Genomic DNA, 121,896 nt, shown 5'->3' on the forward strand with positions numbered 1-121,896 from the left:
CCTTGAGTAGAGAAGAGAAGAGAGTCTGACTATAGAAGAATCCTGTCAGAGAGCGACGCAGCCCAGAAACCTGCTGCACTGACCTTTATTATGGTAATACATTGTTGCACATAGACGGGTCATACAAAATACATGAGAATTATTGATTTGTTTCCTCTCGCTTCCCGCGCTACACGCAGGCAAACACACCTTTTTGTTTTCAATTGAAAAGTGTTGAAAAGAATACAGGAGTCCTGCCATTCACACGAATAGTTTCTGAGCTCAAAACCCCCCAAAACCCTTAAAAAGAACCCCAAAAACATCTAATCCCCCCAAAAAAACCCAGCTCAGCTTCAGAATACAGGGTCTACTGCTGGTGCTCTGAAAACGCTGCCACATTGTTCTGATGCAGACAATGATTTCAGTCCCATTTGGCGCACAGTCTTTTCCAGACGGACAACAATTTGCATCAATGTAATTTGCAAACACTTATATTGGTACAATGAATGGGGGGTGTGGGTTACGGGGGCGAGTAACACAATAGTAACGCAATAGTTACTTTTACTGGTAACTAGTTACTTTTATAGTGGAGTAACTCAGTTAGTAACTCTGAGGAGGTGGGGGCGGGGATGATGGGGGGTGTGGGTTACGGGGGCGAGTAACACAATAGTAACGCAATAGTTACTTTTACTGGTAACTAGTTACTTTTATAGTGGCGTAACTCAGTTAGTAACTCAGTTACTTTTTTGAAAAAGTAACTAGTAACTATAACTAATTACCTTTTCAAAGTAACGTGCCCAACACTGCTGTTTTTACACAATAAGGGATAAAAAAAAGGCTTTTTAATTGCAAATATAATGTCGGCTCTTTCTTAAAATATTTTTTTGCCTGTATCATCTCCTCATAATGCTACATGGCCACCTGTGGTAAAATTGCTTAAACTATTTCCACAATTCAGGGCTCGTCCCCAATAGGTAAGTGATGACATTTTTGATATCCTATAAAGTTTGCTTCTCATTAATGAAGGCTAAAGACAGGGCTGTCACTAATGTTTCTCCCATTATTCCAAGATGCTATAGTAGTATCACATATCGCATAAAATATACACATCTCTGTAAAAAAATTAAGAGAGCACTTCAGTTTCTGAATCAGTTTCTCTGGTTTTGCTATGTATAGGTTTATGTTTGAGTAAAATGAACATTGTTGTTTTATTCTATAAACTACAGACAACATTTCTCCCAAATTCCAAATAAAAATATTGTCATTTAGAGCATTTATTTGCAGAAAATGAGAAACGGCTGAAATAAAAAAAATATGCAGAGCTTTCAGACCTTCAATATTTAGTAGAATAACCCTGGTTTTAATCACAGTTTTTGTTTAATGCATCTTAGCAGGTTCTCCTCCATCAGTCTTTCACACTGCTTTTGGATCACTTCATGCAGCTCCTAATGCTTCAGCTTGGTTTGATGGCTTGTGATCATTTATCTTCTTCTTGATTATATTCCAGAGGTTTTCAATTTGGTAAAATCAAAGAAACTCATCATTTTTAAGTGCTTTTTGTCAAGCTCATGTATTGTTTTGTATTGTTTGTATATAAGTAAGTAACAATACAATAATAATATTTTTGAAGCAGAGGAGAGTGAATGAATGAATAAATGAATAATAATAATAATAATAATCTGCTGGTGGTGGCAGGGTGGTACAGCAGGTAGTGTGTGTGCGCACATGTGTGTGTTGCACAGCTGCAGGGCCTGGCACTGTGGGTTTTAATCATCGCTCTGGTCTGTGCTGGGAGGAGTTTGGTGTGTTGTCTCGGTGTCCGTGTGGGTTTCCTGCCATCTCCTGAATTGGCCGTGCTGAACTGCCTCTAGGTGAGGATGGTGTGTGTCTGTTACTCTCTGATGAAATGGTGCCCTGTCCGGAGGGTAATCCTGTCTTACGCCCAGTGATTCCGGGTGGAGCTTGAACTTCCCATGACCCTGGCCAGGAGGAAGCGGGGAGGGTGATTGGTAGATGGATAAAAACACAAAACAGGGGTAAGTCTGACCCTTTTTTTTGCATGTCAACAAACTTCAGCTGCCCTTTAGATTTTGTGTAAACATTTCATGACTAATGGATCAATAAAAAATGCTCTGAAAGTAGGGATGTCAACGTTAAAGCGTTAATACATGCGATTATTTGTGGAATCAGTAATTAAGCAATAATACACGAGAGGAAGTGCTATAACGTGTCATATTTGCACTGCTGTGATGCGTGCCGATATGACACGTTATAGAACAAACCTCAAATGTGTATAATTGTTGATTATTTCACAGTTCTATTACTTTATTGAAAGAGTAAAAAAAAAACTGAGAAAGTTAAAATAGTTCCATTGCTGCTCTGTTTGTAGCTGCACTGTAAGCTCTGTATTATAGACCATTTCAGTAAAGATTGTGGACATTTTAATAATGTGTGTAATAATGCGTATTTTCGAATCGCTGGGCTTATTTATTTATTTGTGGGACCACATATTTTCCTGTGCTGCATATTGTATACATGGTGTTTCTTCACTGTATCTATGGGCCCCCCAGTGGTGTATAATGACATCGCATTTGGTGTGTATTTGGTTTGTAAGCGCTGCATCATTGCTTGGTTAACTGTATGAGGCGGAGTAATACATGAAGAGCTTTGGTTACAGTGCATTATTGCCTGATAATGTCACTCATAAAACGCCTCTCAGCCAATCACATTGCAGGGTCGGAACTAACTGTGGTATAAAGCAAGTTAATCATGCCACCCCCAGCTTCAATCATAATCGACCAATTAAAAAAAAAAAAAAATGTATGGCCGAATGTCTGAAAAGCTTCAATATGGCTGAAGAGACAGTTCCCAGTGTCCAGTTGTAAATAATACAGTAAAACAAAACATCCTCTATGCAATTTATCATGCTTTCCCTTACATACATACAAGTATATCCTAGTTTTTTAATTGACACCCTAAATATTTGCCTTGTGCTGATCGACATCACCCTAGGAGGGATGAGGGGAGCATGGCAAGCTGCATGACCGGGATTCGAAGCAGCAATCTCCCGATCATAGTGGCAGCGCTTTAGACCGCCGGACCGCTCAGCGACCCCAATAGATTAGATAGATCGTATATTAATTAATAAAATGAAGTTGAGCAGATAAAATATGAAATAGTTTGGGTTCACAATGTCTGCAATCAAATACATGTGAGAGTAAATAATTAAGAAACAGTGGATTTTCCACTATTTCCCATATTGCCCCATTATCTGATTAGTGCTCTTATATTGTTTTTGTGACGTCCTTTTTTTTTTATTATTTTGGCCAAAATGTAAAGCACAAAAGATTAACTTGTACAATGAATTGCAATGAATTGATTAAATTAAATAAATGTACCTTATAATGAAGTGTTCTGCCATAAAGTTATTTTGAAATAACTTTTGAAAATGTAAAGTTTTGTCCTGGATGCAACAATACATTATGGAAACAGCATTTTAATGCAGATGGCAGTGCTGGTCCATGGTTTCCTCCAGAGGTGCTGCAGTTCTGTGGAGCTTCAGTGGATTTCCCGGGGGAATGGACAGGCTTTGGAGAGCCACAGTGAAAGAGGAGGCAGGAGATTGCTGGATGAAGGACAATGGAGGCTGCAAAGAATCCTGCCTGTCTGCATTAACCAGCAGAATTCACACCCTTCCTATCTCTACCCTACTGCTGCACATCTCACAATAACTGCACCTGAAAGGACCTGGACTTTGCTTCTGTGAAAATGATACGTAGTTATATGGAAAAATTATAATATATAATAATAAAGAAGTAAAATCATCTTATTGTGTATGATCACATTTTGTACATATTGTATGAATCACATAACAGCTGCTGCGCAGTTGTGGTGCAGTACTGGAAGAAGAATTGAAAAATCAGTGTCACTCCAGCTACATTACATTACATTACATTACATTTGGCAGACGCTTTTGTCCAAAGAGTACAAAAATAATAGAAGTTAAAGGTCAAAACAACTTTAGATAGGGCCTAAAGGAGGTCAAAGGGAAATTATGGGATAGAGGAGTAGAGAGCTACATTCATCCTGCTCTGTTTTCTCTGTTATGGAACTTCTAAAAAATGGAAAAATGCATAGAAACTAGGGTTAGGGTTCAAATAAAGTAGATTTTTGCTTGTCTGATTTGTGTCAGTAATTTGCATAATCTGCTGCTTTTGTTGTGCACTGGAACCTGATCACTCTGCCAAGTTTGGAAGAAAGCTTGAAGCTGGTGGTGTGGGCGTGGCAGGTCTCAGACAAGGGTTCAGGGAATCCATCAGTCAAAAATCAGTTGGCCAATGGAGATTGAAGGGGGATGCCACCTGCTTAGCCCCACCCACCCATGAAGACTGTGCCAGAACTTGGAGACAAATAAAAAAAAAATAGAAGCAAACAAAAGATTCTAGAAGCAAAAGTTAGCATTTTTTAGTGGCAAAATACACAGAAAATCCATAAAAATACAAAAAAATGGAAGCAAAGACTGGCAAAATCCAAACTGAAACAATTTTCAAGTAACTGCAAAGAATAAAAATAAAAATAAAGCAACTATAAAGTAAGTATTTAGTACATATTTAAAAATATGTATTTGCTATATATTTTTTCCTCGTTTGAACTTCACACAAACCTCACCAACTCTCTGAATACAGAACTCCATGGCTGATTTGGCCGAGGTCCTCGGATCTCGTTCCCCTTGGTGTTGATTAGTGAGAACTTTTGCTGCTACAGAAATAATCCTAGCTTTTGGTTCTGGCCAAAAAACACTCCGTTCTGTGATCAGGTTTTTATTAGATTCTGTTTTATTAATTAATTAAATGATTTCTCCCCAGTTTAAACACGTCTAACGGCCTCAGTAAGTCTGAAGCGTTGAGCCCGGCGCTCTCAGCCTCCTGCTGTACTCCTCGCTGGGAGGGACAGGGGTCACGGACTTGAGTTTGAAGCTGGTCCTCAGGGTTCTGCCACAGCTAATGACCCAGAACAACTTCACAGGCCAGGTCCAGCCTGCTGGAAGTGTGGGCAAACACAGAGTTTAACATAGCCCAGGGTCGTTTCCAAGGGCAACGGGCCGATTTCTCACATCGTTTGAATTCCGTGTAAAAATGTAGCTGGATTTATTTACGGAGAAGAATCAGCCGGCACGGAAAATGAATTCACGGCTGCAGAGCTTTAGGCCGTGTTCCACAACCGAATCACCTTAAAGCGACCGCCGTGTCGTCAAAAGACGTGAGTACACACAACATCCACACTCAGATATTTAATTTGTGTAGATGAGTTTGGGAATATGACTTCGTCTGGGCGCTGTGTGAAGATTAGCGTTTTATATAAACTGCCTCAGGGTGGACCAGATAAAAGACTTCTATAGTTTCTACAGCTTCTGTTGACTTAGAAAGGTTTATATGCAGTGGACGAACTATGAACGCACTATTAATTATCTACAGGAGTTGGACAATGAAACTGAAACACCTGTCATTTTAGTGTGGGAGGTTTTTAATGGCTAAATTGGAGCAGCCTGGTGGCCAATCTTCATTAATTGCACATTGCACCAGTAAGAGCAGAGTGTGAAGGTTTAATTAGCAGGGTAAGAGCACAGTTTTGTCCAAAATATTGCAATACACACAACATTATGGGTGACATACCAGAGTTCAAAAGAGGACAAACTGTTGGTGCACGTCTTGTGATGTATCAAGAGTCACAGTATCCAGGGTAATGTCAGCATACCACCAAGAAGGACAAACCACATCCAACAGGATTAACTGTGGATGCTGTAAGAGGAAGCTGTCTGAAAGGGATGTTCGGGTGCTAACCCGGATTGTATCCAAAAAACATAAAACCACGGCTGATCAAATCACGGCAGAATTCAATGTGCACCTCAACTCTCCTGTTTCCACCAGAACTGTCCGTCACCACAATAAATTATTGTGGTCTAAAACCAGGTGTTTAGTTTCAATGGTCAACCCCTGTATATTTTAATACAATATTAAAGATCTCATTCAATAATTGTTTCTTTCATTTTTTTTTAGAAAAAAGTGCTCCGGTGATCCGGTATAAAGGTGCTTTAGTCCAGTGGAGGAGTGGGAAAGAGAAACGACAGGATTTTTGCTCTTGCTCACGAATATTTATACATGCAAACATATATCGCCTCTGATTGGCTAACAGAACTGCGAGGAAGCGACACGGACAGCAGTTAGAAAAGTTTTAAAATAAAGACATTTTTACACTAATAACAGTCTTTGCAATGTCATATGTTACTTTACAACATGTAGGCTACAACTCACACTGGTTCCTGTGACGTGCTACCGCACAGTTCAAATAAGAAAATACTGTCCGAAGCTCTGCTAACAAGAGATGCTACTGCTTAAACTGTTTCCTTTATATTAGATGATCCACCCTGATCATGTTATGAGTCACTATAGAAAATATAATCCCTAATGGTGCTTTAAATTTAATTTCCTCTTTTCTGCAGGTACTCTGCATACAGATTATTCTATTCCAAGTATAAAGTTTGAACTTCAGGTGCCACAAACACCTGATGAATGCTCACCGACACAACCATTCAGAAACAGCCAGGCAGAACATGCTCCCAGCGGTGCTTTGCCCAGGAGAGACTCGTCCCTGCTGTCTGCCGCATGACGTCACACCTGTTTCCACTGTTTCCAGTGAGCGCTATGGGGTGTTAGAGTCTCTGGACCAGTGCTGCCTCTACCTGACACTAATGTGACCCGACAGCTGGCCCATATTTCACCTGAAATCTGCTCACAGAATATAGAGAACAAAAAACACAAAGGTAAAGCCAAAAAAAAAAAGAATAGAACTGAGAGTGTTCTAGAAAGTTCAGGAATCTTTTCAACTGAAGGTGAAGTGGTCAAAAAAAGTAAGTAAATGGTGTGGGGTTGATGCTGCAGTTGATCTGCAGGTTTAGGTTCAGCAACAGTATGTGCTAAAAGAATGAGGTCAGCTGACTTCCTGAATATACTGTATATAGACCAGGTTATTCCATCATGGATTTTATATTTCTTCCCTGATGAACACGGCCATATTCCAAGATGAACAATAACAGGATTCATGGGTCTGGAATTGTGAAAGAGTTCAGGGTTCAGGGAGCATGAGATCATCATTTTCACACATGGATTGAGAGAGAGTTCACCACAGAGTCCAGATCTTAACCTCATTGAGAATCTTTGGGATGTGCTGGATGGAGAAGAGCTGCTTTGTGCAGTGGTCAGACTCTACCATCATCAATGCTGCTGCAAGATCTTGGGGAAAAAAATTATTCAGCAACACTGGATTGAAATAAATCTTGTAACATTGCAGAAGTTTATTGAAACAATGTCACAGTAAATGCGTCAGAGCAGTCAAAGCTAAGGGAGCTCCAACCAAATATTAGTGTGTGGCCTTTTTTGCTTTTGGTCAGGCAGTGTATATCAGAAAGAGCATACAGTGGAAAACATTAGTCCGCTGGACCACCCTAAGCCTTCATGAGGTGTTTTTTTTTGTGGGGCCAAACACTGGCCACCGTGCTCATTCCAAGGCTACATGCGTTTTCATTGGAGTTGATGCAAGGATCCCAAAGATCCTAACAAACAGAGAACATTATAAAAAACGTTTTACAATGTTGTGAAAAGGTTTCAGGAAGGTTAGCCTGTAACATAACAATATAGCCTGTAAATAGCTGATGAGAGCTTAGATATAAGATCAGTATTTTACTCTTAGATGCTTGATAAATGAGGACTATTAAAAGTAACATTTTTAAAGTAACTAAACAAAAGTGATGTTAGGAAAATGTTTAGAAGAAAAAGTTCAAGAAAAACATTGACAGATTATAAGAATGCTAGTCATAACATTAAGAAAACCTTTTAATAACCAAAAATTGTTAGCAGGGATAGTGTGTACAATGTCATGTGTGTTCCTGACATACCACCCACAGTGGACAGAGCAGTAGGGGGTAATGACCATGTTTGGTGGCATCCAGCTAGATCTATAAATATACTTTTTTTTATAACACCTTTCTAGAAAGCCAAGAACGCTTTACAATTTACACATTTTACACACCGGTGACAAGTAGCAGCCAATAGCACACAGCATACTCTCAACCGGAAACAACCGTCCACCTGGAGTGCTGGCACTACAGCATTTACCCAGAACAGAGTGCCGATCTGGGCACAGTCACATAAAATCTTATACAATACCTATACATACATATACAAATCAAATTTTCTTGGCAATTTTGCGTATCATATTTTCCTGATCTCCATGTTTTTAGACTGTGTGAGGAAACCCAGAGAAAACCCATACAGACACAGGTAGAACATGGAAACTCCACCCAGATTGGGACCCCAGTGCTGGGAGACAAATGTGCTCACCACTAAGCCACCGTGCCACCCCTAAGGAGCGTTATGGGAATGTTATAGAAAGTTATAGAAAGCATTGATGAAACACAGTCAACTTTAAAACCCTAATGTCACACTCCTCATTCCTGTCTTGTCTTGGACAGGAAGTTGAAGCGGCTGATAATGGATTTGATTTCTAAGGCAGTCTGGCTGTTTAATGCAAGGCCTTGCATTGGTGCTTTATTCCACAGAGGAATAAAATTACCCCCAATCTGCCCAATCCTGATAAGAACAAAGGTCACTTCTATCCATAATGCAAATACCAGGAGAATAAGCCTCTATTCTAAAGTAGAAATGTCAGCATTATGCAGCTATGGCTGTACTGGTTGGTATAGAATGTGGAATAGATGTGCCCAAATGTCATGGAATATGGAGCTAGTCCCCATGTGTCCCATGATTTTGTCATGTCCCAAGGAGAAATCCTAAGCTTCTGAAATGTCCCAAGATTTATTTTAATCCAGTGTTGCTGAATTAATTTTTCACCAAGATCTTGCAGCAGCATTGATGATGGTAGAGTCTGACCACTGCACAAAGCAGCTCTTCTCCATCCAGCACATCCCAAAGATTCTCAATGAGGTTAAGATCTGGACTCTGTGATGAACTCTCTCTCAATCCATGTGTGAAAATGATGATCTCATGCTCCCTGAACCCTGAACTCTTTCACAATTCCAGCCCCATGAATCCTGACATTATCATCTTGGAATTTGCCCGTGCCATCAGGGAAGAAAAAATCCATTGATGGAATAACCTGGTCTATATTCAGTATATTTAGGTAGTCAGCTGACCTCATTCTTTCAGCAGCACATACTGTTGCTGAACCTAAACCTGCAGACCAACTGCAGCATCAACCCCACACCATTTACTTACTTAAATCCAGGTGGTGACTGTTTTTTGGCCAGGCAGTTTATAACAAATGGAGGGACACAGCCTTGCCATGAGCATGCTGGCCAGTGATCAACCTCACTCACAAGATAGCACCTCACAACTTATACAGCAGTGTGCTTTCACAAGCTGTCCAATTAAGTAACTATTTATGGTTGGTGTACATCGTTTTACATACTGCTATCTGTTGAATTTTATGTGGAAGTGTACTGTATGTTAACACGAAATCATGTACCTCCAAACTATAGCGTTAACTTGTGGTTTCTGAGGCTGGTGACTGTGATGAACTTAACCTGTACAAGAGAGGTAAGTCTTGGTCTTCCTTTCCTGGGGTGGTCCTGATGAGAGCCAGTTTCATCATAATGTTTTTGATGGTCTTTGTGACTCGACTACACTGGAGGATACTTTTTTTCTTTTAAAGTTCTTAAAATGTTTCGGATCGACTAACCTTTATTTCTCATTTTTCATCATTTTTTTCTTTACTTAGTTGAGTAGTTCTTGCTTCTCATAATCAGGATTAGAACATTACTCAAATAGAGCTATTCACTGTAGACCTGTAACTTTTTACTATTTTTATCCAAACTATGAATGTGAACCAATGATAATAATACTCTGTGACACATCTGTGCTCTTATCGTGGATGCTGTTGCGCTTTCTGAGGCTGGTAACTCTTGCTCCTGATGAGTGCCAGTTTCATCATAATGTTTTTGATGGTCTTTGTGACTGCACTTGAGGATGTTTTTCAAAGTTCTTGAAATGTTTCAGATTGACTGACCTTCATTTCTTAAAATAATATTTTTCTTTACTTAGTTGAGTAGTTTTTGCCATAGTATGGATTCGAACACATTAAGAGGCAAGAAATTCAAGGAATTACCTCTTGACGAGTTCAGCACAGCTGTTAACTGAAAGCCTGAATTACAGGTGTCTCTACTTCATAAAGCTGACTGAGAAAATGCAAACAAGAGTTGAATACTTTGAAGAATCTGAAATATAAAACATATTCTGGTAACACTTTTTTGTGTACTAATTAATTCTGCTGTACCAATTGGTACTTTTGGCAGTGTGCCAAGTCCTGCTGGAAAATGAAATCCACATCTCCATCAAAGTTATCAGGAGAGGGAAGCATGTTTTCCTGGAAAATCTTACAGAACTTCATGCTTCCTTCTGCTGACAACTTTTATGGAGATGCGGATTTCATTTTCCAGCAGGATTTGGCACACGGCTCACACTGCCAAAAGTAGCACATTTTCTGAGACACTGATTATTGGGTTTTCAAAAAATATATAATATAAAACACGTTCTGTTTTTTTTTGTGGACTAATTAATTCCATTAGATTTTCTTCTTAGTTTGGATTATTTTATTATTAATCTACAATGCAAACACTGATTTTAAGGTTTAAACTTTTGATTGGTTCTGTATAACAAGTAAGGCTGTGAACAGAAATCAGGTCTGGGCTTCTGTGTTTATTATATTGTCACTCCAACCCTGGACTAACTAGATAAAATAATAAATAATAGTGATGATGATACCACTCTATATAAGAACATGCTGATTATTATTGCAGACTAAAGTCTGCCCTATTTAGCTGTAGGTTGACGCATTATAGAGCCCCATAGCTGCGATAAAGGTGACCTCAGAACAGTAATTAACCTACATAGCTCCTAAAAAGTGAGGGATTGCTTCATTCTCGACAAGAGAGGTTCTTTAACGTGCTGAAAAGTGGTGCTTTTCCATTGGTGGATCTAATTCTACTCAGGTAACCAATCAGGAGGAGTGATGTCAGTGAAAGGGGAGGAGCTTCACTCTTAAGAACCTGCAGAGACAAGATGGAGGTGAGATTTCTCCCCAGTGTTCTCAGGTATGTTTTTTTTTTTTTTTTTTTTTAAAGAGGTCATGCTAAGCTGTTACAAATTTGCTAATGTTCTGTGTAGCGATTCTGCTGTAACAATTGGTAGTTGGTGGTTTTTTAGCAGTGTGGGCAGTGTGCCAAGTCCTGCTGGAAAATGAAATCTGCATCGCCCTGAAAGTCGTCAGCAGAGGGAAGCATGTTTTCCTGTAAAATCTTACAGTTCTTCATGCTTCCCACTGCTGACAACTTTTATGGAGATGTGGATTTCATTTTCCAGCAGGACTTGGCACACTGCCAAAAGTACCAGTTGGCCTTATATAATGTTGTTTTCTGAGATACTGATTTTTGGGTTTTCATTGGGCTGTTTAATGTTTAAAATAAATCACTGTGTGTAATATATCTATATAATCTTTTACATTTTATACAGAATTATTGGAATAAAGTAACTTTTTTTTATGCTTTTCTACTTTTTTTTGAGCTGCACTAGTAGTATTGTTTCTGATGTAAACCCCTAAAGAAAAATCTTCTTTTTTCTTTTTTTTTTTTTTAGATTAATTACATTTTATTAATACCACCCAATTTAAATCCAAAACCTGAAACAGAAACAGAGAGGCAAATCAATTTTCACAACATTAAAAGTGCTCAAATATGATTAAAAACACAGGAAATGTAATAAATGGCTCTTTTTTTTGTAATAATAATCTGCGAGGAGAATCTGCTTACAGCAACATGAACACATCAGCGCATCAACACTGATAATATTCAGAACACTCAGACTGTAATCAACACTATTCATCTCCGAGTTCTTTACAAAAGCTCTTTTCTGTTGTGATCTATACAAACTATTACTCATCTCCGACATTTTATCAATTAATTTCTTACTGATGATTAGAACTGCAGTTCTCGCCGTGCTAATGATAAATAGCTGAGTTCACTTTCCATTATCTCTCTGCATACACTGGTGGACTGCTCCACTGACCATTATAATATATGAGTTTTTACGATCTTTTTTTTGGTGCTGGAAGCATCTGAGTTCAGCAGAACGTGCTTCAGATGTTCAAGCTTCAACAATAGCTTATTCAGTGAGTCGGGGGGAAAAAGAGGAATAAATAATGACTACGGTAGGGCTCTGTAGTGTGTGTGTGTGTGTGTGTGTGTGTGTGTGTGTGTGTGTGTGTGTGTGTGTGTGTGTGTGTGTGTGTGTGTGTGTGTGTGTGTGTGTGTGTGTGTGTGTGTGTGTTGGTGAAGTCCTCTTTCCACAGTTACTCAGCAACTTTAGAAAAAGATGGAAAAAGCTTGTATTTCCATATAATCCCTGGTGAAAATATATATATATTTAATTGTATTTAAAACATAGAGAAATGTCTATATATGCTGTATTTATGGACTTGCCTAAAATATATTTAAAGTACTTTATTATTATGCTTTTTAATCAAATGTTTAAAAGTAAACTTTGAGTACAATATAGTGTATTTTTAAAAAAATACACTACTATGAAGTAGATGAAGTAGTTTTAATGTAATTCAATATACTTCTAATATATTTATTTCCAAATATACTTTTGTACATTTTTAGCAACATGTTAAAACAACTGTTACAGTAGTTCACTTAAAGAACAATATATCATGTAACTTTTTAGAAAGTAAATTAAATTACTACATTTATAAAATTTGAAGTAAATTTATAACACTAAAAATTTTAGTACAGTATATTAAAATATTTGTATACCCAACAAAGTATATACTAGAAGTGTGCTACTTACACAAGACAGGAACAAGAAGCATATTTGTACTCTAATGTAAATAGATCACATATATATTTATTTATGTATTTAAAATTCTTAGTACATTTCTAACATACCTGGTGTATAATAGTGATACAGTTGTAATACTTGTAATTAAATGTATTATAATTTTACTGTAAGCATATTTAAAATATGGGATTAAATACATAGTTTAAATAGTTCCATTTTAGTACAGTTTAGTACTTGAAGAAGATTTGAAAAAACAGTAAGATTTTTAGGGATTTTTATTTAACTTAAAATATAGCATTCTTTAATTGGTATTGTTTGCATTAGAAATATAAACAGCTGTAAAAAAAATAAAAAAGCCACTTTAGTTTCTGAATCAGTTTTTTTTTCATGTATAGGTATATGTTTGAGTAAAATCAGCATTGTTGTTTTATTCTATAAACTACAGACAACATTTCCCCCAAATTCCAAATACAAATTGTAATTTAGAGCATTTATTTGCAGAACATGAGAAATGGCTGAAATAACAAGAAAGATGCAGAGCTTTCAGACCTCAAATAATGCAAATAAAACAAGTTCATATTCATAAAGTTTTAAGAGTTCAGAAATCAATATTTGGTGGAATAACCCTGGTTTTTAATCACAGTTTTCATGCATCTTGGCATCATGTTCTCCTCCACCAGTCTTACACACTGCTTTTGATAATTTTTTGCCACTTATGCTTGGTTTGATGGCTTGTGATCATCCATATTTCCTTGATTATGTTCCAGAGGATTTCAATTTGGTAAAATTGAAACTCATCATTTTTAGGAGGTATTTGAGCTTTATTTCATGTGGCTCAAACACTTAGCAAAAATAGATTTCCTTCTGTACTTTTTGTAGAAAGCCTGGTCATTAGTCCTATTCCTAAAATGCATGACCGGGTCCATCTTCAGTTGAAGCTTCAGTTGAAATGGAAATACATTTGGAGCTGTGCCGTAAAGCCTGTAATAAAAATGACCTCTGCCTGTGTTAAAGGGGCTTGCTGCGGTCAGCTTGACCATTAAGCCGTTAACAAGCAGCGCTGCCTCGTTTATGGTGGTGTTATTTTTTTTGTCTGTCTGGTCGTAAATGTGGTAGTAAAGGCTTGTTCATGGGAGGGCCTCGCCCCGGGGCCAGAGGCGATCACACTGCAGCTGTTAATGAAGTGGAAAATTAAAGAGAGCACTGAACGATAGAATCACACTCCCCTTCAACAAGGACTTCCACACCTCGCCATCCCCACCCAGAGCCGCGGCCGTGCGGGCCGTATAACGGCAGGCTGGGCAGTTCGGTGCTAATGGACCACAGCGCGCTACAGCTAGCCCTGCAGGAAGAGCGCTACCTTCTTTCCTCTCAGCAGAAACGACCACAGTGTTTCAAAAATAATAATAGCAGTGAATAAAAAAAGCAGTGTCCGGTTTTCACAGAAACTTAATTTGATGCTATTTTACATTTTACTTCTACTTTTCTACACAGTGTGATTTACAATGAACATGATCTAACAAAGCTAAACATCCATACTTTTTATTTCTCTAGTAACAGAAATACTCATTATATACTTTTAATTGTAAACATTTGTGCTGGAGTAGCATTAGCATTATGAGCTAGCGTTAAGAGCTAGTTAGCTCTTTTGCCGTTCAGAGGTAAGAATATAGGACCGTAGCCTTAACATTTACTGTGTTAAAACAAGCTACATGGGACAAACCGCTAGCTTTCCTCAGGGGTCCTCAGTGTAGCTCTGTCTGGCCCAGCCTTAGGGCGTTTTCACACCAGCACTATTTGGTCCGGTTAAAACGAACTCTGGTCCGTTTGTAACTTTAGTGCGGTTCGATTGAGCAGGTGTGAAAACAGTATTCGCACTCGGGTGCGGATCAAAAGAACCGGACCGAGACCAGCTAGAGGAGGAGGTCTCGGTCCGGTACCAAACGAACTCTGGAGCGGTTCGCTTGTGGTGAAAACGTGATCCGGTCTCGATCGGATCCAGCTATTAAATATAAGCCATTTATTTAAGCTAAACTGCTGATAAAGCAAGCACAGTTTAAACTGATATATTAGCCAGATAATGCTAATTACCACAGCTGTGAACAAACGCTGTGTCCATGCACGCACTGTCCGCGCTGCATTCACTGCTCACAGCCGCGTGACTCTGTTTATTATGTATAAATCTGCGCTGCACGTAGAAACACTGTGTTTGAAAGTGCAGCGTTTCAGCGTTCAGTGTTAAAGCACAGATATCTGCGCTGGAAGACAAAATCTTCTCGCTGTATTTATTTTTTTCGTATATTTATATTTAACGTACTCCTGTGTCAGACAGTGCTGACCAATCAGAGGACACAGGCTGCTCGCGTGGTTTATTGATGCGCATTTTGGTGCGTTTACATTTATGCCTATGTGAAACCAGACCGAACAGAGCGAGAAAATGCTCCAAGAAAACGAACTCATTAGCCTAACTGATTCAGACCAGAGAAACGAACTACAGGTGTGAAAACGCCCTTAGTGTAAATCTGGAAATCCTAACTTCCTTTAAATAAACAGAAGTGCTTATAAACAGTTGAAATGAATTGAAATGATTTTTTTTGTTTACTTAGCTTAGCTTTTGCTAAATTAGACGGAAAACATGGCAAGACCCCTGTGCTTTACTAGTAGTGCACCTTATAGTGTAAAAAATATGTTACATATACGAGTTAAAATGCACTCCAAGAACGTTTTTTGGACAAATTGTGAATAATTGCCCATATTCTTCTTTTTAAATAACGTAGCATAAATGTAAGAAATGTAAAATACTTAATATTTATATTAGTGGGGTCAATTAAAATACTATATATACTATATACTATATACTTGTTTGTATGTTTGAGAGGAAATAAAGCCAACGTGAGGTAAACATCTCAGCTTGGTTGTAAGTATTTCTAAATTAGAACTTGATTAGCTTAGTATAAAAAAGATGTTTTCACACCTGTAGTCTTTATGGCTTTCTATGATCGGGATCAGTTGATGAGTTTTTTAGTTGGAGCGTTTCTCCCTCTGTTTGGTTTGGTTTCACACAGGTATAAACCAAAACCACCAAAATACGCAACAATAAACCACGAGAGCACATCGTCTCCTCTGATTGGTCAGAGCTGTCTGGCGCAGGAGGAAGAAAGTAAATATAGTGAGAAGATTCTGTGTTCCAGCGCGTATATCTGTATATCTGTGCAGTGTGAAGCTGCTTTAACACAGAACGCAAAAAAAAAAAACACTTCTGCTCTGTTAAACACAGAGCAGAGCGTTTCTATGAAACGTGCAGCACAGATGAACGCTGCACATGTGGCGCTCTTAATGTGAAAACAGCATGGAGCAGCAGCAGAGACAGCATTGGTTCATACTAGTATATTATCTGGATAATATATCAGATTAAACTCCACCTAACCAGCAGTTTAGCTCAATTAAATAGAAGTATATTTGATAGCAGAGTCAGCTAGAGACCAGATTGTGTTCACACCACAAGCGAACCACTCTAGAAAAAAAAAGAAAATAATAATAAAAAAAATCTGCCAGTTGCAACATTTGTGTTTGCATCATTAAAAGATGCTTATATGTCACCAGGCTGTGTAAAATGAGCAAATTATGTAAGAAAGTTGGGACTAAATTTCATATTTAGTAAGTTTTTAAATTCATGTGGTAGAAAGTGATGTGTGGGGAATGACCAAAGATATTCAGACCACTTCAGTTTCTGAATCAGTTTCTCGGATTTTGCTATTTATAGGTTTATGTTTGAGTAAAATGAACATTTTTGTTTTATTCAATAAACTACAGACAACATTTCTCCCAAATTCCAAATAAAAATATTGTCATTTAGAGCATTTATTTGCAGAAAATGAGAAATGGCTGAAATATCAAAAAAAGATATAGAGCTTTCAGACCTCAAATAAATTATTCATAATAATTTCAAAATATTTATAAAGTTTTAAGAGTTCAGAATCAAACAGTATTTGGTGGAATAAGCCTTTTTTTAAAATCACAGTTTTCTTGCATCTTGGCATCATGTTCTCCTCCACCAGTCTTACACACTGCTTTTGGATAACTTTATGCTAATCACTCCTGGTGCAAACATTCAAGCAGGTCAGCTTGGTTTGATGGCTTGTGATCATCCATCTTCCTCTTGATTATATTTTAGAGATTTTCAATTTGGTAAAATCTAAGAAACTCATCATTTTTAAGTGCTCTCTTATTTTTTTCCAGAGCTGTATATATTTAATTAAAGGAAAGCGCCGTGCTCTGTGGTTAGCCTGACCGTGACTGGCCTTGCCGAGGGCTGCGGAGGTAGGTAACCGGCGTTCGTGTCACGTTGCCCCCTCGCTCTGAAATATCTCCACCTGTAGCATAAAAACACCAGCGTGACCTCAAACTTCTCACCGAGCTTTCTTTCTGCCCCCTTCATCACAGAACCGCTGGCTTTGAACCCGGGGCAGATGCCAACGGCTGCGCCAAAGGCAAGAACCAGCGGAAGATTTAAGAAATGCCTGAAGAAAGCTCTGTGATGCTTTAATAAGGATTTTTCAATGTTTCAGATGCACCCCTCCGCCCCTTCACCCTCCCCTCCGGGCCTTTGCTTAACACTGGAGACAGCTGGAGAAAAAAACAACACGAAAACAGTGAAAGCTGGGCACGGCAGAGCTGTCCTCTCTTCCGGGCGTTCACCGCTCTTGTCTCTCCTTTACTCTTTTTATATCATATAAGTGAGAAATGCTTGTCAGAGCCGTATGAACTGAGCTGCATTCCCTCAGGGTAACACACGGATAAGATCAGGCTATTGTGTAGTTCAGAGAGCAGCGGAGAAGCAAACAAAGAGGAAACTGAAACTGTTGTGAAATTGTTACTTTAGACCGTCTGTGATCTCTTTCCATACCTCTGTCTGATGATATGCCTCCTCTCCTCTCATGTTTAGCAGTCAACAATCTCTCACCAGGAGGTGCGCTACCCAAAGTACTGAAGGAGTAGCCTGTGGGAGCCTGAAACTGTTGTTAAATTAAACTGTAGCGTTAAACTGCCTCTGTTCTCTTTCCATACCTTACTGTCTGTCTCTGTAGGATCTATCTTTATAGCTATGCTAGCAACCTATCTATCTGTCTGTCTGTCTCTCTATCTATCTATCTATTTGTACTGTCTGTCTGTCTGACTGATGGTGTGGGTGAGTTTAGAACATGATGTTTGGACAAAACAAAACCCCCTGTAAATAGTCTCTCTCTCTCTCTCTCTCTCTCTCTCTCTCTCTCTCTCTCTCTCTCTCTCTCTCTCTCTCTCTCTCTCTCTGAGCAGAGAAGCAAACAAAGAGGAAACTGAAACTGTTGTGAAATTGTAACTTTAGACTGTCTGCGATCTCTTTCCATACCTCTATATATCTATCTATCTATCTATCTATCTATCTATCTATCTATCTATCTATCTCAATTGGTACTTTTGGCAGTGTGGGCATTGTGCCAATTCCTGCTGGAAAATGAAATCCACAATCTCCATAAAAGTTGTCAGAACATTATAAGAAAATTTAGCAATATTTTATTTTTATTTTTTTTTTTTTTTTTTTTTTTTTTTTAGCAATATTTTAAAAAGGTTGCAGGAAGGTTAACTTTCTGAAAATGTGACATAATAATGGTTTGCATCACATTGTTATTAGAAAGTTTCTCACACAATGTTTCAAGCTAGATGAATAATAATTGTGTAAAAATGTTATAAGTAACAGATCTATCTATCTATCTATCTGTCTGTCTGTCTGTCTGTATCTATCTATCTATCTACTTGCTAAGGACAGTTTGTTTCTGCTTCTGCTGTATTTCTTTCATCTCTTTCTGTTCTGTTCATCCTCTATTCCTCCACTGTTTGTGTCTCCATCATTCTTCATTCAGATTGAGACTGATGGGGGGTGGGTGAGTTTAGAACATGATGTTTGGACAAAACAAAACCCCCTGTTAACAGTCTCTCTCTCTCTCTCTCTCTCTCTCTCTCTCTCTCTCTCTCTCTCTCTCTAAATGCAGGGAATAGTTATGTAATTTCTGATTCATGTCTGAGACGATGTTCAGGCTGAATGGAAAGTAAAGCTCTGCTCTCGCTGTGGATCTCTGGTTACGATGCTGCTGCTGGTTGCCGGTTGTCGTGGGCTGCACTGTTTGCAGTATTAGTTTCAGCACAATGCCACTTGATTAGGTGTGTTTCCTGGTTAAAGAGAAGAGCTCATTTGTGAAATCAGCTGATGTTAATGTGCTGAAATGAAGGAATAACTGCAGAAACCAATGACTGTTGAAGACCTTGAAATCTCTGCATTAATGTGATTACTGTGTTCTCATTAAGACCTGATCATTGGGAAATGTAGAGGAGTATGGATGTTAATTTAATATATACTGTGTGGAATTCACAAATTCTGCCCTGATACCCTATGGCTACGTTCAAATTTCAAGCCACACTGCTCAAATCTGTTTTTTTGCTCAAATCCGATTTTTTGCTCAGATCTGGAGAGTCCTGACATTTAAAATGAGGCATTAATACCTTAAAAAGTGCACAAGAAGCTTATTAAAAACCCATAACGCTAGCTTCAGCTCCGAGCGCCACCATTACTGTACTGAAAATAACATAGACATATATATACATAGACTCTGCATAGCGTAGCAGCCAGCACCAGGAGTAATGGCGGCGCTCGGAGCTGAACCTAGCGTTATGAGATGTAAACAGTGGTTTATAATAAGCTTCTTGTGCACTTTTTAAGTTATTAATGCCTCTTTTTAAATGTCAGTGCTCTCCAGATTATAGCAAGGAGGTGTGGAGCTACTTTGAGCTGGATAACGGTGGAAAATGCGATTTATCGGGACAAATTATGCCCTGTATCACCCAGTCTGAAGGGTGTTAAAATTTCTGGATCTCAGAACACTGTGGGAGAACAGAGGTGTGCTATTCATCAAAAGTAAGTAATTTTTATCATGTTTTACTACAACAAAAGTCCATTTTACACCGGAGTTCTCCCCTGCGCTCCTCCAATGAACATCGCCTCGCTTTGCCAAACATTCATACAAAGCAATCCAGACTGTTCTCATACAGAGTTCCCCAATGGTGGAACAAACTACCTTCCACTACCAGATCAGGAGAATCTCTCGCTATCTTTAATAAACTCCTGAAGACAGAGCTCTTCAAAGAGCACTTACTCTCCTAACACCTCTAACACACTTCAAACTACTTCTAAACTCATTTCCTTCTTCCCCTCCTTCACTTCTCTATCCCTTTATTTCCCTTCGACCTCCTTTAGGCCCTATCTAAAATGTTTACCTTTAACTTCTATTACTTTTGTACTTGACCATTGTAAGTCGCTTTGGACAAAAGCGTCTGCCAAATGTAATGTAATGTAATGTAATGTAATTTAAGGTCTGCTGCTTTAAATTAAGCTCTAATACTAAAAGCTTAGATTTAAACCAACATAAAATAGACACAATGCCCAGTAAAAAATGTGTGGGATTCAGAAGGAGGTTGTAGCTCTGAGCTCGGCCTCCTCAGACTGCTGGGCTATTCTCAGCCTGTCCAGCCCAGTCCAGCCAGTGACAGCTGTCCAGGACAGACACCACACACTGTCCGCTCGCTCTGTCCTCCAACACCTAAAAGCTGTAATGTTCCTGTCAGGGTGCTGCTGGTGCTGAAGCCTGGTGTGAGACAATGAGAATGTCCACACTGTCCACACTCTGCAGACTCCCATTCAAACAACACCCAGTCAAAGCAGCTCAGTTTAAACAGCCACTAAACCAGAAACCATATTTCTTTTGCATTAATAGCTGAAATGTCTTTATTTTGAAGTAATGAAACATACCAGTCCTCCATTTTTTTTATTTTTATAAACCTTCCCTAACCTTTAAAAAAACACCTTTACACATCACAATATGCAAATCAGCCAATCAATCTGTGTCTCACCGCCATCAAAGGCACACTGCTGCTGCTACTGCAGCTCAGCCAATCAGCTCTTCCTCCTGCCCTGACTCTAAACCCATACATCACCCAGTGCCCCCTCCCCCAAATAAACTACCCCTGCTGAGGGTGGAGTCATCAAAAGTCAGGGGGTTTAGTGCTTCTTTTAAAGAGCTCAGATCATTTCCTCATTTATAGATATTATATAGATATTATATTTAATCTCATAGTCACATTAATATACTTTTTTATTTGCTGCTCTCATGCAAAACTTTGCTGTTTTTAATTAAACATTTGTCCTTATTTGATTTTCAAAGTTGTTCTATACACTAGATTAGAATTTAAAAATAGAGTAACCAATAACTGATACTTTAAATTGATTCTCAAAGTTGTTCTATATACTATATTAAAATTTCATGATAAATGAACCAATATAATTGGTATTTTTGGCAGTGTGGGCAGTGTGCCAAGTCCTGCTGAAAAATGAAATCCGCATCTACATAAAAAATATATATATATCATATACAGCACTTCATGCTTCCCTCTGCTGACAACTTTTTTGGAGATGCGGATTTCATTTTCCAGCAGGACTTGGCACACTGCCCACGCTGACAAAAGTACCAATTGGTCTATAATATAATATAAAAAATTTCTGAGACACTGAGTTTTGGGTTTACATTGGCTGTAAGCCGTAATCCTCAACAATAAAATAAATAAAGGCTTAAAATAGATCACTCTGTGTTTAATACATCTATATAATATATATGAGTTTCACATTTTTAACTGAATTACTGAAATAAAGTAACTTTTCTATGAATTTTTGATCTGCTGTTTCATATTCATGCATAATTAAAAATAGTTTGTAGCAAAAACTATAAAATTGGCCTTGCTGTTCTAATTAATTGCATAAAATAATATGCCCTGAACTTAATTAGATGTCTATGGTTGTGTTTTTAGACGTAAAAGTTGGACACTTTGACTCTTTTGGACAAGTCTGATGATTTTGAAAGTAACTAAACACTAGAAAAGCTCTGAATTTCTCTTTCTTTGATCTTCCACAGTTGTTATAAGAATCACCCTGTGAGTAATGGAAATTGGAGATGACACTGAAGTGAAGAGGCCACTCGGAGATGTTGTGATAAGACATCAGGAAAGGACTGGATGTGAGAGGACTGAAATTAATTACAGTCTCTTCCCTTCACCGACCAATTAGCACTTTTGCACAACCTGCCAACAACAGCGTTGAAGGGGTAAAAGCTTGTGTCTGACAGTGCATAAATACATAATAAACAAGACATTAAACGCTCTCATGCGGGTTTATCGTGGCTTTTTTCATTACTAAAAGCAAGCATGGATAAACGCAGGTGCTTTATTTCGGATGTGGAGGATCTGGAGGAGGATTCGGTCGGAATTTAAAGGTCATAACTGGAAATAGCTGAGTCGGAGCTGACTTCCAACAGAGCCGAATCGCTGAAACATTTTAGGCCCAATTAATTTTAATTTATTTAAATCTAATGTTAATTGACTTCAGTATTTGGAAAGTTCTTCTTTAGGATGTATTTTTTTAGTAAACAAGCATTAAAACAACCTGCTATCTTAATTATCTCATATAGAGTCACTGAAAAAATTATAAAATAAAAACATTGTTGGAATGAAAGCTCCTGAAATCTGAATCAGTTTATCTGATTTTGGTATTTATAGGTATATGTTTGAGTAAAATGAACATTGTTGTTTTATTCTATTTATTCTATGAACTACGTACAACATTTCTCCAAAATTCCAAATAAAAATATCAGAAGTTCGAGCTTTTATTTGCAAAAAAATAAAAAGAGAAATGGCTGAAATAACAAAAAACAAGTTCATATTAATAAAGATTTAATAGTTCAGAAATCAATATTTGTTAGAATAACCCTGGTTTTTAATCACAATTTTCATGCATTGTTACATGTTCTCCTCCACCAGTCTTACACACTGCTTTTTACGGTGGCCGAGAAAGCCCAACGCAGTGCAAATTGAAAAGCGCTGCAAAAGCACAAAACACATCCATCAAAATTACAACACAGGCGCAGCAAATAGAAAAACGCGCTGCAAATAGAAAAACGCGCTGCAAATAGAAAAACGCGCTGCAAATAGAACCACAACACAACGGAAGTGAGTCACAACACAACGGAATTTTCCCGGGGGACCTTAAAAGATACCGTACCAGCTAAGCTGCGTCTTCAGTAACGTCTCGGACTTCACTATGTGTACAAAGGACAATAAGTGGCAAACAAGGCGTTTTGTGAAGCAGAACTTTTAATAATATGCACACAACCGTGGTAATCACAGGTAATAAACATAACTTACTTTTCAGAAGCTTGTTTGCCACTTATTGTCCTTTGTTCACAGCTGGTACAGCATCTTTTAAGGTCCCCCGGGAAAATTCCGTTGTGTTGTGACTCACTTCCGTTGTGTTGTGGTTGTATTTGCAGCGCGTTTTTCTATTTGCTGCGCCTGTGTTGTAATTTTGATGGATGTGTTTTGTGCTTTTGCAGCGCTTTTCAATTTGCACTGCGTTGGGCTTTCTCAGCCACCGTACCTTTTGGATAACTTTATGCTGCTTTACTCCTGACGCAAAAATTAAAGCAGTTCAGCTTGAGGTTTGATGGCTTGTGATCATCCATCTGCCTCTTGATTATATTCCAGAACTTTTAATTGATTAATATACAGTACCTGTCCAAAGTTTGGACACACCTCATTCAATGTTGTTCTTTATTTCATTTCTTTTCTACATTGTATATTAATATTAATATTTAAATAATAATTAATATTAAAGACATATAAACAATTAAGCAACACATTATTATGGATTATGTAGTAAACAATAACAAAAAGTGTTATTTCTGCACATTAATCCCCTGATCTAAATCTGATGAACTGAGATGGTGATTTGAGGTGATTTAATTGGGATGAGCTGGAGCTTCACAGCGCTAAGGAAAAGCAGCAGCTATTGTTCAGCACCTCCAGGAACTCCTTCCTTCAAGATGCTGAGAAAACTATTCCAGGGGACTCTCCCTCATGAAGACACTGAGATTAAAATACCAAAAGTGTGCAGATCTGTCCTCAAAGATAAATGTGATACTGAGAATAATCTAAAGTATAAAACATATTCTGGTTTGTTTAACACTTTTTTATATACAGAATAATTCAGCATGTGTTCCTGTAGAGCAGAGGTCACTAATAGGCGGAGCGCGGTCCGGGTCCGGACGATAAACTACTGAGAAGGATTTAATTCTGACAGAGTTCATCTAAAGCGGTGGAACTTTTCTTGTCTTTATTTTATACATGCTTTGTGGCGCAGTAAACTCACAGACCAATCACGTGTGTTGTAAGATCACCAAACGCTCTCCTCGGCCAATCAGATCTGTGCAGATTCGGGAGCACGGAGCCACACAGGCGAAGTACACAGTGAGAAGCTGCATTCGAAGAATAAAATGAGAAAAGCTGATTCAGATGGTGCGCACCAGAAAAAGAAATTAAAATACTACATTCATAAAACAAACTTAGAGTAATAATATTAAATAAAATAAAACTGCTGTTTTTAAACAAAGCGGATATTCTGGCTGAGTTCAGCAAACATTTCTCCATATATTGTACATATATTTGTCATTCATGTAATTATCATGACAGGCAGGTGCAAATCTAATATAAATAAAATCAAATAGAATAAATATAGCATTTTGATTCACATTAATAACCTTGATAAGTTAAATTATAGAGGATGTTTCCATTTATTGTATGATTGTATGATATTTAAAACAATAAGTATTGTTGAAATATACTGAATATTATTTGTAACTGACAGAACTACTAGGCTTCGTCAGTATACAGTATACAGGATAATGCACTAAATCATAACACAAGGTTAAAATGACGACGGTCCGGACCTTGGCCTGACGAAATTTTCTCTAACTGGACCGAACTGAATTCTGATGAAATACCCCTGCTGTAGAGCTTTAATATAGTCTTTAATGTTTAATTTACAATGTAAAAAAAAAATGCTTAAATCCTTAAAAGAAAGAAAAAACAAATTGAATCTGCAACAATCTTGCAGACTCCATTTCCCATGAACCCCTCTTTACTCACATGACACATGTCACATGCTCCACACCAACCAATAGGCAGCCAGCCTAATGTTAGGTCTGGCCTGAGTACTGATTTCACTCACCTGTGTCTCATTAAATCCTGTGTATAAGAAGCCAAGGTGTTTGCGGATCACTTCATGAAGTATTCCTACAATGCAGGTCTGTGTACACTGAGTGTTACTTTTGTTACTGTTGTGCGTGTTGACAAAATAGTTTATTCTTTTTTTGCTTGTCTCATTTTGCTCTGAATTTGACCTGTTTTGCTTGTGTTTTTGAGCATGTTCTTTCATAACAGTGTGAGTTTTACTTTTGCTATTAATTTATACAGTAACAATAATTGCTTCAATGTTGATGCAGAGCTGCAGTAAAAACATACAGACTAAGCTGTGGGGTGTGCCAAATAACTTTCAGTCCAAATTTAAAGATGGATTGATTAATAGAAATGCCAGTTCTTTTACTTTTGGGCAGACTTGACCTGACTTGGTTTGTGGAATATCCCTGTCAAAATAAAGGTGTGTGAATAAAACCCTGTCAAAATCAAAGTCACTCATACAGACAGACTGCCAAAATTAAATCAAAAATCACTGAGTCATTGATCCAATTAAATAGGCTGGGCCAAAATATGTAACTAATTTAATAAAAACTGGCATTTTTTTTTTTAGCTAATATGAAATACTATTCAGTATTTGACCAAAAAACATGATCCATTCCGAACAATAATATTTGTGCTGCCAAAAATCTTGGCCTGGTTTTTGAAAAAAAAAAAAAAAAAATCATGGATGCGTGCAGATCTAAAACTCTGTAAACACCTTATAAACAGTTTATGAATATTTTAATGATTAAAAACTGTTTCAGTAAAAATACAGTGCCTTTTTTTTTGCTATCTTGCAATTTTGGTATAATTATAGTTGATGATGCATAAAGGAAAATCTGTACAAAATAAGCTAAAACATAGATTTATAGGGCCCTATGTTTAATGTTGTGCCTTTAATATGAAGCCTTTTTATTTGAATCTAGTCAGTAATACCTTTATGTAGGATCCAAAGAGCACAGTTGTCTGAAAGCCACCTTTCATTAGTTTTATTGAGGCACTGACCACAAAATGATGAATATATAAAAAATCAACGATGCCGCAGTTCTACGAACAAAGTGTTTCGAAGCTTTCAGTCCAAACCACGTCTCCACGTCTCTACAGCACACAGTCCAGATTGATCAGGTTTAGATAAAGCGTTGACTGAGTGGCACGACTCATCTGATTAACTGTTCAATTCTGCTCCTGCAGGAACTAATTGCTGCAAAATTGAACTCAATATATCGGCTGTTCCGTCTGCAAGATTGATGCAGATGTTTATTGCGAGTGGGCCTGACATTAAGAGAAGGGAATACAAGCTAATTTTACAGTATATTACAGACGATAAGTGGAAAACAGAATTACATATCAGCTCTGAAATCTCTCTCGCTTTTCCTATTAGGAGTAATTCTTTCCCTCCTTCATGTTCAATGTTCTAATAAGACTTTTCCTATACTGTGTACAAAACACAATCAGTATAGGAAAAGTATATATTTAGTAAATGTATATAAACAACCTTTGAATATCCAGTGTGTTATCATAATTCATTCAAAAAGGTAGATCATCATAATGTAGAGATTTTTATCATGCTAGGGTTACTATCAATGAAAACTGAATACAAATGTGGTAAAATGAGCACTATAAAATAAATCACTTGACATCTATGAATAAAACAAACATGTCATTTTTCATTGTGTTGTATAATGTTGCATAACATATTTTAAGATTTAACATTTATTTTGGTGGTTTATCCTGTGGGCTCTCATTATTGAAGAACAGGGTAGAAAGATAATAAAGTATACAGAGAGACAGAAATACTGTAGTCTGTAATTATAGACCTACAATTCTCATCACTAACTCCCCCAACGCATCCATATCTCATCTCCAACTTCCCAACTCATCCCCAACTCCTCCAACTCATGGCCAACTCCCCACCTAATTCCCAACTCCCCACCTAATTCCCAACTCCCCCAAGTCATCCCTAACTCCCTCAACTCCTCTCCAACTCCTCCAACCCAATTCCCCCAGTGCATCCCCAGTTCATCTCTAACTCCCTCAACTCATCTCCAACTCAACTCACCTCCTCCTTCCACAACTCATCCTCAACCCTCCCTCCTCATTCCCAACTAATCCAACTCCGCCAACTTGTTCCCAACTTACCTCTAACTCAGCTGACCTCCACCTTCCCCAACTCATCACCAACCCCTCCACCTCATCCCCAACTCCTTCAACTCCCCAAACTCATTTACAATTCCCCAAACTCTTCCAACTCATCCCCAACTTTTCCAACTCATCCATATCTCATCTCCAACCCCCAAACTCTTCCAACTCATCCCCAACTCTTCCAACTCATCCATATCTCATCTCAAACTCATCCCCAACTCTTCCAACTCATCCATGTCTCATCTCCAACCCCCCAAACTCTTCCAACTCATTCATATCTCATCTCCAACCCCCCAAACTCTTCCAACTCATCCATATCTCATCTCCAACCCCCCAAACTCTTCCAACTCATTCATATCTCATCTCCAACCCCCCAAACTCTTCCAACTCATTCATATCTCATCTCCAACCCCCCAAACTCTTCCAACTCATTCATATCTCATCTCCAACCCCCCAAACTCTTACAACTCATCCATATCTCATCTCCAACCCCCCAAACTCTTACAACTCATCCATATCTCATCTCCAACCCCCCAAACTTTTTCAACTCATCCCCAATTCTTCCAACTCATCCATATCTCATCTCCAACCCCAACTGTTTTAACTCCCCTAACTCTTCCCCAACACTTCCAACTCATCCATATCTCATCTCCAACCCATTATCTTGTCAGTGTAGCAGAACACTTGTTATTGTGCTTATGACAGAACAGTGTGAATCTATCTATCTATCTATCTATCTATCTATCTATCTATCTATCTACCTACCTACCTACCTACCTACCATGTTAACACCTCACCTAATTGTTAATAATAATAAGCAATATAACACACTTAAAGATATGCTTTAATTGAGATGAATGGAGGACAAACATATACATTATAGATCAGTGTTCTTGGACCATGTAGTTAGCCTTATACATCACACACACACACACACACACACACACAGATATCTACTGTACAGCATCTGCAACTGATGCATAATTTAACACAGCAATTACAGAATCTTCTCAAGCTTCAGCTGCAGCATCAAAGAGAAAGTGACCTGTGAAATGGTGTCAGTGGAAAACATACGGAAACATACGCTTTACAAAGGCTGAGCGTTTTCCTGCAGTTCAAATGCGATGGAGAGCTTCCAGCTCCGCTCATTACCGAGCCATTTATGTGCTATTAGAACGTATGAAGAAACATAGAGACGTACTGTACGCTGCAGTCTAATAACAGTCTTTAAGAAGCAGGAGGTTACATTTGTGAAGATACACCATCTAAGCCTAAGAGTCTGTAACGGCTTCAGCAGCGTCTACTAGGCAATCAGACCAATCAACACACAAATCAACATCTCAAAACATTAGAATATCATTGAACAGTTACTTTATTTCAGTAATTCAGTTCAAAATGCAAAACTCATATATTATATAGATGTATTACACGCAGAGTGATCTATTTTAAGTGTTTATTTATTTTATTGTTGATGATTATGGCTTACAGCCAATGAAATCCCGGCAGAGTCCTGCTGGAAAATAAAATCTGCATCTCCATAAAAGTTGTCAGTAGCAGAGGGAAGCATGAAGTGCTGTAAGATTTTGTGGGAAAACAAAACTGCACTGACTTTGGACTTGATAATAAAACACAGTGGATCAACACCAGCAGATGACAGACATGTCTCTCCAAACCATCACTGATTGGTGGAAACTTCACACTAGACCTCAAGCAGTTTGGACTGTGTGTCTCTCCACTCTTCCTCCAGACTCTGATCCCTTGATTTACAAATGAAATGTAAAATGTACTGATGATCAGTGATGATTTTATGGAGAGACATGTCATCTGCTGGTGTTGATCCACTGTGTTTTATTATCAAGTCTAAAGTCAGTGCAGTTTTGTTTTCCCACAAAATCTTACAGCACTTCATGCTTCCCTCTGCTACTGACAACTTTTATGGAAATGTAGATTTCATTTTCCAGCAGGACTTGGCACACTGCCCGCACTGCAGAAAGTACCAATTGGTCTTATATAATATTCTAATTTTCTCACCGTCACTGATTTTTGGGGTTTTATTGGTTGTAAGCCATAATCAACAACAATAAAAGAAATAAACTCTTAAAATATATCACTCTGTGTTTAATACATCTATATAATATAAGAGTTTCACATTTTGAACTGAATTACTGAAATAAAGTAACTTTTGATGATCCGTGCATTGAAAAAGTGCAGTAATTTTTCATTTTTACTTGAGTAAAAAGCTTGAGTTGATGCTTTAACTTCTACAGAAGTATTTTAAACACCAGTACCTATACTTTTACCTACAGAGTAATAAATGGAAATGCATTTGTGTACGTGAACACGTAGTTTAAAAGCAAGTAGATTTCCAGCCTTAGTGGTTCTTATATGTTCTTAGAAAGTTGTGTTCTTAGAAAGTCTTGGCATCCAGATTTCTTGAAGAGTTTACCTTTTAAACAAGTCTTTTTTGTAGAATACTTGTAACCATATGGTATATAGTATAATAATTTTATTGTAATAATAGTGTGTGTCTGTTTCTTTGTTGAGGCAGTCCCATATGTCATGGTAGAAGGGGAAGGCCAGAGGAGAGAGAGAGAGCGCGAGAGAGTGTTTGTTTCATCAAAGAGTGAGAGGTGGGGTGTGTTTAAATATGAACATGGCAGCTGTGTGAAGGAGCCGTTACCTCCTGAGGGAACCTCAGAGTTTTCAGAGTGATTAATGATGAGAAGAAGAGCTGCAGAAACTTTCACTGTGTCTCAATATCTCAATTTTCATGTACTGTAAGATACTTCAGACAGTGTCAGACAGACACATACAAAAAACAATTTACTACAATTTTATATATGAAATATCCCCATGATCTGTGAAAGGTTTTATTGTGTTTTAGGCACATTGTTGTTTAACCAGAGGAGGATTGCCCAGTTTAAAGAGTTGCATAAGCATATTTATTTTCGCATTTGCATCTGCACATTGACATCAACACCGCTGTTGACCCTTGTTAATGTCTCTTAAAATCATATTTTTATCATTTAAGCATGTCGATTTAGATCAAAATATTATTTAGAGCCAGTGCACAAATAGCCAGTACAACCATTTAAAATGTCCTGAAGAAGAAAGTCATCACTGGTGTATTAAGTAACAGATGTTGAACAGGTAGACCATAGAAAACCAAAGTAATTGATTAAGAAGCATTTTAATGCTTCTTAAAATCATATTTGTGTCATTTAAGCATGTAATATTAGATTAAAATATCCTTAGCATGATACAAATATTACTCATAGCCTATACAACCATTCAGAATGTCCTGAGGAAGAAAGTCGTCACTGGTGTATTAAGTAACAGATGTTGAGCAGGTAGAGCATAGAAAACCACAGCAGTTGAAGACAGAAACATTGCGTTTAATGTAAAGAAAGACCCTAAAACAACTGCTAGTGATATCAGCAACAACCTCTAGAGGTTCTGGAGATGCTGGAGAGTCTTCTATTTTGAACCCTTAAACATCAACCCTAGTGAAAAAAAGTAGATTAAAGTATACTAAGCATTATTATGCTATAGTGCACTAAAGTAGCCACACTATTATTAATCAGTATATTTAAAGAGTGCTAAAATGGAGCAATTTTTTTTTTACTTATTATACTTTAATTGTATAAAGTTAGTACAAAAGTCTTACTTAAATAGTGCTAAATGTACTAACTGTACTAAAATTTAACTATTTTAAATATAATTAGGTAACATTTAAACATACTACTTCATGTATGTAACCCCATATTTCAAATATGCTTACAGTAAATTTATGATAAATTGAATGACTATTACATCTGTATCACTATTTATTATGCACCAGGTAAATTAGGAATGTACTAAGAATTGATGTTAAATATATTTACAATAAAGTATAAACATGCTACTTGTTCCTGTCTTTTGTAAGTAGCACAATTTTCGTATACTTTGTTGGGTATAAAAATATATTTTAATATACTGTACTTCAATTATTTTTAATATACTGTACTGCCCTCTCCCTGGGCTGCCACCTTATCGTGGTGGAGGGGTTTGAGTGTCTCAAGGATCCTAGGAGCTATGTTGTCAGGGGCTTCATGCCCCCGGTAGGGACACCCAAGGCAAACAGGTCCTAGGTGAGGGACCAGACGAAGTGCAGCCCAAACGACCCCAATGAAGAGAGACAACATTGGATTAAGTGTTCCCTCGCCCGGACGCGGGTCACCGGGGCCCCACTCTGGAGCCAGGCCTGGAGGTGGGGCACGCTGGCGAGCGCCTGGTGGCCGGGCTTTTGCCCATGGAGCTCGGCCGGGCATAGCCCGAAGAGGAGACAGGGGCCCCCCTTCCCATGCGCTCACCACCTGTGGGAGGGGCCAAAGGGGTCGGGTGCAGTGTGATTTGGGTGCCGGCCGAAGGCATGGACCCTGGCGATCTGATCCTCGGCTGCAGAAGTTGATGGAGCGGGAGATCGACAGACGGATCGGTGCTGCGTCGGCAGTCATGCGGGCGCTGTACAGATCCGTCGTGGTGAAGAGAGAGCTGAGCCAAAAAGCAAAGCTCTCGGTTTACCGGTCGATCTACGTTCCTACCCTCATCTATGGTCATGAGCTTTGGGTCATGACCGAAAGAACGAGATCACGGATACAAGCGGCCGAAATGAGTTTCCTCCGCAGGGTGTCTGAGCTCTCCCTTAGAGATAGGGTGAGAAGCTCAGTCATCCGGGAGGGACTCAGAGTAGAGCCGCTGCTTCTCCACATCGAGAGGAGCCAGTTGAGGTGGCTTGGGCATCTGATTAGGATGCCTCCTGGACGCCTCCCTGGTGAGGTGTTCCGGGCACGTCCCACCGGGAGGAGGCCCAGGGGAAGACCCAGGACACGCTGGAGGGACTATGTCTCTCAGCTGGCCTGGGAACGCCTTGGAATTCCCCCGGACGAGCTGGCCCAAGTGGCTGGGGAGAGGGAAGTCTGGGTTTCCCTGCTTAGGCTGCTGCCCCCGCGACCCGACCCTGGATAAGCGGAGGAAAAAAATGGATGGATACTGTACTGCAATTTGTAGCGTTTCAAATTTACTTACAGTGAACTACTGTAACAGTTTTTTTTTAACACACTTTGCTAAAACAGGATTAACTGTGGACGCTGTAAGAGGAAGCTGTCTGAAAGGGATGTTCGGGTGCTAACCCGGATTGTATCCAAAAAACATAAAACCACGGCTGATCAAATAACGACAGAATTCAATGTGCACCTCAACTCTCCTGTTTCCACCAGAACTGTCCGTCACCACAATAAATTATTGTGCTCTAAAACCAGGTGTTTCAGTTTCATTGTCCAACCCCTGTAGTTTTAGACTAAAATATCTTCAGTATGCAAGATACAAAGTTGTACATTTATTCAGGTGTGCCCAAACATTTTAGTGGTGCTGCTACAAGTATAAAGCCTTTTTTGTTCATCATTTCCTTTATTTTTTGTTCTGTTTTGGTGTTTTGGGGTATTTTCTTACTCCTGTTTCCATCAAGTTGACGGCCGGTGAGTCCACACCTGTCAGGCGGAGCTGCAATCCGAGTCCTGATGGCTTTTAAGAGGCGAGTCGAGCCGGCTGTCCCAGGACAGGTCCGCCGATTCCGCTCCCCGGCTCCCTGCAACAGCGAAAGCTACCCACAGCAATATTTGTTTTGTAGCTGTTACAGCATTTTATTCTCGACAGCAAATCTCCACAGCTGGAGCAACACGCCACCGGGGGGTTCCTGTAAGAGAGTGGGGGGGTGAGAACATCGCCCAGTGCTCGGTCCCGAGAGGACTGGCCTCAATAAGGCCAGAAATCAATAGTGATCTCCAGCCGTTTAGAAGCCGAAAGTGAGAGCTTTGCCCTGCAGAGGCCAGCGGGCAAATCCAAAAACGCTCTAACAAGATACAGTGGAAATGTTTACGCCTGGCAGATGCAGGTTGCCACGCCAGGCAAAAAGCAACTTAGAGCACAGTCTGAAAGTTATACTGAAACTTCAACATTTTAACAACAAAATACAGAATTATATACAGAGAATTATGGGCTTTTGTGCATTTAAAAAAAAATAAAAAATCCTTGATTTCCAAATGAAATGCAAAATGTGCCGATGGTCAGTGATGGTTTTATGGAGAGACATGTCATCTGCTGGTGTTGATCCACTGTGTTATACTGTATCAAGTCCAAAATCCGTGCAGAGTCATGCTTCACTCTGCTGACAACTTTTATGGAGATTTCATTTTCCAGCAGGACTTGGCACACTGCCCACACTGCTAAAAGTACCAACTGGTCTTATATAATATTCTAATTTTCTGAGACACTGATTTTGGGGTTTTCATTGGCTGTAAGCCATAATCATCAACAATAAAAGAAATAAATGCTTAAAATAGAAAAATATATTTCTCTGTGTGTAATGCATCTATATAATATATGAGTTTCACATTTTGAACTGAAATATTGAAATAAAGTAACTTTTCAATGATATTCTATTTTTTGAGATGCACTAATATATATATATATATATATATATATATATATTATCATAAACAATATAAGCATTTTCAGGTCATTTTTAAAGTGTCTTTATGAATTTGGAAAAAACATCATTGTTCACTTATTCATGTATTTTTACAGGTGTAAAAAAAAACGTCTACCCAGTTGTGGTAATACCTTAAACAGTTAATACCTGAAACAAATACTTAAATATCTGCAAATCAGGTGAAAACATCCATTTTATTTTTCATCTAGAATCTTTCTGTCTCTCATTCCCTCAGTTGGCCTCCCTCTATACCTCTCTCTCTATCATGACTCTCTTTAATCTGTTTCTCTCACGCTTTGTTTCCCTCTCTTCCTTGTTTCTATCTCTCTCTTTCTCTCTATTCTTCAATCTTTTCTTTTTCTTACTGCCTCTCTCTACCTGGTCATTCTCATCTGTCTCAGTCTGCTTCTCTTTTTTTCCATCTCTCTGTCTCTGTTTTTACCTTTCTCTATAATACATTTCAACTTTCTTTTTTGCTCTCTATAGCATTCCTTCTCTCACTGTTTCTCTACCTTCCTCTCTATTTTGCCTCTCTCTTTTTTCTCCCTCATCCCATTTTTCCACCTTTCTCTCTAATACTTGTTTCTATCTGTCTCTCTTTTACAGTCTGCCTTTTTCTCTTTTGCTCTTTCACTCTATTTCTCTGCCACTCTATAGTATTCTTTCTCTCACAATATCTCTACATTTCTCTCTATCGTTGCCTCTCTTTGTTCTCTCTTGCTGCTCCTTTCTCTTTCTTTTTCTCTCTTCCTCTCTTTCTCTGTCTCTCTTTCTTTTTGTCTTTCTCTCTGTCTCTCTCTTTTTCTTTCTCCGTCTCTCTTCTTCCTTTTTCTCTCTTCTCTTTGCCTTACTGATGCTTTCTCTTTTTTCTGTCTCTTGTTGTTCCTTTTTCCTTTTACTTTCTGCCTCTCACTAACAGGTCTTTCTCTTTCTCTCTGTCTTCCTCTCTGTCTTTCAGTCTGCCTCTCATTTTTCCATCACTCTCTCTGTCTCTGTTGCTCTGCCTCTGTTTTGTTCTCTACCTCTCCACCTGCGGTGTTGGTGTGAGATGATTAATGCAGTTAAAAGAGAAGCATGAGCTCAGTAGCAAAAAAAAAAAACACAGTAACTTGTTCTTACAGCCTATAACAGCGAGGCCTGACAGCTTCCCAATATATAAAGCTAAAACACTCACACAGGAGAGGGTAGCTTCAGGCGACAGATGGTAAGCGCAGGATATGAGGACATGCCTAATATGCAAATACTGTATATAGTGCTTAAGGCCAGATATTAGATATAAGATATGATTTGCAATATATATATATATATATTAACGCAAATATCCACACCTTTTATTTTTTCTTACTGCCTCTCTTTTTTCCTTGGTCTTTCTCTTTCTGTCTTCCTCTTTTTCTCTATCTGTCTCTCAGTCTTCCTCTCATTTTTTTTCTATCAATCCATCACTCTCTCTGTCTCTGTTGTTCTGCCTCTCTTTTGTTCTCTACCTCTCCACCTGCTGTGTGTGTGTGTGTTCAGTGTCACAGTAAGGTGGGGCTACATGTCTGAGGGTCATGACATGCATCACCTGCGAGTGTGTGTGTGTGTGTGTGTGTGTGTGTGTGTGTGTGTGTGTGTGTGTGTGTGTGTGTGTGTGTGTTTTAGAGCGGGATTCAGTACTGTACTGGACGCTGTGAGATGGTTAATGAGACTGTCTTGGCTCTGCGCGAGAGCAGCAGAGAACAGGGTTTTTGGTGTGTATCTCAGTGAGGCAGTCTCAGGCTCTGTACGTGTGTGTGTGTGTGTGTGTGAGAGAGAGATAACTCGTTAGCTATGTAAATTAGCTTTTTTTTTTTTTTACTGTTTCACTTTTTCCTTCATCTTTGTGTCCAAGCTGCTTATCACCCCCCACCCTCACACACACTCACACACACACAAACACACACACTCACACACACGGCAGCCTGTCTTTGATTGATTGCTTGGGCCGGTTCTCAAGGACTCGTCTCGTCATGTGTTTGGGGGACGGCCGTGTCCAGCAGAGCTCAGCTGAGTTTGATTAATGCTGCCTGGCTGTGAGAACAGAACCAGAGCCTGGAGAACCTGCGGTTCCTTTAATCTACAGAACTGCCCCCCATTCAGAGACCACCAGTCCACACGGCTAGTTACCCCACAATCCCCTTACTCTGCCCTGCTGATAATTCAGCTCTTCTGATGGTAGAAGGTCTCTAAAAGCCCAAAGTTGGTCCACTAGCATGTATGCTGTATTTTGGCCATGCTGCTCCTCATGGACCTGCTCTTGGTCATACTGTCTGGTCTGGTCAGGTGTGGTCAGGTAGATCATGCTTGTTGAAATACCTCCTCATCCAGCTTATTTACAAATTTGAAACAGCATTTAACAACATTTAACATTTTCTCAAATTATTTAATATTAAAAAAGTAAAATAAAAAAAAATATTTAACAGTATTTTTTTACACAATTTTACATTAAATGTTAAATGTTTAACATTATTTAACATTCTATATTCTAACGTTTTTTAACAATTTAACAATATTTAATGTTGTTTTAACATTATTTAACATTCTACATTATTTAACATTATTTAACAATACTGAATACAATATTCTAAGTTTTTAACATTGATTTAACCTAAAAGTTTATTTAACATTATTTAACATTTAATACTAAACTTTATTTAATAATATTTAATGTTTTTAACATTATTTAACATTTTAACGTTTTATTGTTACATTTGTAACAATATTTCATGTTTTTATATTATTTAACAATATTGAACGTTTTTTATATTATTTAACAATATTTAATGTTTTTAACATTAACATTTGTAGCAATATTCAACGTTTTTTGACATTATTTAACATTAAAATTTATTTAACATTATTTAACATTAAAATTTATTTAACATTATTTAACATTTATTATTAAACATTTTTATATTATTTAACAACATTTAAAGTTTTTTTAAATATGATTTAACAGTATTTAACATGATTTACTATTATTTAAAGTTTGTTAACATTATTTAACATCAAATATTATTTAACAATATTTAATGTTTTTTAGATTATTTACCAATATTTAACATCTAATAGTAAACATTATTTAATGTTATTTAACCATAGTTAACATTAACATGTAATATTATTCAACAACATTTAACATTATTTGATATTTAAAACATTATATAACATTATTTAACATTTATTTTCCACCCTTGGTGTTATGATTTTTTTTTCTACATGCCAACCAGAGAGACCATTTGAGAGGAATTTTTCAGATCAGAAGTTGTGTGCTTCTGTGGTTCAGTGGTGGAAGCAGTAGCTCTGTAATCAGGAGGTTGTGGGTTCAAGTCTGGGTCATGGAGGTACTTTATGGTACTGGAACAAAAACACAAAAATCTGTTAGAAGTTGTTGGTAGAATGACCAGGCCGTTCACTGTACAGTAATTTATTAAGCCATGGTTACCCAAACAGGGCTTATAGTCTAAACACTAATTTTAATTAATGTAGAAATCTCCATTCAAAATGCTGTATAGTCAAAGATCCGGCTTAATCCCTGTCTGAAAAACTACCACAGTAAATTTTAACTTATTTTTGGACAAATTTAAACACTTGACATGCTTGACATAGTTTTTACTTATTTAACGCCTACCTAAAAAAAATACCCAAGAAACACTGCTTCGTTGAGATCAGATTGTGGGTTTGCATCTTCAACACTATCTATCACTTTAAAAGTGTCAAAGTCTTAAAACCTACAAAAAATGGCTAAAACACGTTTTTGCTGGGTGATACATCTGGATGTAAAGAGACTATTCAAGTCTTTCAGGAATTTTAACATTGTAACAGTGATAATATCTAAGAATAGTGATAAACTCTGTTTTTTTTAGAGTAGACTATGCATTTAAAGTTAAAGTGGCGTCCTTAAGGATGTGTTTTTATTCTGGTTAGTTTTGTTGGTTTTAAACCACAGTTCATCTTGTCATCTCCACCTATGTGGGCATAGGTATGTGGTGACTGAACCATCCAAAAAAAGTATTTTCCCACTGCAGACAAACCAGACCATAGTTCAGTTGGTTGAGGTTGAGACCACTCTTCTGGTTGGACCAAATTTTGAGACCAACCTGAGAAGATGCAAAGAAGGCAGGTGTGAAGGTCTTCTTGCCTTCTCTAGAGAGAGAGAGTTCAAGCTCAACGCAGGCTAGAACATTAGTGTTTGATCTTTAATGTTGTCTCACAGTCAAGCATGATATACCAAAGAAAGTGTTAAAAAAAAAAACACTCAAAATTTCTAATTTTGCAAGCTACCCTCTTAAAAAGTGAAACATTTAAATTGTAAGAGTTTTCTGACTGATGCTATAAAATATTTTTTTCTATGAAACTTTCTGCAGACAAACCAGCCCATAGTTCATTTGGTTGAGGTTGAGACCAATTCTTTTGGTTGGACCAAATTTTGGTCTGAACCATGATTTGCAGAAATGTTTGCAGAAATTTTGGTTCAGACCAACCTGTAAAGATCTAAAGAAGGCAGGTGTGAAGGTCTTCTTGCCTTCTCTAGAAAGAGGCTAGAACTTTAGAGATAGTGTTAGATTTTAATGTTGTCACAGTCAAACATGATATACCAAAGACAGAGTAAAAAAAACCCTAAACCACTCAAAATGTCTAAATTTGTAATCCACCCTCTTAAAAAATAAAAAATGAAAATATTTTTTTCTCTGACTGACTGACTGATGCTATAGAAGAGCTTCTTCAAAAAAAAAATCTGCAGACAAACCAGATCAAAGTTGAACCATAGTTCAGTTGAATGAGGGTGAGACCACTTCTTTTGGTTGGGCCAAATTTTGGTTCAGACCAACCTGGAAAGCTCTTAAGAAGGCAGCTCTAAAGGTCTTCTTGCCTTTTCTAGAGAGAGTTTAAGCTCTCAATGCAGGCTAGAACTTTAGTCTTTAGTGTTTGATCTTTAGTGTTGTTGCAGTCAAGCATGATATACCAAAGAAAGAGTAAAAAAAAGCCAAATTTTCCCCTAAAGTGCTCAAAATGTCTAAATTTTAAAGCCAACCTCTTAAAAAAAATTACAATTAAATTATTAAAAGAGTTCTCAGACTGATGCTATACAAGAAGAGCCTGTTTGTGAAGAACACGGTTCCAAAAATGTTTCTTCTACGTCATTTTTGTAACACCGTAGTCAAGGTGACCAATCCAAAGGACGAATGCTTAAAAAAAAAAGCATTGCAAAAGCCTGACTGGGTGGCTCAGTGGTTTGAGCAATGAGCCAACAACCAAAAGGTTCTTGGTTTGAATCCATTGCAGGTCAAGTGAGTGAAGTTTTGACCAGCTATGCCCGAAATCGAATGCCAAGTTTAAAAAAAAAAAAGTATTACATATATGAGTTCCTGTGGCTCAGTGGTAGATGCTACGCCTCCCGGTCAGGAGGTCATCGGTTCAAGACCGATCAGGAACTCCAGATCACGGTTGCGGACAAGGTTCAGGTGAAAACCCAAGGGCGGGACTTGGGAGAAGACCTGAGGGCAGACCCTGAGGGTGAGGGGGGTATTGAAGAGCTAGAGAGGAGGACCAGGGGTGGAAACAAGGTAGATTCCCCCCTGGGGCCTCCGGAGAGAAGAATGAGGGGGTTATGCTGCTTAAAACAATGGTCAAAACCCAATTTTTGTTAAAACCTACTTACTTCCCCCTCTCTTTCCTTTCTTCCTCCTCTTCTCACTCACTCACCCACTCCTCCCCTCCTTCTCCCCCAATTCCACCTCATCCTCATGCTTTCCCCATCCACCTGCCCAGCTGGTCATCCAACCAGCTTCCAAGCTCAACCCATCACCACCTGAGACCAGGCCACACTCAAACCAGCAACCTCTTGATCACGAGGCAAGGCTTTTACCCACTAAGCCACCAAGTCTCAGTTGTGATCAATTCTTTTTTTTGGGGGTTTGTCATGTGATTTGGGTGGGAAAAAACAGTCAATTTCTCAAACCCCTCCTTCAACCACAGCAATTGGTCCAGCCAAGCCACGCCTTCATGGGTTTTGATCAAGCTCTGCCATTCTATCGCCCCTCCCTCAAGTGGCTCCAGTTTCAGAGTCTCAAAAACTCTATCACCTCATGTTTAAGCAGTGATTGATTTTTTTGACTTGATTTTTGCAAGGTTCTCAGTAGGAAAGTTGATGATGGACTGCTGGTAGACCTTCCTGAGTGAGACTTATGAACGATCTCTCACAGGAGATGGGTGATTGGTGAGGTGTAGACTGGAAGTGAAGGGAGATTGGACTGGCTACCCAACATCTACTCATTTCTATCACTCTTAGGCTTTGTTGGAGACTATGTTTCCATCGCAAATCCAGTTGGCAGATCCAGTTTGAGTCCACACAGTCTGCACATCCAGACATTACATGAAATCAGATGTTTGCCCATTGAGTCCAGACCATGCCAGACCAATCTGATCACTTGAAAAAGTTGGTTTGATGAACAAAACCCAAAGCATTACTTGAGTAGTTGAGTAGTGCCATAGACCAGTGGTTTTCAATCGCATCTGCAAAGAGCTGGAGTGACTGAAGTTTTTCCATCCAGCCAAGCAGAAGCACAAGTGATAAGTTTTGTTGAAGACCAACTGATTGAACATTTGATTTAACAGGTGGAATCAGGTCTTCTACTGGTTGTTTAGAAAGAAACCTGTAATCAACCTGTTGTCAATTTGTAAAAGTTGGTTAAAGTAGTTTGGTGGTTCAAGCTCAAATGATAGACTTTTAGACTAAATCTGGTTGGTCTTCCATACTTTTTATTTAGCTCAAAAAATAGTTGTAGAAAATTGAGATGTTTGGTATGTCAGATTTGGTCCACATTTAGCTCAAGGTAGAAGTTTAATTGACCACATTTAGCTCTAACACAACCCAAGAAAAGCATGAGCTTATATGAACTTTGTTTTTTTTGTTGCTAAATGTGGATCAACAATTGTTGAACATTGGTGCTGGTGTTTAGTTTGTCTGATTTGAAAAAAAACCTTTAGCCCAGGGTGAAAGTTTTATTAACCACATTAAGCTTTAACACAACCCAAACAAAAGAAGCACCAGAGGTTATATGAACTTAGATAATTGAAGCTGAAAATTGGTGTTGGTGTATACTTTGTTTGGCCCACCATTAGCCCAAGAAAAAAATGATCTTCAATCTTGAGATAGAAGGTATATTGAACACATTTAGCTCCAACACAACCAAAAAAAAAGCACCAGAACTTTTATGATTTTTTTTTTTTTTTTTGGGGGGGGGGGGGGGGGGGGGCTAAATCATGTTTATTAACTAATTGTTGAAAACTGGTCTATGTTTAGTTTGTCTGATGTGTTCCACATTTATCACATCACAGGATGGAATTTTTTAAACCAAATTTAGCTCTAACACAACCAAAACAGCACCAGTGGTTATATGATTTTTTGGGGGGCTAAACCTTGTTGATTAAATAATTGAAGTTGAAAATTGGAGTTGGTGTTCAGTTTGTCTGATTTGGCCAATCTTTAAATTTATGATGAAAGTTTTGTTGACCAAAAAAGCACTAGAGCTTATATAAACTTATTTTTTTGGAGGTTGATTAAATAATTGTTGACAATTGGTGTTAATTGGGGTTAGTTTGTCTGATTTGGCCAACCTTTAGCCCAGGATGAATGTTTTATTGACCACATTTAGTTGTAACACAAACAAAAAAAATTGATATATTAACGTTTTTGGAGGTTAATTAAATAATTGTTAAAAAAATGTAGTTGTTTGTCAGATTTTGTCCAAATTTAGCCCAGATTAAACGTTTTATTAACAACATTTAGATCTAACATGACCAAAAAAGGCACAAGAGCTTATGTAAACTTTGTTTTTTTGGTTGATTAAATAAATGAAGTTGAAAAATTGTTACTGTTTAGTTTGTCTGGTTTCCAATTTAGCCCACGATGGACATAAGCTTTTTAGACCACATTTAGACCGAACATAATTCCAATAAAAACATGTGATTTTGTAAATATGAAAAACATTTCAAATGCTTTAATTATCCTAACTAAATTAAAAGTTTTAGAAGGTGTTTCAGCATGACTTTTAGCATCATAATCTTCTGGTTTGAGGTTAAAAATTAATAAATATTTGCAGTTTTATTCAGATTAGAATAAGAGTTCTGATTCACACACTCTTTTAACTAAAAATGAAATTGAGTTGCATGCTCCTGCTCCTAAAGAGCTACCTTCCTGCAGACTTTAGCTCCACCCACTAATCAATCTGACCCACCTGATCCATATAATTACTGCCTCCCCAGGAAAGAGATTGAACCAGGTGAATGGAGTTTGTTAGGCTACCTTTGAAAGACAGGGAAAGAAAGGTAGCTCTACAGGAGCAGGGTTTGCGATTTCTGCTCTTTTAGAAGTGTAGGTGAATCATTTTTTTTTCTCTTCTACAATAAACTGTAAATATTAAAAATAAACATCAAAAAATAAACATTATACACTTTTTTTCTTGGAAAAAAAAGCAGAAGTAAGAAAAGCAGACAGCCATGCAGAGAAAAAAAACACCTTCAGGTCTGATTTTAAGAAGTTTGCTACAAGCATGTCCCTCAAGATATTAGAAATGTATGTTGTATGAGTGTCAAATTTAGTTTTTTTTGCCTCATAACCCTTTCAGAAACAGGTCATACAGGTCTGCAGGTCATAACAACATCAGTGTTCGCAGGTCCAACCTCAGCTTTGCAGAAAAGCTACAGCTCTTACATCACTTCCTGTGTGCTACATTTTTAACAGTCCCCAGGAAAACCCTCTTAATGTTCAGAAAATATAGAAATTTCGTCTTTAAACACAATTACAAAGTGAGAAACAAGTTTAAAAAAGAAAAACTAGGAGGTTTCTTAGGCTATGTTCACATTAGCAGGCTGAATTGATTAGGATCTAACTTTATGCTCAATGTGGCTCAGATCTGATTTTTTCATGGCTGTGTAAACGTGCCAAATCCAAATTTTTTCAAATCAGATTTGAGTCACTTTTATATGGTCCTTAATCGAATACGTATTCAATCCCTGGACAAGCTTTTATGCAGTTAGTACAGAAAGAGGCAGATAAAGTGGAATTTGACATATAATGCATGTTCACTACAGCGTGTTCAACTAGTGAGGGCAAAGGTGGGGCTTTTGGAAGACTGATGTTCCGAATCTATTGATTCGGAAAATGATTCGATCTTGTGAGACGTTCGAAATCTTCATCATCCACCACAGTGACATCTGGTGGCCAATCAGGCACTTTACATGCGTGTCTTTAAGTTTAATTGAAACTCATATATTATATAGATGTATTACACACAGAATTATCTATATTAAGAGTTTATTTCTTTTATTGTTGATGATTATGGCTTACAGCCAATAAAAATCCAAAAATCAGTGTCTAAGAAAATTGGACTATTATATAAAGCCAATTGGTACTTTTGGCAGTGTGGGCAGTGTGCCAAGTCCTGCTGGAAAATGAAAGCAGATGAACTCAACTCTCCTGTTTCCACCAGAACTGTCCATTGCCACAATAAATTATTGTGATCTAAATCCAGGTGTTTCATTTTCATTGTCCAACCCCTGTATTTCAAAAAGCATAATCTACAATTCCCGTAATCTACTGTATTATAATAGATTAACGTGCACTTCAGAGAAATACACGATGTTCTTGTAATCCTAAAGTCTAAACTATCCTTCAGTTCATTCTCACAGACAACAGTATTTCATGAAATCAATTTACACCAGACGTGTCACATTCAGCATCACATTAACACAATGCAGGCGACGTGAAATTAACCGAGGGTTCAATCCGCACCCCCTCTGACTCACTATCCTGGGCCAGGAGGGAATATCAGCTCATTGTTCTCTCTCTCCTTCTTTCATTCCTAATTAAACAGTTTAACAGCAGCATTAAAACCCACCGCCACCAACAGTGAACCTGTTTACTGTACTGAAAAACCATAATCACAGGTTTTACTGCAGCTGCTGTCGGAGAAGAGCCTCCAAAAGCCTCCCTGCAATTACTAAACCAACTGGATCATAATAACGCTGCTGTAATTCTGTTTTAAATACGAGTCATACAAGTTATAATGCTTTTTTACTTCATCTCTGTGGAATTTATATTCCAGTCACACCTCTACAGTAAACATTATATTAAAATCAGTGTATAAATTAATAAAGAAAAAGGTTTACAAGTTTACATGCACTGAGAAATATACCATCACTAGTAAAAAAAAAAAAAAAGTAGTAGATTAAAGTATACTCAGCATTATTATGCTATGGTGCACTAAAGTGTTCCTGTAGCCAAATTATTACTAATCAGTATATTTAAAGAGTGATAAAATTAAACAACTTTAAAAAAAAAAACTTATTATACTTTAACTACAGTATAAAAATAGTACAAAAGTCTTACTTAAATTGTGCTAAGTGTACTTAACTGTACTAAAATGGAAATATTTTAAATATACTATTTTAAAGTAACATTTAAACATACTACTATTTCATGTATGTAAGCCCCTTTTTTTTTAAAATATGCTTACAGTACAATTACAATATATTTAATGAGTATTACAACTTTATCACTATTTATTATACACCAGGTATATTAGAAATGTACTAAGAATTGATGTTAAATATATGTGATCTATTTACATTAGAGTACAAATATGCTTATTTTTCCTGTCTTTTGTAAGTAGCACACTTATTGCACAGTATACTTCATTGGGTATAAAAATATATTTTAATATACTGTACTACAATTTTTAGCGTGTTACAAATTTACTTTACATTTTACAAATGTAGTAATTTAATTTACTTTCTAAAAAGTTACATGATACATTGTACTTTTAGTGAACTACTGTAACAGCTGTTTTTAACACACTTTGCTAAAAATGTACAAACGTATATATTTGGAAATAAGTATATTAGAAGTACATTGAATTACATTAAACTAAATGTGTACTTCATAATATTCTATTTAGTTTAAATACACTATATTGTGCTTTTTTAAAAAAGTATGACCTAAGTTTACTTTCATAATATTAATGTACTTTTAATATATTTAAAGTAAGTATATAAATCCGTTAGTATATTTACAGCATATTTACAACAACTTTCAATTTTTCAATATACTTTAAGCACAAATAAGTATATAAAAAATAAAGCCATTAAGAACAAAAGCTTAGGCTGAACCACAGAGTCCTATAGTGCACTACATAAATATATTAAAATATATTAAAGCGGGGGAAGGTGGGGGCAAATCAAACTTTTATCAAATAACACAATTAAATCCTTGAATAACGTATTCCGTGCTATTCATAATATAAGTATGAAGTGATTCTACTGTAGCAATTTGGAGTAATGAGAGGTCAAACCTAGGAAAAATGTCTATTTGTTTATGCATAAAGCATATTTTGGAGTCCTATAAAACCAGCAAATCATATCAAATAACACCATTATATTATTGAGTAACTCTTAATATACTATTCTTCATAATATACAAATGAAGTGTTAATACTGTGTACTACTGTAACTATTCTATTAATGACAAAAGAATCAAGGGAAATTACTGTAGAATTTTGGAGTAATGGGAAGTCTAATTTAGGAAAAGCATCTATTCAGTTTTGCATAAACCAGATTTTGGAGTCCAATAAAAGCAGCAAATCAAACTTTTATCATATAACACCATGAAATCCTTGAAGAACACATTTCATCATATTCATAATATAAGTATTGAGTGATTCTACTGTAGCAATTTGGAGTAATGGGAGGTCTAACCTAAGACAAATGTCTATTAGGTTGTGCATAAACCAGATTTTAGAGTCCTATAAAAAACAGCAAACCAAATAGTAATCAAATAATACCATGAAATCCTTAAAGAACTATTTCTACTTTATTCATCTTGTAAGTATCAGATGAAATTACTGTAGCATTTTGGAGTAATAGGAAGTCAAACATAGAAAAAAATGTCTATTTGGTTATGCATAAAGCATATTTTGGAGTTCTATAAAACCAGCAAATCAAACTTTTATCAAATAACACAATGAAATCCTTGAAGAAACCTTTCTATACTGTTAATCATATACGTATTAGATTATATTACTGTAGCATTTTAGAGTAATAGGAGGTCAAACCTAGGAAAAACATCTATTCAAGTTTTGCATAAACCAGAATTTGGAGTCCTATAAAACCAGCAAATCATATGATTATCAAATAACATCATTATATTATTAAGTAACTCTTAATATACTATTCTTCATAATATAAATATGAAGTGTTACTACTGTAGCAATTTGGAGTCAGATTCCAAAAATAGAAAAACATCTATTCAGTTTTGCATGAACCAGATTTTGGAGTCCTATGAAACTAGCAAATCAAATGTTTATCAAATAACACCATTAAAATATTCAAGAATGCTTTCTATTCTATTAATGACAAAAGTATCAAGGGAAATTACTGTAGAATTTTGGAGTAAAGGGAAGTCAAATTTAGGAAAAGCGTCTATTTAGTTTTGCATAAACCAGATTTTGGAGTCCAATAAAAGCAGCAAATTAAACTTTTATCTAATAACAACAGGACATCCTTGAAGAACAGATATCCTATCCTATTCATAAGAGAAGTATGAAGTGATTCTACTGTAGCAATTTGGAGTAATGAGAGGTCAAACCTAGGAAAAATGTCTATTAGGTTTTGCATAAACCAGATTTTGGAGTCCTGTAAAACCAGCAAATCAAACTGTTATCAAATGAAATCCTTGAAGAACTCATCAGGTGATAGCAGGTGTAGCAGTTAGGAGTTAGGAGTAATCGGGGGGGTCAAACCTAGGAGAAATGTCTTTTAGGTTATGCATATAGCAGATTTCGAGACCTATAAAAACAGCAAATCGAACGTTTATCAAATAACAACATGAAATCCTTGAAGAACATCTTCCATCCTATTCATATTATAAGTATTTAGTCATATTACTGTAGCAATTTGGAATAATAGGATTCCAAATATGTAAAAAATGTCTATTCGGTTTAGCCTAAATCTGATTTTGGAGTTAATCAAATTTTTATCAAATAACACCAGGAAATCCTTAAAGACCTCTTTCTATACTATTCATCATATACGTATTAGATGATATTACTGTAGCAATTTGGAGTAATAGGAGGTCAAACCTAGAAAAAACATCTATTCAGTTTTGCATAAACCAGAATTTGGAGTCCTATTTAACCAGCAAATCAAACTGTTATCAACTTAAACCATCGAATCATTGAAGAACATATTTGGGACTATTCATAGTATAAGTATAAAGTTATTTTACTGTAGCATTTTGGAGTAACGAGACATCAAACCTAGGAAAAACCATCTATTCAGTTTTGCATAAACCAGAATTTGGAGCTCTATAAAACAGCAAAGTAAACTTTTATCAAATAACATCATGAAATCCTTAAAGAACACATTCTGTACTATTCAAAATATAAGTATGAAGTGATTCTACTGTAGCAATTTGGAATAATGGGAAGTCAAACCTAGGAAAAATGTCTATTCGTCTTGGCACAAACCAGCTTATAAAATCAGCAAATCAAACTGTTATCACATAACACCATAAAATACATGAATAACATATGCCATATTATTCCAAATATAAGTATGAAGTGATATTACTGTAGCATTTTGGAGTAACAGGATTTTGTATAAAACAAAGGGTAAATGGATTTCTGCTTCCTGATTAAAATGCTGCAGAGCTTATCCAGTGAAACAATAAATAAAAGCTTTGTTCTTTCTCTCCGTTCTCCTTCTCCTCCTTTTTACCTTTGTCTTGGCAGATCGATTACATTTGCTGAGAGGTAGAAAGTGTGTAAATTTATTTCTTTTTTCTATTCTTCGCTTGACTATTCCTTCAATTTAAGGAGCCAGGGCTATAGTCTACCTCTCAATACAGGAAGAAAATACTGGCCACCCTTTCTCAGAACAAAGTGATTTAGATGGCAAAGCCGCCCAAGGCAATTGCTCTTACAGTCTCTGCCTCTCAATCCAATAAGGTGGTCAGAAGAGATACGGCGAGCCGCAGCTCAGAGCCCTGACCTGTCTGTCCGTCCCATAAAACTGAGAGGAAAAAACAAACATCAGGAGCTTTTTAATAAACACTACTGTATGCGTTTCATAAAGACCACCTGGGGCCATTTGATCTTAAAAAGTCCCTACAGTCGTCTTGCTGGAGGATAATGGAGCTTTCTCTTCAACTCATAGCTCTGTATCCTAAGTGATATGGCAGCAAATTAAACCAGTTTTAGAAACAGAGGGAAAAAAAATCACATTTAAAAAAATCCAAATCAGAAATTCACTTTATGAATTGCTTTGGATTGAGTTGATTATCTTCACTTACGGACAATACTTGCCAATTCTTGCCAGACGCTACCAGTAATGATCATTACCACTCACTGTGCTGTCTACTGTGTGTGGTAATGCCTTCTATGACGTATTTCTGGAACACACCAGTGTTAAACTATTATTAAAAATTATTTAAAAAAATAAATAAATAATCGGCCACCTATTTGGCAAATAATTATTTATTTGGACTCCTTCACATTTAACATAAAATATATATATAATTTTTCTTATAGTTCTGTATTATTGCTTTTTTAACTTATTTAGATTTTCTTTTATTATTATCAATATTATTATTTTTATTATTGCTATTATTTTTAAGTTCATTTATTTTTTTGTATTTTTATTGTATTATGTAAGAGTTTTAGCTTAATTTGAACTAATTTGTGTTGTATTAATCATATCTTATTTTGATCTTAATATTATAATTATTATTTTGTATTTTTTATCTATTTTTATGTTTTATTTACTGTTATTTTAAAATCATTTAATTCAGCTTTTATTTTAATTTGTCATGTCAATTCCTGTTTTTGTAAATGCTCGGCTACGTTGAAAATGAGGGTTGCTCTCGATGTACTTCCAAGTCAAAATAAAGGTTGGTTGATTGATTGATTGATTGATATATTAGTTCATAGTCAGCACCATTTCTATTGCGCCACAAAAGAGTCCATTCCACTTGATCAATAGGAGAATACACATACCACTGAAAATCCATTCCAATCCGTTTTCCGGGTTGCCTACAACAACTCACCACATGTGAGAGAAACTGGAGGCAGTACCTTCAGCCCCATTGCCATCTCACAATGTCCAGCTTTTCATAAATCCTTAACCCTTTAACAGGCCAGGAATTTTGTCAGTTGTCTGTCTGACATTACACCACTAAATCTTGAGGATTTCTATTCAAGCATAAAACATAACAAGCTTTCATGTTTGAAAAGGAACATTACTGAAAATCATAATTTTAATTGTAACAGAAAATATAAAAAAATATTTTAGTAAATATGTCAAAAGAAGACATGTACATGTACATCCAGGCAGCTGAGACGATGTGGACTATATAATTTGTCCATTTTACACTTGCCATGTGTATTCAGTGACTTCCGTATGTAATGGTCTATAGAATCTACAGTACTAGTTTTCCTCTTCATTTCATTTGAGGACTTCAGCGAAATATTCGTGAAAAGTTTCTCCATATATCCAGAAGCAAGATATGCATATGATAAAGAAATCAGCTCGTCAGACTGAAGCTCACACTGTGAGATAAACGAAGAAAATTTCTGGCATGAGCACAGCAGCATATATTTGGAAATATTTGAAACCTTTAATAGGGGCTTGCACAGTAACAAAGTTTAATAAGCTATGCAATAGACCACAGATCACTCAAATGAACCCCGGATCACGCTGCTTGGCCATCAGCGGCCGGAGTCCGAGAGAGAATTGGCCGCAATTGGCCTTATTCTCTCTGTGTGGGTAGATTGCACTCTCTCCACTTATCACTCCTGTGGTGATGTCAGTCAGAGTAAAAAAGTTAGAAATCTGTGGTAAAGATCGACGGCAGTCTTCTCCGTAAAATTGAGTTCAAGCCAAAAACATTTTTTTGTATGTTAGAGGTGTTGAGAGAGTAAATGCTCTTTGGTTGCAAGGGACTGTTTCCGTATTCACACAATAAAATGCAAAATGCACCCTTAAAGGACCACTATGTAACTCATTTTCAGTATTAAATGATAAAATGATCAGGATGTATCATCAGATATTAAGGAAACATGTTGAGTGAAAGCACTGGCAGCTCTTGTCAGCACAGATTCAGCAGTACGTTCCTATTTTAAATGTGCAGGCCGTCCCGGGTTTTGTGTTTGTTTTGTCCTCTGTCTCCTCCTGCTTCTCGTTCCCCAACACTAACTCCTCCCCCCGAGGTTGCCAGTACTACAGCAGCGCAGCACAGCAAAGGAGCTAGCAGAGCTGGTTCAGTTAAACCTCAGCTGCTACACAGCTTAAAAAGCCTCAGCATGTCTCAAAAAAAGCTCAGTGACCAAAGCAGGAATATAACAAGAGTGAATATTGGCAGTGAGTTTGAACCGTGGAGACTTAGAGCTCAAAAAGACTACAAGACCGACCCAGAGCTGCTACTTTTCTCCTGAACAGGTAAGCTAACTGGCTAGCCAATTCAGTCAGGTACTTTCACGGAGCCATGGTCCGACACAATACGGAGCTCGCCCCCGCTGTCTGGCACATCGGAGAGCTTTAGCTCTCCCTCGTGTAACATACAGTCAATATACTTCTAGATATGGGTTTTAGAAGACGTTGTGTAGATTCAGCCTGCTAAATTTGGCAACCCAAATAAGTTTCGTGGCTGGGGAGGGGTGGGCGGGGCAGACTACTCTCTGTGGTGTTTTGAAATTGGACTGCTGTAGCCATTTCACATGCTTGCTCTCAGGTCCTACATAATGCACCTTTAAATTTCATTGGTGGTGATTAGTTACATTTATTACTCACATTTATGTCATTACAGAGTGATAAGTTGGGGGGGTGCAAAATATCTGGAACCCTAAAAAGCTTAAAAGCTGCTTCGCCATCAGCATCCGGAGTCCGAGAGAGGGTGCAATTGGTTCTGCTCTCTCTGGGTGGGTAGATGGTGCTTTTTCCACATATCTCTCCTAAGATGATGGTGGTCAGCAAGCAGAGTAAAAAAGTTAGGAATCTGTAGTCAAGAAAATTCAGAGGAACAAAACAAAGATCAGGAGCTTTTTGATAAATACCTTAAATACCTTAAAATAAACACAACTGTATGCGTTTCATAAAGACCACTTGGGGCCATGTGATCTTAAAAAAGTCCCTACGGACATATTTCTGACTTGATAATGGAGCTTCCTCCTCGACTCATAGCTCTGAATCCTGAGTAATACGGCAGCAAATGAAACAGCCCTCAGAAAAGTGGAAGAAATCATGCCTGCCCGACATTTGAGAGCAGCTGCCCATTTTATGAATTGCTTTATGAGTGTACACAGCAGGACCTGCTGCAGTTTGTCTTTCCCCAGGCTAGCATTTGCTTTGACAGGCGTGTGTTTAGAGCGGTGCAGCTCCGCTCCTGATTCCTGACAGTCCTCAGGACGGCTTCAGGAGGAACTCTCCGTGCTCCTCTCCTCGCCTGTTTTTAGCTTTGATTGATTGGGTTCTTGTCACGGTGTTGCCCCTCAGCTATAGCCTCACTTCCTGTGCTGGGGTTGTGTGATACAGCAGCGGACAGGGACGGTAGGAAAGGGCAGCTGCTTTGAAGTTTGCTTTTTAGCGGGTTTTACTGCTGTTAGAGGTGTTTGGAGAATTCAAGGAGGGCAGGTTCAGAGGCGGCTTTGTACCAGAAATGGAGGAAACCCTTAAAACTTCAAAAATGACTGTAATATACTAGTGCATTAAAAAAAATTTGAATATCATTAATAAGTTACTTTATTTTCAGTTCCAAATGTGAAACTCATATATTATATAGATTATTACATACATACACAGAGTGATCCCTTTTAAACATTTATTTATTTTATTGTTGATGATGATGCACTCGGAGGAAAGCGCAGCGACTGATACAGGTTCTGATACATCAGCTCACAGATGCCATGTGCTGATCGACATCACCCTAGTAGTCATGAGGGGCAAGAGTGCCATCTACCCATCTAGAGAGAGCAAGACCAATTGTGCTCTCTCATGGCTCTGGCAGCTGATGGTAAGCTGCATTTCTGAGATTTGAACCAGCGATCATAGTGGCACTATGGAGCCCTATATTAGAGTTTAATGAAGGAGCTGGTCTATCAGCATGCTCAACCTGCCCATTCTGAGTGCTAAGATGGTTTAAGACTAGTTTAGATTAATCTGGTAGTCAACAAGATTGGCCATTCTAGTTGAATATTTTGGTCAAATTTGATTTAATAAGGTTATATGTGACCAAAATTGAGGTACAATGCTACTATATCCTCTTGAGACCCAGCGTCCTCATATGAGGACATTCCATTACTGCTTCTCTGCACCAATATTCTTAATTCTTTTAAACGTTGATCCTTTAGCCTTATATGGAGACACTGCCAGTTCTATTTAGTGGTCACATGACAACATTATACTTAACTGATTAAAAACAAGATGGCGAGAATCCCAGGCAAAAGTTTTTACAGCCAGGTAAAAAATATCATAAATATTTATATTTGAAACTAGGTTATTTACTTTCCGTAGATAGAAAAAAAATAAAAAAAAAATTTTGGACTAATTGGGTCCTTATGATCCCAAATGGTAAGCTTTTTTTTGCTAAAATGCTTCCTATACAAAGAGAAAGTTAAGTTTCTATATTTTTTTATACTTGTTAGGTACTCCTGAATAGATAGAAGAAATTAAAAATGCACACCAAGCTAAAGTCCGGGTCTCAGGAGGATATATGCTACTATATATCTCAAGACTTATGATTATATATATTAAGTGGTTGATTTTATCTGAATATCAGGATGAAGAACGCAGCAACACGTCTGGTCTTCAACCAGCCAAAACGGGCACATGTCACCCCGCTGCTCATTGAGCTCCACTGGCTACCAGTTGATGCTCGCATCAAATTCAAAACTCTTACAATCGCCTACAAGGTGATGACAGAACAGCTCCTTCCTACCTGCACTCACTCCTGAAGGCTTACGCTACCTCCCGGCCGCTGCGCTCCTCCAATGAACGTCTCCTCGCTTTACCAAACAAACAATCACACAAAGCAAAGAACAATCCAGACTGTTCTCATACAGAGTTCCCCAATGGTGGAACAAACTACCTTCCACTATCAGATCAGGAGAATCTCTCGCTATCTTTAATAAACTCCTGAAGACAGAGCTCTTCAAAGAGCACTTACTCTCCTAACACCTCTAACTAACTACCTTCTACTACCAGATCAGGAGAATCTCTCACTATCTTTAATAAACTCCTGAAGACAGAGCTCTTCAAAGAGCACTTACTCTCCTAACACCTCTAACCACCTACCTTCTACTACCAGATCAGGAGAATCTCTCGCTATCTTTAAGAGACTCCTGAAGACAGAGCTCTTCAAAGAGCACTTACTCTCCTAACACCTCTAACACACTAACTACTTCTAACCTCATTTCCTTCTTCCCCTCCTTCACTCCTCTATCCCTTTATTTCCCTTCGACCTCCTTTAAGCCCTATCTAAAAATGGTTTATCTTAACTTCTATTACTTTTGTACTTGACTATTGTAAGTCGCTTTGGACAAAAGTGTCTGCCAAATGTAATGTAATGTAATGTAATGTAAAAAGAAAGGACTGACTTAAACCTATAGTCCTTACCACCTTACACTGAACCATCCAGATGAAGCGACCACAACTTGACTCTTGCGATTTTATGATTTTACAATCATATAAAATGTAAATTTACTAAAATAAAATCTCAGTTAAGTAAAAATGGTGGTTATAGTTGTTGTATAGTTGTTTATCACTGTTTGGTAAACAACTCTAGAATAAAACAGCATTAGCAATATGTGAAATAGTGTAATTTCTACTTCAATAAAAGCAAAGTGCAATACAATAGTTACAAGGCAAACTACGTACACACTTTATGTTATGTAGAGAATACAATAGCCAGTGCAGTGTAACAAATGGCTGTAAAGATGACGGATTGGAGGCGGGTGGAGGATGAAATACCACCCAGCCCAGCTGAAGGACAACAGCTCATCCATCCAGCATCTGCAGTGATCAATCAGGAGGAAGTCTTCATGCAAGAGTGGCCTGGCAAAAAAGCAGTACAGCCAGTGTCACAGCCACTCTGTGTGTTTGTGTGTGTGTGTGTGTGTGTGTGTGTGTGTGTGTGTGTGTGTGTGTGTGTGTGTGTGTGTGTGTGTGTGTGTGTGTGTGTGTGTGAGAGAGAGAGAGAGAGAGAGAGAGAGAGAGAGAGAGAGAGAGAGAGAGAGAGAAAGATCATGCTTCTATTGCATGTTCAAGGTCACCCTTCTTCAATTATGTTTTGGGCGCTGTGTGAACTGTGGCGTGGGCGTCTCATTATTCAAGTGAAAACAGGGAAATACCCCAGAGGGCACAGGCACTGTGCACAGCACGCTCTGACCACACAGCTGAACCTGTGCATGCAGGCACTGAGGTATCTGTGCATAATAAAACAGCCCCCCCCTCAAATAAATACACAAAGCATTTACTTTCACAATCATTCACTATTATAGAGCATATTTTAAACCTATTCATCCAAACTATCCTCCAAAATCAAGAGTATTAAATAAATAATATAAAATTGGTCCTCCTTTACTGCAGTAACATGCTTTACTCTTCTGGGAAGGTTTACAGTAGATGTGGGTGGATTGATCCAAATATTGATAATACATCGATACCAACGCTGGTATTGATATTGATCAATACCCATGTAAAAAGATCGATACTCAAGCTTTTTTCCCTCCCACACGCACTGATGCACTGACACACAAATTCATTAAAGTCTACTGTCTGTTTATATTTTTTTACACTCTGTTTATTTAAGGAAAAATAGAATTGCACTGAATTGTAGAACAAATTCTACCTGAAAAAAAGAAACAAAGAAAGAAAGACCTAGAAAAGATGTCTACTAAGGGGAGAATTGGATAATTTATAATAGTTTTTGTATGGTGGCTTCTCCTTTTCTACCTCAAAAAACATTTATTTTCCTAATGAAGTACATTTTCAGCGTATATTTTCCTTTTTAATATTTTTCTAATGTATGTAACCATTCTTCTAGGAAGACTTCTCCTATGGATGTCTCTATGTCTAAAGTATGTTTAAGAGTTTCCAGAAGTATACCATAACACCCTATATAAGCAGGTCCCCAAGTCAAGTTGGGGGGGAAAAGAGAGCAGGAACCTCGAATTGGGCAAGATATTGTCTTAATCTTTGTAATAAATAATTGTATTACACCTAAGGCGGTGTCTACGGTGCCTTCTTCCGCATCTTTGAGCATCTTCACAGCAAAGAGAAAGTGATAAAAGACACTAAAGTTAAGGCAAACTCTGTCTTGTTACTGTTCCATTGTTTCTAAACAAAAATGTTCATTGTGATAATAAAGTATTTTGTTAAGTGGCAACAACATACTTTATCACAATCAACATTTTTCGTTTGGCGAAATTTAATCCTAGGTCTTTTGGATCATTTGGATCTATGAAGGCAATACTGGCCCTGCATTTACTTGGTATCGGATTGATACCAAAATTCCCAGTATCGCCCACCTCTAGTTTACAGAACTACAGCAGATCTCGGGGTGTGGCTCTTTTAAAAGAATAAAAGTAGAACTTCTGATATTATAGCCTTAAACTGCATGAATATGAGCTAGAATAACATTTACTATTTAAAAAATCTAAATTATAAGCACTGAGTGCAATGTATTATATTAGTATTGTATAAGAGGAAATTATATCAAAACCATTCAATATTCAAACCTTTTACCTACCTGGCCAATTTAAAATTTAAATGGTAGTATATATATATATATATATATATATATATATATATATATATATATATATATATATATATATATATATCAATTTCTATCCATAAATGACAACAGAAATAATAACAAAAACTTTCTTTTGCCACTTTTTAAAACAACAAAGCAACAGTTTTACAAAGAATTAAGAAAGAAAATGCTAAGGATATAAAACACAAAAGGAATTAATAATTAATATAATGATGAATGAATGATTAAAACAAAAGATTATTCAGTTGAAGAGAGATTTATTTTATATGTTTATATTTTATAACAAACCCCATAAAACCAACCACAGCACCCCACCCAACCTTACACCAGTGTCTTACCCTACATCTATTAAAATGTTTCTAAAGCTCCTGGGATGAAGTATGGATAGCCTTAAGCAACACACAGAACCTTGTGTGTTTATATATTTATTAAATGTAAATGTAATAGTGTCTCTGGCAGTTTAACAGCAGATTATCTTAAAATTTTCATCCACACTGCAGCTGCTTTTAAGGTGCTATCGGATGCATTTATTAAGTATGTCTTTGGGGGAAAATGCTCAATTGTGATTAAACACGCTAGTTCACCACCTTGTTTGTTCACCTCAGAAGGAAACATGCTGATTGCCCTTGTAAAGAGGACTTGTGGGAAGGAAGCTCTGCTTTTATTGGCTAGTTTAGATCACTGAGACAGCCCACAATAGCCACAGGTGTTGTGGGTTAGCCCAGATTACAGTATCAAACTGGGCTAGGCTAGTCAATGCTGCCTAGTTTAGCCTAGCCCAGGTTCTCATTGTAATAGAAACAAAAACGACAAATAAAACAAATAAAAGCATGCTTTTTTTGTGTAATAATTCTCACCGGATACGTGTTGCTGTCCTCTCTGGATCCTCTTGGTGTGGTGTGCAGTTAGCCAGCTGTAGATATTGACCCCGGCTGGCTTTCCCCCCTACTTTAGCCAGCCTAGTGTTAGCCTTAGCTAGTGTTAGCATTTTAGCTGCTCCCCTGCACTGAGGCCTGGCTCTCATTGAAACCATGCAACTTACCTTAGAGTGGTGCTTCATATTCTCCTGAAGTAGCCACTGCATTTAGCCTGTGAAAGCCTTCAGTAGTGGGTGGGGTTTATGTAGGCCTAAATGTTGGGGTTGTAAATATAATGAGACCAGACTTTGATTAAGGTTTGGATTTGGTTGTTTTACCCAGTTTAGCACTGATTATCATTTTAATAAAGACACAGCAGTGTTTGTGGTTTAAAGTACATCACTTGCATGTACTGAACTCATTTTTCAACTATTCCAACTAAAAATGGGTTTATTTTCTAGGGTCTCTTTAAATAACTTAAAATATTAGCTTTTAGATTAGGACAAGTGGTATTTTCCATTATGATACATGCATTACTTTACTCAATTGAACTGACTTTGTTCAGTACCACAGCACTGTTTACCCTGAAATAAAGCTAAAAACTATCCAAAAGACTATGTCATTTTATAAGCTGCCATTATGAGTGGATCAAAGCTAATGTGATCTAAAGAGGGTTAGTTTGTGCTGGATGCATTACATCACACAGAGTGACAATTCTCTCTGGTCAGTCAGTGATCTGCAAGATTTACATCTCATCTCATTTTAATATATATTCTGCTTGCCTGGAATCACTAGCCAGCAGGTGTAAAAAGTACTCAGTTCCAGGTGCCAGATACCAAATTTGCCTAATGGAAAAGCACAATAGCAGAAAGAGTAGGTACCATGGACCTAAAGCTTCCCAAAATTACATCTTTTAACATCATTATTGAGCTATTTAATGTAAAAGCACTAAACAAACATTTTTTTCACAAAGTTCCTGTTTCAGAATCACACTATGCTTTAAATATCATGATTTGAAGAAAAATAAACAGTTGGTAGGAAGGCAAGTATGTAGGTACAGTATGTGTGTGAAAAGATAGATGGGTAGGTAGGTAGGTTGACTGTAGGCAGGTACAGTGTGTGGGTGGGTAGGTAGGTAGGTTGGTAATAGGCAGGTACAGTGTGTGGGTGGGTAGATAGGTAGGTTGGTGGTAGGCAGGTACAGTGTGCGGGTGGGTAGGTAGGTAGGTTGGTAATAGGCAGGTACAGTGTGTGGGTGTGTAGATAGGTGGGTGGGTTATATAGGTAGGTAATAGACAGGTACATTGTGTGGGTGGGTAGACAGGTGAATGGGTAGGTAGGTAGGTTGGTGGTAGGCAGGTACAGTATGTGGGTGTGTAGATAGGTGGGTGGGTAGGTAGGTAGGTTGGTGGTAGGCAGGTACAGTATGTGGGTGTGTAGATAGGTGGGTGGGTAGGTAGGTTGGTAATAGGCAGGTACAGTATGTGGGTGTGTAGATAGGTGGGTGGGTAGGTAGGTTGGTAATAGGCAGGTACAGTGTGTGGGTGGGTAGATAGGTGGGTGGGTAGGTAGGTTGGTAATAGGCAGGTACAGTGTGTGGGTGGGTAGATAGGTGAGTGGGTAGGTAGGTAGGTTGATGGTAGGAAGGTACAGTGTGTGGGTGGGTAGATAGGTGGGTGGGTAGGTTGGTAATAGGCAGGTACAGTATGTGGGTGGGTAGATTGGTGGGTAGGTAGGTTGGTGGTAGGCAGGTACAATGTGTGGGTGGGTAGATAGATGGGTAGGTAGGTAGGTAGGTGGTAAGCAGGTACAGTATGTGAATGGGTAGATAGGTGGGTAGGTAGGTAGGTTGGTGGTAAGCAGGTACAGTATGTGAATGGGTAGATGGGTAGGTAGGTAGGTTGGTGGTAAGCAGGTACAGTATGTTAAGTAGGTAGGTTTTTGGGTAGATGGTAAGGTTGGTAGGTCGGCAGGTAGGTGGGTGGTTGGGTTGTTAGGTAGGATGGTGAGTAAATAGGAAGGTTGGTGGGTAGGTAGGTATGTGATTGTGTTGCTAGATAGGAAGGTAGGTAGGTAGATCGATTGGTAGGTAAGTGGAGGGGTAGATATGAAGGTTGTTGGATAAGTAGGTATGTATGTGGGTGTGTTGCTAAATAGGAAGGTAGCTAAGTAGACAGGTTTGTAGGTAAGTGGGTAGATGGGAAGTTTAATGGTCAGATACAAAATTTGGTTCATAGGTTGGTGGATTGGCAGGTAGGTGAGGGGTAGATATTTGGATGGGTTGATAAATAAGTAGGTGGATTGATAGATATTAAGGTTAGTAGGTGGAAGAGTGGGTAGGTAGGTAGATAGGAAGGTTGATAGGTAGTTGGATTGGTAGGCAGGTGAGAGGTAGATATTTGGGTGGGTTGATAGATAAGTAGATGCATTGGTAGATAGGAAGGTTAGTAGGTGGTAGGGTAGGTAGGTGGGTAGATAGGAAGGTTGGTAGGTAGGCACATGGGTAGGTCACTACCCACTGCTCTACACAATCCCTAGATTGGATTACATACAGTATCTCATTAAAAGATAGGAAACATCACATTCATCATGATTTGGGCTTTAATTCCATCTCTTTTCCAGGATGTTCAGTTAATGTTAAACCCCTGCCTTCACTTTTCCAGAGCTTATTAATTGATTACACCAGTTAGTATGGGGCCATCATAAGTGTCATCACTTCAGATCCCTGAGTGCACACAGACCTGGAGCAGATGGTGCTGAATGATGCATTTCGTCGGAACAGTAAATATTGACAGGTGTGTCGGGTGCTTTCCCGCAGCTCTCCGCGGGCCGTGGAAAAGGGGGCATACTAATTGGCAACCTCCAAAGCGAGCCAAGCCATTGGCAGCTGTCTGACAGCGTCGTATTGACTGTGCCTGGGTGAGCTTGTCCCACACTCATCCGCCCCTGCTTGCTCCCTGACAACAATGGCTACTCTGACAAGCCAGCCGCCTGGCCAAGAACTCATTTTTGAACAGATCTGACATCAATTGCTGTCCTGGACTCCTCAGTGAGCTGAAATCGATTGCCTCACCTGGGTCCATTTGGCTTTTTTTTTAAATTGCAACAATTTCAGCCTCCATGGGGCAAGGAGATGTGTCTGGGCTCGTCCAACGGGCTGCAAACCTGTTAGAAAACTCCGCCGGCCGCCGCTCTGCAGACTGCAGGTGAGCCGTGGGCCCGCCAGCGCTGCGGCACACCCGTCCTAGCGCTCTACGCCATATTAAATGAATCATCAAAGCCGAAACTAAAAGCGTTTCATCTACCTGCTCCTTCGTTCAGATCCTTCAAACGGTTTAATTAACAGAGTCATTTGTTGACCCAAGGCTTGAGGGAGATTTCAGGCAGATCAGAGACGTTCAGCACAAAACAGCAGCTCCTGCAGTGCAAAATGACACTAAATATGATGAGAAAAGCGAGAAAACAGGAAAAAAGTAACACAGGGAGAACTTGACCTTAGGCAATGACAACACACTCCATGAACCAGGATGACCTAACGATGAAAATCCACACTAAATCACTGCAGTCTTTAAAAATGTCTTCTGAAATATAAAACGCAGACAACTGAGAAGGAATAATGCTTCATTTCTCTTTTGCTATTTTGGATAAGAGTAGAATCTAACAAGAATAAAACTTATTTTTGCAGGGAACAATGTACTCATATGGGGACAGTAGTTAATTAATACATTTATAAATGATCCTTGGCATTTGGGATCAGAAGAACCATATTAGTTCAAAAACAAAATTTTAGCTATTTACAGTAAATAAATAGTTTCAAACATAAAATTGGATGACATTTTTTTACCTGGCACATGATTCTGTCTAGAATGGCTGTAGAAACCTTTGACTGGAATCCCCATCATCTTGTTTTTCAATCAATTGAGTGCAATGTTCAAAATTAAAATCATTTTTTAAATTATTTTTAGTTTAAATTTTGTCCCAAAGGATTTTTGCATTTATTGATAGTGCACTAAACTGTGTTCACAGACAGTGATTTCTGGAAGTGTTCTAGAGCCCATGCAGTCATGTCCAGTGCAGAACTGTGCCAGTTTTAAATGTAGTGCAGCCTGAGGACCCAAAGATCACCAGCATCCAATATTGACAGTTGGCCATGTTCCTTGTGCACAGGGATTACTCCAGATTCTCAAATTAAGAATAAACGTGCACTGAGAAATGTCTTAATCAGATTTTTAGACCTTACTGTAAATAAATACTTAAATCTTACATCTATAAAATGCACTCTCGGTTTAACATTGATAGCTGATTAACATTGATAGTTAAACTTTTCAAAACCTCCCACTTGTTGCTGACAGAAGCATATAACCAGACTGGAACATGTTCAGCAGTATCTTGACACTAGATTGGATAAAGCTGACATTAATTTCATTTTGAAATCATGGAAATGGCACACCAAAACCTCAACCTATCCGTTATAAAATATACATGTCCTCATTCATATTAAGTTTATTTATTTGTAGCCATGTTCCATTTTTGCCTCAATCCTGGTCAAACAACATTATAGCTTTTCAGTAAAGATGGTGGTTTATACCATTGCTTTGCTGTTTGAATTACACTTGATCTGACTTTATTTATTATGATGTTATTATTTTTTTTTTTACCAAGACAGAGGCACAGTGTTGATGGTATGTGGTGTTGCCCCCAAATGTCTCGAAATGGCCCAGACCCTAAAGCATTCTCAAACCTTTAAGCACAACTGTGATTGCCATGTTTAACTGTGCACCATATGTTCATCTGCACCTGCTTCATAGCGGTTTACCTTCATCTATAGGTTTCTAGATTTCTCTCCTGCTTCCCACAACTGTCTCGCACCTTTCCTGAAATGCAAACATGGAAGTTGTCACAGCTGTACATTTGGATTTCCCCTGCTTTAGATAAAAGTGTCTTCCAAATGAGGGTATGGAAATGCTGTAAATATAAATGTAAACATAAACATACACTGTAAGACTCCCCTTATCTCCCAGTTTGCAGATGGCTTAAGCCTGGGCCCCACTACCCCCCCACCTCTCAGGACAGTCTCAGGCTGCTTCTGTTCCGGAATGTTTCTTCATGATGGATGGCTGAGCAGGTTGCTAACATGGCTGTTTGATCACACGGATGGCGCATAAACGCCGGGTCCATGCAGAGGGAGACGTGAGGCGGTCGTAAATCCAGCGCCAGCCGTCGTCACTTCGCCTGGCTTGCAGGAGGAAAAGGAACTGAGGAAGGGGAATAAGGGAAGAAAGAGAGGAGTGGTGGAGGAAAAGCCCCAGCGCTGGCTCTCCTGTAATGAACCGGGCGTAAATCACGAGCCGGCTGGACTCCCCACAGATGCACTTCATCACGGCTCGCACGTTCATTATTTAACAGCATAAAAACTAATGAAAAACGTAGAGCGGCCGAGAGGCGGGGAGAAACGGAAGAAGTGGGCAGGAGGGAAACATCCAGGCAGACATTTGTATATTGTATTAAAGCTCTATACACCAAACAAGCATAACATTATGACCATCTTTTTTTCAGTAATTCAGTTCAAAATGTGAAACTCATATATTATATAGATGTATTACACACAGAGAGATATATTTTTCTATTTTAAGTGTTTATTTATTTTATTGTTGATCATTATTATGGCTTACAGCCAATGAAAACCCAAAATTCAGTGTCTCAGAAAGTTAGAATATTACATATGACCAATTGGTACTTTTGGCAGTGTGGGCAGTGTGCCAAGTCCTGCTGGAAAATGAAATCTGCATCTCCATTAAAGCATCACTGATCATCAGTAAATTTTACATTTCATTTGTAAATGAAGGGAGCAGAGTCTGGAGGAAGAGTGGAGAGACACACAGTCCAAACTGCTTGAGGTCTAGTGTGAAGTTTCCACCAATCAGTGATGGTTTGGAGAGACATGTCATCTGCTGGTGTTGATCCACTGAGTTTTATTATCAAGTCTAAAGTCAGTGCAGTTTTGTTTTCCCACAAAATTGTACAGCACTTCATGCTTCCCTCTGCTGCTGACAACTTTTATGGAGATGCAGATTTCATTTTCCAGCAGGACTTGGCACACTGCCAAAAACACAAGTTGCTCTTATATAATATTTAAATTTTCTGAGATTTTTTTTGGGTTTTCATTGGCTGTAAGCCATAATCATCAACAATACAAGACATAAACACTTAAAATAGATCACTCTGTGTGTGATACATCTATATAGTATATGAGTTTCACTTTTTGAATTGAATTACTGAAATAAAGTAACTTTTAAATTTTTTGAGATGACATCCATTATCCATCTTATCAGCTCAACTCAACATATAGGAGGACTTTGTAGTTCTATAAATATTGCAGTTCTATATCTGGTGGTGGTGTACGAGGTGTTAGTGTGTGTTGAGCCGGTACAGTGAGTGGATCAGATACAGCCGTGCAGTTATAGAGTGTAATAAATGTTTCAGGCGGATTAGTTTCTCTTTCTCGTTTTTTTGGCTTTCACAGACATATTCGGTCTCTTTCCAGCTTCTGCCAGAGTGTCTGTATATAGTTTGTAAAGAATGAACCAGTAGTCCTTGTAGAACTGTTAGAACTAAAGGTCGGAAAGCAGGTCGCAGTTCTCGCGAGCGTTGGTTGCGGCCGCCTCGGAAAACTTACAGAGTCTGGTTTGAGCTCAGAGGAGCTCCGGCACAGAAACAGAGCACCGCTATTCCTCCTATTACACCTCAATGCAGCGCTGCAGTGAGTTTCAAGCTGTAATTTTACTTCTTTAAAAAGATCAAAAATCATGGAAATCCGACCTAGTGCTGCTTTAAACACTGTGTGTTTATCTCTCACTGTCCTCCACTCTATTAAGTAGATCTTAAGAAGATCTGAATCTGGTGCTGCACAGTTTACAGTGTTGATCATTCTCTAGTTCTTGGTTAGTGCCCACATAATGCTGTTGGTGAACTATTTTCAGTGCAGCAGTTACTCTAAGGTGCTTAAAAACTCCAGCAGCACTGCTTTTGCCAATATAGTGTATCAAGCCCCAAAACTGTAGCGATGCCTCCAATTTTTGCAATTATTTTGACAGCTTTTTAACCTGCTGTTTAACACAGATTCATTATCTTTAATGCTTAAATTACACATTCTGTTCTTTACAGCAGTGCATTCTGTATTGTGTTATTTACATATTAGCCTTTTGGGTAGGGGGGTTTTATTAGTTGACTGTTAGTTGGAAATCAAGTGTTTTAATCATGAAGATCCCTTTAAAAGCATATCTGTAAAGCAGTGAATGGAGCTGATATTCCCTGCTGTTTCAGATAACTACGTCCCAGCGTGACTCGTTAATGCAAATGGCATCTTTAACAAAGACGATACTGTTTAATGTGCACTTAATGGTAAGCAATGCTGCAAAATCCCACATAATGATTGTCCTCTATTAATCTTCATTCACAGATCTGTGTGGAGCTTACAGCGCGTATTGAGAGCCATCTTAACTTTTACATACAGTGAAGGTATTCGCTCCCTGCAGATTTTTTATTGTTTTTGCTTATTAATCATACTTACGATTTCTTCAGATAACCTGAGTAAATATAAAAAAAACAGTTTTCAAATGATAACTTTATTTATTAAGGGGAAAAAAAATCCATCTAAACCAACCTGTAAAAAGTATTTGCCCCTAAACCCCCTTAACCCTTGACCCTTAAACTGGGTATTCAAAAAAAAAAAAAGAAAAACCTGCTCTGCTTCTGGTTTTTGTAAATCCTAAAAATAAAGGGCAGTTTAAGACACTAAGGGCATTTTCACACCTGTACTTGGTTTCTATGATCCAGATCAGTTGATGAGTTTGCTTATTTAAAGCGTTTCTCCCTCTGTTTGGTTTGGTTTCACACAGGCATAAACCTAAACGCACCAAAATGCAAACCAATAAACCATGCGAGCGCATCGTCTCCTCTGATTGGTCAGAGCTGTCTGGCGTGGGAGCCAGAAAGTAAATATAGTGAGAAGATTCTGTGTTCCAGAGAGTATATCTGTGCAGTGTGAATCTGCTTTAACACAGAACACTGTGCTTTTAAACACAGTGTTTATGATGTAAAGTTGAATGCTGCACATACTGTGCATGTAAACAGCATGGAGCAAAGACGGCATTTGTTCATAGCAGTACATTATGTGGCTAATATATCAGTTTAGTTCAAATAAAAGGAGTATATTTGAAAGCTGGGTCGGTTTGAGAGCGGATCACGTTCTGAACACAAGCGAACCGCTCCAGAGTTCATTTGGGACCAGACCGAGACCATGACCTCTAACTGATCTCGTTCTGGTTGGTTTTTTTTGTTTGTTTTTTTTTTCTCCATTTTCTCCCCAATTTACACTGCCAATTACCCAACCCACTCACTAGGACTCCTCCTATCACTAGTGATGCCCCAACACACCAGGAGGGTGAAGAATAACACACGTCTCCTCCCATTCATGTGAAGCCAGCCACTGCTTCTTTAGCTTGCTTGGAGGAAAGCACAAGGGCTGGGTTCTGATACATCAGCTCACAGATGCCCTGTGCTGCGGACATCACCCAAGGAGTGATGTGAGGAGAGAGCACCATCTTCTCACCCGGAGGGAGCAGGGCCAATTGTGCTCCTCTGAGCGCCGGCAGCTTGATGGCAAAGCTGCATGAGGGGGGGTTCAAACTTGTGTCCTCATGCTTATAGTGGCAGCGCTTTAGACCGCTGGACCACTCAGTTGCATAATCGACAACATGTATATTTTCCACTGGGTAGCGGTGAGTTTCCCATTTGGTCACTGATTCAGCATAAGACTGTAATTAATTATGAAATTAATCAATTATATTTCAATAATTCAGCAAAACACATGTAATAACACACTCTCCCAGGCTTAAACCCATGTCAAACACCTCTCCTCTACATCCTATGTTAAACACAGGCTGGACGTGGCTGTAGAAAAGTGGTTTTATTGAGGATTAAGCACTCTCGCTGTGTGTGAGCGAGTGTGAGTCGAGTGTGAGTTCCTGCATCTGGTGCTCCATTACTCACAGTGTAGTAGCGAAGGCCGTGCCGAGAGGCTTTATAATTAGAGGCCCGGAGGACTGGGCCCGGTCTCGCCGGCTGATCCGGATGCTCCGGCCACGTTAATTGGCTCCTTGGTGTTCTCCTGGATCTTCATTTTCTCGCTGCTGTCTGCAGCCGGTTTCCAGGTTAAAGCCTCACACGTTGAGCAAATATTGACCTGCGAGGAGAAGCAGCATATGGTGAGGAACTTTAAGCGTCTGGTCAGATCTGATATGAGTCTTTGGTCGTTTCACTTTCTTTACTTTTACACAGGAGTTACAACAGCTAACAGGCTAATAAACAATGCAAGCTAATATGCTACTAGTTAGCAGCGTACAAACTGCATGCATACAGTCCACTTAAAAGTATTGGAACAGGGAGGCCAAACCTTTTATTAATGCTGTAGACTGAAAACATTTGGGTTTAATATTAAAAGACATGCGGTTGAATAGAAAACCATCACTGGGGGAATTCTGACAATAGATCTAAGGTGCACAGGTTGCCAGGTCTGTATAGAACTCTTAAGTGTCAATAGTTCTAAGGTGCATAGGTTGCCAGGTATGTACAGAACCCTCATGGGCCACTGAATACAAAACCCTCACTGGGGGGATTCTGGAAATAGTGCTTAGATGCAAAGGTTTGTATAGAACCCTTATGGGGAAATAGTTCTAAGGCGCATAGGTTGCCAGGTCTTTGTAGAACACTCACTGTGAGGATTCTGACATGACAGAGCTAAGGTGCATAAGTTGCCATGTCTGTAAAAGACCCTCAGCGGGCATTGCCAGTTTAACACAGAACCTTCACTGGGTGGCATTCTGACAATATTTCTTAGGTGCATAAGTTGCCAGGTCTGTATAGAACCCTCAAGTGGAAATAGTTTCAAGGTGCATAAGTTGCCAGGTCTATGTAGAACCCTTATGTTGCATGAATACAAAACCCTCACTGATTCTGACAGTAGTTCTAAGGTGCATAGGTTTCCAGGTCTGTACATAATCCTCATGAGGGATTGCCAATTGAATACAGAACCTTCACTAGGGAGAATTTTTATAATAATTATAAGGTGCACAGGTTGCCAGGTCTGTATAGAACCCTTAAGTGGGATTGCCGTTTGAATACAGATCCCTCACTGGGGGGATTCTGATAATAGCAATAGTCCTGAGGTGCCTAAGTTGCCATGTGTGTATAGAACCCTCAATGAGGACTGCCAGTTGAATACAGAACTCTCACTGGAGAGGAATTTTGGCAACAGTTCTAAGCTACACAGGTTGCCAGGTCTGTACATATTCCTCAAGAGAGAATACAGTTGAATACAGAGCCCTCACTGCTGACAATAGTTTTAAGGTGCATGGGTTGCCAGGTCTGTATAGAACCCTTAAGGGGCAAAAGTTCTAAAGGTGCATAGATTGCCAGGTACACACAGAATCGCCATGGGCTATTGAACACAAAACCCTCATTGGGAGGATTCTGACGATAGAGCTAAGATGCATGGATTTCCTGGTCTGTGTAGAACTCCTAATGGCATTGCCAGTTGAATACAAAACCCTTACTGGTGGGAGATTCTGACAATAGTTCCAAGGGGCATAAGTTGCCAGGTCTGTATATGACTCTCAGCTGGGATTGCCAGTTTAACACAGAACCTTCACTAGGGGGATTCTGACAATAGTTCTTAGGTGCATTGGTTGCCAGGTCTGTATAGAACCCTCAAGGGGAAATAGTTCTAAGGTGCATAAGTTGCCAGGTCTGTATAGAACCCTTAAGGGGGATTGCTAGTTGAATACAGAACCTTCACTGGGGGAATTTCGACAATAGTACTTAGGCGCATAGGTTGCCAGGTCTGTATGGAACCTTAACTGGGGATTGCCAGTTAAATACAGAACTTTCACTGGGGGGATTCTGGCAATAGTTCTAAGATGCACAGGTTGCCAGGTCTGTAGAGGACACTTATATTTATACACTTATACACTTATACACTGGGATTGCCAGTTGAATTCAGAACCCTCACTGAAGGGGATAAGTTGCCAGGTCTGTATATAACCCTTAAGGGGAATTGCATGATTGACATCAATTTTTTCCATCCGTTTTTGTCAGATAAAATATTTTCAATCATATATAAACTTTGAACTAAAAAAAAGAATTTTTTGTTAAAAACTATTGTTAAAATCTTGTTCTTGTGATCTCAAAATCGTGTCTCTCATCTCATGAGAGAAATGTCTCGTCACGCCCCTAAAAAAACACATATATCACTTTTTAGCATTATATTCACTATCTCAACATTTTTTCTAAAGATCTAAAGATTACAAAGATAACAAAAATATATAAGATTTAAACACATTTAATATATAAAATAAAATCAGCAGGGAAATATTGTATCTAGTCCTCTGAAACGGGTGTAAAGACGTGCATGGCTGTATATATCAGGAGTAGAAGAGACATATGGTAAGAAATGCTGAGAGTCTGAGCTGATCAGAATTTCACAGCTTTTAAATCCTGGACTCATCCATCTGCATGCTGAACATCCAGCATAAAACCTGCTGTAAAATCAATATCTGCTGCTGTTCCTCTGTTCTGCTGTTTATTCCTCACTGTGATGCTCTCGCACGCTGTCTCCTGGCCTCTCGCTCCTCTCGCGCCTCAGTCTGAGCCTGCACTCTCGTCTCTTCACATTTTTCACACCTCCTTTCTCTCATCAGTGGAAGGTGACCATCTGTTTTGGAGGTGTATGAACAGTGGTGAAATGTTTTAAGTGCATGCAAAGCTTCACCAACAACAACATCCATCATCTCTGTAAGTGTTCTTCTCTAACAGCTTCTCTCTCTCAGTAACTCTCGCGCTCTCTATCTCTCGCAAACTCTCTCTATAGCTAAATCTCTCATACTCTCACTTGGTTTCGCAACTCTCTAATTCTCTCACTTACAAACTCTCTTTCTCTCACTGACTCTCACTTTCTCTGTCTCTCTCTCTCTCACTAAGTCTCACTTACTCTTTTGCTTTCTCTCTTTCTCTCACGATCTCTCTCTCTCTCTTTTGTTACTAAGTCTCACTATCTCTCTTTCTCTCTCTCTCTCTCTCTCTCTCTCTCTAAGTCTCACTAACTTTCTCTCATTCTCTCTCTCTAACTTTCACATTTTCATTCTCTCTTTTCTCTCTCTCACTGACTCTCACACTCATTGACTCTCTCACTTTGTCTTTCGCTAAGTCTCTCTCTCTCTCTCTTTCTCACTAGGTCTCACTATCTCTCTTTCTCTCTCTCTCTCTAAGTCTCACTAACTTTCTCTCATTCTCTCTCTCTAACTTTCACATTCTCATTCTCTCTTTTCTCTTTCTCACTGACTCTCTCACACTCATTGACTCTCTCACTTTCTCTGTCTCTCTCTAAGTCTCACTAACTCTTTCGCTTTCTCTCTCTCTCACATTCTCAATTTCTCTCCTTGTTTCTCTCCCTTACTCTCTCACTAACTCTTTCTTTCACAGACTCTCTTTTATACTCATTAACACTCTCTCTTGCTCTCTCTGTCTCTTCCTAGGTCTCACTAACACTCTCTCTCTATAACTCTCACTAAATCTCACATTCTCACTCTCTCTCCTTCTTTCTTGGTCCCTTACTCTCTCTCTCTCTCTCTCTCTCACTAACTCTTTCTCTCACCGACTCTCTTACAATCGTTGACACTCTCTCTCTCTCGCTTTTTGTCTCTTCCTAAGTCTCACTAACTCTCTCGCTTTCTCTCTCCTCTCCCACATTCTCATTTTCTCTCCTTCTTTCTCTCTCTTACTCTTTCTTTCACTGACTCTCTCCCACACTCATTAACTCTCTCACTCATTCTCTCTCTCTCTCTCTTTCTCTAGAACAAAATATCTCATACTCTGACTCTGTTTCACAACTCTAACTCTAATTCTCTCTCACTAAATCTCACATTCTCACTCTCTCTCCTTCTTTCTCAGTCCCTTACTCAAATTCAAATTCAAATTCAAAGTTGCTTTATTAGCATGACAAATTTTCACATTTGTATTGCCAAAGCTGTGATTAACAAATATATATATATTCCTGACAAAATTTAACATAAGATAACTGTACAGGTAAATTTGAACACACGTTTAAGTAAACAATTAAATTAATTATTATAAGAAAAAAAAAAAAAAAAACATATGATTTATAATAAAGAGTAATAGAGCTTGTAGTTCTGTACAGCAGTGTATCTGTGGTCACTCACTGTCCCTCAGGCTGTGGCAGGCCTGGACGTACTGCGCTGCCAGAGTGCAGCACTCACTGTGTTCCCCCAGCAGGTAGGGGAGTTTTTCTGGATCGGGGATGTTTTTAAATGCAGGTATTTGTGGGTGAATTTGGTGTAGAATTGGGTTCTAATCTGGGAATATTTGGGACATTCTGTAAGGAAGTGCAGCTCTGTCTCTGGTCTGTTGTCTGTCTCTCTCACTAACTCTTTCTCTCACTGACTCTCTCTCACACTCATTAACTCTCACTCGTTCTCTCTCTGGTGCTCTCCAACTCAACACTCTCTCTCTAGAGCAAAATCTCTCGTACTCTGACTTTGTTTCACAACTTTCTAAATTTCTCACATTCTCACTCTCTCTCACTATTTCTCTCTCACACTCATTAACACCCCCCCCCCTCTCTCTCTCTCTCTCTCCCTCCATAATTCTTACTAGCGCTCTCTCTCTAACACACACACAGAGAGAACTCTCCCTCTCTCTGTCTCAAAGTCTGTCCTTTTCCCATTATATATTTCACTCTCCCCTCCTGAGTTTTCTGACTCCATATTTTTTATCCTTATCTTACTTTCTTACTCACTCTCTCTCAGTGTTACCTCTCTCTCTCTAACTCCCTCAGTCTCTTTCTAACTCTCACTCACTCTCACTCACTCTGACTCCTTCTTTCTAACTCTTACACTCTTTCATCTCACTTTATAACCCTTACTCTATAACTCTCTCGCTCATGCAGTCTCTGACTTTCTCCCAATCCCAGTTCCTCTCATTCCCAGTTCCTTCTTTCCAATGTGCTAAAATGTACTGTGTTTATTTTTACAGTTTTAGTCTAGATATTGCTTGCTTCACTCACTTGCATTTTCTGTATCAGTTTCTCGGATTTTGCTATTTATAGGTATATATTTGAGTAAAATTAACATTGTTGTTTTATACTATAAACTACTTAATATTTTATTTGTAATTTGGAAGAAATGTTTTGTCATTTAGAGCATTTATTTGCAGAAAAAGAAAAGTTCATATTCATAACGTTTTAAAAGTTCAGAAATCAATATTTGGTGGAATAACCCTGGTTTTTTAATCACAGTTTTCATGCATCTTGGCATCATGTTCTCCTCCACCAGTCTTACACACTGCTTTTGGATAACTTTATGTTACTCAAATTCAAGCAGTTCAGTTTGGTTTAATGCCTTGTAATCATCCATCTTCCTCTTGATTATATTCCAGAGGTTTTCAAAATTGGTAAAATCAAAGAAATGCATAGTTTTAAGTGGATTCTTATTTTTTTCCAGAGCTGTGTTTAACCCTTGTGTGGTGTTCATATTTTTGCTACTCATTTACTTTGTTATCTGTATTTAATTCAGCAAAATTAAGCAATTTTACATTAAAATGCTTTACACATGCTTGCTTCACCTAAATTGCAAGCAATATAAACAGCTTACATGGTTAATATTTGCCCTTTACCTTTCTTATGTTACATTTCTTTCAAAAAGTGCTACTCTTTTTTTATTAGTTTTTTTAATAAAATGTAAAAGAAAATGAATTAAACTCAAGATATGAGTAGAAAATTTGTTTAGTTTCAAATTTACAAATGAAGCAATGTTTATTAGCCCTTGGCCATATAAATAAATATACATATAAATGTGTAGGGGGGGGGGGGGGGGGGGGGGCAGGGGGGTGTACAGTGTGTGTTTATCAAAAATGTGTTTGATATATGTTTTTTTTACAAAAAAATGAGCCAATGCCAATGAGTTTGGGTTAGAAAAAATATTTTTTTTAGTATCATTTGATGAAAAATGAAAAAGGGGTCCCACAGACCCGAACACCACAAAAGGGTTAAGGCTCCACACACTTTTACACACAAACTACAGTTTTGCTGCTGCTGTAGTCTTTCACACTATTTATTCAAGCAGTACACAGAAATCTGTAACTTCTGTTGATATAAATTAGGAGTGATATAAATAGGGAGTGATATAGATGGAGGGTGATATGAGTGTGGAGTGATATAAATGGGCGGTTAGTGATCCCAGGGTGAAACTAGCGATGAGCTCCTGCTTCCTCACAGCAGACAAATCTCACACATCAAACGCAGTGTGTGCAGACCTCACCACACACACACACAAACACACACACCGCTCGGGTGGGTTGGTGGGCTACAGTCCCGCTGTGTGTTTGCAGCAGACCCCCACCGAGAGACGGCACTGCGACTCCCCTCTCTGCTCTGAACTGCTGCCTCTATCTGCCTCTGACTTTAATATCTAAAGCTCTTCATCAGTCTAACAGCTCTCCGCTGCTCTCATAACGTGATCAGGAAATTCTCTCTAACCACCAAATCGACAGCCTGGAACGCTTTTTGAGCTACTGAACGATTCCTAATAGAGTTTAGTGTGATTTGGGATTTTTTTATTGGGTATTTATCTTTTAAAGGAGAACTCCATTGTAAAATGGACTTTTGCTGTAGTAAATCATGATTAAAAGTTCTTACCTTTGATGAATAGCACACCTCTGTTCTCCCACAGCTTTCTGAGATCCAGAAATTTTAACAGTTTGTCTAAACACCCTTCAGACTGGGTGATACGGGGAATAATTTTCCCTGATTAATCGCTTTTTTCACCGTTATCCAGCTCAAAGTAGCTCCACACCTCCTTGCTAGAATCTGGAGAGCCCTGACATTTAAAACGAGGCATTAATAACTTAAAAACTGCACAAGAAGCTTATTATAAACCACTGTTTACATCCCATAATGCTAGCTTCAGCTCTGAGCACCGCCATTACTCCTGGCGCTGGCTGCTACACTATGCGGAGTCTATGTATATATATGTCTATGTTATTTTCAGTTCAGTGATGGCGGCGCTCGGATGTATTATTTTTTTGCTGCTTTTCACTTTTTTATTACTTTTTTTTTAAATAAAAATTAATTCAATAAAAGTTTGTTTTTTCCCACCCTTTGAATGAACCATTTTGAAGATTCCTAATTTAGTTTTCAGTTAGTTTCACAAATCTGTAAAATTGAAGTTTTAAAAAAATACAATTTTACATATTAAAATAAATGCAATTTAACATATTAACTGCAAAAATATATACCAAATGGTCTTATATATTTTTCTTATTTTCTAAGACACTGAATTTTGGGTTTTTATTGGCTGTAATCATCCAAAAAAAACCATCAACAATAAAAAAACGTTAAAAATCACTCTGTGTGTAATACATCTATGTACATAATATAGCTCTGGAAAAATATATAAAATACCACTTAAAAAGTATGAGTTTCTTTGATTTTACCAAATTGAAAACCTCTGGAATATATATATCAAGAGGAAGATGGATGATCACAAGCAATAAAACCAAGCTGAACTGCTTGAATTTTTGCACCAGGAGTAAAGGCATAAAGTTATCCAAAAGCAGTGTGTAAGACTGGTGGAGGAGAACATGATGCCAAGATGCATTAAAACAGTGCTTAAATAACAGAGTAATTCCACCAAATATTGTTTTTTTTTCTGAACTCTTAAAACTTTATGAATATGAACTTGTTTTTATTTCTCATTTTCTGTAAATAAATGCTCTAAATGACAATATTTTTATTTGGAATTCGGGAGAAATGTTTCAAGTAGTCTATAGAATAAAACTACAATGTTCATTTTACTCAAACATAAACCTATAAATAGCAAAATCAGAGAAACTGATTCAAAAATTGAATGGCCTCTTAATGTTTTTCAGAGCTGTTTATGAGATTTACATTTGAATTGAATTACTGAAATAAAGTGACTTTTCTATGATTTTTATATATTTTTTTAAGATGCCCCTGTATAGCACAAATCTATCAATCAATCTGTGAAGGTACCTTACCTTTTTGTGAAGTTTACGTGTGAATGGAGAGCTTTAAAATGACTTTTTTTTTATTTCAGACATCTTTTGGAAAGTTAATCACTGCTGTTCCTGACAAATGAACATAAAAGGAGGGTTAAAATGATCTTTCTGAGAGTAAAACTGAAACTTTCACTGAAGAGAAGCAGGGCTGGTTTTTATACTCATCTATTAGCATTTTAGACCAGTGTGAAGAAAGAGTGGATGACTGATTGGAGCTGCTAACCTCATGTTTATCTCCTTTACTGCCTCATTGCTGTTGTCTCCGCCCGCCGCCCCTGTGATCAATAATGTAAAGTCCTGGCAATAACTAGGCTTGATTAATACAGCGAGCGGCACTCTTAACTCAGCGACTCGACGGCGAGAGAGAGAGAGAGAGAAAGAAAGAGATAGAGAGAGAGGGGGGCGCCATTATGGACTGAACAAAAGGCCTCGTCTGAGAAATCCAAACGCACATCTTCATCTGAGAGTTGGTGCTAAATGTGAGTGATACACTCCCTCGCGAGGACGCGCGGTGCTAACCCCATTAGCCGTGCCAAAAATGAATCATGACTCATTCGTGTCATTAGTAAAGATCCTTTTCACGTCACGGAGAGAAAGCAGGGGGAGGAATGGGAATCATAAACCGCAGTAAATGGATATGCACATATTCAGTTTGCGATTGCTGCCTTTTTCATCTCCTTCCATCTCATCTCCCTCTCTTAATCCCTCCCTTTTTTCTCTCTCCATAGCTTTTGTTTCTGTTCCTGGCGCGAGACGGAGAGGAGCATTATCACTTCCCGTCCCTCCTGCGACACCTTCGGCTCTGCTCTCTAAAAGCCTTTTAGTCTAATTCAGTCTTACCATCTACACCACTTACACCCTTAAAATAAGCGTCTGCCGGCGCGCCGATCGCGATTTAAACACATTAGCTGATTTTTAATACAAGGCTACCTGTGATTCCCTGCTGAGACACATGAGTTCCTTTCTTCCCCCCCCCCCCCCCTCTGTCATTAGCTCGCTAAGCGCTAACACACTTATACAAAATTATAATAAATAAAAGGCGGATAAATGCCGCCGCCCACGCAAACAGCCACAGCCTACCCATCATGCACTTCAACTAATAATTACCCTGACCTCGAGGTAAGTAAATAAATATATATATATATATATATATATATATAAAGTACAGATATACAGAAGCACATCTCCACACTGTCTCATTGGTGGGTGTTGTGTTGTGTTTAAGTGGAATGATCTCCTGAGCTTCTAAAAACGACCTTTTCTTATATCAGGATGGCTGATGACAATTACAATGTCTCTCCAAACCATCAACTGATTGTGGAAACGTCACACTAGACCTCAAGCAGCTTGGTGTCTTTGTGACTCTGACTCTGGTCCCTTGATTTCCAAATGAAAATGAATTAATACTTTTTCTAAAGTCAGTGCAGTTTTGTTTTCCCACAAAATCTTACAGCACACCATGCTTCCCTCTGCTGCTGACAACTTTTATGGAGATGCCGATTTCATTTTCCAGCAGGACTTGGCACACTGCCCACACTGCCAAAAGTACCAATTTGTTCGTATATAATATTCAAATTTTCTGAAATACTTATTTTTGAGTTTCTATTAGCTGTAAGTCATAATTATTAACAGTAAAAGAAAAAAAACCCCACTTAAAATAGATCATTCTATGTATAATACATCTATATAATATATGAGTTTCATATTTTGAACTGAATTACTGAAATAAAGTAACTTTTCAATGATATTCTATTTTTTTTAAAATGCTAGTATATATACAGCTCTGGAAAAAAAAAACTTGTTGTTTTATTCTATAAACTACAGACAACATTTCTCCCAAATTCCAAATAAAAATATCGTCATTTAGAGCATTTATTTTTATGCAAAAAATGAGAAATGGCTGAAATAACAAAAAAGATGCAGAGCTTTCAGACCTCAAATAATGCAAAGAAAACAACTTCATATTCATAAAGTTTTAAGAGTTCAGAAATCAATATTTGGTGGAATAACCCTGTTTTTAATCACAGTTTTCATGCATCTTGGCATCATGTTCTCCTCCACCAGTCTTACACACTGCTTTTGGATAACTTTATGCTGCTTTACTCCTGGTACAAAAAATCAAGCAGTTCAGCTTGGTTTGATGGCTTGTGATCATCCATCTTCCTCTTGATTATATTCCAGAGGTTTTCAATTTGGTAAAATTAAAGAAACTCATCGTTTTTAAGTGGTGTCTTATTTTTTTTCCAGAGCTGTATATATATATATATATATATACCCTTTTCCACAGATCCAGTATATTTATAGCTACAGAGGTTGAACAATGAAACTGAAACACCTGTCATTTTAGTGTTTAGGGAGGTTTCATGGCTAAATTGGAGCAGACTGGTGGCCAATCTTCATTAATTGCACATTGCACCAGTAAGAGCAGAGTGTGAAGGTTCAATTAGCAGGGTAAGAGCACAGTTTTGCTCAAAATATTGCAATGCACACAACATTATGGGTGACATACCAGAGTTCAAAAGAGGACAAATTGTTGGTGCACGTCTTGCTGGAGCATCTGTGACCAAGACAGCAAGTCTTTGTGATGCATCAAGAACCACGGTATCCAGGGTAATGTCAGCATACCACCAAGAAGGACCAACCACATCCAACAGGATTAACTGTGGACGCTGTAAGAGGAAGCTGTCTGAAAGGGATGTTCGGGTGCTAACCCGGATTGTATCCAAAAAACATAAAACCACGGCTGATCAAATCACGGCAGAATTCAATGTGCACCTCAACTCTCCTGTTTCCACCAGAACTGTCCGTCACCACAATAAATTATTGTGCTCTAAAACCAGGTGTTTCAGTTTCATTTTCCAACCCCTGTATATATATATATATATATATATATATATATATATATACACCCCTCCTCCCTCCACTGCAGTAGAGCCGATCTGTGCATCAGGCAGCTTAACGACACTGACATCACCCCACATCCTGCAAAGGTCTCACCTTCTCTGCATCGTAATAACAATAAAACAGCACCACATAATTGACAAAAGCAGTTCCTTCCTGATAATGAAACACATTATCGCACCAGCTGTCATGTTAACGCTTGTGTGAAATATTGCTATAAAACACTCAGACACTCTCTCTCTCACACACACTCACACTCACACACACACACTTACAAGTACTGAATGCTACTCTTGCCTAGATGAAGCTGGTGCTCCCTCTCTTTCTGATCTCCTGTCAGACGCTCCTGCAGGAAGCAATACACTCTTCAGGTAATTACACTGTACTTGTCAACCTTCAGACCTCAGAACCGGGTTTTTAGAGACAATATGTCTCCGCCTCTCTTAGGTAGTGTAGAAAACATCATTAGGCTACATATATATTTAGTCCTTTAGAACAAACCTTTATCCAGAGTGAATAACGCAGCATTCAAACAGTGGGAGACGAAGATAGCCTGGTTATTCTGAAGGACATACAATAATAACACTTCAAAATGAACAGTTTCTCTTATTTTACTATTTGCAGGTTTATGTTTGAATAAAATGAACATTGCTGTTTTATTCTATGAACCACTGATAAAATTTTGCAAAAAAATTCAACATAGTGAAAAAGATGGAGTGCTTTCAGAAAGATCATTTTTAGTCACAAACAACAACAATACTAATATTTTAACTCATAAAAAGTTCAGAAATGAATGCTCTCCACAAGTCTTTCACACTGCTTTTGGGTGACCTTATGCCACTCCTGTCACAAACATTCAAGCAGTTTAGCTTTGTTTGATGGCTTGTGATCATCCATCTTCCTTTATTTTCTGCAAATAAATGCTTTAAATGACAATATTTATATTAGAAATTTGGAAGAATATTGTCAGTAGTTTATTAAATAAAACAACAATATTTATGTTACTTAGGCATTCAGCTCTGGAAAAAAAAAACAGAGCACTTAAAATTATTAATTAGAGTTTCTTTGATTTTACCAAATTAAAAAAACTCTGGAATATAATCAAGAGGAAGATGGATGATCACAAGCCATCAAACCACCAAACTGAACTGCTTGATTTTTTGCACCAGGAGTAAAGCAGCATAAAGTTATCCAAAAGCAGTGTGTAAGACTGGTGGAGGAGAACATGATGCCAAGATGCATGAAAACTGTGATTAAAAAACAGCTTTATTCCTTCAAATATTGATTTCTGAACTCTTAAAACTTTATGAATATGAACTTGTTTTCTTTGCATTATTTGAGATCTGAAAGCTCTGCGTCTGTTTTTTTTTATTTCAGCCGTTTCTCATTTTCTGCAAATAAATGCTCTAAATGACAATATTTGTATTTGGAATTTGGGAGAAATATTGTCCGTAGTTTATAGAATAAAACAACAATGTTCATTTTACTCAAACATAAACCTATAAATAGCAAAATCAGAGAAACTGATTCAGAAACTGAAGTGGTCTCTTCATTTTTCCAGAGCTGTTTAACTATTTTATAGTAAAATCTGAGAAAATTATCATTTTAACTGGTCTCTTAAATGGTGCAACAGATGGCAGAGGCTACAGTATTTAAGGTGGATCAGAAACATAAAATAAAATAAAATAAAAGTTAATTAAAATTTTTTAATTTTTTAGCTCCTCATCAAAGAGGAATTAAGGAATGGACAATAATTAAAAAACAAAATCTGCACCACCTCACCCCTTTTTGGAGACATATGATCAAATAAACTCTAAAGTTAACTAGTTCATTCACATTATCATGCTGCTATAGCAAAACTTGAACTCTCGAATTCATGTTGCTGCTACCTGCCTACTCTATGTATTTTTTTGTGTATTTATCTTTATATATATATATATATATATATATTTGTTCTATTCTATTTTTATTGTGTTCTTTTATTTTGTTATCTCATTTGATCTATATTATCTATTTTAACAACAGCTCTTGGGTGTAAACTGGATCGTGAGATTACAATTTTGTTCCACCTCATGTACCACATCTGATGCGAATGACAATAAAGTATCCTTGAATCCTTAACCTGCAGTTAGGTTGCTGAACTTTAGCGCTCCACTGATATAATGCTACTGTATATCTGTATCGGGTGCTTGAAGGATTGTCCCAATTCTTAGAGGGAGGATTTCACACCTTCCCATTTGTAACCTTGTTCTAAGGGGAAGTGTTACACTCAAAAACAGGGAATAACGGTACAAAAGAGAAATGGGATTGGGCCTAAGTCTTAAGTTTTAGCAGTGAAGAGAAGACTAAAGCAGCTTGTCTGCCCCTGGCCTACTTAAAATAGGGCTGTTCTAAAACTTTTGACCAGTAGTGTATATAAAATATTTACAGCCCTTTTTTTATGAGGCATATTCTCAGAACTCGTGTGTCCTACTATGCCAGCAGCCCCATGGTGGCAGTGCTAGAGCAGGCAGAGGGAAGCGTGCAGGCGGGGGGTTCTCAGTGCCAGCCTGGGAGCTCTCAGCTCAAAGAGATAGAGGCCAAGACTCCACTCAAACACATGAAGTCCTTCAGAAGCCCTGGAGCCAGAATCTACGCCAGCGAGGAGCTCACGGAGCTGAAGAGAGACTCGTCTCGGGTCAAAACCAGCCGAGTTCACTCTTGGACGGAAGCATGAAAGGAGTTTGGTGGCATCTGCTCAGCCCAGGCTTGGTGAAACTCCTCGGGCGAGCGAATAAAACACACTGATTTTGGGGGCACTGGCTTCAGGATTCTGAGAGTGGAGACAGCCAAGAGACTTTACGGCCAGTTTGGAGTGGAACTCAAGAAACGATTGCCTCAGCCAGAGCATTCCTGTACGATCCACACACTCCTAAACCCCATTTTACACTGTGATCCAATTCAGGTCAATGTTTATATCAACGTCAAGACTAGTCAAGTCAAGTCAAGAGGCTTTTATTGTCATTACATCTGAGTACAGGTACACAGTGTAATGAAATTACGTTCCTCCGGAACCATGGTGCAACATAGAACAACAAGCAATACACAACATAAAGTGCAGGAGTGACGACAGTGCAACATAAAATTATAAAATTATAACACTAAATAACAATAAATACAATAAATACAAAAGACGAGACAATTTAAAGGCAGGACAGTGCAGTACCGATACGGTATAATAAAGTGTATAGTGAGGATAAGGTGCAGAGATGTGTGACATACTGTAACATATAGAACATATATAATTACAGCAGTTACTGAGGTAGAGTTTATAGTTTTTAAGAGTGCAGCAAATATTGCTGAAAGGAATAAAGTCATGTCAGCCTCTGTGTGCTGACTGGGTGTGTGTGTGTGTGGGTGAAGTTCAGTCTTTGTGTGAGTAAAGGGGGGGGGGGGGGTGTTCAGTTCAGTTTTGTGTGAGTGGTGGGTGGGGTGGGAAGTCTATGTACTGTATATGTAATATATATGCCATGGGACAGGAACTAGTATTGTGACACAAAAATCAATAAAACTCAATAAGGCTAAACAACTATGCAATATTTATATATAAAGGCTTATATAAAGGCTTATTGCCTTTATATAGCCTTAATAAGAAGTACTTAATAACTTTATCGGTACCACTTTAAAATAAGACTACCTTTATAAAGGGTTTATAAATGGTTTATAATTAATTTATTATTGGTTATTAATTAGGTTGTAAATGCCTTAAAAATCATTAATAATCAGTTATAACACATACGTAGAAAGGGCAACAATATAGATGGCTGTGGGTTCACTATTTGGCAAACAACAGGTCTACGTACATTTCTACGTATGTGTTATAACTGATTATTAATGATTTTTAAGGCAACCTGATTAGTAGCCATTAATAAACTGTAATAAATTGTAAAACCATTTATAAGCCCTTTATAAACGTAGTCTTATTTTAAAGTGGTACCACTTTATCTTATAGTAACAATCTCATCACTTATCGATTGGGGATGAGCCCTGAATAATGGACATTATGACATTATTTTACTAAAGGTAGCCGCCTTCTTAAAAAAAGCTATTAAAATTTTCTAGATCACATTTTATTTTGATTAGAAATAATACGTTGGCTTTAATCCCACTTTTGACATAGGCCATTGTTCTAAAAGGGTACAATCAAATGATCTGATCAACTGTAGGGTGTAGGAGATTTTACCACAGGTGGCCATGCAGCATCATGAGGGGATGAAAAAGTAAATTTTGACAAATTGACAAAGTTGCAAAAATGTATTTCAGGGAGGTACCCCTGGACCTGGACTTGATACCCCATCAATAGATGGGAGCCATATATTGATGGGAGCAGGGCCGCCGCTCTGCATACGCAGACAACGCAGCCAGCGTTAGGCCTCAACCATTTTGCAGTTGCAGGGAGCCAAATTGACTGAGAATGAAATGTGTTGAAATTATGACATTATTCAATTTAAAACCCAATGTGAATTATTCATGATACGCTCATCTTTTTTGTCTTTAAACATTGCATGGGGCACCTACTCTACTACTTAAAAGCGGCACGTTATTATTTTTGTGCATAATATAATGCCCCCACCCCTATTGCCTGAAATGGCACGGCTCGGTTTGCTCTGTTGGTTGTTGCCAGATGTGACATTTTCCAGTCAAATAAATAATCAAAAAATGCATGGAGGCGCTAAATCTTGCGCATGTTTAACCATTTTTAAAGTGTATGTGGCCATTCTATACAAAAACTTGTCCAGTGCAATATTTGTGTAAGTTAAAAACTTAAAATAAAATAAACAAATAGGATGAAAAATCGTAACTTATCTGGCAACCTTAGTCCTAACTAAAGTAGCAACGCTACTTGAGTTTGGCAGGAGAAAAGTTCACCGCGCGAAGTTGCTACTAAATGGTAATTCAACTATGAAGCGACGGTTTGAGTCTGGAGCTGAGAAGAAGAAAAAGAAGCAGAAAGATGAGGCCCATGCATCCCTTTCTGGTGAGTAACTTCGATGTTAAAGGTTTAAATAGTTTTGATTACTTCATGTTCAGTGGTGTTGCCTGAGCTAGTTACGTTGGCTTTGCTGATTTGGTAGCTTTAAACGCTTAACTAGAAACTAATCTGGGTATTGCAAGGCACGTGGCACGTTTGCAAATAGTAGTAGTGTAGTTTGAAGATTTTTAGTGACTTTAATAAAAAATTAATAAACAAACAGAGTAGCCTACCTATTGACTAATGCCGTCAGTGCACTATCCAAATGGTCTGTATGACAGCAGGATCAGACAGCTCTATAGATTTTGACAGGCTGATATAAATACACCACGAATATAAACGATAATTTCATAACCTTTAAGGCTGGCTTGTGTAAATGACGTGTCCACTGCTTAAAATAGACATGCATCGTTTCATTTATTATTTATACATTATAAATAGTACTCTTGTGAAAAATTAAAAATTTAAATGTAATTGACTAATCTCTAAAATTTAAATTTAAATGTAAAATTTTGCGTAAACCTTTTGTGTTTGTGTGTGTGTGTGTGTTTTTTTTTTTTTTTTTTTTGGGGGGGGGGGGGGGGCCTCCCTGACCAGTTATGCTTAGGGCCTCCAAAACCTTAGCAGCGGCCCTGGATGGGAGCCATGATGCTCCTGAACGCATCCCATCCAGGAGAAGACAAAAACACTGCCCAAACATACTAAAAACTGATTGGCTGACTCACAGTCTCTTTTCAATGAACAGGCCAATCAGAAACTTCTCTGTTTTGCATGTGCTTCATAAATATGTAAACGATGGGAACGCCTTTCTCTCCCTCTCCATGACACGGTTGAGGAAAAACGTCTGTGTCAACTGTGTGCAAGTTTGTGTTCAACTCTGGCTACTTGTTCTAGATTACAGGAAATTTTATCGGACTTGTGAGCATCAGGGAGCCGTTATTGGATATGTGGTAGACTCCCGTAACTTTTCGGTAACACTTTACTTGGATGGTCCATTTTATGGCCTTGTTGATGCTCATTTGACACTCAACTAACAGTGAATTGAATGTCCATTAAATTTAACTTAACCATATGTTAAATGTAAATGATTCAAAATAGAACCTAACCGTACACATAACCCTAACCTTAACCCTTAATCAACCATAAAATGTAACCCTACACCTAACCCCTACCCTAACCTTAACCCAAGCTTAAAATCTAACCCTAAACCCAATCCTAAAATATTAAGATAAGCGTTTGGATTAGAGTTGAATGTAGGGTTGTATTCAATAGTGAATCATTTACTTTTACCTTTTAGTTCATTTGCATTTAATAGACATGTAGTTGAATGTTAGTTGGATGTCGGTTGAGCATCAAAGAGGCCATCAAATGGAGCATCCAAGTAAAGTGTTACCAATATATCATATTTGCGATAAATCGCCCAGCCCTAAGTGGAGTTAAAAGTCACCCAAAATGGAAATTCTTCAGTACTAAATTAAAAATGCATTAAAAAAGTTTTTAGTACAATAATGATTTTGTTGTTCACCACCACTGCTTCTAAAACCCAGGCTTGGGTGCTGTTTTTAAGGTTCACAGTTAAAAAAAAAAACTGATTTAGCTCTTTATTTGAGTTTGTATGTCCGAAAGAGAGTGCAGGTAAAAATAGATACATATACACCAAGATAGATCCCCACCCCCAAATAATCCCTCCCACGCCCGCTGTCTCCTCACTCTGAGACAGAGGTGTAATTATGCCCGGCTGTGAGTGACTCAATGACAGCCCGTCTACTCTACGGCAGTGTGAATTTTGGTGGCATGTGTGTGACGAGGACCACGTGACTGCTGTGCCACTGTCATCCCCAGCTGTCTGTCTTTTCCTGCATTCCTACACTGACACACTCAGCGCAGATCCGTGCAGCACAACACAAACTGCATCTAGTTCAGCTGAAAACTTTTCCTGAGAATGTGTGCCATATTCTGACCCATTTATATGGGTACTTTCTGTCGTTATGATAAAAAACATGACTGTTCAGACATCTGACTGGACCACAGTAAGGGTAAAAGTGAGGAACCTGGGTTGATGGTTGATGACCAGCCCTATTTTATTAGCCATGTTGCTTTGTTTGCTCGGTCCTGCTGTTTTGCGCTACCCAACATCAGACAATTTTGACTATTTTTTTATATATATATATATAACTGTAATCTGGACCCTCACTTGGAGCAGGCCAGTTTTAGGTTTAGGGAAACCTGGACTAGATGGGATAATAAAGATCCTGGTGTTTCAGAGTCTAGATCAGCGGTATTTAATTAGAATTCAGTTCGGTTCAGTTAGAGATAATTTTGTCAGGCCAAGATCCGGACCGTCGTCATTTTCAACTTGTGTTATGATTCAGTGCTTTATTCTGTTTACTGAAGAAGCCTATAGTAGTTCTGTAAGTGTTTTATGTCATCAAAAACTGAAAGACAAAACAAATTACAAATACTTTTCAGTATATTTCAACAATACATATTGTTTTAAATAGGCCTGTCACAATAATCACATTATCGACTCATCATACAATAAATGAAAACACCCGCAATAATTGAATTGATTGAGTCTATTAATATGAATCTGTATGTCAACTTTGTTATAAAATGCTATATTTATTTTAATTAATTGATTTTATTCATATTAGATTTAGGCCTGCCTGTCATTATAATAACATGAAGGACAAATCTTACAATATATGGAGAAATGTTTGCTGAACTCAGCCAGAATATCAGCTTTGTTTAAAAACAGCAGTTTATATTTTATTTAATATTATTACTGTTAGTATGTTTTATAAATGTAGTATTTTAATTTATTTTTCTGGTTTATTCCATCTGAATCAGCCTTTCTCGCTTTATTCTCTTTATTCTCCGACTTTAGCTTCTCACTGTGTACTTCGCCTGTGTGTAATCCTCCACGCTCCCGCATCTGCGCGGATCTGATTGGCCGAGGAGACCCTTTGGTGATCTTACAGCACACGTGATTGGTCTGTGAGTTTACCGCACCGAAAAGCACGTAACGTTATAGACCGTTTCAATGAGGAAAATTGTCAAGTATACAGCTGTCAAAATGAGAGCGCATATTTCACAAGTCTCCCGAAAAAAAAGTGATCAAACCTCTTTTCCTGATCCTTTTGATAAGGATTAAAGTGGGAAGTTTTTTTCCTCTGATTTAAAACGCTATCCAACACGTACTCTGCATGGTTTATAGATTAGGCATGTTTACTATGGAGGACCAAAAATGACATAAGTATAAATAAATAAATGTTAAAATAAATAAATGAATAAATAAATAAATGTTGACGTAAATAAATGCACATATAAATGAATGGATAAATATATAAATAAGAAATGTATTTATTTATTAATGTATTTATCTATACAATTATTTGTGCATGCATTTATTTATTTATATATTCATTTATTTATTCATTTATATGTGCATTTATTTATTTATATATTTAATAATTTCAACATTAATTTATTTATTCATTTATTTATTTATTTATATATTTATACATTTATATGTGTATTTATTTATACTTATGTCATTTTTGGTCCTCCATAGTTTACTTGTTTAAAGAACAATTTGACCTGATTTTCAATGTTTGTGACTCTCAGATTAGGTGAAGTTTGCATTCATGTTAAATTAAAAAGTTACGTCCACTGTTTTGAACGCTGTTTACCGCTAAACGGAAGTGTTCTAGGAACAGCTACGTCACTTCCTACGCTCATGAATATTCCTCTGAATTGGCCTATACCGTAAAGACAAGCCACTTTAGCTGAACTTTAGATAAATTAAATCTTTCTCAGTAGTTTATCGGTTATCGGTACCACGGTCCGCCTATTATTGACCCCTGATCTTGAGGTTAACTGGTGGAAAAGCTTAGGTAAGGTGTGCAGTACCTACTGTTCAACCCATCACACACACACACACACACACACACACACACACACCAGCACAAAGGTTAGACTAGGGGGAAAAAGCAGGTGCTCTGGGCCCATTTTTAATTTGGTACGTGCTCTGGGCTCGGCGGTGCAGATCAGAAGGACCCTTAATTTCCCTCCCCTTTCTCCGTTAAGTGGAGAGAAGGAGGCTGTGACTTCCACTCCCGGCTGGATTTGATTACGCCGTATCATTACCAGCACTCGGCGCTGGCAGGGGAAGAGGAAGAGGAAGGAAGGGGTGTCTGATGCAGATTAGCCGAGAGAGACCCCTGCTTTCGCACCTAATTGTATGCGCCACTTGTGGGCCAAAGACTCGTTAGATTTAATTGTTAAGTGATTGTGGGTTCTTTTTCCCACAGGTGCCACTGCAGACCTGAACGGAGGAGTTATTTCAAGACTGAGAGAGCGGAGAGCGAGGGAAGAGAGTTAGAGAAAGAGAGAGGGTAAAAAAAAGAGAAAAGACCACTGTTACTGTGGGTTTGTCTTTCTATTCATCTCCACAAACACTCCTGGAGTAGAAAGATCATTTGTGTTCGTCAAGGACCACCCTCGTCCTCACCCAACGGTAACCGCTGCATGTTAATATCTTTAGTACTCGTGCAAATGTGTGTTATTCATCGCATTATCCATCCACAAGGCCTTTCCATAACCTCCATTTCACCTTATTTATAGGAATTATCCTTCCACAAGGCCTTCCATCGCCTCCAATTCCAACCTCTCAACTCATCAAGGCCTTTACCCAACGCAATCTTATGGAGCCACCTATTTAAAGCCTTGGGTTTTTCAAATGAGTTTTGCATATCTACACTAATTGGAGTGGTCCTCTTGTAATAAGCTACCTAGGCAGACGATCAAGTCAACAGTCAGACGTTCATTGCTATTTTACATCCTGCAAACACCCTGTCTAGTTTCATGCTTTCAACCTTCCTTGTTTAAATAGCAAGCCAACAGGACCACGCTATGGGTTTGTGCACCACTGAGTGTTCATGTGTGTGCACAGCAATAAATTGTTTCAATAAAAGGGTAGTGGTTTTATACAAGCTTTATTTCCTATAAATATGAATGTTCGATTGAGTTTCATGTGTCTAGTGAGCAGCATATAGGCTAACAAAACCAAACCATTTCCAATTAAATGATATATTAGAATTTTCAAAACCCACCAGAGAAGGGCTGCACGATATATCGGGGCTGGTGTTGTTATGAGCCCTGTATTGTTTAATATCGCGATATACAGTGGTTGCATAGTGAAACTGAAACACCTGTCATTTTAGTGTGAGAAGTTTCATGGCTAAATCGGAGCAGCCTGGTGGCCAATCTTCATTAATTGCACATTGCACCAGTAAGAGCTGTAAGAGTGTGAAGGTTCAATTAGCAGGGTAAGAGCACAGTTTTGCTTAAAATATTGCAATGCACACAACATTATGTGTGACATACCAGAGTTTAAAAGAGGACAAATTGTTGGTGCACGTCTTGCTGGCGCATCTGTGACCAAGACAGCAAGTCTTTGTGATGTATCAAGAGCCACGGTATCCAGGGTAATGTCAGCATACCACCAAGAAGGACCAACCACATCCAACAGGATTAACTGTGGACGCTATAAGAGGAAGCTGTCGGAAAGGAACTGTCCATTGGGACAATAAATTATTGTGGTCTAAAACCAGGTGTAAAATTGTTCCAGTATCCTGCAGCCCTACACCAGAGACCCCAACAATCTCGGCTCCCTTTCTCCAAGCTGTATTATGCTGATCAGGGTCCCTGTAAATCAGCCTGAAAGCCTGAAACTGCAATGATTAGCAATGAAAGCGGAACTAAAATGTTTTCGTACACTGTGCTGAGGACATGTATCAGGCAAACACCTGCTCTCTGATTGGATAGATGCATCACGTTGGATGGATTTATTTGCATAAAGTTCACCTCGGCTCAACTTTTCATCGCATCAAAACCCCTAAACCTCACGTTTTGATGCATTGTGTGACTGTGTCTAATGGAACCACTGTAAATGAATGTGATACATCGCTTCACGTTGACGTGACGTAGCAGTGTAAATGCAGCGTCAGACCAACCGGGGCTAAAATTGGGGCAAAAAATCACCATAGCAGTGAAACCCCAGTTTTAATCCCACTCCAGCGCGCCTTTTGTTTTTGTGAACGTGTCAAACTTTCCGTTTTGTTGTTGGTTTTTTTCTCTCCGTTTCTCTCTGTTTCCCGCTCAGGTCTGATCCCTCCATATGTATATATTATCATAAACAGAGGGCAGAAGCACGGCAGGTTGATGTTTTTAAGAGGGCAACATTACCATTTCAGAGCATGTGTGTGTGTGTGTGTGTGTGTATGCCATGCTGGTGTGTGTAGGGGGTGAGGAAGCACTACAAAGAGAATATGGCAGCAGCAGGCAGCGCTGGGTGCTGTCAGCTCCGATAACACCCTGCTGATGAGAGGGGGAGGGAGCAGACGCCTCCTCTTCCTCCAACAGGCCTAATTCTGAACCTCCCTCCCCAACACTGAGGAACGCTCTGCACCCACAACCCTGACTCAACTTCTTCTTCTTTATTCCTCCATTCTAACACACCTGATACAGGTTCCATTAGCTGAACACAAATTTAATATCAGAAAAAGAGCTTCAGACACCTGTTCCATCATTGTTCCTGCTTTGGTTAGAGTTACTGTCTCTACTATTCTGAAATAAAGGCTTTCTACGAGATTTTAAGAGATTTTACACTAAAAGCATTGCTGTGAGGATTTCACTGCATTCGTCAACATCAAGAACAGTGGATGGAGCTCCATCATTCCAGAGAACACAGTTCCAATGCTCCACAGCTCAATACTGGCTGGCTTTATTATACCCCTCTGGCCCACAACTGGCATTAGGCATGGTATAATTTTTTTACATTTATTTCTTTCCAATTTTTTTTCCTTGTGTATGTTGTTTACTGTAATGATTCTGCTGATCTATCTATCTATCTATCTATCTATCTACCTACCGACCGACCGACCGACCGACCGACCGACCGACCTACCTACCTACCAAGACTGCATCTTCCCTTGATTGTGATGTACATACAGAGTGATATATTTCAAGCGTTTCGTTCTTTTAAGTATTATATATTATATCCAATAAGACCAATGGGTGTGCAAAGTCCTGCTGGAAAATGAAATCCACATCTCCATAAAAGTTGTCAGTAGCAGAGGGAAGCATGACGTGCTGTAAGATTTTACCAGCAGATGACATGTCTCTCCAAACCATCACTGATCATCAGTAAATTTTACATTTCAGTTGGAAATCAAAGGGATCAGAGTCTGGAGGAAGAGTGGAGAGACACACAGTCCAAACTGCTCAAGGTCTAGTGTGATCAAAAATCTATCCAACAGCCAAAAATTACTCCTAGTACAACCAAAACTCCTTTAAGTACAAACAAAAAAACCCTCCAAATACAACCAAAAAACACATCCCAGTACATCCAAAAAAGTACAACAAAAACTCTCCACAAAGCTCCTGGCTACAGTAGCTGCAATGCTCTGACAATCCATCAAGTGGTGCTGCTTCGTAGCTTACCAAAGTCATACTAAAACATTTTGACAGATTTTTGAGCGCCATATATATCACATAAAATCGGTTCAAGGTCAAGCACAACTATTCTATGTTTTATTTTATTGTATTTATATGTATCGTTATATTTTATCCTTTTGTAACTTTGTGTACTATACATACCTGCTGCTGGATGTCTTGTATTTCCCCTCGGGGATCAATTAAGTATCTATGTATCTATCTATCTATCTAGAATTTATGCATACAACCATTTATACTCAGCACTCATCCACACATTGGAGAAAAAACGGCCATCCATCCATCCATCTAGAATTTATGCACAAGGGGCACCAAGTTATAAGGTGCACTGTTGATTTTTGAGAAAATTAAAGGATTTTAGGTGTGTCTAAAGCCCTATCCAGACGGGATTAGTTTCTCAGGGGTCCTGGGGTAATTTTCTCTTTTATGGTTTGGGGGGGGGGGGGGGGGGGGGGTCTCTGTGATTATATTCCCATCCGGAACGACCATTTATGTGTTTTTCTCAGACATCCTCTGAGAAAATTACAGGCTGAATTATCTACTGTTTTTCGCTGAACTCCGTGGTCCTCCGATAATTTTATTCCCGTCCGGACGCACATCTCTGATTTTCGTCTCCTCGCGTTTAAAAATATAGCTATTTGTTCACTGCCGCGCACCGTAATTACACTTTGGACACGTGTTTCCATGGAGATCCACGTAAAAACACAACAGCAAGTGGAAATGGAGGAGCTACTGAGCATGATGTCATGTGACCGAGAAAGCCAACAAAAAAAACCCCTCAATAGTCCTCCTGTTTTTTCAATTGCAGTCTGGATGCATCTCTCTCTCTCTTTCATAAACAGTGTTTAAAGGTGTAAACTGGTGCTGCTACCTATATAAAGCTTCTCCACAATGTGCAGTGTGTGTGTCACTCCTCTAAACCCATCACCCGTCTAAATAATGAAACACATAAGCGCTGTTTCCCACACTGTAGACTCCAGAGACACACAGATGGTGAGATTAATCAGTAATAAACCCTCTGATGAGCATTACTTCCAGAATTATTAATGAGAGCCGTACATCGGCGCATCTGCACGTCCTGATGACTAATAGCTGATTATGCATTCCCCTCAGCACTACAACGATTAAAATGTTCCGCCATTATTTTCTTACTCCATTAATTACTGTTTTTGCAGAGATATTTTCAGAAAGCCAATGAAAATAATGTCGCTAAGCTGCAGTAGCACGTCTCCCTGTCTCCCTGCTCCTGTGAAGCTAACGGCGCTGGGCTGAAGTGGCTGAGCTCAACTGAGCTCAGTGGGTCAGGGAGAATGTGTCTATTATTTTATGAAGCTGAGTCATTGTGTTGTTGTGTTATCGGGGTTCTGATAACAACATTAAATCAACTTAATATTGATTAGGACCTCTGGTAGTCTGAAATATTTACTTATGGAGGCCATTAAAACACAGACAATTATCAAAACCGTCAATCAGAACATCAAACTGAATCTTTTAGCTATATATCTTTATATCTAAATAGTTTACGGTACTGGTTAAAAGTTGGAACACTTCAAATTTTTATTTTTTTGGAACAAAAAAAATTTAGCACAGTGTAAGAGACAGTATGTCTGTTCAAATTACGTAGTAAACTAAAAATCGACATAAATGGAGATAAGTGTTTTTCATAGGACAGTGACGATATAAAAACACCCTTAAATCAGAATCCAAGCCTATAGCTATAGTCTGCTCTTCTGAGAAACTACAGACAGTAAAAGGAGGTGGATTTCTTTGAGAGGTCTAATCAGGAGCGAACTGGATTAAGTTTTAAAACTAAGAAAGCTGAAAAACTTTCAGACCCAGCTGGAGAAAAGCGCAGTAAATTGATATTGATCCTCTTTGGAGCTTTGTTCCTGCAGCTCAGCGAGATCTATGTCGCCCCATTCCCAACTTTTTTTTCTCTCTCTTTCCCTTTTGGTCCAGATCACCTGGCCACTCGTTTCCTTATCTCCCGCAGCTTTAGAGATCACCTCTTCTCCTCCGCAACAGAAAAGCGCTGATAGGATCAGGCAGCGGGGATGGATCTGACCCGACTGCCAGTAATGGGATCCTCCACAATGGCAAGTGTGGCATTTCCTCCACAATGGAGCGGCTCTGTCCCCTCTCACGCTTCTAATGAATTCATAATAAATTGGATTGTCCTACATAAACCCAGAGAATGAAATGAAATATTCAGTGACTTCATTTGAGAAATCCTCACACACACATCCCTCCCCCCCCCCCTCCTCCTCCTTCGCTTGCTTAAGATGAATTAATATGAAAGGCTGCTGGGAGGCAGCGGAGAGATTTATCAGGAATAAACAGACCCCGTTCTCCAGGCTATGAATCAGCGTTCCGCGTGACGCAGCCTTTGACCGGCTGTCAATTGTCGTGCGTTCGCCTCACAAGACGGCGCGTCGGAGGTAGGCTTGGATTTGTTTATGAGCTTTTCCTTCCCTCTTGATAGTATCCTGACCTCGCGTTCTGTTTTCTCTTTATGCAACTCATTCAGGGAACATTCAGGGCCAAACTGCCCTGCCGTCCTTCCACACTGAGCAGCGCTTCCATTCCCGAAGAATGCATGCAGTGTAAACAGGAACTAAATTGAGGAAATTACCCACTTAACTCCATATCCACCCTCCTCCTCATTCATATTCCAGTTCCCCAGCTGATTACGGTAGCACAGAAATAGAATATATATACTATGTAATAATATAATACATACTATGTATATGTTTCTATGCTAAATTGGCATCAATAAGTCAAGAAGGAGCTCTGAGATTGCCTTCCTGGCTTCCCTTTCTCTCCTGTTTGGGGTTAATTAGAGGTTGCTATGTTGAGCTTTATTGAAGCAGCAGCCTTTAGAACGGAGCTGTTGCAGCTATTGTCACCTATACAGTATGTCATCGCTGTCCAATGAAAAACAAGTATCTCCATTTTTGTAGATTTTTAGTTTACTACATATTTTAACACACTAATTGTGCTTTACATTGTGCCGAAATTGCTTGATGATCAGACCAAGAGAAATACTTTAAAATGAACTGAAACTAAATTGACTTTCATTGAAAGTTTAGAGGGTTTTTTCTCTCTCCTGTAAAGTTGCTATTTTGGAGATGCTTGTTTTTTATTGGACAGCGACATCAACCATGGATCAGAGCCTGGTTTAGAATAAACTCGAAGAATAAACACTATATTGCCAAAAGTATCCGCTGGTCTACATTGTGTTTGGTGACGTAAGGCTTGGATGGAGCTGCTTGGCCATGGAAACCCTTTCAAACCATTCTGTGACTTTCTCTACTGTTCTCTACAGTTCTTGAACTAATCTGAAGCTACATGAAGTTTGGAGGTGTGTAGTGACGATGAACTCTGAAGCTGCATGAAGTTTGGAGGTGTGTAGTGATGAACTAATCTGAAGCTACATGAAGTTTGGAGGTGTGTAGTGATGAACTAATCTGAAGCTACATGTAGTTTGGAGGTGTGTAGTAATGAAACGCAGAATCAACTGGAAATACGTTTTAAACCTACAGTTACTTACATAAGATAGCTAACGCTAACTAGCTGTGTAAACAAAGCTATTAGCCCCTTCTTAGCTGTAGCTCCTAATGCTCCTAAGTCACAGGTTGATGTGGACACATAACATCTCTCTGATCAACTTGTATTTATGAGGATTTTCTTTTACTAGCTACTGCAGACAATAGAGGTTGAGGAACAGTTTCATGTGCAGCGTTTACTGTATATACAACTCGGAGAGACCTATAATATTTCACAAAGAACAAGAAAAAAATGATTTTAGTGGAATGACTAACAGAACTTTAAGTAAAAGTGGACTTTGGGTGTTTCTACTTACTGTGTAATCAACAGAGGGGACAACTCTACTCATGTTTCCTTTATGCTCTGAACGCAGTGTGTGTGTTTTTTTTTTTTTGTAATGATGCTTCAATAAAGCTCCTCTTGATTCCCTCTCTTGCGTTAAAGCTGGAGGTGAGCGTGTAATTGTACAGGACGCCCACCTGCTGTTTGCAAATCTTTGAAGTGTTGCTATCCCACCTCAAACACTCCGAAAATACTCCCGCTGTCTAACAGCTGTATTAGAATCGCTGCCCCGCTCTGAGGAAATTGTCAACAGGAATGATACGGTGTAGCGCGGCCGGCTCCGGAGCACAAATAGCAGGCGAGTTTGAGAAGGATGTTTCAGACTTATTGCTTAATCTGACCTGCTCTGTTCTGCTTTAGTGCTGCTCCTTCTGTTTTCCTTGTTGAATGAAAGCTCTTTGTCGGTTTGCCAGCAAATAAAAAAGGGGAAGGAAGAGAAAAAACGCCATCTATCTCAATAACCGCATCCTGTCTCACCTCAGAGGATTTCATTAGAGGCCACGATGAGTGCGGATCCACCGAGAGGCTGACAGAGGGGCTTCTAAAGCGGGGTATACAGGGGGCTGTAGAACTCTCAGAGTTTTCTAATTCAGTGTCGCAGCAGTGCGGGACAAAGCCCAGACTCAGACTGTTTCATTGTTAACGTGTCGTTCTTTAGAAAAGGGCCTGAGAGAGAGAGAGAGAGGGGGGGGGGGGGGTGGGGAGAGAGCGAGATGCTGATGAATACTAACAGACAGACAGAGAGAGCGGGACTGAGTTTAGCATTGTAATAAAACAACGTCCTTTATGTGACAAGTAATTAAAATCAATTATATGCAAAGACATTGTTTATTCTATAACAAGATCAGGAACTATTTGGGGTATACAAGTATTTCTCCATTCCTGAAAGCAGTTTGGATTAGTTGAGTAAGATAATTATTAATCAGTATTTTATTTACCGTTTCTTTTAGACTAAAATTGCACTTAAAATTCTTTCATTGTCCTAAAAATCAACAGTGCGTCTTATAAACTAGTGTATTAATGTATGAATTCTACCAGTCAGGTTGTAAAGAGCTGTAAAGCCACTCTGCTGAAGTACAGTGTTATAAAGGTGAGTTTTCAGTGAAGTTTCTCCAGCACTAAGGCTGGAGCAGTATTAGCATTAGCTGCTAACCACAGAGCTAGCTCTATATCGGTGTATCAGATTGTAGTCCACGTGTTTACTGTGTTAAAAAAGCTACTTGGGCGAACCGCTAGCTGATAGCGCTATTGGTTACTCAAACACTCAGGGTTCCTCAGTGTAGCGCTATTGGGTGACAATTTTTACTAGCGCTAAACACTGCTAACCATGGGTAGCACTGCTGCTAGACACGCTAAAATATTGGAAAGCTAAGCTTACTGTAACAAAACGGAAGCACTTGACTCAACCAAATAAACAGTTTTCAGGAGAGAAATCTGTATAGATTAACATTTAGCACTCGTTTAACTTTAAAATAATAATTTTTTCTTTACATAGGTTTATGAAAATAGACCAGAAAATAGATTTCCATTGATAGTGTGCCTTATAAAACAGTGTGCTTTATTGTCTATAAATATGATAAACTATAACCATAACATTAACACCACCTACCTAATATTGAATAGATGTCTGGAGGTATTCTGCCATATCTGGCACCAAAACATTGGCAGCAGACCCTTAAAATCAATAACTCCTGTTATTTCGTGGGTCAAATTGGCCTTGTTTAAAAGATATTAAAGCCAGGAGTGGCATACGGTCACCAAAAAGCAGTGTGTAAGACTAGTGGAGGAGAACATGCCAAGATGCATGAAAACTGTGATTAGAAATCAGGGTTATTCTACCAAATATTGATTTCTGAATTCTTCCTGAGTTAAAACACTAGGGTTGCTGTTTCTAATTGAGTATGAACTTGTTTTCTTTGCATTATTTAAGGTTTGAAACCATCTTTTATTTGACCAATTTCTCACTTTTGTAAATAAATGCTCTAAATGACAATTTTCTGGTATTTAAAATTTAGGAAAAACATTTTCATTTAGTTTATAGAATCAAACAACAACATTTATTTTACTCAAACATAAATCTATAAATAGTAAAATTAGAGAAACTCATCATTTAAAAGTGGTATGTTATTTTGGTAACACTTTACTTGGATGGTCCACTTGATGGCCTTGTTGACACTCAACTGACATTCAACTAACATTCAACTACATGTATATTAAATGCAACTGAACTGAAAGGTGAAAGTAAATGATTCTCTATTGAGTATAACCCTACATTCAACTCTAATCCAAACGCTTAACTTAATATTTTAGGATTGAGTTTAGGGTTAGATTTTAAGCTTAGGTTAAGGTTAGTTTTAGGGTTAGGTGTAGGGTTAGATTTTAAGATTAGGTTAAGGTTAGGGTTAGGTGTAGATTTAGATTTTAAGCTTAGGTTAAGGTTATGGTTAGGGTTAGGTGTAGGGTTAGATTTTAGGGTTGATTAAGGGTTAAGGTTAGGGTTAGGTGTAGAGTTAGGTTCTTATTTTGAATAATTTACATTCAACATAGGGTTAAGTTACATTTAATCGACATTCAATTCAGTGTTAGTTGAATGTCAGTTGAGCATCAACAAGGCCATAAAGTGGACCATCCAAGTAAAGTGTTACCGTTATTTTTTTTTCCAGAGCTGTATATGCACTTGTCTAGACAACAGAACCTTCTTCCTGTATTTACCTTAACAAAGAGACTTTTACGTGTTTTTGTGACGCATTTTGGAGCACCTGGATTTTTCCTTGTGTTAAAACAAACCAAACCAAGAAAAAAAATAAACACTTTAAAACAACAAGTTTAAAAAAACATCTTAACTGATTCACACCAGAGCAAACCAACTATAGGTATGAAAAAACACCATAAGGTGTCCAAGCCATTATTCCTCCTCTACCAAACTTCATATCAGCCACTATTCATTCAGCCAGGTAATATCAGTACTGTCTCTACAAAACTCGGATTGATCTGTCTAACCTCCAGATGGTGAAGTATGACTCATTACTCCCAAAAGCACCTTTTCAGAGTTTCAGAGTCTGAATGCGTTATGCATTTACACCACTTCACCCAATGTTTAATACCGCGTGACTGTGAGAATAGACAATTTTATGCATCACACAATTGTGCCAGTCTGTGAGCTTGCTAGTGTGGCCCACCGCTCACGAGCTGCTGCCTCTAGTTAATCAAGGCAGCTCTAGCATGGCAGGAATTTGATTAATTGACTTGACAATGCCACTGAGCTACGTTGAAAGCCACTAAGTGCCTCGGTGCAACCAATTCCACCGGCAGTGTTCGTTCACGGATTCTTGTTGCTGGATTTTATGCACCTGTTAGCAATGGGTGTAGCTAAAATAACCCCACACACATCTATCACTAAAATAAATAAAGATTAATGCACCAAGAGTGACTCCATATATATTAGTGCATCTCAAAAAAGAGACTATCATTGAAAAGTGACTTTATTTCAGTATTTCAGTTCAAAATGTGAAATTATATATTATATTATATATTATATAGATGTATTAAACACAGAGTAAACTATTTTAAGCGTTTATTTAATCTATTGTTGATGATTATGGCTTACAGCCAATGAAAAAAAATAAAAAATAAACACTTAAAATAGATCATTGTGTGTAATACATCTATATATGTTTTTTTTTCAATGATATTAATTTTTTTTATATGCTCTATTATGTGAATGTAATGAATGAAAAAATAAGTTTATTACAGAAAATTTTTACAGAAAAGGTTTCAAGATGCTGCATCTGGGCCTGTAGATCCTGCACACTCGTATTTTGCCAAAAAAAAAATGAAAAAATGCCAGTTGGAAGCCCTGCTAAGGCCATACATCTGATCACGGGATGTTCTGGACATTGGCGTAGGAACCGGGGGGGATGGGTGGGACATGTCCCACCCAATATTGGAAACAGGTGGATTTGTCCCCCCCAAAAATGATATCAGTTCGCTCAGATCAGCTGTACTATTAATGAGGAGACAGACCGGACCAATCACGGAGCCGGTTCAGGTATTAAGTCCCGCCTCTCAGCACAAACAGCCAATCAGCTTGCTGGTTTTGCGGCCCGCGGTGTGCTAGTGGGGGAAGCCCCGCCCCCTAGCTGTGAGATTTAGCATCGGGATCGGGACGCAGCAGCTTCAGCTGATTAAGATCTGGATATACGGGGATTTTTCTAATAGAAAGGTAACGATAGGCTAACCACATAAACTGTGATGATATGTTTCTGATAGCTGGTTAAAAATACAAGACTCTAAATCAGCACACAGTTTAAACCCACTGTGATTAATAAACTGCTGCTGTGTGAGTGAGTTAGCTTAACTTTGGAATTAGATAGATTGGAAGTCAACGTTAAAGAAAAAATAAACTATATACGTAATGTTCAACTTGCCCTGTACCTGATCAGCTAATCACTGTTTCATTTTTAAACTGTCTTTATTAATTACAGGATTACAGGATTTACTGTGAGCTATAATGAACAAAAATTCATTTAGTTAACTAGTTTTCTAGAAGCCAGATGTAGTGGATAGTCAGAATTTAGTACAGTACTTTATGTTTGTAGTTTAAAGCAGTTTCTTAACCCTGATCACTGCCCCAAGATTGTGTTTTCCACCTGATCCAGCTGATCAGCTAATACACAGTCATTTACTGAGTTTACTGAGTTTAATCATGTATATCCAGCAGTGCATTAGACACATCATACCACCACTTACTTTATTAAATGTCTTTAAAGCAGAGAAAGCTGTAGCATATGTAGAACAGCGTTAATATTCAGTAGAATATGTAAGAACAGGGTTCACAGTAAGGCCACATGTCCTGACGTTTATAATTAAAATCTTTATGAAACGTAAAGTTACATTCTTTTACATAAAAGGACACCAATCTTTAGAAGAGCTCTTAATAGAAAAATAAAAGCGTAGGATTTTTTTAAAGAGTGGAGAAAATGTAAATATACAACAGAATTGACATGCCAATACATGATTATAATAATAATAATAATAATAATAACCAAATCTGTTATATTATTTTAAATATTAGGTGATAACTGATTATTTTTGTCATATGTATATGTATTTGCATATTTTTTTCTTACAACAGTAAATGTAATGTGAAGTAACATGTTTAGGTTGTAAAATCACCTTGTTAACTAATAAAAAACAAAATACAGAAAAAAAAACTATTATTTGTGATTAAAAGTAATTTCCACAAATGTTGTTCTAAGAAACTATAGGGTGGGCTTGGGTTCATATTGGCAAATGTGTCCCCCCCCCCCCATATTTCAAACCTGCTCCTACGCCCTTGGTTCTGGACATGTCACTGTACTGTCTAGGGGGGACCCACTGTCAGATTTAAAGGCTCCTCAGATCATCCAATCAGAATATGGGGCAATATATTTATTTTTGCTTGATGAACTTAATACGGGGCCTCCATACTCAAATCCTATCTATTGGCGAATGCCATTGCAAATCCATTGGCTAAAGACCACGCAGTTCTGGTGGGTAGAAGTTCAGTTTTGTCGTTTGTGCCACATTCATGGCAAAATATGGCACCCAATTTATCAAAAAGACAAAAAAAATATATTCTCACTGTCAAACTCAGTCAAATGATGTCTCACCAAGAGGAACACTACCCAAAGGTAGCCTCTGAGAACACTGAGAACATTTTTGTTTTCTTAAAAAAAGTGTACAAGAAGAGGTTTCACAGACCTTTGATAATCTAGCATCGTTTAAAAACTTAAACAAATTAGCTAATCACTAGCTAACGAATTGAATGAACCACATTAGAACTACAGATCATGTTCTTCCACGTTTCTTTCCACGTGTTTTTTCACTGTGTGGGTTTGGATAAGAGGTAAGAACAGAGCTGATGTTTCCGGATCTAGAGAGATTTAGATCCACATGCTGTGCAGCTTAGATCAGTAAAGTTCTCCCAGTCCTAATGGTGGCATTGTTTCACGGGCTTGTAATTCAGAGGATCTCTCTCTTTCACGTTTCCGTCAACCACCTCTCTCTCTCTCTTTCCCTGTTATTCTGTCTCTTTCCTCTGATCTGTCTTGTCACACCGAGGCTTTTCCAGCCAGCTCTTCTTCACTGTTGGATTACAGATTTCCCCAGGGTTTGTTTTCCCTTCCCTTGCCACCCCCTTCATTTTGTCTTCCTCCACCCACCATCCCTGCGTTCACAATAAGCCTCTTATCCACTGTTCCCCATTCTTCTCCTCCTCTACTATACATACAGCCACCTTCAGCACCACTGCCGTGCAGTGTGCACTAATGAGGAGCCTGATTCACTTTACAGAACCGACTCTTTAAAACTGTCACTTCCAATGAATGGAATGACTCATCTGATTCAACTCTGACTCTTTGGACTATTTTTTTTCTCTACTTCAGGGCAAAATGGCCAAACTTAGAACAAGTCGCACTTTTTCACATTGCCGAATGTGTCCAGTCTCCTTCCGTCATGCTAATTTATGAAACGGGGCATGCTAACTAAATGCAAAGTGGAGAACTGTGACTGTATACTCTCCAAACATCATTACTGTGCTATTAGCACATCGGCTACAGGCCTTGTACAGCATAGCTCGTCCAATATCACTACTATGGTGTTAGCACAACAGTAAACAAGCTTGTCCTTCATCACTAACAAGGTGTTAGCATACCAGTGATCAAGCTCATCCAACATCACTACCATGGTGTTAGTGTGCCAGTTATAAGCCTCTTCCCATATCACTACTACAGAGTTGTCACAACAATGACCAGGCTAGCAAGGTGTTAGCATGCTGGCAACCAAGCTCATCCAACAAGGTGTTAGCATACCAGTGATCAAGCTCATCCAACATCACTACCATATTGTTTGTGTAGTGGCTACAAGCCTTATCCCACATCACTACTATGGTGTTAGCACAACAGTGACCAGGCTTGTCCCACATCACTAACAAGGTGTTAGCATGGTAGCATCCAAGCTCATCCAACAAGGTATTAGCATGCCGGCAACCAAGCTCATCCAACATCATTACCATGGTGTTAGTGTAGCAGCTACATTCCTTATTCCATATCACTACTATGGTGCTAGAACAGCGATGACTAGGCTTGTCCTACATCACTAACAAGGTGTTAGCATGCCAGTGACCAAGCTCATCCAAAATCGCTACCATGTTGTTAGTGTAGCAGCTACAGGCCTCATCCCATATCACTATTACGGAGTTAGCACAACAGTGACCAGGCTTGTCCCACATCACTAACAAAGTGTTAGCATGCTGGCAACCAAGCTCATCCAACATCATTACCATGGTGTTAGTGTAGCAACTACAGGCCTTATTCCCTTTCACTACTACAGAGTTAACACAGCCATGCCCATGACATCATTACCATTGCATTAGTGTGTTGGCTACAGGCCTTTTCTCATATCACTATTATGTAGTTAGCACACCAGTGACCAGGCTTGTCCCACATCACTAGCAAGGTGTTAGCATGCTGGCAACCAAGCTTATCAAACATTACTACCATTGCGTTAGCACACTGGTGGCTTGCCTGACATCGCTAAAACAATGTTAGCATTCTGATTGTGATTGGGCTCTTCCAACATTGCAAATTCCATATTGGTACAGCTTTGTTAGCATGCTGACTAAAGCCTTGGACACACTACACAACTTTTTAATTGGGAGCAGATTATAACCATCCTGGACATATTACACTACACCACTGTTTTACCGATTTTTATAGAATCAATTTATCTGAACCAGTATAGAGCACAAACTAGACAAATGGGCATGATGCACTACAACACCAGATTTCTGACCACATGCGCCAGCAGGCATGTGACTCATGTTACCCGCAATATTCCAGTGCCAAAATGGAGGTACACAAGCTTGCTGCAGTCGTTGTTTTTGCTGCTATTTGTGCAGAATTAAAAAAAATAAATGTTTAAAAGTCAGAACTGTCTCTATACACAACATAAAGAGCTGGAGGAGCAAAAAACTAAGCAAATACAAATGGTGCAGCAGTAGTGATTCCAACTGCTGCAACAGTTATATAATAGAACAGAAAATTTTAATAAAATTGGCCAAAAAATGCTAATTACTTTGTATGTTAACCACTGTGTGATTTGTTATGAACATTTACTTCAGAAAAGTTGCATTTTCATTGGCTGCTGATGGAGTGGGTTAAGACTAGAGTGAGACTAGAGTACACAACTTTCACTTCGACTGTCAGAGCATAGAGACAACTAGCACAGACTTACCACAGCTAAAAATGAGGGTTAAAAATGGGCTAAAAGTCGTGTGGTGGATTTTAAGCTTAAGGGTGTGGCCCGACATTCTCCCATAAGCAAATCCCTCAGTCTAAAAGCCCTCTCACTGGACAGTTCTACTGCCTCAAATACAGCTGACTAACCGTGCTGAGAAAACCAAGCTCAGACCAGTTTGTAAGCATTCTGTGACAAACCATGAACACCTGAAAAAAAGCCATCAGATTGCTTACTCTCCACCCTCAGACCCATTCGGACCTGCAGAGGAAAAGCGGCCATTGATTCACAAGTCAAGTCAGCTTTATTCTCCTCAGTGTGCAATTAGATTTGCTTCAGCCAGCTACTGAATCTGATGTAAGCCATGTCCGCTCACTAATGGAGCTGGAATACCCAAAGCACAAACACTTAATGGACAAAGAAAGCCATCTGAAAGCCTACAGAGACATCGTTTAAGTGAATTTAGAGAATCTTACAATGTGCTGTTCTATATTATGCATTTACAAATAGTTCTGAAACCAGTACTTTGTGAAAAGCTTGAGTTGATACTTTAAACGTCTACAGGAGTATTTTAAACACTAGTATCTATACTTCTACCTATAGAGTAATGAATGTCAATACTTTTGACACCTTTGGGTGTTAGCATGGCCTGGCTAGCCAATAGGCATATCTAAATGCTTCTGTGGCTTTAAGTACGGTTAGCTAATGCCAGTTTCACACCACATGACTTTTTAAGCTGTCAGTCATTGTGCTGTTCACACTACATGACTGGTTCTGCTGTAATCATGAGTCCTTCAGTTGTTGAGACTTTCACACTACATGACACAACTCTCCAGAAACATGTTTAACATGAGAACACGCCAGAAATAAACACACACAAGAACTAGCGATACCAAGCCTAGAGAATCTCTATAGAGGAGAATACGCACTTAAAGTGAGTCAGTTTCATATGAAGCAACTGAGCAAAATCAGAGTTTATAAATGTCTGATTAGTTTTATACTGAAATATGTACTTATGTGCTTAAACACAGAACTATATCAAATGTTATCTGCATTTTAAACATGCTCTACCTGTATCTCCAGGATCAGCTCCTCAACCAATCAGCTCACAGTAGCAGTAATGCTAGTGCTTTACAGTGTAAAACTTTTTCCGTTTTCTGTAGATAAACTGAAATATACAGGTGTGCTTTCTTTGATGTTTTAGTAAAATACATTATTCTACTTTTTAAAGTATTAAAAAAATACTCAGAACAGGTAGTTCATTATTATTTTTAATTTAACCTTTATAGCATTAACATATAGCTCCATTGGCCCCATTCATAGAGGACTAGGTCGTGGGCTCCCTTTTAGTGTTCATGTCATTTCATGATATAACAGGTAGACAGAAAGTGGTCAGACTCTCCCCATAAACGGTTCTGGTAATGCATAAACACTCTTTCTCCATAATTCCATTGGCAGTATGTAGCCGCTGCTCTTGACTCCCAGTCGCCGACTGGGTCAGATTTCTAGCATGCCAAATATTTGCTGTGCATCTGCAACTCGTAGGAGATCAGCCAGCAAAAGCTTGTTGAGTCAGTAGTTTACACTACATGACTGTGTGAGCGCCTATAGGTGCCTGATTTGCCTCCAAGCAGAATTTCTGTCAGCGATCAACAGAAAACTATCGGCAACCGAAAAACTGGGCTAAAATCTTGAAATGTGAGCCTGAGAACTAACTATGCTGAGAAGAGCGAGCTCGAACTGTGTTCATGTGAAAAAGCCTCTGGAATAAAAGGTTTAAAGGTGTTTAAATGGTTCCACAGTTCCATGTGGCATTTCAACATTAGCACAGTTAAAAATAAATAATAATAATAAATAAATAAATAAATAGATAAAAAAAGAAAGAAAAAGAGGCCTGGTGCCCCTGCTGCTGTGTTGGTGACCCTGTGCTAATTGGGTAGCAAAATGACCGAACTCCCTTATTAGTGGAGCAAATTTACCATAAAGATAAAGATAGTGCAACTATAAAATAAGGCTCCTTTATAAAGGGTTTATAAATAGTTTATAAAGGAGTATATAAATGGTTATAAATAAAGTTGTAAATACTTTTTTTAACATATCTAATGAAACAATAAATAAAGTCAGTTTAATCATTTTAATATGTTTTTATAGTTAAATGAATAAGGTTATTAACAGAAATGTTAATACAGACAGATGGAACAGACCAAGTAAGTTATGCATCTAGCAAGATCTGAGGTTTAAAGGTATAAAAAAATGATATAAAAACGTGGAATCTCTACTTGGTACACAACACTCCACTGTTGCCCTTCCTATTTATGTGTTGTAACCGCTTATTAATAGTTTATAACCTAATAATAACCCTTAATAAACTCATTTATAAGCCCTTTATAAAGGATCCTTATTATAAAGTGGTACCAGATGAATAGGGATGTATATGTTTCATCCAGTTCGAGCCTCTGAATTATTTCTATTGATTCATTTAAAAGAGCCAGTTCAAAAGGATGATTCATACCCGGCACGGCTGCTGCCGCCGCTGCTGCTGCTTCTCGGCGGGCGCCGGTGGGCAGGTGGCCCACTGCGTCGGCAGAATAAAGCCTGGCAGCAGGAGGCCGCAGGACCCCTCCGCTCCCCCGAGACCACGCATGACTGGTCATCAGGGCAGGACTCCACCACGGCCACTTATCCAGGGCTGCTGTGTCAAGTGGTGAACAGATCTGAGTCACAGCGTGGTTCAGCCGGGAAAGGTTGCAGGAAAGGAAAAAAATAAACAGCGGTTTGTGCTTTTGACCCGTCAGTCTAATGGCTTTAGGCTCAGGCTGACGCCGGACGGTTAGAGCACAGCGCTGTGAATAGCAGCTGTCGTTTAAATGCATAGACTTCAGGCCTATCGTTTTTTTTTTACTCGTGCAATTTGTCCACATCATGCTGATTAATACACAGAGCGCTACGTATGTGGATATGGATGCAATTGATAAAATAATCTCATTTTCTAAGTTAATGACCCTTGTCAATACTGCACAATGCATCGTGCCTGAATGACAAATTCTGCGCCGTGACAACAGCCTTTCACACCTCCTTCATTAATGAATCGATTTTCAGTTGTTGAGGCTGGCAGCTTTCGACCAAATAATATTCATAATAAGCTCACGGTGATAAATTCTACCATACACTGACACTGAACTCACAGCGACCAGTGACTGCAGCAAAACAGCAAAGATGCCTAATATAAAGAAACCCTACCAGCCAACAGAGAATGTTATAAATTGTTTAAAAATGTTTTGAAAAGGTTATATTGTAATGTTAAAAAAGCAATGTTCCAGGAATGTTTAAAAAAAAAAAAAACATGCGCTATTTGAACAATTCTCACATAACATTTCCAGCTAGATGAATACTAACATTATGGAAATGTTAAAACTAACATTCCCGGGATACTCAGTAGTCCAGCGCTGCCACTATAATCGTGAGATTGCTGGTTCGAATCCCAGTCATGCTGCTTGCCATTAGCTGCCGGAGCCCTGAGAGAGCACAATTGCTCTTGCTCTCTCTGGGTGGGTACAGTAGATGGCGCTCTTTCCCCTCATCACTCCTAGGGTGATGTGGATCAGCACAAGGCTGCATCTGTGAGCTGATGTATCAGAACCGAGTCGCTGTGCTTTCCTCCGAGCATTAGTGCTGTGGTGTTACTCAGCAATGCTGCATCAGCGGCAGTTAAAAAAAGAGGAGGAGTCTGACTTCACATGTACCGGAGGAGGCATTTGCTAGTATTCACCCTCCTGGTGTTGTGGCATCACTAGTGATAGGGGGGATATACAGCTGAGTAGCAGCTGAATGAATAAAACAACTAGTAGTGTCAATAAAAAAAAAAACAGGGCGTTTTATTGACCTCTGTCAATAACAGCTTTTGCTCTTTACCTGGGTTACAGTGGCTTGCAAATATATTCATTCTCCTTGAACTTCTCTGCTGTAAATGAATGTTCTTGGTTCCGGAACCTACTTTTGTTGGTGGAAATGCGGCAAACCAGTTCAAAATTAGGTTTGCAAACATGCCACCCATTGATGAGTTTCCATGCTCCATGACAAAACATCTAAAATAGTGTACCGTATTTTTCGCACTATAAGGTGCACCGGATTATAAGACACATTATTTAAAGTTAAACGAGCGCTGGATGTTAATCTACACAGATTTTTTTCCTACAAGTAAGCTTAGATTTTCAGATTTCCACTAGGCTAGCCAGACAGCACTACACTGAGGAACCCTGAGGGTTCCAGGAACCCAGGGCAATATTAGCTAGCCATTCATCCCACATAGCTTGTATCGTAAATGGGAACACGGTAAACAGGAAGGCTACAGTCCAATATACTCGCCTCTGAACTGCAAAAGAGCTAACTAGCACTAAGCGTGGTTAATGCTAATGCTGCTCCAGCAGTGCTAGCCAGGGTTAGCAGCAATCTACAGTCAGATATACTCACCTCTGAACGGCAGAAGAGCTAGCACTTAGCGCAGTTAGCAGCTAATGCTAATATTTTAACAGTCTTGAATCTTGGTGCTGGAGAAACTAAACTATAGAAATAACCTATAACGCTGTACTTCAGCGGAGTAGCTTTACTGCTCCTTACAACCTGACTGGGAAAATTCATACATAAACGCACTGGATTACAAGGCACACTAACGATTTTTGGGAAAAAGTGTGCTTTATAGTGTGAAAAATATGGTAAGTTACATCAAAAAGAAAGTATGAACAGCGTAAAAAATTAAGTGTCCTGTATCAATAAGGCTTCTTACTATTTTTGTGTTTGGTATTTAAAAAATTGTATTTGCATGCACACATACTTGGCTGATACAACAAGGCAAGTGGATATTTAATTTTGCGTGAGGTTTATTTGTGTGTGGGTTCGTTGCACTAGTTGATATTTCACGTGTCTTTGCTGGAGTGTGGATTACTGACTGCTGAGATAAAATGGGAGATCAACCCCCTCCCCCAGTAAGCGTCTGGGTTGGGTCTATCCCGTGGCTGGCTCCCTGTGGAGTCGCGGAGAAGAGAGAGAGAGGCCTTCCCAGACAGTCAGCCTTATTAAACTCATTACGCCTCACCGGGGGCTTGGAGGCAGGAGGATGGGGTGATGCTGTACGTGCTGTTTATTTCTGATAACGCCACTGTTACTACTCTCCAATTACCAGCGAGCGTCTCAACCAGCGAGGTGGAGGGTCTCTCAGCAGACTGGTGTGTCAGCCGGAGAGACGTTCTGCTGGATTTGAGACTTTACTTTACTTTATTTTACTCAAGAACACACTGAGGAAAGGCCAGTTGGCGAAGGTGTAAGAAGCATGCATGGGTTTCTCATTCCACTCCTGCTGCACCACAGGACACCACAGTTGTTTTTTCCTGCTCAGATGAATAGTTTCACAGTGAGCTCAGTGGAATCACATGTTAAAAAAAAGCTTGTGTTCCTCGCGTTCTTTGTTTTATTATCTTCACTTATAGAACCAGATTGCTCAGTTCAGACTGAAATCCTCCAGGCTGTGGGTAATAAGGTTAATAATCTTCTAATTCTAAGTTCTGTGCCAATTAACCTACCCACTACTAAGAGTCCCAACACTAGGAGGATCAGAGCAAAGTGTGAAGCCTAGACTCCGCCTCTTTTACTACTGCTGCCAATGAAATTGGAGGAAAGTTACAGATCTCCAGCTCTGATACACCAGCCAACAGATGCCTCTGGCAGCCAGCATTATGATGGGAGTGATGTAGGCAGAGACTGTAAAAAAAAAAGATGGACGCCGTGTCGCCGTTCCCATTCATTCAATGAAAATGAAGCCAAAATCTTCCGACATGTTGGCGATCCTGAAACCCGAGTTTGCGCAGTAGAGACCAGAGGAGGGAGAAAGACTGTGGAGAGACAGCCTACTCATTTAAATAACCCCGCCTCTGAGGGCTGCCTTGAGGTCACAGGCTGCAGAGCGGGGCGGAGCTGACGTCTGTTATTGGTCCCGTCCATAACCAGCCCTTTTACAATAACCACACCTTTTTTGAATAGAGCTGAATAACGTTTTAAAAAACGAATTCTGTGGGGATATAAAAATGTTACAATATAAGCAGAGGTTACACTAGCTGTTGCATTTAAATAATGGAGGTAGAATTACAGTATATTAGGAAAAAACGTGATTGAAAGTTGTTCTGCTTTGCCATTGAAACCTATGTGAATGGGTGGAGTTACACAGCTTTCTGAAACCGAACAGCAGGGGGCGCCCGACCTGTGGTGGCTTCACTTTTGAGAGACGATACTCTGTCCAGCTATACACAGTCTATAGATGTAGGCATTGGAAGAGAGCATGGGTAATTGCGCTCTCTCGGACTCCGGCTGCTGATGCCGAAGATGCATGACCTGGAATTCAAACTTGCGATTCTTTGGCCACAGTGTCAGTGTATGTACTGTCAGTCTGGTTATTCTCTTTACATCATTTTAAGTAAATAACTTTAAGCGCTGTGGTGTTGAAAAAATGCTCTAAAAAGTTAGAACACCCAGAAAACTTGACATATTCAGAAAATATTCTACTAACCAAAAACTGTTAACGTACGTAAATGATGTTATGTCATAACAAAAGTTGAAGGAGGAGAAGGACCACGCCCGAACTCTACGTTCTAACTCCAATTTTCCCTGAGTTCCCTCCCTTTTTTCCTTCTTTCTCTACTTCTTTAGGCGTGGTCCGCACTTAGCAAATGAGATGGGGAGGTGACCATCCAACATCCTGACCTCACTGATGTTCTTGTTGTTAAAGGCAATCAAATGTTCAAAGCAACGCTCCAAAATCCAATAGAACATCTCCTCTGAGCAGTAGAAACAGTTACTCCAACAAAAGCAGCATTAAATCTGGTTCATACCCTTTTTTTCAGAAGAGACATTACATTAAATTAAATTACATTACATTACATTACATTTGGCAGACGCTTTTGTCCAAAGCGACTTACAATAGTCAAGTACAAAAGTAATAGAAGTTAAAGGTAAAACATTTTTAGATAGGTCTTAAAGGAGGTTGAAGGGAAATAATGGGATAGAGGAGTGAAGGAGGGGAAGAAGGAAATGAGGTTAGAAGTAGTTCGTTTTTTAGAGGTGTTAGGAGAGTAAGTGCTCTTTGAAGAGCTCTGTCTTCAGGAGTTTATTAAAGATAGTGAGAGATTCTCCTGATCTGGTAGTAGAAGGTAGTTAGTTAGAGGTGTTAGGAGAGTAAGAGCTCTTTGAAGAGCTCTGTCTTCAGGAGTTTATTAAAGATAGTGAGAGATTCTCCTGATCTGGTAGTAGAAGGTAGTTAGTTAGAGGTGTTAGGAGAGTAAGTGCTCTTTGAAGAGCTCTGTCTTCAGGAGTTTATTAAAGATAGTGAGAGATTCTCCTGATCTGGTAGTAGAAGGTAGTTAGTTAGAGGTGTTAGGAGAGTAGGTGCTCTTTGAAGAGCTCTGTCTTCAGGAGTTTATTAAAGATAGTGAGAGATTCTCCTGATCTGGTAGTAGAAGGTAGTTAGTTAGAGGTGTTAGGAGAGTAGGTGCTCTTTGAAGAGCTCTGTCTTCAGGAGTTTATTAAAGATAGTGAGAGATTCTCCTGATCTGGTAGAAGGTAGTTAGTTAGAGGTGTTATGAGAGTAAGAGCTCTTTGAAGAGCTCTGTCTTCAGGAGTTTATTAAAGATAGTGAGAGATTCTCCTGATCTGGTAGTAGAAGGTAGTTAGTTAGAGGTTTTAAGAGAGTAAGTGCTCTTTGAAGAGCTCTGTCTTCAGGAGTTTATTAAAGATAGTGAGAGATTCTCTTGATCTGGTAGTAGAGGGTAGTTGGTTAGAGCTCTGTCTTCAGGAGTTTCTTGCCCATTAGTTGGCTGATAGAGCAATGTCAAAAAATATTTGGATAAATGGTTTAATGCCAATACTTAAGCTGATAGAGACGTGTCCAAAAACTTTTGGATAAATAGTGGAATGCCCATAAATTGGCAATTGGCCGATAGAGCAGTGTCCAAAAACTTTTGGATAAATGGTGAGCAGGTGTCCCAATACTTTAATCCATGTAGTCTACTGTATTTAACACTGATTTCTGTCTCTATCTGATTTCTGGATCCAGTTCTCAGACACTTCTAAACAAACGTCTAACTGCTTCTCCTTCTTTAACAGCAGAGCTTTATTTTAGTGCGTCGAGTCGAGTGCGTAATTTGAGCCGACTGCACTCTTGAAAAGAAATAAGACAAAAAAAAATAAGACTGTAGGTCTTGGCACTTACAGCGACGCTCAGTCTGAACAAGCCAAACTTTCTGAAGGAAGAGATGCGGAAGAGCCCGGCTGCTCTTTCTCCATTAAACTTGCACGCTCTTTACAGCGTGAGCTCTCAGCCGGAGTGAGAGCCGTAATACCGGGGTAATTCTCCACTTGGGAACAAGTCACCAATCATGGCCCAGAACAAGGAGAAAATCTGAAATGAAAATGGCCCGCACTTGCACTCGCTCCAATTACATTCCCTCATATCACTCCGTCTGAAAATACATAGCGCCGAGCAAATTAAAACAGCTTGCTTAACCAACACCCCGGGCTATTCTGCTCCGTGCAGCTTTGAAATCACTTTCCCTGATTCTGGCAGCAATCTTTTATGGAGGGGAAAGTCATTCAAGTATATTTGACGGAAAAAAAAAAAAGAAATTCAATGCAATCTGACTGGAACCACTTTCAAATGAAGTGTCTGCTAAAGTTTATTTAATCTGACAGTTCTTTCCTTTGTCTTCGCCTTCTTTTTCACAGGGCCTGATTGAATTTGGTGTTACTCAGAAATAGAAGTGGCAAGAAATGTGAAGAAACCAGAAGCCAGAGAACATTTTATCAGCTCCTTAAAGAAATTAAAATGCATCCCACTCTTTTACAGAAGAAATCTGCAGCATAAGAGTACTGCGTTCAAATAAACGCGTTACATTTTCTTAGACGTTTATTTGACTGCAGACAGTGAGAAATATGTTTTGTCTGCTCATCATTTCCTTCAATATGTTAAATGGTTGCTAAACTGTTTCTGTCTAAAGAGTGTGAAGAGTGGTTGCTATGCTGTTAAGTTTTGATTAAATGCTAAAGTCTAAAAACTTTTGGCAAAACTTTGGTTGGAAGAGCAGCAAAACCTTTTGGCTAAATGGAGGAATGCCAATAACTTGGGCTGATAGAGAAGTGTCCAAAAACTTTTGGATAAATGATGAAATGCCCATTATTTGGGCTGATAAAGAAGTGTCCAAAGACTTTTGGGTAAATAGTGGAATGCCCATTAATAGGCTGAAAGAGAAGTGTCCAAAACATTTGGCTAAATGGTGGAATGCCCATTAATTGGCTGATAGAGCTGTGTCCAAAAACTTTTGGATAAATGGTGGAATGCCAGTGAATAGGTTGATAGAGAAGTGTCCAAAACATTTGGCTAAATGGTGGAATGCCCATTAATTGGCTGATAGAGCTGTGTCCAAAAACTTTTGGATAAATGGTGGAATGCCTATTAATTGGCTGATAGAGAAGTGTCCAAAAATGTTTGGATAAATGGTGGAATGTCAATAACTTATGCTGATAGGGAAGTGTCCAAAATCTTTTGGATAAATGGTGGCATACCAATTAATTGGCTGATAAAGAAGTGTCCAAAAATGTTTGGTTAAATAGTGGAATGCCCATAAACTGGCAATTGGCTGATAGAGCAATGTCCAAAAGATTTTGGATAAATGGTGGAATGTCAAGAACTTGGGCTGAAAGAGAAGTGTCTAATGACTTTTGGATAAATGGTGGAATGCCTAAAAATTGGCTGATAGAGCAGTGTCCCAATACTTTTGGATAAATGGTGGAATGCCCATAAATAGGCTGATACACCAGTGTCCAAAAACCTTTTGATAAATGGTAAAATGCCAATTAATTGGCTGATAGAGCAGCGTCCAAAAATCTTTGGATAAATTGTGGAAGGCCAAAACTTGGGCTGATAGAGCAGTGTCCAAAAACTTTTGGATAAATGGTGGGCTCATAGTAAAGTGTCCAGAAACCTTTAGATAAATGGTGGGCTGAGGGTAAAGTGTCCAAAAACGTTTGGATAAATGGTGGAATGCCAATATCTTGGATTGATTGAGCAGTGTCCAAAAATGTTAAACGCTAAATTGTGGAGTGCCAATACAAGTGGTTGCTAAGGAGTTGGTAGGCAGTTGCTGTGGAATCCCAGGTCGTTGCTAAGTGGGCACTATCCTGCTGCTATGGTTTACCAAGTGGATGTTAAGGTGTTGCTAAATTGTTGCTATGGTATTCCAAGTGATTGCTAAGGTTTTGCTAAGCTGTTGCTTTGTGGTTTCTATCATACCTGTGGTAGTTGCTAAGGTGTTATTTATTGGTTGCTAGGCAGCTGCTAATGTATTTCTAGTGGTTGCTAATGACCCTAAGGCCAAGTGGTTCTGTCTGCAAAGAGGTAAAAAAGTGAAAAAGGTTTGAAAAATGTAAGAAACTGTTTTTTTTTTATTTATATGCATTTTCTAAATTACAGATCCATTTAGAATCCATTTAGATTAGAACATTTTGCCTTTAAATTGTGATGATTGTTAAAAGCCAGTTAGATTTCACTGAAGCATATCTGGTTTCCACAACATGCAGAACAGCCCCTCCAGATACCGTCCTAATCTCCCCTCTAAATCCTCCGTGTCGTGACATTTTGATAAGAGTGTGTATTCAAGATGACCTCCGTATCACTCCTTAAACAGCAGGAATCTCTCTCTTATAGGAAAAGCTCCAGGGTTACCTGCTGCATGGTACCACTGCTACACAGACCTCCAGGCTTAGCAGAACCTGATAACATACTCGGATCAATGAACTCTGCTGCCCTTTAACAAGTATTCTAGTAGTAGTAGTAGCACTAGTGCATCTAAAAAAAACTAGAATATCATTGAAAAGTTTCTTTATTTCAGTAATTCAGTTCAAAATGTGAAACTCATATATTATATAGATGTATTAAACACACAGAGTGATCTATTTTAAGCGTTTATTTTTTCTTTTATTGTTGATGATTACGGCTTACAGCCAATGAAAACCTTAAAATCAGTGCCTCAGAAAATTTAAATAATCTATAAGCATAATTGGTACTTTTAGCAGTGTGGGCAGTGTGCCAAGTCCTGCTGGAAAATGAAATCTGCATGGTTTGGAGAGACATGTCATCTGCTGGTGTTGATCCACTGTATTTTATTATCAAGTCTAAAGTCAGTGCAGTTTTGTTTTCCTACAAAATCTTACAGCACTTCATGCTTCCCTTTGCTACTGACAACTTTTATGGAGATGCAGATTTCGTTTTCCAGCAGGACTTGGCACACTGCCCACACTGCCAAAAGTATTAATTAGTCTTATGTACTATTCATATACTATTTATTTACATATATGTTTGAATAAAATGAACATTGTTGTTTTGTTAAATGAACCACTGAACTAAATTAATATTCTTTAAAAAAAAAACAATGCAAACATTTTAAGAGTTCAGAAATCAATATTTGGTGGAACAACCCTGGAAGTTTTTAATCACAGTTTTCATGCATCTCGGCATCATGTTCTCCTCCACCAGTCTTACACACTGCTTTTGGATAACTTTATGCCTTTACTCCTGGTGCAAAAATTCAAGCAGTTCAGTTTGGTTTGATGGCTTGTGATCATCCATCTTCCTCTTGATTATATTCCAGAGGTGTTTTAAACAGGTTCAGGTCTAGGAATTGACTGTCAACTTATTTAAATGCTGTTTTTGATTAAAGACATACTTTTATCTGTTTGAGTTAAATATTGTGGATGCTGCAGCTATAAAAAAGAAAGATACATTTCTTTAGAACCATTTCAGCACACATTAAAAAAACAGTTCAATACTGAGGATTTAAAAAAAAAAGCTTTAAACATTTATCAGGCTTTGGTGAGATAAAATGATGCAGTTTATATTAAACAGTGAGGCTGTCTGGTGTATGATGCTTTTACTTTCATCTTTTCACAGCTTATGACAGCAGATTGAAGTACTTTATTAATTTACAACTGTTTTGCTGCAGATTTACCAAATAGTACATCTAATTCTCGTCATAGAATCCACAGCTTTATATGAGATTGTACAGTACCAGTCAAAAGTTTGGACACACCTTCTCATTCAGTGTTTTTTTTTTTTATATATTAAAGTGATTCAGACTATGAAGGAACACATAAGGCATCATGTAGTAACTTAAAAGTGTTAAACAAACCAAAATAAATGCTGTTAACTTGCAGTTTCTCAGGCTGGTAACTCTGATAACTCTTGCTCTTCCTTTCCTGGGGAGGTCCTGATGAGAGCCAGTTTCATCATAACATTTTTGATTTTATTTGAGAATACATTCAAAGTTCTTAAAAGTATTTGGATTGACTGACCTTCATTTCTTGAAGTATTCTTATTTTTTTTCTTTACTTAGTTGAGTAGTTGTTGCTTCTCATAATCTGGAGTAGAACATTACTCAAATATTCACTATTCACTGTATACCTGTAGCTCTACCTCTTCACTACTTTACTTTAACTGATGCTCTCAAACACTTTATTAAGAGACAAGAAATTCAAGTAATTAACTCTTGATGAGTTCAGCAGAGCTGTTAACTGAAAGCCTGAATTCCAGGTGACTCTACCTCATAAAGCTGATGCAGAGATGTGTAATGCTGTCATCTAAGCAAGAGGTGCTACATTTAAAGAATCTAAAGTATTGTTTTTTTTCTTTACTAAATAATCCCATGTTTTCTGTATAGATTGGATTAATTAAATATAAATCTATAATGCAGAGCATTTTTAAATACCAAAAAAGCATTGAATTTAAGATTTAACAGACTTTATAAAGACTTTTGACAGGTAATAGACAGATAGATAGAAAGACAGACAGACAGTGTTAAACAAACCAAAATACTTTGTGAAGCAGAGTATTTTCAGAGTGTTTCTGAGGAAGGTAACGTTAATGAACTTATTTTGTGCAACAGAGGAAACTCTTAGGGTGTACTCACACTAGGCCCGTTTTGGTTGAATCGTGCCGGAGCACGGTTCGGCCCCCTCCCCACTCCCCCGCAGGCCTGCACTCACACTGCGCTAAACGATCCGTGCCCGAGCACGCTTTCGTCAACAGGTGACTTTTGTTTTGAAGAACAGTATGCGCGCGCAAAACAATGGAGTTCAGGATTGTACTGTTGTTTTTGTTTCTCTGCAGTCGTTTTGGGCGTGCAAATACGCAACTGAACCAGAGATTCATTGATTGTGCAACACAACGATTTACTGCTAATCGTGCTGCACGTGTAAGAAGGTTTTTACACAAGCAGCAGACGTCCAGGGAGAAATTTGCAGCTTTACTCGCGGACTACAATTCACGTTTATCAGTAAGGTAAGAGACGTACTTGCTATATACATAAATAGTGACCAAAGGAGCGAAACATAAAACTCAAGTAATAATAAAATGTGTTTGTTGTTTAGGACTTGTAGATAGTAGTCCTAATTTATTATGGGTAACACTAACCATTATGGTGCTCTTTAGAACCCTTTTCAAAAATATTATATGCAGAATTGTGTATAAAACGTCCTCCGTTTACAGTAGCGTCGCATCACTGACGTCATCTTGATCCGTGCCCAAGTGAACCGTGCTCGGGCCCACCTCTTCAAGCGGGCCCGGGCACGGTTCAGCGTACCGTGCCCGGGCACGGTTCGGAGCGATCACACTAGCCAAACGAACCGTGCTTTGGGAGGTAACCGTGCCCGGGCACGGTTCGGATTGCCTAGTGTGAGTACACCCTTACTCTTTCTTTCCTCAGGCGGTCCTGATGAGACCCAGTTTCATCATAACATTTTTGATTTTCTTTGAGGTTCAGACCTTAATTTCTTAAAGTATTTTTCTTTACTTAGTTGAGTAGTTCTTGCTTCTTATAATCTGGATTAGGACATTACTCAAATATTCACTATTCACTGTATACCTGTAACTCTACCTCTTTTTTCACCAGACCCTGGTGAAAAAAATATATATATATACTTAATTGTACTTAAAACATATCGAGACATATCTAAGTATGCTATAAATATGCTAACATATTTATATACTGACCTAAAATATATGAAAAGTATGTTAATATTATGCTTTCATAAAATGTCTGAAAGTAAACTATGATCATACTTTTAAATAACATAGTGTATTTAAAACAAATCTAAAATACTTATTTCCAAATATATTTGTATATTTGTACAATGTATCATGTAACATAGTTCCATTTAGTACAGTTAAGTACACTTAGCACAATTTAAGCAAGACTTTTGAACTATTTTTATACTGTAATTAAAGTATAATAAGTATAAAAAAAAGTTGTTCCATTTCATCACTCTTTAAATATACTGATTAATAATAATGTGGCTACAAGAACACTTTAGTGCACCATAGCATAATAATGCTTAGTATACTTTAATCTACTTTTTTTTCACTAGGGGAGAACAAGAAATTCAAGTAATTAACTCTGGATGAGTTCAGCACAGCTGTTAACTGAAAGCCTGAATTTCAGGTGACTCTATCTTATAAATCTGACTGAGAAAATCCAGCCAAGATGTGCAAAACGGTTGCTCTCCAAGCAAGAGGTGCTACTTTGAAGAATCTAAAATATAATATATATATTCTTCATAGTTTGGATGAGTTTAGTATTAATCTACAATGCTGAACATTTTAAAATACTGAAAAAACGCTGATTTTTAGGTGTGTTTAAACTTTTCACTGGTACTGTATGTCCATTTTCCTAATCAAACAGGTGCTGGGAATTGTCATATTATCAATATTAGTATATTTATTTATTAACTTTAATTGAGGACACCTCAGGGGTTGGAAAAGACCAGTACAGTCACCCTAAAGTTCTGCAGTGCTGCTGTTGTTGTTGATAAGCAGCTCAGTTTCATTAATCTGGTTCTAAAAGTTGGGTAGAGGTTGTAATGTGAACGGTCCTACATTACTTAAAGTAATGAATAAATCGTGTCTAAGGAAAGCAGAGATAATGGCAGTTGCAGGACCAGCCACTGCCATTGTTTAATGTCTGAACAAGCCAGAGTTCACTTTGAGGCCAGAATTCAGATCATTAACAGCTTATTTTGGTGTGAGGAGCATTTACTGAATTAAAGAACTTAAAGGTCTCATTCCATTGTTTTTTAATTCATTTTAAAATGTCTAGTTGTGTCTCTAGTATGAATGGAAGCCATGTGAGCTGTTTTTTTGTTTCTATTTAGCCCTGCTTTAGATCACTGAACTAGTGATATCTAAAGAAAGACAGATTTTGGTGCTTGCTCATGAATATTCATACATGCAGACATATTGCCAGTGATTGGCTAACAGCACTGCAGCAGAGAACGCCTATCAACCCCGCGAGCCAACCCCAGACTGCCTGCCCTGGCGGCACTCTCAAACATTATCAACACGCTTTGACCAGTGTTCTGTCGAGTTGTGCTACCTTATCAAACCGTGCTCCCATGGTGTATATTTAAGGTCTTGGTAAAACGTGGAATCCACTGGAGATCCGATTTAAACCTATAGCTACTTACACAAGATAGCTAACGCTAACTAGCTCTGTAAACAAAAGCTGTTAGCTCCGCCTGTGGGAGGTCCTGGGCAGAGGTGGGTGAGGCCATGAACTAACTGGTTAACGTAGACACAGTAACGTCTCTAGTAACGTCTCTCTGACCAACTCGTATTTCTGAGGATTTTCTTTTACTAGCTACAGCAGACAATGGAGGCTGAGGAAGAGTTTTATATGCATCATCCATATACAACTCAGAGAGACCTATAGTACTCCACAAGGAACAAGAAAAAGTAGATTTTAATGTAAGGAAGCCTTCAAGAACTTATTGTTGTGTTAATGCAACACCCTGCAACCCATTAATAACACTATTATCAAAATTAATGCAATCAGATCCTCACAGCAATGTTCCAAAATCTTTGAAACAGAGTAAGAACAGACACCATGAACAATTCAACATGACTGCAACTCTAGCTCAACCACACTTTCTTCAAATGCCGGTTTTCCCAAGACAATTATCCATCAGGTCGCACAGTTTTCCATAACAGGGTGGACACATGGATCACAGGAAATATGGAGTGATTCAAGCTGGATAAAATGATTTTTGTATAGTCTGAAATCTGATAAATATGACGAACAGTCAAAAGAATTAAACATCTTAAGTTTTTGAAGGTTTTAAGGGCTAAAAGTCGCAATGTTTTTAATTTTATTAACCATTGTACTGCCTTTTTATCTCTTTATCTCTATATTTTTGTTTGTAGATTGTAGGCTTTCTTGTATAATTCTTGCATTCTTGGAATTAAGTGATATTTCTATATATTGAATATAGTTGACAGTATTATCTATCTATCTATCTATCTATCTATCTATCTATCTATCTATCTATCTATCTATCTATCTATCTATCTATCTATCGTATTCAAGCTGACCTCTGTATCACTCCTTAAACAGCAGGAATCTCACTCTAATAGGAAAAGCTCCAGGGTTACTTTCTGCATGGTACCACTGCTACACAGACCTCCAGGATCAATGGACTCTGCTGCCCTTTTACACAAGTACTCTAGTAGTACTAGTAGTAGGACTTTAGACTTGATAATAAAACACAGTGGATCAACACCAGCAGATGACAGACATGTCTCTCCAAACCATCACTGATCATCAGTGTTACCTGTTAGATTTCGTATAGATTATAAAATACTTCTCCTGACGTATAAATCCCTCAATGGTCTGGCCCCGCATTATCTACAGGAACTCCTTACTCCTTACAATCCGCCGCGTTCACTCCGCTCCCAAGACGCTGGCCTGTTATTAGTCCCGCGTATTAGAAAAAACTATGCAGGAGGAAGAGCGTTCTTTTATAAAGCTCCCCAACTTTGGAATAGCCTCCCTATTAATATACGGGACTCAGACACACTCTCAATCTTTAAATCTAGACTCAAAACATTTCTATTTGCTCAAGCTTTTGAGTAATGTCTCATTACAATTTTCTTCCTCTTACAGCTTATCCAGCAAATATAAACCCTGTCCTAATCATCTGCTTTCTCTTTCTCTCCCCATGTCCTGAGCTGCTGCTGCCAAGTGCCCATCCCACTCCAGCAGAGTTTTATAAACCATTCTAACTCATTTTTCTTCCCTCCCCTCTCTGTTCTCTATCTCTATCTTTCTCACATGTGCTGAGACGCCTGGCCGGCCAGTCTTCCTGGATGTGTCCGTCTGTGGTTCCAGCTTTCAGGAATCAGCCCTGTCCTTCTACTCATCAGAATTATTTCACAACCCTTCTAACTTCTGCTTTTTGTTTCTCTCTCTTTCCTTTCTGTTTTCTCTATCTATCTCTTTTACATGTATGGAGATGCCCTGTTCCTGATGTTCCCAGCCTGGCTCTCCACTGCCCGCTGTGTTGTTCTCCGGCTCTGCAACCCTGCACTGATTACCATTAACACACTCAGTATCTGTTTCTGTATTAGCCATAGCTCTATAGTTTGTGCCCATCACATTCTTATATTCATAAATTAGTACCTGTTATATTAGCCATAGTTCACATTAATTCTCTGCACTGTTTTTGTTCTGTTATTTGTTTGTTGTTTGTTTGTACTGAGCGGGTCAACCCGAGTAGGATGGGTTCCTCGGACTGAGTCTTGGTTCCTTCCAAGGTTTCTTCCTCTTAAAGGGAGTTTTTCCTTGCCACTGTGTCACCATAAAATTGGCATCTCTGTGGTGCTGCTCATAAGAGGCGTGGACCTGTTTTTCCTGTAAAGCGGCTTTGTGACAACCTTTGTTGTAAAAAGCGCTATATAAATAAAATTGAATTGAATTGAATCAGTAAAATTTACATTTCATTTGTAAATCAAGGGACACAAATCTGACACACAACTCTGTCCTACAGTATGAGTAACTGAAAACAGTGGCGTTATGTTTTTTGCTTCACTAGAGAAGATAAATAAACTTCATATTAAAAAACCTGCCTTAATGCAAAAAACTAAAAAAAAATAAATAAATAAATCAATGTCTCAGTGATCTCCTACTTTAATAAAACATATAATTCCCTAAGCAGCATTTCTCACCACAGCAGCAGTGATGCGCTTACACTCTCAGAAATAAGAAGTGAGTCATGTTCAACCTCCATCACTGCGTAGTGGTGATGATGAAGATCAGGCCTGCTGTTCAGCAGCTTATGAGTTGAGATGACTACAAACCCACCAGATGCCTTCATCTCCACTCCAGCATCTGCTCGATGGGATATTTCAATTTGGAATTGAATTTATCAAGCCCTGGTTAGGTAAAATATCCAGTTCCTCAAATAAGATCCTGAAGAAAGTGCTTTTAGCTAGATCACTTATATAATTAGGTAGATAGATTGAAGTGGCAACAAACAAATTACCATAGTTTTCGAGCTATAAAGAGCACTGGATTATAAGGCGCATTAAGCAACACTAGTAAGGATGCCTACATTGAAGTGAGCAAGGGTGTCGCCATGTTTCCCTTCTAATAGGTAAGTCAAATGAGTTCTGGATGTTAATCTACACAGATTTCTCTCCTTAAAAAAATTGTTTATTTACATTAAACTTAGATTTCCAAAGTTTTGTCCAAGAATTAGTTTTCAGTGAAGTTCCTCCAGCACTAAGGCTAGGTGCAGCAGCATAAATAGTTCTAGACTGAGGAAACCAGAGTGTTTCGGTAACCCAGGAAGCTAGCAGCTAGCTATTCATCCCATGTAGCTTGTTTTAACGAGGTATAAGGGGGGGGGGATTGGGGAGAGATACGTTTTAAAATTATCAGCGGGGGTGGGGGGGGAGAGATACGTTTAAAAATCATCAGCGGGGGTGGGGGGTTTGGGGGGTAAAGATACGTTTTAAAATCGCCAGGGGCTGGGAGAAATACGTTTTAAAATAGTCAGCGTCCTGTCATTACTTTCCCACCGTGCTCCGCAAACCAGCAAGTTGATTGGCTGTTTCTCCGGAGAGGAAATTTATTTGGGGCTTTGATTTGGTGCCCCCTCTAGTGCAGCGCCCCTATGCGTCGCATAGACTGCATACCCCTTTTTTGCGCCACTGCATATACTCAGCCTGAACGACAAAAGAACTAGCGCTGCTGTTGGTGGCTAATGCTAATACTGCTCCAGCCTTAGTGCTGGAGAAACTTCACTCAAAACTTACCCTTTTTTAACGCTGCACTTCAGCGAAGTGGCTTTACTGCACCTTAATACCTGACTGGTAGAATTCATAGATAAGGTGCACCGGATTATAAGGTGCACTGATGATTTTTAGGGAAAAGAAAGAATTTTAAGTGCATCTTATAGTCTGAAAAATATGGTAAATTAAAATGATTCTATATCATGAAAAAAATCCACACTTTTTACTTGACTAGGGCTTCAGAACAGAACTTCCCTCCACAAATGAGCAAAAGCAGATGTTTCAACGTATAGATACATGTTTTAATTTGAGCTCCTTCAACCACAGACGCAGCTCCCCTTCTTTGAAAGGCAGATGCTTTTTTCCTAAGCAACTTGCAATAATAATGTACATTTAATAATAAAAGACATAGAAGTTCAAGGTAAAAATAAAAAAATTAAAAATCTAGACAGGGCCAAAAGGAGGCCAAAGAGAAATAGTTTAACAGAGGAGGAAAGGAAGGGAAGAAGGAAATGAGATTAAAAGTAGTTAGTTTGTTAGAGGTGTTACGAGAGTTACAAAGAGCACTTTGAAGAGTACATTTATCTCTTGTTCTGTTCATATTGTTCATGTTCTCTCCCTGAAGCCATTTAGCATGGTTAGTTCCTGGGGGATGGCTTGAAGCATCTCCCTGCAGACCCCTGAAACTATTTCTATTTTTAGTATACTTCCAGCAGATCTTTATGGTGAAAAAAAAACTGTATAATTTATTTTGACAGATAGTTGTTCTGCTCTCATTCAGTTTGTTGCAAGCAATGCATGACCAAAATAAGCTGTACAGAGCCAGCGTAGTCTCCAAGTGAAAAATACTATACTATATGGTATATATATGGTACTTCAACTTTTAAAACAATATACTACCCATGATTAAAACAAAATGTTTAACTAGGGCTCGTGGGAGGGCCCAAACTCTGCAAATTATTGATCATTGTTTCTTGAAAATGCAGTATGCTTACAGAGACCTACAGAGGAAATAAACCTTATCTGCATATATATTTTTTGTAATGTAAGTTCCATTGCTTATTTTGTTTTCCTTATATTTGTACTTATAAAACTGAAAACCCAATAAAACGTAAAAGCAAAAATGTGTCCAGAAAATAACGTGATAATTTATCACCAAGATTGTGTAATACTGACCTTCAAAAGCTAAGCCTTGCACTTACCTTTTTAATTGTCAAAAACCCAACCCATCCACAGAGCTCTTCAATCTTCAGATCAGTACAGATCAGCCTGATCTGTACCTCAAGACACATGTAAAACAAGCTTTAAGACTCTTTTCTGGTCTGGAGGGAAGGTGGTGGACTGAACTTCCTCAGCATGCCTGCACCTGTTCACACTGTTTATTCAATTCTTCTTCTACTACATGGCAAACAGGTTTTGGGTGTTTGTCAAAACAGCACAACCAGTGGTTGGGAGCTGTTTTTGATCAAATGTTATGAATTTATTAGGGTACAATTTTAGTCGTAAATAAACTTAATTTATGGAATCTTTTTGCTAGATGAAAATCCTGTGAATTTGTTCAAAACACAGATCAAAATTGGTCAAA

At 38.4% G+C, this 121,896-nt stretch overlaps 2 long non-coding RNA genes across 2 annotated transcripts; one reads left to right on the plus strand and one right to left on the minus strand.

The window, feature by feature from the left end:
- Positions 1-17,123: 17,123 nt before the first annotated feature.
- Positions 17,124-17,935, plus strand: LOC111193288 (uncharacterized). The gene is made up of 2 exons (XR_002650406.2): positions 17,124-17,207; positions 17,331-17,935. It is a non-coding gene; the product is annotated as an uncharacterized LOC111193288 (long non-coding RNA).
- Positions 17,936-65,365: 47,430 nt separating this feature from the next.
- LOC111193287 (uncharacterized) lies at positions 65,366-121,668 on the minus strand. The gene is made up of 2 exons (XR_002650405.2): positions 121,514-121,668; positions 65,366-65,656 (listed from the first exon to the last, which is right to left on the minus strand). It is a non-coding gene; the product is annotated as an uncharacterized LOC111193287 (long non-coding RNA).
- Positions 121,669-121,896: the final 228 nt, after the last annotated feature.

Source organism: Astyanax mexicanus, chromosome 6 (genome assembly GCF_023375975.1).
Source record: "Astyanax mexicanus isolate ESR-SI-001 chromosome 6, AstMex3_surface, whole genome shotgun sequence".
NCBI lineage: Eukaryota > Metazoa > Chordata > Actinopteri > Characiformes > Acestrorhamphidae > Astyanax > Astyanax mexicanus.